Source organism: Anopheles ziemanni, chromosome 2 (genome assembly GCF_943734765.1).
Source record: "Anopheles ziemanni chromosome 2, idAnoZiCoDA_A2_x.2, whole genome shotgun sequence".
In the NCBI taxonomy this organism is placed as follows: domain Eukaryota; kingdom Metazoa; phylum Arthropoda; class Insecta; order Diptera; family Culicidae; genus Anopheles; species Anopheles ziemanni.
This window is the reverse complement of record NC_080705.1, coordinates 28,853,029-28,967,975: the sequence shown is the minus strand read 5'-3', so window position 1 is coordinate 28,967,975 and position 114,947 is coordinate 28,853,029. Positions and strand designations below refer to the sequence as shown.

Sequence of the window (114,947 nt, the reverse complement as noted above, 5' to 3'; positions counted from 1 at the left end):
TGCTGGTCCGTCAACTGTCGGCCGGTGTTGGTCGGGTTTTGCCCCGGAGGGTGATAAAATGTGCAACAATATTGCGCCCTGCTCTTGGCAGTGCTGATCCTTGCCGGGGAGTAGCTCCAAGGTCGGCCTTTTAGTTCGTGGTAACCGATAAATAAGGGTTGGTTTTCTCTCCTTGGGGCGTGAAATGGCAACCCTTCACGGTGAGGGCATGGCCTAACGGTCGGGTGAATCCTTTTTCTACGATGGTGAAAGATGACCACAAAAAAAAAACAAAACCACAACGTATTTCCTCGTTTGGTAAGACTCTTTAATAAAAAAAACCCAACTTTATGTTTGTACTCTATCAAACCATCACCCAACGTTAAGGGCATCTGTTCCGTCTAGATCGGAAGCTACGGAACGCCTGAATGTAGGCAATATAGTTTAGAACCAAACCTTTAGAACAGAGTACAGAATAGAACTGTACAACGTGAAACGATAAGAAAGACGTAGCAAGATTACAGCGATAAGCACTGTTCATCGCTAGTACAGCATGGTGTAGAACTAGGATAAAAAGCAGTAGCTAGGATTTAGATATCGCTATAATAGCATCCGATCGTGGGATGCCTTGAGGCCACGAATTTGAAGCAATACATGGAGAACTTGGAATAAAGAAGCGTAGGCATTATTTATCAAGGCAATTAGATCCGAAACGGAATCCGACCCACGGTAGTTCTATTAGGACACCTTTTTGCCGTCTAAGTCTCCATAAGTTGGAAAGGAAGAGTATTAGTCTGTTGGCCTGCCCATCGACTTTGCTTTTATTTCCAGAGCGAGTAACCTTAATCCGCGGAGGTTACTTCCGAGCTCTTTTCCGTCCAGGCAGTGGTGGCTTCCATCCGCTGAAGTCACTCCCTGGATCCTTCCTCACGCCACGAGGAAGGTCGGTGCAAGTCTGTGTGTAAGTTCGTTCGGCCGCACACCGAACATATGGTCCTTCGAACCGGATCCATTGTGCTGGTGAAAAGTGAAAAGACAACCCGATGCCACGAGTTAGGCACACCCCATCGAAGCAAGTGTATTCCCCAGCGAAGACGCCGAGTGAGCCGACAGCGAGTACTTCAACAAGTGAACCTCAGGACAGCGAGAAGATGGAAAAGGCGCTGAAGACGGCAGTCCGCCAACGAGCGCAGATCAACGCCAAATTACTGCGAATCGAGCAGACGCTGCAGGAAACGAAAGAGCCAACCGTTTCCCAGCTGAAGGTGCTCGCCAAAAACGTCGCGACTGTGTACGCGGAATTTAGTGCCATACACACCACCATCGTAGGCCTAATTCCAGACAGCGCAATGGCAGAGCAGGACGGCGTATACGACGAGTTCGAGGAAGTGTTTTACGAGGCGTCCAATAGAATCGAGGAGTTGCTGCTTGCTGCGGAATCGAAGACCAAGAACAACATGTCTGCCGCGGCGCAAGTCATCATCCAGCAGCAACCGCTTAAGGCACCGATCCCGACTTTCGACGGCACATACGCTGCATGGCCCAAGTTTAAGGCCATCTTCGAAGACCTGATGGCCAATGCCGGCGACAGTGATACTATGAAGCTGTATCACCTTGAAAAGGCATTGGTCGGCGAGGCTGCAGGTGCAATCGATGTCAGCATTCTCAACGCTGGCAATTACAAGCAAGCCTGGGAGATTCTGACGGAGCGCTTCGGCAATCATCGAGCCATAGTGGACAGCCACATCCACGGATTGCTGAACCTCAAAAGGATGACGTCAGAAAACTTCCACGAGCTAAGAGCTCTAGTCCAAGAGACTTCCCGGCATGTGGAAAGTCTCAGGTTCCTAAAACAAAACCTGGAAGGAGTGTCGGAACCAATGGTAGTCCATCTGTTGGTTTCGGCTTTAGACAAATCAACCCGAAAAGCCTGGGAAGGGACGCAGCGGAAAGGTGAGCTGCCCCGTTACGAGCAGACGATGGCATTTCTAAAATCCCGATGCCAGATTTTGGAAAATTGCGCAGCAGCGTCATCATCTGCTCCTGTGGCCAAACTAAAGGGCAACCATCCGCTTTCTCCGAGACATCCAGCCCAGAAGAGCTATACAGCAGCGGTCATTCAGTGCGAAATCTGTGGTAAGGACCATCCTAATATAAATTGCCCAGAACTGCTGAAAGGGACACCACGGGAAAGAAGTAACACCGCACAAAAGGCAGGACTATGCTTCAACTGCCTGCGGAAGGGACATCAGTTACGGGAATGTCCCTCCAAGAGAAAGTGCTACAAGTGCCAGCGTCGCCATCATACGCTCCTGCACGAGGACGTAGCACCCACCGGCCAGCCAACTATTTCCATGGCAGCAGAAGTAGAACCTCAACCTCCGAACCCAAGAGTGCACCCTCCATCGACAGCGGCAGAGTACGGCGGACCAGTGGTACGAGAACAACTTTCGACGGCATGTGCATCGCAAACCATCAAACCCAGTAAGAACGTCCTGCTGTTGACTGCCGTGGTCAACGTGCTGGACGCCAAGAACCAGCCACATCGCTGCCGCGTCCTCCTAGACAGCGGTTCTCAGGTCAATTTCCTTGCTGAGGAAATGGCCAACCGTCTAGGACTGCCAAAGAGACCGGCAAACGTTCCGATCGTGGGAATCAACGCGTTGCGCACGCTCGCTCGCGACAAGCTGACCGTTACAATACAATCCCGGGTGAACAGTTACCAAACAAGCTTGGAATGCTTGGTAACTCCAAAAATAACTGGCACGATCCCGTCGTGCAACATCAACATCGACAACTGGGACATTCCGGAGGGAATAACCTTTGCTGATCCAACGTTCTACACGCCAGACAAGGTTGATTTACTGATCGGGGCTGAGTTGTTCTTCGATATACTCAAGCCAAGCCAACTCGATCTTGCCGATAATCTACCTCGTCTGCAAGATAGCCAGTTTGGTTGGATTGTGTCCGGAGCCATAGTAGAGCAGCAGATTACCATCCCAGCCATATATTCCCACCACGCTTTGGTCGACATCGAAAAAATGATCCAGCAGTTTTGGCAGATTGAAGAGGTTCCAGACGTCCCGGAACGATCCATCGAAGAAGTGGAGTGCGAGAACCATTTTCTAACTACATATAAAAGGGATGAATCTGGAAGGTTCATTGTGCGACTTCCGTTTAACAAACAACAAACCCTGTTGAACAATGGTCGCACAGTAGCCCTTAAACGGTTTATGATGTTGGAGAAACGACTGCTTCGCAACCCAGAGCTACAACAACAGTATGTGGAGTTCATCCGAGAGTACGAAACTCTAGGGCACTGCCGACAAATCCGTGAATCCGACGATGTACCCAACCAGCTGTCCTACTATCTGCCACACCATGCGGTTTTGCGGCCATCTAGTTCAAGCACGAAATGCCGAGTCGTGTTTGACGCCAGTGCAAAGGCATCTCCAGCCGAGTTATCGCTCAACGACGTGCTGCATGTAGGACCAGTTGTACAGAACGATCTCTACTCCATTGTTCTGAGATTTCGAATGTACAAAGTAGCCTTTTCGGGAGACATCGCCAAAATGTATCGTCAGATTCTCCACGCTAAAGAAGATCAACGTTTCCTGCGGATTTTTTGGAGACCACACCCTTCCGAGCCACTACGAGTCTTCGAGTTGTGTACAGTTACCTACGGTACAGCATCAGCACCATTTCTTGCCACCAAATGTTTGCTCCAATTGGTCGAGGAGGACGGGGATGCCTTTCCGATTGCATCCCGCATAATAAAGGAAGAGACATACATGGACGACGTTCTCTCAGGTGCGGACTCGGTTGAGGAAGCTATAGAAGCCCAACACCAACTTAAGCGGCTTCTCAACCAAGGAGGGTTTCCCATCCGCAAATGGTGCTCAAACTCGCTGGAGTTTCTTGAGCATATTCCAGTAGAAGAGCAAGAAAAAGCCATCCCAATGGCCGAACGAGGAGTGAACCAGGCGATAAAGGTGCTTGGGTTACTCTGGGACCCAAAAGCAGATCATCTATATATCGCTCACCAGCCGAAGCCAGTCGCAACAGCTGACCAAAGGGTTACGAAGCTCATCATTTATTCAGAAGTAGCCAAATTCTTCGACCCTCTGGGGTTAGTGTCTCCGGTCATCGTGTTGGCTAAGCTACTCATTCAACGTCTTTGGAAGCTGAAAACTGACTGGAACGACCCCATCGACGAAGGATCGATGAAACAGTGGCAAGAACTCCAACCATCCTTGCAACACCTGCATCGCATCCAGACTCAAAGGTGCGTCACATTTGAGGGAGCAACGTCGTACGAGCTGCACGGATTTTCCGACGCCTCAAATGTGGCCTACGGGGCTTCTATATACCTACGAAGCCTGTTTCCTGATGGTTCAGCGAAGCTATGTTTGCTCACTAGCAAATCCAAACTGACTCCACAGCACGACGTTTCCATCCCACGCAAAGAGTTGTGCGCCGCTCTTCTCCTCACCCGGTTAGTACAAAAGGTTTTGCCAGCCCTGAATTTGAAGTTCCAAGAAATTGTGCTGTGGTGTGACAGCACAATTGTTCTAGCTTGGATTCGAAAACCATTGAACCAGCTGCAGCTATTCGTCCGAAACCGAATTGCGGTAATCCAGAAACACACGGAAGAGTGTCGATGGGAGTATATAAGGTCTCATCACAACCCAGCTGACATCGTTTCGAGAGGCATGCTACTAGAAGCCTTGGAAACCAACAACCTCTGGTGGAGAGGACCCGATTACCTTCATGAGGCGAGCTATATGGTTAATCCAGCAGATCCTGTTCCTGAGGACGAACTTCCCGAATTAAAAGGAATGATGGCCAACCCAACCGTGACTATTGAACCATTTTCATTTTTTGAACGGTTTAGTTGTTTTCGAACGGTTCAGAGAATCATGGGATACGTTCTCCGGTTTGTGGAAAATTGTAGAAGACCGTCAACCCAACGACAAACCAGCCAGTATTTAACGATTCCCGAGTTGCGCCGTTCAACTGAAGCCATCATCCGTGTCACCCAACTCATCCATCTTGACGACGAAATCCAGCGAGCAGTGAAAAACGAACCATCGAAGAAGTTTGCAAACCTTCGTCCAATCTACTCTGAAGGTTTGCTCCGTGTGGGAGGCCGTCTGGATCGGTCTCTTCTACCCTTCGAAAACCGCCATCCTATTATTCTACCAAACAAGGATCCAGTTATTCGTCTTATGGTTCGACAAATGCATGTGGAGTTACTTCATGTGGGACAAACCGGCTTGATGAACGCCTTACGTCAACGATATTGGCTCTTGAATGCACGCTCTACGATTCGGTCTATCACCCGAAAATGCGTCACCTGCTTCAAGACCAACCCAGCCCCCGTAAGCCAGTTGATGGGTAACCTGCCAGCCGCCAGAGTGACGCCATCACCACCGTTTGCAGTTACCGGAGTGGACTACGCCGGTCCAATTTTCATCAAGCAAGGTGTTCGTCGTCCAGCAATGATCAAGGCATACATAGCAGTTTATGTGTGTATGGCAACAAAGGCAGTTCATCTAGAAGCAGTGTCTGATTTAAGCACAAATGCGTTCATTGCATCTCTCAAGCGGGTTATCAGTCGACGAGGAATGATGCAGCAGATTCACTCGGATAACGCGACAAATTTCCGAGGCGCAAAACACGAGCTACATGAATTGTTCCAACAATTCCGAAACCAGCAAACCCAGGACACCATCCAAAGTTTTTGCCAGTCCCGAGAAATTGAATGGCATTTCATCCCGCCAGATGCCCCTGAGTTCGGAGGTCTTTGGGAAGCTGCGGTGAAATCAGCAAAAACTCATCTTAAACGCATCGTAGGCAACACCAAACTCACCTTCGAGGAGTTATCTACCGTCCTCACCGAGATCGAAGCTGTACTAAACTCACGACCACTCTTCAGTATGTCTAACGATCCCGCGGACCCCCAAGTGATCACGCCCGCTCACTACTTAATCGGTCGACCACTCACGGCTTTGGCGGAACCATCTCTACAAGACACCAAGGCGACTCGACTGACTAGATGGCAACACCTTCAGCTTATGCGTGAGCATTTTTGGCGGGCATGGCAACGAGACTACTTGAATACGCTGCAACCGAGGAAGAAAAATCTACGCAGCCTGCCGAATGTTCGCGAAGGAATGATCGTCCTCATCCATGATCGACATCAGCCTCCGCTCCATTGGAAGATGGGCAGAGTGGAAGCAGTATATCCTGGTGAAGATGGCCTTGTACGAGCGATCGATGTATTCGTAGACGAAGCAACATATCGGCGACCCATAACAAAAATTTCTTTATTGCCCATAGAAGAGTAAGAGTAACCCTGAAATATTGAGTAGCCTCAACGGGGGGTGTATGTTCCGTCTAGATCGGAAGCTACGGAACGCCTGAATGTAGGCAATATAGTTTAGAACCAAACCTTTAGAACAGAGTACAGAATAGAACTGTACAACGTGAAACGATAAGAAAGACGTAGCAAGATTACAGCGATAAGCACTGTTCATCGCTAGTACAGCATGGTGTAGAACTAGGATAAAAAGCAGTAGCTAGGATTTAGATATCGCTATAATAGCATCCGATCGTGGGATGCCTTGAGGCCACGAATTTGAAGCAATACATGGAGAACTTGGAATAAAGAAGCGTAGGCATTATTTATCAAGGCAATTAGATCCGAAACGGAATCCGACCCACGGTAGTTCTATTTGGACACCTTTTTGCCGTCTAAGTCTCCATAAGTTGGAAAGGAAGAGTATTAGTCTGTTGGCCTGCCCATCGACTTTGCTTTTATTTCCAGAGCGAGTAACCTTAATCCGCGGAGGTTACTTCCGAGCTCTTTTCCGTCCAGGCAGTGGTGGCTTCCATCCGCTGAAGTCACTCCCTGGATCCTTCCTCACGCCACGAGGAAGGTCGGTGCAAGTCTGTGTGTAAGTTCGTTCGGCCGCACACCGAACAGCATCTGTGGTCGATTTTTTATAAAAAAGCTTAAATAGTCAAAGATCAAAGAAAACGAAACCAGCTGTAAGTGGATGACCATCTAGAGAATTATTCTTTGAAAATGATAAGCCCAAGGAGACAAAACAACCGAGAGAAGTTTTTCTCGGGAGAAAATTACTCTGTTCGTTGGTAGAAGGTTCTTATTCGATTGGAAGTCGTTTATGTAAACGTTAGAACTCTCATATCTGTCCCTGGATTATAACAATATTATTTTACAATGCAGTCATAAGGATATTTCGATTTTCGGCCTAGATGAAGGTCCATCAAGGATCGCTTATGACGAAAATAGTCACCCAATCATTTGGAATTACATCTACCTTGTTGATAAGAAACGGAACAATTAAATAACGAAAAGCATCGGATAACCATTATTGAACAGAATAGAATATTTTTCCCCTTTCCATTTCCCTAGGAATGCTCAGCTGGATTAGGGAATGTTGCCAAGCCTTTCCTCTTCTGGGAGCTAAGAAGCATCCGTTTCCAGTTTGAAAGAGTTCTCATATTATCATTCCTTTGATGATGAACCCTTCCACTTACGGTATGCCCAAGAGACGAGTGTTTGATTCACATACCTTCTAATGAAATAAAAGCGTCACATTTCTATGTGTTCGCCTATTTGGTTTCCCATTGTACACTGAAATGGAAGAAATATACTCCAATGGTTTCTCTAATTAAACATGTCGGGTATTTGTTTCAGCCTGTCCTAATAGTTGTTGACTCTTGACTAGTTAAAATTATAGGGTGCATTTAAAACCTTCATTTTAGTCCTGAAACTGCTACTGCTACGGAGAATAGATCAGACCTGGTTATTCATGTCATTGATATGCATGTGTTCCGATGCAGAAAAGATAAATGCGTGAAATGTTTCTAGTGAAATAGGAACTCTTTCCTGCTCTCGGTTTGCTTTCATTCCATCGTTAAGAGGCGGAAATAAATATCACTTCGAAGCAACAAAGCAATCCAGTTTCGCAAATGCTTCCTGGGCAGCATGAACCTCACGTACATTGATCGGCACTCCACATGGGACACATCAGAAAAGCTTTCATATTAATTTTCATAGAACGATTTAACCTTTTCCTCTGTTTGTGTCGTTTATTTTTATTTTCTTGCTACCGTAATGAACTTTATTTTCGCAGGAATTTATTGGTTGAGAAGAACAACCGGTATTACGGTAACGGGTAGTTGGAACGTGAACCCATATGACAGTATATTCAGTCAAGCATATCAGAGTTAAAACCGTCCCAGCAAATTTCACAGCTATGTGCATCATCAACTGCGGGAAACTTCATTTGTTTTGCATTGTACGCATACGTACGGGCAATTCGGATTCCAGCTTCACGAACTGAGAGAAAATCGCTTTCGACACTGGGTTGTTCGAATATTTGACACATCATTTATTTCCATTTCCTCAATTGCGTCGTTGACAGTATTTAAGTTTCTTCCAAGCAATTCAATTTTTGTTGATCGATTTCGTTCTATTCCTTGGGTAGTCTGGTTTAACGCTGCATGGTGCATCTTTTCCAAACCACCCAAACTGGGTTCTCTGGCAATATCCTGTCGTTTGCATTCTGTCGTCGAGCCAATCTAAGAAAAGCTTGGAAGATATTTCAAAGAACCCATTCGATTTCATGCATGGCCCGCATAATCTTACGCGGTTCTCGCTTTAGCAGGATATTTTCGCTCAATTTTTCACACGGCTTAGGATGAACTATTGCCATGTGCATTCGTTTGTTGTTATTTTTTATTCGCTGCAGAAAATTGCTCCGGCTGCGCTTCACCAACGCCCGATGCTGAACACGATGATTGTCAGTATTTTAGTTTTCTTTCTCACATAGACCAGGCGCTGTGATTGTGTATGTTTGGAAGTAGGATGGTTTTCCATTCTCTTTCCGACGAGCGGAGGAAGCTTTAGTTTGATGGAAAAAATACTGCATACCACACATGCAAGATGTACGATACAGCATCGTTGCAAGAAAGTACAACCATTTATCCATGATCGTCCCATTTTTTCATCTTCTAGCTTCATGCATCCTATTTCCTTCGACGGCGCAAAAACTTGCTCTACGCGGGAGCAAGCAACGCAAATATTTTATGGGCTTCAGCAATGGCGATTGCAACGAAACACTTCATCTTGGATCCTACCCGCCTTCAGGCCTAGCTCGAAAAAAAAAGTGTTATTGCGTGCAGAAGCATTCGAGTGCCCGTGTTCGTTGTAACGTTGCTTATACCGTTCCAATCCGAAATGGCCATCCATTAGCACCATGCCTCGTCGTACCATCCCTTTACTTTGCTGCTACCGACTTTGCGCTTTCATGGTGTTAGAATGTAAGGTTATGTAGAGCCTTTTCCATTTCCGGATAAACTTCGTAGAACGTTGCGTGCCGAGATTCACCGTAACGCTCGATCCAGCCTCTAGAATGCAATGAAGGATTTACAATTTATGGATCGCAAACTGTCGCTAGTGATTTTGCATAACAGCAAACGACTGGACCAACGAACCCATTGTGCCGCTTGAATGCTTGAAAACTTTCCCATTTATTTGCTTCCAGAGGAATGCACGGGGATAGTAATAAAAAAAGCAAACAACGAATAAACAAGAATGGAAAGATTCTTATAGTTTTTTCAAGAGGAATATAAATCATAGCTCCTCTGACAGTGAGGCAAAGTGAAGGCACATCCTTCCGGGTGAGTGTTTTGGAGCGTGACTAAAATATTCCTAGGCAAAGCAGAGACGAGCGTGTTTCGGCATATGCTGGTGAACCAACGCACGATCTGGTGCCTGACTTTATCTATATTATCAGTGCCGGACCAATCTAGGCTCTTTTGTTTTGATTATATTTCCTTGTTTATATTAAGTTTTCTCACTCATCTGAGAAAAATTACATGCGTTGTTTTTCCCTTCCACTTAAGAGTATCACGCGACACAATGTGTGCTACTTCCGTGAAAAACATGTGAGATGTTTACTTGTTGTGGTATTTTGACTGAAATATATATATTCCTTTTACTTGGAAAACCTCTCGAAAACAGGTTTGGCAGGAAAAACAAATACTCAGAAATTTAATATCCTTAGCTTTAAGCAAAAAGTGAGCTTTTGTAATTCAAAAAATCAAACATCCAACCAGCTTCAAGCAATCTCAATCAAGTGCGTTACAGTTTGTTTTCCTAGAAATGTCCGCCCAGAATTTGTGATTATTATACAAATACCTCGGGTACCCTTTAGGTACGAACAATATCAACTCGCTGACTTGAGTCACGACAAGCTGACGAGTGACAGTGCTGTGGGACAACAGCTTCATTACGGTAATCCTTATCAAACTCTGGAGTTTGGTAGCGCTCCTCCGACAGCTTCAAACGCAAGCTGTAGCACCATGAAAATCCCACCTTTTCCATGGCGAGCCGATTTGTCATGCAGGTCGGTTCATCTCTTAGAGTGGCAAATAGCTAGACAAACTTTACGAAAACTCCCAAAAATACGATGTGTGTCCTTCTGTTCCTTCCCCTTTTTTTGTACTATACAAACCTGTCACCCGAAATTTGGCCTTTGTCACGAGGAAATTGATGAAGCTATCATCTTTCGATGGTTCGAGGTGTTGAATCGGAGGCTGGAAAATCAGAAAAACTCTGGTCGGTTCTGGTACAGATCCTCCAGACCAATATTCTTTACAAACCTGAAGTGTGAAATATCACTAAGAATGTGTGTTTGTGTGTATGCGTCGAAAACAAAATGGCAAAAACAGAAACGTACCACTCACCATCGGACGGGCGTGAATGATTGCGACTGATGTGGCGATTGGTAGAAGTCACGCCTATCGATGCTGTCACTTATCGGTTGAAAACACACTGCGCCCATGGGAGAACCTCGGCATTTACCCAACGTCTCGACGTGCGAGTTGTTCAACAGACGCGTTTCATGTCAGACAAGTGAACAACCTCGAAACTTCCTGGAAATTTTATTTGTAAAGCCCAGAACTTTGAGAAGCGAATCGTTTCTCGTTACATCATTCCATCATCTCGCTGACACTTTGGGCGCAGTCAGGATGTCATGGAGAAAAGGAGGGCGTTCAAGTGAAAGAAAAACGTGGGAAATCATCCGCGATGTTTCTTTAAAGAGCTTCTACAATCGATAAGAATATCTGACGAATTCTTCTTTTTCTAGCTAAATTTCCATCACAGATGAGGCTTTAAAGTTCTTCTTAAAGTTGAGTTAAATGATGGAAATGATGGAAAGCTTTCAAGCTGGGTTTTTATTACGTAGGGTTTGATAATTAACAATTATCCCATCATTACAAATGGATTATAGTATGACCAAAATTACCATTGTATTACTCTTAAAGTTGCTTGTTATCACATTTCATCAGCACGTCTATCTCTTAAATAATAAAAAAAACTCTGATAGATCTTATCCTATAAAAAAACCAGCTCTTATTCAGACAATACAAAAACTTGGCTTTATGTTTTAATGTCTCCCATTTTACCCTGCAAATGATCATTTCGTAAAACAATGAAACATTGTTTACGATACATTCCTGCGCCTTTCGTCACGCCTTCCTTTTTACGGACGGCCCTCGACCCGCATTGGGCGAAAACCACAACCGGCAGAAGGTGACAGTAATCAGCCTCCGCGAAATTGAATCAAAAAACCGCATATTGTCTTATGGCATTACGTCGGATTTAAGCTCTAAGTCTTCGAGCCACGTAGGATGCGTGGGATGGAATGTAGTGTTGCCCCCGGAATGTCCCATCAAGTCATGCTCGCGGGAACAATCAGGATGAATATGCATTCGGGATTTGGGAACTTTGCGAAGAGTCATAGTAAAGCCGCCTACCTCGGCGGCTTTCATCGTTGGTATGTCTAATGGTTACTTGAAGCTTTTAGATGCTGTATTTCACGGGACGTCATGTTGAAACCAGACCCGGATGCCTTTACCACTTGCTTCCACGGCATTTATTCCATAGCAAATAATGAGCAACGCGCGTTTGATACATGTTCTCACACTCCGTTGACATTGGAGGTTGCTTTCCTCACCTGCTTCCCCCCAGGAATCCCTATCACGTCATCCCCATTCCTGGTGGGTTTCGCTCAAAAGCGGCTTCCACTTAAAAGCCACAGAAAGTGATTTTAGCTGTCACTCAACTCATTCCGCCATTACGGTGGAGACTTGCTTGCTTGCTCGATACTTCAGTCACGTAGCGTCAGAAACCTGTGCCACCCACCATCCGGAGACCGAAGTGAGTGCTAAGCCTATGACAAGCTTTGGTAAATTGAGAAACGAGATTTCCTTCGGTCGGATGGATCATTAATTTAATTTTACCGATTCTACCCCGGCACGACGCTGACAAGGGTTTAGAGGTTTATTGCTAAAAAATTGTGCAAGAATGTCGATTTATAAGTCGTATGTTTGATCTATTTACTTCAATTTCATTTCAATTTTGAACATCCCACGATAATGCTCAACCGTAGTGATTTTGAACATGAAAACTCACCACATATTTCGGGGTCGTTGAAATGCTGGAAATGAAGAAAAGAGTTAACTAACCATTTTCATGCCGGTGGTTTATGATAAGCAGGCGTTGCTAATCGAACACAGAATAGAATAGAACTTTGGAGTAAGTCGTGGTGAGTATTCTACAGAAACGATCGTCATTTTCAACGATGATGTTCGATGGATGTTTGCTTAGAGGCCGGACTAGGGATAGTTTACAAGTGGCACTCTGGCCAAACAAATCTCATTTCGATTAAGAGTGAAGGCAAAAAAGCATTGGCAATAGCAAAAAGGTACAAAAATGAACAATCTTTGGCACAACCGATTTCGGGTCAGAAGTTTCATACAATGAAAAACGAGGTGGGATTAAATACGAGAAGGAAGATAAAAAATAAAATTGAAATCCTTCCGTGATTCGGTCTCCAATGGCTAAACTCAGGAAGAGCCACAATAAGCGAAGGTTAGAGAAGTTCTCATCATCTATGCAATGCAGCACATGTTTTTATTTCTGTTCGAAATGACCCCTTCAATTGCATTGCCAAACTATATTCAAGCCATTTGGGAAAAGTTTCTAATCGAGGTTTTGCCTTTGCCTGATGTGGTTTCTCTCGGCGCTTGAATGTTTGGTCACAATAAGGACAAACTCTTCGAAGCCCAAACAGTTCGGAAGGAAAAGTTATGGCGTTTTTAGACCCCCTTGGCAATCAGTGCCTTTTTAGTCGTCTCCGAAAGCGAATGGTTTGTACCTCTGTATCCGAGTGTTTGGTTCGTTTTGAATTTTTGCTTCGTTTTTATGTGCGTCTCGCAAGCTAATAGTCTGGGCAGGAAATGATTTTACCAAAAACTAGTTTCCGGAGCACTTCCTTGACAGATTGAAGGAAAACTGATTGATGATGCGTCTTCAAATCGTGATGTCATGAGTAATGTTGTCAATATGTTTGTTCTTTCAGGTAAGCTTTAAACAACAGAGAAACCGCAAAGGACAGACCAAATTCTCCACAGAATAAATAAGCAAGTATCATTTGTGTTTTAAATTAAATGATAAATCTTATTATGTTTGCTCGTTCAAGCTATTTATGCAAGCGTTTCCAAATCGCAGCTTTGAATTAAAATTGAATGATCTAGAAACGAATATCGTCGTTCACATCTCTACCATTCCTGGTTAATACTTCTACATGCAACCCAACTGAGTATGTGTGTGGGTGTGTGTAGGTCACCGTAACACAATTAGTGTCATCCTTAAAATACTCCCAACGACGTTCTTGCAGAGACACTGACATGGACAAATGCATATGGCCCGAGAGACGCCTAAACCGACTCGTCTTTAAGGACACACGCAACTACTAGAGCCCACATGGGTGTGGAGTAGAAATTTGGCTTCTAAAAATCATAACTTATGACACTTTACCTTCCACCAGCCACCATACTCGCAATAAGGATGGTTTCTGTTGGATATACATGGACCTCCAACGTACATTTTTACGTTGACCATGTTGCAGGGGAGGAAGTTTTCGGGGAATGATGCGGTTGATGGTTCTGGCGAATAGTGCATGTGGTTTAGCTTCTCCTGTCTACCCTGCCAGAATTATGCATATCGCTGGTAGGTTGGCTCAAGTGTAGGGAATGAGGCAGTCGGGAGACAATTTTCACAACTCCACAGAAAAACGTGTGCCGAAATGGACACAGAACATCATGGTTATGTTTTATTTGAAATTTGAAAAATGACTCATGTCTTGTGTATGTCATCATTTCGCTCTATAATCGCTTTTTGAGTGAAATGAAACAGTTTAACGCACAGCTTTTGTTGTTTAAAATCCCTCTGGTTTAGTTGTTTCTAGAAATCCGCCTATTGATAAAGTTATTCTATCACAATTCATGTTGAAATCTATCACCATCAAAGGATCGTCTCAAACGCTGCAGATGAGGTTCACAAGTGTACCTTCACCAATAAAAGGATACATTTAATGTCAATATCGGTACCGCGAGGTACCTCATGAAATATTTATTTCACTTTTTCCTACTGGTTGCGTTGTGACTGTTTCCTAACCGAAACCACCACACAAGAAACTTTGCTGCCAATGCATAATGATGGAACACTTCATCCGGCTGTTCTGGATTCGATGCAGAACTGCTTCAGCTAGGAGAGAACTAACTTGACTCTAACGTGTCTAAACCGGGGCCTCGCGTGGTGTTTGGTGCGTTTGGATAATGATGTCAAACGTTATGGATTGCGAATAGTTTCACGTTTAAAGAGAGAATGGAAAGATTGTTAGTCATATTAAAATCGCTACCGTCTGTGGCAACATCACATTTTCCTGGCTGCTTTTTGGTTCTAGACACAACTGGAGGTTTATCAAACCTTACGCTCAGTTTGTATAGCTATCTTGTGAATCAAGTTTGTGTTACGCTCAGTTTGTATAGCTATCTTGTGAATCAAGTTTGTGTTGCAGTCAAACGCACTGGCCTATACGCAACCACGTGCATTGATGCCATGACACGTCCAGCCCAGCACTTCTCGACTGAAAATGCCACGGCCTGAGTTGATGCTTGTGGTATTCCCTTCATCCTTGCAGAGCTTGTTCCAATAGTTGAGTATGTATGTTCACCAGTTCGTGCGTTATGCTATGTGCATTTTGCGGAGGATCCCAAAAGTGTTCAAACCATCCCGAGGCTACATTTGGATTTTCCGCTCTCCGACTCCACGTGGGTCTGATTTAGAATGGCCCTCTGGCTGAACAACCATTAGCTACAGCACACACTGTCAGTCGCACAAGCAGTGAAGACTTCAACTCGTGAAAAATTTAGTGAAAAGTAGTCGTAGTAGACTACCCGTGAGTCCGCTGGATTCTGTTCGATCCCAGGAGGAAAGTTAGGTACAAGCACAAACACTTCCGCAGAACAAACGATGCTACAAAAATATAGTTGTTTGTGAGTTGTAGTAAAAAGTTACGTTCCTTTGGGGTTCGTTTACGAGTGGTTTTTCTTTACTTGATCGAGCAACATGGTGGTGCAATGTAAAGAATTTGAAGTTCGGATGCGTGCCTGAAAGTTCTTCCGTTACTGATTCTCGTCGATTCTTCACACATTTTCACAACAATGGAAACTGTGAAAATCCCTCTGGAAGTTGGTGTTTATTTTGTCGATAACCAGTTCTGTGGTGAAATATTCGCTTGAAACCCGTTCATCGGCTATCGTTTGTAGTTGAGTCAAACCTAGCATGGCAAAATTATTTTGTCGAAGGAGAGTATTTCAGTTTAGTTATCAGGTAGATTTCCAGTTTCTGATTAAGAAGATCCTACTGAACGCTTTGAAATTCAGAACATTTAATTCCCTGTTCATACATAACAAGGATGTCTTTTGATTGTCAAAGCACGGTTGAACAATGGCAACATTTTGTACTGATTTCCTTCGAGGAAAAGCGTAGTTGATCAAGATGAAAATTGTGTCTCCATCCACTACGAGGGCTTTGAGATCAGAAGAACAATCGTAAATTGAATTCTTCGCTTTTCTCAAAGGACATTGGCTTCGGCTGACGAGCACAATAACGATTTAGACGACGACACCACGATGCTATCTCGCTCTCGGTGATTTACTATGTCAGCTTGCTGAACGTCAGCTCTCGATAGCGGTGGGTAAGAAGTTTTCCTTCCTCTTTCGAGGGACGCGACAAACGATGAATAACATTTCTTGATGAGTTTTGAGCTACGATGACACCCGGACATGCTCGTTGACAGATTTGTAGCTGATCGTTCACAGCGACCAATGTTGGGACTCCAAAAATTACCAAACGCAGTTCAGTCAAAGTTTTTCGAGGAGTCTGTTGTGAATAGTTGCTCAAAAGTATGAATTCCCGTAGCTACGCTCAGATTGAAGGCTTCTAGTTTGATTTTCTCTTCGTTTCGTCTCACCTCGAATGTTCGAGAGCAGTTGCTTTGCCTTAAATGATGTAAACAAATGTTTCATTCAACTTCAATAAGAACCAAAGTGATAAGTTTCACTTCCAATCAGAGACCACGGAGAAATCGAATGTTCTTACCCAAAGTATGAACATTTAATCCAAAGCGGGGTGTATTCCTTGAAAATTAAACAAATTAAATCATTACTTATTTTCGTTTGTGTTACTCGTCAAATGTTTGCTTCATTTACAACAACCCTCTCCAGTTAAAACAAAGTAATAATTTTCCTCTCCCTACAAAAGTTCATATAGGCTTCACCTTTTGGAAACGAATGAAATGGCACAAATGTTATCGCATAATATTGTGTTGGCTGATTAGGAGTTGCTTTGCTATTAACATCGTTTGACTTTTTTGTTTCATTGGGTGCTCAGTATTCATTGCTGGGTTCGGTGGTCGTTTCCTGATTGCTCTCATGAATGATGTCAGAACGCGATTGACACCTTGTAATTTCCCGGACCAAGCGAAAATGCCAATCTTTCGCACGAACGCCTCCATGCTGGCACGTGATCCGTTTGAACCTGCGGGACATTGAAGCACACACACGATGTTGCGCTTTAGTTTTGACGTTCTAACTTTTCGGGAGTTGTGCTCCCGAAGTTAGCTTTGCTTCTTGATGCCAGCCATTCGACGAGCGTAAATCAAATATATAACAGACATCAGTTTGTGTCCCAAAACACCCTGAGTAAAGAAGAAGAAAAGAGTGAGAGGGATTGTAGAGAGAGAGATAGAGGTGAAAACCCACGAGTAGGAATTTTAATGTTGCCTTTTGCTTTCGGAACCTCCCTTGAGAGCGGTGTCATGGGTTGCAGAAGGAACGTTCGCTACAACTTAACTCTGAAGGTAAACATACACCTTAAAAATGCCACCATCCAGGTATTCAGTTCTTCAGTTATAGCGAGGACTACACACAGATACACAAAGCCACGGCGAAGCGCGCGAAAACCGAAGATTCAGGGTCCCTCCTTACGCCATTTGTATGCACGACAACGATGGTGCACGTACGCCGTGACAGATGAGGTCGTAGCGCAGGCAAATGAGACTGGAAATGCCTTGTTTGCACGTCCAAATAACAACCTGTGCCATGACTTTCCACATTCCAAGAGGATGAATACTCGTGTGTATGCATAGGAGTGTTTAAACGCATAGTATTTTTGTTTCCCTCGGAGCGGCAAGTTTCCGGGGAAGGAATGTGAATTTGATACTCTACACCGTTTTTGAGGCTGCCCAAATACCATTTTGTATTCAGTTAAGTACGACATTATATCAGCAAACCAACTTAGCTCAGGTTTTGCCATGAAATGTTTTGAGTACACTCATTTTAAAATATTCGGCAGGTGTTTTGAGTGAGCATTGAAGGCATAATATTTCTTATTCTTGTTTGATCTTCTGTGAATCGTGAAGATCGTAGTGCTTAGAAGAATGTAAGAAACTCTCCTCTATCCTTTCCTTTTCGTTATCACCGTGTGTAGATATACAAAAGTTTGCTTCTCATTTCATCCCAAGAGATTGAAGAACGTGCGCATGGCACTAAGCAGATGATGAAGTTGACTGCACGTTGTATAATACTCGTGAGCAAATAAAAGTCTACTGGGGGCGAGGGTTCATGGTAGAGATTGCCTGAGCGCCTACAGACACGCACGCATGCTAAATAACAGTATTAGATTCCTGTGGTACGTGGGATGCACATTTCATTAGCATGCAATGAAGTACTCATCCGTAGGGTGACAAACCAAGTACTCGAAAAACAACCTTATCAACTTGGTGGACTACTTTCTGTTCGTTCCTTAGGGATTTGCAGTTGTTGCCTAGCAGGGCGAAAAGTTCGGCTTCTCAAGATACCAACAATTTGCTTCTAATACTGTGAAGAAACATGACAAGTTGCTATTGCTCGCAAGCGACAATTCATATTAGCAAAGTACCACTGACACCGCCATCGTGTGCCTGTTGCCCATAAGTAGCATCATACCGAGGAAGTGGCCATCTATTTAATGACCATAATACGTCGCTTTTATCCCGAATACGTCGAACTAAGACTAACCACCTACGCTTTGATTCCAGAAGCCATCATTCAGCCAAAACTTTCGATCCCGAGATCCGTATCTTTCCACAAACATGCTTCACCAGCTCGTAAACTTTGCTAATCGCTGTCACGCAGCTTAGTTTTCTCGCTAAGTCTTGAACCTGAAACCTAACAAAAGATGAAAAACCTACACGGTTTCTCTGCAAAATTTTTTTAACTGATTAGATTTTTTTCTATTTTGCATCGTTATTTTTTGTTCAGTCTGTGTAAGAGCTGCTGGGAAGGTTATTTATTGTAATATGATATCCCACCCAAAAATAGACAAAAATCCCAATATCCTTAACCTTCAGGTTGACTTAATCTACACTCGAACCCATCGTCAATGCGTACAAAATTTGATGTATTGTATGTTTAGAAATACAAATGTAGCAACTTGCTTCACTGTCGACTGAGTGATAGTAAAGCCACAGATTTACGAGGGATTTGGGCACCACGCACAAAACCTACCGTTCGCTAGTACGAACCTAGTGTAAAACATCCCCAAAAACCACCATTAACTTGATTCATGCTCACCCGCATTCCGCAAGGGCTTTCTCGGCCAAAGCCAGAACCCACTGTTGTATGCCTAAAAGCCTTCTGCAAACATCTTTGCTTGCGCACGAATACGAGCTCTATCGTATAAAGAGATAATCGTTTTTCACCTAAACCTCGGAAACCTTCCTCAAACGAATCGATAGCGATTTATAAAAATTATCCAGGTGCTTACAAACATTATCTTACCGGAGCATAATCCTATCATAAATTCAGGATACCCTTCTATTAGGCCGCTTTAACCACATAGCTCGCTTGATCAGACAGAGAAGGTCGAGTGATACTTAACGTGAAGGTGTAAGCGAGCTGAGTTTTCCTTAAACGAGGGACTCCCCAACCTTCTGACGACTTCTTTGTAGTAAAAATCGTAAATCCTTTGGTACGATAGCAGGAACCCTGCTGTACTGATAGTGAAAAAGAATGTTGAAACAAGGATTTTCGCTGTAAGTAGGACATGGAGAAGAACAAAAGTGACACAAGACAGCAGGCTCAATGCATCATCTCAACCGGTTGACCAACGGATCCCAACAGGCAGCAAATGACACCTACATTATGGGGAAAGAGGAAAAGGTTGAAGATGTGTCTTTTGTTTTTCTCATGCGGCGTCCCTGATAGCCTCAATTTCGTCCTGATTTAACTTTTATCGTACATATTTCCGCATGACGTCTTTTTGCAAAGTTTTTAGAGAGTTTTAGCTTAAAATTGATAAACTGTCTAATGAACTAAATTATATGTTTATGCTGACGCATACGGTTTATGAAGTAAGTTTTTTTTCTTAGTAAAAAAGCGAAAGCAACTGTTTGATTAAAAGAATTTAGCATTTTGAAATTCCAAATTTCAACGCAACTTTATATTTATAGCATTTTCGGAACTCAGATCTTCTCTTATCGTATTTTCACAGCCTTCCGAACTCATCTCGCTTCAAAATACAAGTCATTTCAGTAAGATTCTTCTAGGACGGGTTCTATGGAATCTCGAAACACTTGCAGCGACTATAACCTTTCCCGATAGCCCCTTTTGATATATTTGAATGCGATATCCGTGACAGCGCACATCCTCAACATTATGACCAATACCAATAAAGCGTTGCTTGGAGCGTTTTTAAATTAACTTTCCTCAAAAACTCCCCCTCCGGCACCCTGGGGTCGGTCCTTCCGTAACCAACCGACGCCGATCCAGCTAATTGACGAAAAAAACTCGTTCAATCTACGCGAACCATCGCTTCGTGATTTTGCCGGGGGCCAAATTGCAATCGAAATTGGAAAAAGGATCCAGCTTGAGCACCAAGTGTAATTGAATCCATCCGTCTTTTAACACGTCCGTGCGTCTGAAGGACAGGCCGGTTATTTGAAATAAGAAAGGTTTGGTCTTATCAACCATTGGGCTCAACCCGAAAAGGACCTGTGTATAAAAAAATCATATTGAATTTTTCTGGGAAAGGAAAAACATAACCGCATGTTATGCCTTCAAACCAGCACGCCCGAATGAAGTCGCATTTTTGGGAGGGTTTTGTTTCGAGAGATTGCTCAAGACACCCGCGACTTGTATTGAGTTCGCAATCCAAAGCAAAAACTAAAGAATCGGTACAACTACCGGAAAGTAAAAAACCAATCGACGATAATCAAAATGAACTGGATTTGCCATTTTCGTTCTCGCTATTCAGTCTGGCTTCGGTTATGAATATTTTATCGATCATCTCTATAATGCCTGCTGCAGTGGATGGAGCCGGTTGACGAATTTTCCCAAAACTTGATTCGCCATTTCTCATGCTGTCTGGCCACGTGAGATGGAATGATGAAAGGAAAAGAATTCATGACTAAATTAAACTATCACAAATGGCGCTTGACGGCCGGAAAATCACGAGGCCTCGTTCTATTTTTGGGGTTTGCAGAAACCTCGATGGAAGTGAGACCCGGCCACGCAAACTATTTTTTATCGCAAATATCCTTCCGTTGGTCGTTTCGGTGCTTGATACGGCTTCCATTTTTCCCACCAACCGTAGCGGTCCGTGCAGTTAGCTTAAATATCTGCTCCCGAAAAATGCTTGTGCTGGCAACAGAAGCAAAAAACCAAACACTGCGCAACGGAAATGACGGAATTTCATCTCCGTCGTTTATCCCCTTCTTTCACTTTTTTCTCCACCCAACTGAACACTAATAGGGGCTCTTGAAGGTCTCCGTAAAGAAATTGCTTTTACTGGCAGTTTATTTGTGTTCCAGGGGAGAGGAAATATAGAGAAACAGACAGCAAGTTTGGAGAAAAATTGTTGAAAGAAAGAGCTGTAGCGTGGTTGTTAGGTTTCTGCAAAATGGAATTGAGTTCAAACTGGTACTGGTTCGAAAAAGTAAAACACCTACACCAAAGTTAAAAAGGGTAAAAAACGAGGATGAAATAAAAAACATAACTTTTCTCGCATGATGAATGGGCGCTCGTTTGTTTGAAGGAAACCGATGCTGCGGCAAACAGCACCCGCAGTCTCTCGCCGGGTCTAAGGGTTCCAAGGGAGTAAACCTCCTGGACAAATATGTTGAAGTCAGCCTAAGCCCGCCGTACGGCATTTTTCATTTTCTTAGGCAACCTCGGAGCCGATCCCAATGGGTTAGATACAGCACAGTATCGTTCGATCATATTTTTGGGGGCATGGGAACTTTTCACACTTTCCCTTCGAACCGAACGAACTTTTTATCCTCCAAAGCTATACCAATTGGTCCACGTTTTTTCTGTAAGCTTTGCTTGGCGTCCGTCGACTAAAGTTGCCACCGGGTGTGTCCACCCTTTTTCAGACAGATTGATAGCCAGAAGACGCCTGCTTCGCAACAAGCTGACAAAGAAGCAAGCAGATGGACAACAATAAAACTGGAAACAAAAACGAGCCAATGGTGCACCCCATGGTGGGAAAACAAATGACATCTCGATTGCCACGACGGAACCGGAAAAGGGGAACAATATTAATCCTCTGTATGTTAAATAACGATCATAAAAATAACAAACGACGCCAACTTACATACACACTTTTCTGGGAACGGTTAAAGAGTCAATGACTCCATCCGAAGGGCCACCCGAGCGTGTTGTTTTTCGCTCCGGAAGGGCTGAGAATTCGGTGCCCACGGTGTAGCCATTACCCTTATTTCATAATTTATTATCATGCGTTTGTCCCGCATCGATATGTACACGGCTCGTGTACACACACATACACACACACACACACACGCACGCACTTTCCTGATGTCCTTTCGTCGAAGGGGAGGGTCTTAATGGATCACCGGAACTTACGACGGTACGGGAAGGAAGGTAGGTGAGAGTTGAAATTTTGAGAAAATGAATGCTGTGGAAAATGCGTCAGAATTCTTTTTCCTTAATGGAGGAAACCATAAACGGGCGAATGTTACTGTTGCTAAAAAGGAAGTGCAAAAAAGTTCACATTTTCCGGTCAACAGTTTCTGCGCTTTTCACTCCTCAATATTTTATTTTTCAGCTTTTATTCATTCAACATCGCGCTCGGCAGCATTCGCCATGAAACCTGCATCCGTTTGTTTATTTTTGGGGATCCGCCTTCCGGAAAGCCGGCTGCGGAGGGACCGCGGCGAAGGGGCCAACATTTTCCGGGTCCAAATCGAAACGAAATGAAATGCCGGGTCAGCACTAATTAAAATTTCGCTCATGAAAAACCGGATCCTTTCTTTTGCCGGTCGCATGGTGACGGGGATGCCAAAAGGTGACCGGGAGGGTGAACCACCCGGAATTCCGTACTCGTACTGTACGTGCCGTGGGAAATTACCGTCGCTTTCGTCAGCCACCCAACGGTACTTTGCTCCGATGATTCGATGTTTGGGGAAGGAAGATCGGTAATTTATTCCCACCCTGTATGCGTTGGGACGTTTGGACGAATGTTGAGACAGGGGTGGGATGTGGGGGGAAAGAGGGATGGATATGGCTGACCGAATGTTCAGCATCCTTCAAGCATATAGAATCCCACCCTATCGTGTTCTGGAGATTGGTTATTATGTTTATGATAATGCCACTGCCTACAGCTCGTTCACGTCGAATGGTTTTCCATCTCCGATGGTTAGGAGAAGTCGTCAGAACAACAACTCACCCGGGTGACCGGAAGTGGAATAACACCGGAAGCAAAGGTGCTATTTTGTAGCACTCGACGATTCCCAATCCTGAAAGACCCGTGCGTGTGTGTCCTAAAGTGTACCCTCGAGGGTTACGGTTGTGGTGTCTTTTGTGTGCCCAAGGCGGGATTGGAGAGCCCGCTTTCGCGTTTCACTATACTGCCAACTTTGTTGAGTAGTAGCAACGCGTACAATGTCATCCCCGTCCACAGTTGGGGTCGTGTTGAGGGCCTTTCCGGTTGGATGACTTTTCCGGCGAAGATGGCAAACAATTTGCTACGAACCGAACGCAAGGTGTCTTTAGGACATTCTCGCCATTGTCTATCTAACACGCGTACACATAAACACTCGGAAATACAAGCAGGCAGTCTAAGGGATGCTGGTAGTTGTGTTTGAAATAGAACCACACTTCCGTTACTGGCACATGACTTGACAACTGGCATCCGATGACATGTTCGGCCGACGTTCTCCGCTCCGGAAACAATGGTACCAAGGCTGTGCACTACACAAACAACCCTTTCTGCTCTACGGAAGTGAAGAGGCATCTTGTGGTGTCTCAAGATGGCTGTAGACGCATTGAGCGCAATTTACCTAATCTCTTATTATCATTAATATTCAGTGGTGAATATTTTATCCCATCACACGCTCCGGGAGCCTCGATACAGGGCGTACCGGGTGTTTGTGTACGAACGGAACATTATCGGTGCGCTGGTAGACGTACGCATGTACTTTTACTATTGCGGCATCACCTCAATTTGAATTGGTGGGTGCTAGCAGGCTTCATATGTAAATACGCACGCAACATCGCACTACCGAAACGCAGTGGAGTTCGCCTGACAGCTGTCATTGAAATTCTAAGCCTCGGTGTTCGAGTTGCCCGGGGACTACGGTTCGTGGATCGCTACCATGTTTGAACAAGCCGTAATTGGAAATTTCGGCCCATGTGTAATTCAGACACGGGAGGGTGTAAAATTCAAATTATACCTGTGAAAATGATCGTAATCGGAGGAATGGAAGTCCCGCATTAATTATGCAACCGATTTCGATTGTAACGAGGCGATGATAACGGAGGGTTGGGAATCTTTTCCAGCGAACCTGCCAATCGAGGACATTGTGCCCACGTTATTTTGATCGCTGTAATTACTTCCATCGGTTCTCTCGGTGGGAGAATATTGTTTCGTTTCGATTATTCTACCGACGCTGGTCTTTCGCAATCGTATTGAGGCATGGTAACGATGGTGCCGGTGCTTTCCGTACATGATCCCAGGTAGAGCATTATGAGGGAAGCCCGCTTTGGTAATCAGCACCTGCGAAATATCATTTGCATATCGTAATACCTCATAACCACAACCTCACAAAAATGCTAATCGGTCCCACACACCATTACGAACTGCCCGAGTTGTTCATATCCAACTTTGAGAAACAACGTAGGAAAGTTTTACATTCCTCAAAGTAAATTTTCGCATGAATATTATGTTGAATATATTTTCTACATCGACAAGAACACGCTCACCTGTTATGCTTTCTTTGAACCGCTTGGACGGATTGATTGGGCGGACTATTACAAACCCATCTACTTAGTAATTTGTACCGAGAAAACCCGCTGATCCAATACTGAACCCTCCCAACTAAGGGCAATTCTTGCTAATTAAATTGTATGCCACCGATTCGTTCACCCTTAACTATGGAGGAGAGATACACAATAGTCTCTTTTCACTACATGGAATCAATTTTCCGTGCACTCTGGTGTGCGTATTGATCGACGAAAGAGTTGTTTGTGGCCCATTCTGCATTCACATCGACTTGAGCAGATAACAGAGCTTGGTTTCCTATGTTTGCTTGAACACAATCTTTATCGTATGAACCGGGATCATGTCGATGCTAACAGGATGTTGATATGCTGCCATATTTACCCTGGACGAGCTTTCTTCTCCACTAGTGGAGATCGTAAAACTCATCGTTCAACAATTTCCATGGTCTGACAATATCTTTGGATTTCGATGTTACTTTAGGAATTTCTTTGGCAATGTGTTGGCTTGGCAAAAGGGTGTTGGCAGAAAGTCCTTATTCCCTTTCTTGAGTCCTGGACACTTTCCATCCCTTATAGAACCATCAGGATAACCAGTCGTTGACCGCATCATTAGACGATGAGACCATTAACGACTTATAAAAAGGCTAACAAATACGCAACTGGAGAGCGCGCGATTGGTTCTTATTTCCCATTAGTGTCGGTAAGCCCTCAACCGCCATCGTTTTCCGACGGAAGCCCCAAAAACTGTGCCATTAGAAAAAACAAAAGTCAGATTTTTTTGTCTATTCAGCATGCTTCTCCCTTTCACTGTTTTATCTTTTCTCCTTTCTGGAGGTAAAAGATTCATGCTTGCGTCAAACTCACCTTATAGCACGATGTTTGTCTGAATGATTTTGTTCCAAAAAAACAGAACGAAGAGACGAACAAAAAATAAGAAAATAGTGAAATAAAGAACAATAGAAGATGAAAGCTCGATGGTCCATTTTGCGCCTTATTTTGATGAAAAAGTGAACCTTGCTCCACTACAGTAAGTACAGAAAAAGAAACGGTGTTAAAGGATATAAACGAAAAGAACAACGCTTCACTACTTGTGTTCAGTTTTGGTAGCTAATGTTTGTGTTTTGTCCTGTACAGGTTTTCCCTTCCGTCTTCAATTGATTTGACTTAATTCAAGCCTTATTTCAACCCATTTTGGACGAAGGCACTTACATTAACAAATCCATTTTCTAAAGGATCCCCATGGTTTTGGACTCGTCTCCAGGCAGCTTGGCCAGTTACTTTTGTGCTCTTCTTTTACTTTGTTGTTTTTTGTACCTTTTCGTTTCTTTCCTGTTTCATCCTTGAAACACATCGAAAAGACGTATACTTCAAGGTTTCTTCAAATATCATCTCCGGGTTGGTCGGGTCGAGGATGATTGTCTTTTAACGCAACACACCGTGGAACACGAAAGAATGGGAAAAGAGTTCCAAAGAACAATTGTAGCTCGATCCGACCGTAGCAAGTTCTTGTCGTACGTCTACCCAACCCTGTAGACTTATTCAATCAGAAGGAACGCACATGTAAGCTTCTTCTTCATGTTTGATGGCGTGGGTTCCAGCTATGCTCTTTTATCCTCAACTTTAGCTTTCGGGGAAGATGGGTTGCTTGTGACAACGGCCTACATACATCGGGCTCACGTAGGACCGGTTCATACGCACCCGGAATTCGGCGCGGATTCTGAAATTGAGTCCTGTATACGGTTCGATGGATTTTATTTCCAAAACGAGGCAATACAATTTATCAGAATAAAATTAATGTGGCCGTATCCATGTAGATATGGATTTTTGCATCGTTTATCGATCGTTTTGTTTCAGTTTGCAGCATTCGTGCCTTAACTATGGAAAGCCTAGTAAATCCCTTGAAACTAGTACCTCGCTCGCTTGGTAACAACCAGAAACTTCTAATCAACGAACAACGATGGGTCTGGTGTATGCAAATTATGGCAAGGGTATATTCATCCCGCACAAAGTTCCGTCGCTCAGTGGTCTCCGGTTGAAGATTGCATCGCAAGCAAAGCCTCCTCTGGGTCTTTCGGGTCGCTTCAGAGCAATCCAGTTCACCGGGATGACCCTTTTGGGACATCCATTGGAAACCCCGTTCCTTGTGATGTTGGAGCAAACTAATTAAGATATGATTGCTTTTGCAATTTGCACATTCTGTTCGACGGTACCATGAGTGGGTCGGATTATGAAGTGACCAGTTTATGCAACTCGAGCTTTTGACCTTAGGCGTGCATAGCGAAAGGTGATTTGCAGGCTAATTCTGTTAAGTTCAGTGACAAATATCAATGAAAATTAACTCATATTCTAATGGGTTTCATGAGCTTTCACATTTTTACTTAATATAAAATGCAATAAACTGGGTATTAAAGATATCGATTTGATAAGCATACAGGTCACATCAATTCTTTACTATCCCTATCGCAAATTCTTATTCCTAAGCGATTAATGCTTAGTCCTATATTGAAGACACCTTTCGGTTCAAAGTAAATTTCTTATGTTCATGAAGCAAGGTGAGCTTCGTTGGATAGTTTCGTCGTTTTTCCAAGATGCGTGGATCTCTTTCATTCAAAATTTAATAGAAAATTGCTATGCTTACGTAGCTACTGGTTTACCGAGCGTACTTCGCCTATGGCAAGCGCACACCGCTCCTGAAAAACCGCATATCCATGCCTGGCATAACTGACATACGTTCTCTACCTTCCAATCAGAAGAACGTGGCATCAGATTCGTCTTTCGATGCAATGTGCTGAAAGTTTTGGAGTGAAAATTTGCTTCTGAAGAGAACAATCCGCACAAAGAATCCGCATTTGAAAGGCTGTTATATTTGTCGAAGGCTGAGCGTTGCAATTGTGGTATTAGGTAACGCGATTGTTTTGAATCAACTTTTTGAAGAGCTTCTTCCTGTTGGAGGCTCTGTGTTGGATGACAGAATCAACACTGATCTGGTGTGGAAGAGTTGTGGGAAAATTTGCAAAATTGCACGCTAACAGATATGTTCATGAATAACCTGATACAATCGAATGAAGAGTCCTTTCCACTGGTTGTAATCATGCAGCGCGAGAGCTTACAAAGGTGCTCGCTTCGATGGAAAAGCCTTGAAAAACATGCAATTGCCGAATTTTCATCTATTGAATTCGAGCAATTTTGAATACCATTCAGTGATTGCGCTAAAAATGTTTCCTTTTGTGTTTTAAAATCGAATGTGGATTAGACAGTTATCTAGCGGACCGATATTTTCATGAATGGCAGCCAGCAGTCGATTTGATTCTATTCTCTAAAACCGTAATGCTGTTTTAGAGTGCTGTAAGAAGAGAAAAAAAGAAAGGAAAACCGACTACTAACAAACGATGGTGGAATGTTGTTGATTTACGGGTTTGACGCACCGTCGAGTGGCATTTTTCAGTGACACTTTTTATTTTCGGTCGGTTTTTATCGCTATCCCTTTTCTGCAAATCACTTCCACCGATTCGATCGGCATCGAATCAGTCAAGCGCACACAAATGTGGATGTTTGAATGGTTCGTCCCTACAGCCACGTGTATTCTGTGGTGAGTAAAACGAATGTTTAGTGGCTTTACCGAACCAACGACACCTAAAATGGTTCAACTAAACAAGAAACACGCATCGTCGATTGTTTGATTTTTGCTTTGAAATACGTTTTTGTGTCCTTTTCTTTTTTCAACAATGTTTTTGCTATCTGCTCAAATCCTTTTCGTCATAAATTCCCATTGTATGGTTTCATTTCACATTCCAAACACTCCTTTGGAGTAGTGGCCGTGTTTTGATATACACAAGGAAAATTTCATGTTTCAGCCTGTAGGGTCGGGAATAACTTTGAGCTGGTGTAAATTATTACAGCGTGAACGGCTTAGAGAATTTTCTTTCGAACTAACAGAACAGTAACTAAACTTGCTAACAATGAAAATAATTATCTGGTTTTTAAGAAATGCGCAAGATTAGCAACAAAAGGAGCAGTTATTATATAGATTATTCTACGGAAACCATTACTTTTGTTTGTCTTTAAATAAAAAGCAAGGGTATACCGAATTTTTGATTAGTAGAAAATAAGAAGAAGATTCATTCCAGCAAGAAGGCTGAAATTGACCAATTTTTCTCAAAGTACATAAACGTATCATTCTTTGAAAAAAAATATCCTATCATGCGCTTCCCCCAATCCCTGCTTCCCACGCTTCATTTCAGGTATGGCTTTTGTGGTACGGAATGAAATATTTGCTTAGCATGAAAAATCACTCCTCGAAATGTTCGCGAATGAGATTTGCCGCGGAATGTTCTAATGGAGTTGAAAATGACGTGTTTTGCCAAACAACTCTCCATTTGCACCTGCCAGTTTAGTCTGTTTGTTTGCGTAATTAAGATTTCAAAATTCCTGGCTTTGCTGTTCCCCCTTCCGTGGAAAATATTCTAAAATCTAAGCCCCCAGGCTGCGTTTCAATTACTTACCTGTTACACTGATTGATGGTGTTTCCTCTGCCACTACCAAAACGCTACAATAGCGCTCAAACCGATTTGGGCTGATTCCTGGTGAATGATGCTTCTAATGAGCCCAGCAGCATTTTTCGTCCGCAGATGTTCGACAAAGAGAAAAGATATAATTCAGCGGGAGATTCTTTCGTTAGATTAGCAAAAACGAAAAGTTCATCTCGTAATCACTTTTTCCAGCTGCTCGGGAAAGGGCTCAAGAAATATTCGTTTTGTGGAGGTGGAGAAACATTATGAACTGAACCAATTGCACAGCCTGGCGTGTAGATAAAATGAACAGCAGCAATCATTTAATCCTTTCACGTTTCACCCTCCGTCTGTGCCTCATCCAAGTGGTACAGGATTGATTGCCGCTCTCTGACATTAAGTCATCCATCTGGCGAATTGAAATTGCGCCTGGGCAGCAAAATGCTTCACCTAAAACGAGTTTCCAAACGCTCGAGTCCTGTTGCAGTACTTCGGGGAATTGTAGTTCTCTTTCTGTGCTCCTTTTCCCCTCTTGTGGGTGAGGATTACTAGCCCCTGGTGAAAACGTTCCACTGCAGCAAGCAATTCGCTTTATTGCGGTTATTAGGTTGCAACCACGGTATAAAATGGGCCATAAATTTCCCATACCCATCACGCCCAGTAATGAAGTGCAGTGCACGGAGAAAGGATCTTTTCATTCCATTTTCTACACCGTCCAGTGTGTTTGGCTGCACTGGCAGTGAATCGTCTCCATGACTTAATCACCGTCCGGGAAATGGTGTTGCGATCTTTTAGACGTAGCTTCGTAGCCTTCGTAGCTGAGTGTGAAAAATCCATTCCTCCAAATCTGCCATTGTGCATTTCACATGAAATTTTAATCCATTTTTTTTTAACGATCATAGCAGCGCTATACAACATACATTTGTGTGCGTTACCAGTTTTTTGTAGGTTTGTACAAAAAGGGTGTTGTTTTCTATTTTGTCTAAGAAGTTATCTGCTCCATTGGTCGAAAAGTGAGTATCATTGACTTTTTATTTCGAACTGAAGAATACTACTGAAGAATCAACAAAAAAAATATCATTAGGTTTAAGGTTGTCAGGATGTCAGCTTCATACGTATAGTTCCATATTTTTGTCCTCATATTGTTTTTCTACAGGAAGAACAACTTGCTTTCCAAGATTTGTTTATTGAAGTCAATTAATAAGTCACCATCTAGGTTAAATTGTTTCAAAAATTTTCGACCAGTACATCATGGCCCCTTTTTTCGACAAACATGATGTTTACGTTAGTAGTGAAACTTTTTTTCACGCTAGAAATGTAGACAGTTTTTTCGCCCTGGATACGTTAATGGGCAAGCAGCAATTGCATTTCTTTTGCAGATTTACAATGAGTACTGTTTCGCATCGATTGCACTCTGATTCAAAATTGAAATATTTGATCATTTCAATTGCTCAGTGACAGTAACAGGATCGAATATTCGAACTTCATCTTTTTGCTGCAAATTCAATTGTGTACAGCCTTTTCCAGTATTTTGCTCAGTCGTTGCCCATTCCGCACTTCGGTTTGATTGCAAAAGTAATTGAACGTTGAAAATTCAATTTTGTTACGCACTGTTCCACCTTTGCCAATGGAAAATTTTTGTTTCAATTGTTTGTTCCTTCATTTCGTTTAACATCCATTGCAGTTCATTCGCTTTCAGAGTTGATTTGTTGAAGATAAGGTTTTTTGCTACAGTAAAATTAAGCCAAACTGCTGTAGGATTGAGGGAAAAATATTTAACCAACAAATGAAGCATACAATTTGTTTGTTTCGCTGCGCATTAACGTGACTGGATGGTTTCTGTTTCGGTTGTTTAACACCTGCTGGAAAAGGCAAAAATTCACGATTAGAAAACAAATCGAAGGGTGAAAGGGAGTTAAAGCAAGCATGAAAGGCCTTCAATTGGAAATAATATTTTGTTCACTTACCCAGGGTTAATGGAATTGGCATGAACGTGGAAAAAGTATGAAAGCTCTGTAACAAACAATCTTCATTTCGTTTTCATACGCAACGAACTTTTCACGGAAAAGATGACAGTCAATTTAAGATGTTTCTTCAACAACCTTCGCCCTTCTCACGGCTGAACACCGGTCATCTGCAGCTGCGTAAAACACCAACACGGTTAAGATTGTTCAGGTGGAAAATCTGGTATGAAAAGTGAAATTCCATTTGAAGGAAAATGCGTGTACTGTGGATTCAATGAAGCGTGGATGTTTTCAAAATACCGTTTCGAATTCAATTACAAGACATTCTTTGTGATATTTCGGACGAAAGTTGGAATAAAAGTAGACCCAACGTCCTCATCCCGGAAACAAAACGGACTTTCTTTTGTTGGCGAAAAATTTTATGAATGTGGACGTTGGTACTAACCGATCTTTAGGTGATAGATCAAAAGCTTTGCACATACTCTTATGAATCGCTTTAGTAACTCCTATAAATTTGAATGAAAAACATTTCATAATAAAATACTTCTACTTTAATGTGGATTCAACCTCGTAAGTAAAACCTCATTTAGGGGAGTTTTAAGAAACCAAAAAAAAACAGTTTTACGCTGCTTTACAATGTGTTTTTTTTAATAAAATCAATAAAATAAACCCAATTTTTCATTTTCAACGACAACAAGCGATATGTCAAAATTGTCGTTCACTTTCAGGTGATTTGAACCGTTCGACTGGCACAAGAAATGGGAAAAATAGGTAACCAGCAGTTGCCCTCGTCAAGTTTATGAGTTTTCCCACGAAGGGCGCCTTGCTAGCTTTAGTTGTCGACGATCCTTGTTATCGTTGAACAGGTGAAAGACGTTGCACGATGGGATTTGACCAACGCGACCGCAAACCGTTCCGTCTCTTCCTGATGGAGCTTATAATTTATGCAAAGCACGCACTCGAACCATTTCTCCCCGGTGGAAAGTGTTTTTTGAAGAGATTAGCTCAAGATTTATGACCCCCCATCGGTGCAGAGTCGAAGCATGGAAAAAAGAGCGATGCTAAAAGTGAATCTGGATTCCTAACCGAATTCCGAACGGAATCGTTCATAGAGGAGGAAACCACAGCGTGAACACGACGAAAAGAATCCCGTTTACGACGATGCCCTTTCTCGTTCATCATTCGAAGGCAAAGGCAAATCACGAGAATTCCAACCGGGATCCGGATGGTCGAAGGGATACCGTTGATAAATTGAAGGAAAAACGTTCAGCAAAAGTGACGTCGCTTCGAGGCACCCGATCAAAACAAAACGACCTCCTGACTGAAACTACCAAAGAATTTGTTGACGAGAAAAACGAAAGAGAATTAATGTCCAGGGCATCGCGTTGCACGGATCGTTGCCTTCGTTACCGCTTCCGGCGCAAAGATAATCGTTGAGCTGGAGCATCTTCACGACGGTGCGATTACGTTCCGGCAAACAAACATCTCGAAAATCCCTAAGGAGCGGTAAATTGCTTCAACGGTAGGCGATCCTCCTGGCTCTGTTGGTGTCGCTATTTTCCCTGGTTTTTTGTTTTTGTTTTTCCTATTACTTATGACAAAAAATAATCAGCTTATTGGGAAGCCTAAGGCTCGAAAGTAACAAACGCTGGAAAATAGGCTGGAAGACACGAAAACAAAACTCAAATCATTCATTTGATGATGATAGATTTTCTTTTCTATATACTCCTTATGGCTTACGGACAAAATCCAGGTGTAAGAAAGTAAAAGAAAAAGAGAAAACTGAGAAAACTCTTTCAGAGGAACCGTTTCTTAACCGACAAATGTTAGCACGCTACATGCACCATGCCAACAAGGGTATTAAGCGATAGTAATCTAAACAAACAATGGTCTTACTCAAACATGGCTCTCAAAAACTTACCGTCCAGGTGCTGAGTGGCTCGCCTGGGAATAGTTTGTCATACCGAAACGGTTACCGGTAGACAAAAGAACCACCGACGCTGAAAGAAACACGGAAGCTGATTTTCACGCGCATTGCAAATGCGATGTTCTGCCACGACACGGTTCCAGGTCCGGGGTTTTGGTTGTCGGGCAATGCGACCGAGTCAACATTCGCTTCCGTGGTTTGTTTAATGCGGACAAATTCGCATCGTATTCTCTGCGTCCACTTGCTGCAAGCTTCCCGGCAATCTCTGGATCTCTGAGGTTGGCCGGGCTTAAACAACAAGCGCCGACCGCAAAGCTACACGTTGTGGTTGCCTTATTTTCAACGCTCTACCAAGTTGGTCAGTTGGTTTATGTTCATCAGCAAACGGCTTGCAGCGACAATACCGCTAGAAGCGCCAATCAGAGCCCTTACCTCCCCTGGCCAGGAAAAGTCAAAAGCTGGTGTAAACTTAACCGAGTGGCTCGGGTATTCCGCTCACGCTTTTCCGACACCAGAACCAGAGGGAAGTTAAATTATGATGCATTAATTAAATTTCACAATTCACACACTGCGCACCAGCACCACATTTCAATGCTTATGCGTGGCCCTAGTACGTGGTCGGTGCGCCGCATTCCAACGGAACAAACCATAGGAACGTGTTTGTATTGCTTTGGCACGACATTAGTGAGGCTACGAAAAAATCAAATAAAACCTGACACCATTATTTTCCCACCCAGTCGCAAACGGATAATTTGAAACGCTTTGCGGTGCACGAAAGGGGAAGAGGATTGCTGAGGTTTTGTCACTTTTCACGATGATAATTCAAACCAAAGCGCGTTGAATCGATTTGCGCTGTGCTACGAAAGTACACAATTTGTTTTTCTTCGTCCGAGTGTCCAAAATGTTAGGCAATTTGCTGGCAAGGCCTTGCCCCTTGCTGCCTGCTCCCTTGCAAGGGAGAGAAACGTATCCCGATCGGACAAAACCAATTTGCGATGCGCTCGTGCGTCCGCGTTTGTTCGTGAGGCCGTCGTCAGAAAATACGGTTTCTATTTTGTGGTTAATTTATTTTCTGAAACCAGAAATTTCCTGATGCTAGTTGAATGTAGCGTGCGTAGCTCGAAACTTGCGCTTCCTGTTTTGTTTTTGATAACCAATACCGCTCCTTTCAGGTCACATTTCATCGGATTGAACGGATTGTTGGAAATTTGCATTTAGAATTCCATCCTGCATACCGAGCGCGAATGGCCATCACAGTCAGCAGCAAATCCTAGTCCAGCTCAATTTTAAATCTGTTTCGCTATAATTTATTGATATTCGTTTCCACGATCTTTGTTCCTCCTTCCTTTCTCCTTTTAGGAAAATCCTCACCATATCAAATGCCACTGCCTCGGCTGTTGTGCGAATTGTCACTCTTTTTTCCAAAACCAACCGCGAAACGTGTCCTATCCTCAGGAGTAGGAGGAATTTCAACAGTGTCCGCTCTCAGCACATTACCATTTAGATGAAGTGAAAATTGATTGGTAAATAACCGACCATCTGCTCAACCGACGTCACAAAGCGGAAGGACATTTGGTTGGGATAATTTGGCTTAGCCAAGTATTGAAATTTTCCTACATGTAATGAAAATTAGTGAAAAAATGTTCTAGAGTTTCTAGACATGCATTTCAATTGAATTTCACAATTTTTTTATTTTCATGTAGCTTACAACAATTTCATCAATTTTATAGTAGATATGAATTTTATATTTGTAACTTAATTCTATGATGAACATGTGTGTCATCTTGCGATTTTTTTGCGGTTTGCGAAAAAAAGGATTTTTACGATTGAAATGACAATAAAAAAAAACCCGTGAAAATTCCACCAAATGATGCCACGAAAGTTGTCCCCAAAAATGACACCAAAACACTCGCGTCACATTCTAAGTCGTCGTACCCAACAGTATCACAAGTGGTTACCAAATACGGAAATTGAGTTCGATCTTTTGTCCAAATGCATTTTATTCCGGATGGTCGCAAATCGAATCATTTGAATTCTGGATACCAGACATTCCGCATTCGGAGTCAGGAGCTGTTCAAGCTCGCACCGCAATCATCAAGAAACGATTTTCCCTCCTCCGCTGGCCCATTCGTTCTCGGGTGTCACACATTTTCAACGGCGTTTTCTTGGGCAGCATATTTTCAACAGCATATGCGTTTTATAGATTGTAATGATTTTTATAGCGAAGAGCGGCTCACGGGGACGTAAAATATGCGGGAAAGATGGTTTCCATTTACGAAAACGAATCGGACACATTACGTGCGGTCTAGCGTTTCTTATTTTTATCTATCTGTGACAATCTGTGATGAGTTCTGTCGATCGTTGTCGATGGAATGAGTAAAACTATCAATTTCTATTCCGATGGCCGCTGGACCGTCCATACATGAATTTGAAATTCTTCATCGTCCGAAAGGATTCTTACACCAGTAGTCAAGTTCGGAACTTCTCCAATCTCGGCTCACTAGCCGCTTTGTAATCCTTTGATCGCCCAAATCCCTGGGCATCCAAACCCTCGGTTACGAAAACCCTCGATCATGGACAAACGGCGGGACGAGGTTCGTTATCATCGAATCGGAGAATTTCGGACAAAAATGTCGACATACAACCCGGCTCACTTTACGCTGCATATCGCTTATATTCCTTAGCGAAGAAGCTTCTTCACTGACGTGTGTTTGATATTTTACCTTCTCCAGCATGGTCTGTTTGTCTAACTGAGGAAGCGTACCGGTCTTCCGAAGGTTGGGTCAAGAAATGCTTCCAGCATCGGTTGAACAAATGGCACCCTGAATTAGACGGTGAATCGATTTTATGCAAATTTATGCAACCCACGCATGCCAACGAAAAGGTTACCCCCAAAACCGAATCCTCCTCGGCCCTTTGGCTCGTTAGGTTTGGTGATAGTCCACTTCCCCGTTCTTCGAAGGGCTGTGGAGTGGGAATGTATACAATTTCAGACTGTTGGATTATCACCCGGATTACAGTCCTCCCAGCCGTCCAAAGAAAGTGAGCTCGGAAAAACCATATGCCGTGAGGATGGGTCGATGGTTTACAGACCTATAACAACTGGTACAATTTATGCAGGGAAGAGAGGAAAACGTAAATGGATCATCGACCGAATGCCCAAATCTTTCACATGTTCCAAAAGATCGTTCACAATCTAGAACAAAACAATCTCGTTGTAGCCTGAAAACCACCCGGACATGGTTGGAATGTGGCTCATCTGAGCCGCACCGTTCTGGCTTTGATGTGCTATGGCTGTTGAATTATACCGAAGGCTCTTGATACGTTCGTTCCAATGCTGTGCCATACTCAACCGGACAAGCTTCAAAAGTCAAATCTGTTTCTGGTTATAAATGATGTGTTTATTACGTCGGATTTGATGGTACTCATAGTTGCTGGAAAAAAATTAAAACAACATAATTGTGATCCATTTCACCGGAAACCAAACTAACGGTTTCAACGAGTTATGTATTTTATTCAGTAAATGAATCAATTGGTAGAAATCCGTGGTGCAGGTTTTCATTTAATCTAATTTATGGTTCGTTTTGGGTACTGAATTCAATTACTTTGCCTTGGGTTGCGCTAATACCAGTACGAATTTTATTGGGTGTAAATATGTGACTAAACTTACGTTTTGTTTGAAAGTAAGGAAAAAAAACTGGGGGTAATCAAACACAGTTACATTCCCTAACGTTTCACTAACGAAAAAACCAACGCTGTACCCGTTGAACCCCGTTTGCTCGTGTTAGACGCAGTGGGATGTTAGATACGTCATGGGTAGTACATCTGGCAGTAGTGCATTTGTGTTTTGTAGCTGAAAATGGGGGCATCCAACAATCCCAGGGTGTTTTGCGCCTGGGTTTAGGAACACCCAACTGATAGCCATCCGTCGTTCATCGGTGCGGGCAAATAGGAACGTTGAACTAAAGCTTCAGTACCTTTTCGAGTACTAATTAGATGAAATGAACTATACTGTTGAAATTTCGTTGTACACTAGTACCTCGTTTGATCTGTCTCAAAATCAGTAAAAAGTTCAAATGAATTGTAAAATATAGTGATTTTTAATTTTTTTGTACGCAGTGATATGATTATCGACCCATTATTTTTAAACAAAACTGTCACATTTTTTAAGTAAGTTTAACTAAAATAATAATAAGTAGTATGCAAATACAATGAACAGAAAAGGTTAAAACTTCTGAAAGAAAAACATTTTAATTTAAAACATTAAAAAATAATTTGACGAATCATCGACTTAAGCAGAAGAGCCCCATGAGTTTGAAGTTCTTTGAAAGTTAAAAGTTACAAAATAATTTAATTTTTAATTCTATCTAAATAATCTATCTTTTTTTGCATTTTTGTATTGTGTATTTATAAAACTGTAACATATTTTTGAATGTCTTGTGAAAAACTTAAACGTTATTTAACTTAACGTCTTTTTCTGATTCTTATAGCCTAACAAACTACATGTTGTCATGATTTGTTTTTACACTAATTGCACGTCCTGTCAAGTAATCTAATAAATTAAATTTAATTTAAATCAATAAACCGTCTGACTGATGTAGGTGAACTTTGAGCCCGTGAATCTGTCACCTTGCGTAACGGTGTCCAGACCTTAACTCTGTGTAGTGGGTGATCAGACAAAGGGTACACATTCACTAATTGATTGATGGCATTTTTCCACCAACTTTTCCCAAAGCCGTGTCCCATTCCAGATGAAAGCTAAATGCTGCTACTTTCAAGGCCATTTCTTGAATGGATTTTCTCAAATAGCAGACCGGAAGACTCCTTCGGTAGAAAACTCCAACTTTGTACCAAAGATACCATAGTTTTTCCGGTGTCGCGACACGTTTCAATCATCAGCAATAATCAATCATCATTATATTTACTAATAGCAGTACAGACTTTAATGGTGTATAAATCTATCAGTAAATGACTCGCTAGAGGCAGTCTCGCCAGCTTTTTGATGGATTTACCAAGTGTTGATCTATAATCACATGGTTCAACCCAAATGCAATCCGAGCAGAAAATCAATCCTGCTCCAATCCTACTCCTAAATGGATCGTGGGTGTTTCAAACATGGCTACATACATACATATGCGTGGGTATAATGGAGTGGACAGTGTTGGATAGGATGTTCGGAAATTGTATCATACTTGACACAAAAGTTTCGATCGATCGATTGATGCACAATTAAGCAAGTTGCAAACCTGCATCAAAGTATGTTCAATATTGAAACTACTTGAATAAATACTCACACAAGATCTTAGATCGTACGACTAAACATGATTTTCGACAAGTTTACGAGTTCAACTCAATTAAAATTTAAAATAAGCGTGGGAAAAATACAATTTTTGGAAAGGATTTCTTTAAGTGTTTACGCTGCAACTTGCGAGGCACTACGTTGTGTCAATTTGAACCAATTTGCTGTAGAAGCAATTTCTACGTTTCTGTGCCCTTGACTATGAACATCAAGCCTACAATTTTCTAGTAAAGTTCGGGCATCACATTGTCGTATCGCTGGATCCAATGATCCACATCCACCGCATGGTGGCCACATAATTCAACGTTTGGCCAGTCAACCCGAAATCGAATACTCTATAGGCCATTGGTCGGTCGCGAAGAGCCTCGTAGTAATGATTTCCAATGCGTCTTTCTCGCCATGTGTCGTTCGTTTTCGGGGTGACTGTGGTCCGAGAAAGCTCGTGTCCAAGTTACAGATAACGAATGAGCTGGAAATGATTGTTTGATTTATTTTGACATGAACACCCTTCCCTCTTGCGAAAAGGAAAGAAGATACAGAAACCGGAACTGAAAGTGTGTGCGAGTGAGAAACATAATTCAATTACCGCAATAAGGATTACTGCTAACCGTCCCCTGTGTGTCCATGCCGCGATGAGGTGATTGACGATTCTGCCAATCGGGGTTGAAATGTGGTTTTCCGTAAATGACGAATGCTGGTATAAGAAAATACTACCATATTCTCGATTCTAGTTATCTGCGTGTGAGTATGCCAGAAAAAGCATATCCAGATACATTCGTCATTCATTGAAAATGGAATGTGTATGTTTTTTCGCTTGTCTCTTTCCATCTCTTCCATGCCTACTCTTTTTCCTTCAATCTAGGGGTACATGACTGTCATGCGTGCGTTTGTTTGCATGTGTGTGTATTTATGTCTCAGCTGACTCATTTTATGCTCTATCGGGTGGAAAGCTTTTAGGAAAATGGAACCAGATAGTTTATTGGAATTCGTTCCTATGCTCATTCACATTCGACAATTTGTCAAGTCAACGTCCTAAAGCTAGCAATTCTGTGTATCATATCAAACGAACCCCACCACGCACCCTTTTCGACTCTTGGCTTAGATTACTTGTTTGGGAGATCATTTCGATATCCTCGACGACATCTGTCACCAGACAACGCATAACTGACTCGACACGAACGGCTGACTAGATAACGAACTGACTGACTAATACCGATGCCTTGATGCAGCCACTCAATGAGCAAATGGACTGTACAGAGCAGTGCTTCCTTCCGTGCAGATTGAATTTCTAGGGCGTTGGACATTTCAATCGACAAATGAAACTTGCCCAACGGCGAACAGACACTGCGATAAGGTGCAATCATTTCCGACCGCGTGGAGAAAAACTACCACCAAACAAGTCTGTTCAAGCAACGGCGAGCAAGGTCGTCGAAAGAAACGAGCCTGTTAGGTAAACAGAAACGCCCGAGAAAATCGTCAGTGAACAAATCCGGTGTCCCACTCTCGGCTTGAATGGGGAAGGATTTGCTGGTCGACACCATGAAAAAGATAGATGAGGATAAAAAGAGAGAGGACAGAAAAGCACAGATAAATCTTTGCGGAAAATGGCGGAAAACTCATTAAACTTCCATGAACCGTTCCTTGGAGGGAACAGCGACGGATGCGATACACCCAGTAGCAACAAGGACACTGCCTCAAGCCGTGCTTCGAAGAGCAGGACTAAATCGAAAAGTGGACTTTTAAATACTTCCCTGGCGCGATCGTGCTTCGTGGGTTGGGTTTTCATATTTCGCTGCCCTGCCGACTCCTTGTCTCATCTCATTGATTTTCTTTGAATCAATTTCCTTTCTCGACAAAACTTTTGAGCTATTGAGCGTTTTTTTGCCCACTGGCTGCCATTTTACGGAGTTGCTAATGGTGGTTTAAAAGAAGCGAGTGAATTATAAATTGAGTTTGGCGAAGATCAAGTTTTATAAAAGCAGCTCACACCATCGAAGCGCCAAAACCCAGGCCATAAATGATGATACGGAGACAGCCTAGGACAGAACTGTGAAACTTTGGTGAACATTAAATAAATCGCTAGGATACCCGAAACAGCCAGTATATGAGCTATCCAACGATGAGATTAGCATACCCGCCTTGAGTATCTTTCCATTGGCCTTGGGCATTATAATGTCAAACATGTTGTTCTCGGTAAATACCACAAACGGTTCGCTAGCGCCCCATTTGCAAAACCCAAACGGTTCGGTCGAACCAATTTTTTTCCTAGTCCACCAAGGGCACTAGAAACCTGGAAAAATTAAAAAGAACCACACGACGGTATCGGTTTCATCATGCATAACCAACAACCGTAACCTCTCTGGTAAATCAGAGCCCAAATGATCCTTTGCGGACCTTTTTGTACACCCCAAAACACTCCAACGCCTCGGTAGGTCCGAGGTCTCTGCGACCGCATGCTTCGGTAGGGGCTTAAGTTAATGGCACGGCGGGTCATCGGAAAGGATCCGTGACATGCCGGCCGATAAATCCCAACTCCCTTGGCAGTTAACACGAGCACGATATTCCGATACGATACTCCGTCTTGGTGCACGAAGCTCATCGAAACTCGCTCACTCGCCCTTTTCGTCTTCAGTTCATTGGGAGCTGTAAATGAATCCAGATTATGCGGGTACTTTAATTAGTAATCCTCTTTTCTCGCGTGGAACCTTTACTCTGGTTTCGGGTAATCCTGTAACGAAGATCTGGGGAAGGGTTTTCAAAGACTGATACTGGTTTCGCAAAATCGAATCAAAACTCCCGATGAAGAGATGCGCAAAATTTTAATTATTGTTACCAAAGGGTGCTGCCCGTTCAATTAATATGATTGGAAACATAAACAGATTTTACAGTGCCACCATTGGGTTTAAATACGTAGAAAACTAAAAAGTATGTGCTTCTAAAAGTATGTGCTTTCACGGGGTAAGCGATCTGCGTATCTTTGTTTGATTCTCAAGCTTGTTTAGCTTTTTGTCATGTTTACGACGTTTAGTTCTTGTTTAAAAAATCGAACTATTTTCTCTAAAATGGTAGCTTAGTGGTCAATTCATGGAAGATTTTAAGCTCCGATTCCAACGAATTATAAACCAATCACTTATGGTTTAAATAAGCTTCCTGACACCCTTTCTATACGGCTTCTTTATCGGTGTAATTCATCGCGGACACTTCACAGATGAACCGAGGCGAATCTGCGTAACTAAGCTACAGCATAGGCAAAATAAATTGGTTCGAAAAAAAGAAATACCAAAGCACGAACAGTATAAAAACAAGTTGAAAATTGAATATACGTGTTGAAGATAAATCACCTCCATCAATTAGGAGACTAGTTGATGAATCCTTCAACACCCTTTTGCCGGGTTTTGTGAACTCATTTCGACAATAACGATGGGCTCTCAGTCATACGGTTTCTTCTTAGCCAACTTTTGGCCTATTCGAGCATCAGCGGCATGGATGGAAAATCAGGATCACTAGAACGCCAGATGGAGGTGGCAGAAATCCTCCGAAATATCCATCAATCGTTGTATGCACTTGTTCTTCTGTTTGTGAATTGGTTCCAAAGCGGAAGTCCTCAAGTAGGACGTCACCGCTATTCAAGCGGTATGTCTCGACCACAACTTGCACTGTCAGCAGGAGCCGGTAGTTGGCACGAAGGAATGGCCTCTATGTGCAGGACTTCAACCGGGACGAACATTTTTTCGCACATGATTGCATGTAAATCCAATTGCTGCGGAAGCTTCCCGAAAAATGAAACGCCCATTCTCGAACTATGACATTGGGCGGTTGAAGGGTGATACGCTGTGGACTGATGGAAAATTGGCAGTGAAAAAATAGATGCCGTGATACACTCACACACAAAAAAGCTTAATTTTCTCTATGCCCTCCAGTCCCGACGATTGTGGTTATGGCCCTAAAATCGCCTGCAAACGAACGACACCAAACGTAAGGGGATTTTTCCCTATTTACATCCATTGCAAGCTTCCCCAGCTTTATTTCGAGGAACAAAATCGTGATGGAAAGACTCCCGCAATGGGAACATATTTTCCCCGCCGACTATCTTTCCCGCTTGCAACAACAAAGCTGTGCTGATGTGCATTTCCCTTATTTTTTACATCCCGAACTCAACAGACTCTCAAGGCTCTCAGCGGAACAGGATGAGAGAAAGAAGTGGTCGGTGGATGGGGAAAGATAAAAATGGGAAAGAATGTGCTTGATTCTGGCACTAAAAACAGTTAAGGAAAAACTACAATAACACAAATTGAGCGCCATTCTCGAGGCGACGACGTTTGCCTTTTCCTTGCCTTGACGACGCCAGAATAACGATTTCCCGAAAAGACAGAGAAAACACTATCCAAAACGTAGCGTATTTTCGCTGAAAAGCAAGCTACCGGGAAGAGTGCACCAGTGCAGCAAATTGAAGCAATTTTTTATTTAATTAATTCCACTTAGTGCTTGTTTATTGCACAAAACTGTCGCTGACCGAGCTGGAGGTGGATTGGAGCTGTTCTTCGATGAAAGCGTTGTGATAAGCTTGAAGAACCCTCCAAAGACGCACAAGAGGTGCTTAAGTATATTATGTTTTTTGTCAACTCTTGGTATCCTCCCTTTTTTGCCACTTCTGTTTGGTATTTTGACAATCCGGAAACAACCATCCGTGCTGTATTGTGGAATGTTGTTGTGTTCACTACAACTCGCAAAGCAAAGAACCATGTCCTAATTCCATCTGTCGTAACTTGTTACTTTTGGGAACTTATTTTTAAATCTTGTTTCCCGTTGGTTTTCCGTTCCCATTCGCTTTTGACTCCAACAAAAAATCATTGCTTAGTTGAGTAAAAGAAGACAAAACTTTATTATTCCCTTAATAGAATGACACTTAAAGGATTTTTATAATTTAAATACACTTATTTCACTGCATAGTTATGATCTTTGTTCTACAGCCTTATATGAAACTGAATTAAATTCAAGTTAATTTATCTACATCCACAGTGCTATCGTATCATTCGAGTTCCTTTTATCTCAAAATGATATTTTATGGTTGATTAGGTGTCGGCTCTTTAGCAAAACATTCCTGATTGATCAACATTGAGCCATTTCTCTATTATTATTAACCTTTGTTCTTTACTTTTTTCCAAAACTGATTTTAATGAACGACTGGAGGGATTTTTTTTGTATTGTGACCATTACTTAATTTAGACCATTTGGCTCATTTAGGAGAAATAAAGGAGGACCACTTCTACCGACTCATCACATAAAGCGCATAAACTTGTGTCAGGGAAAGGACGACAAAAGGAGAAAGCATTTCTTATTTTGTAGCATTACGGTAGTATCTCACCCACCCATATTTCATCCAACATCTCGGAATGACCGTATTTTGGTTCAAGCTAGACTTGTTTCTTTCGATGCTGTTGGATAATAGCTACTTTTATCATTAGATCTCGCTTGATATTGCACAACCCGTCATATTCACAAGCAGCATGGAGGAAGTCAAAACAGGGGACGTTGTTTTGTTTCGTGAACACAATGGTATCGTTATTTAATCTTTGACAATTCTCATGTTGTATTTCCCTCCGTATCCCTTACTGTTCTTCGTTGAATGGCTACAAAATATTGTCATTAAATTGCTATAACGGTACTCAAGGAGGCGCCTGGTGTTTTGTACTCAGTGTCTGGTTTCGTAGCGTCGGTTCGGGATGATATTGCAAATGTGGATTGAACACGAGAGTAGCCCCTGTTTAATGTACATGAGTGATCCATTTACCAGGCTAGTTTGTGATGGGGAGTATCATATACTAAACCGAGGAATAAAAACCTGTTTTTAAAGGATGCTTTTCTTTCGGAAATCAATACATTTTCTAATATTATATCAAAGTTTTAAGTTGTATCAACAGAAACCCTCCGTGAAATTTTGCAATGAATTTGTGGGGAAATTAACCATTATTTAATTTTTTATAGGGAACGAACGAAAAGAATGAGCTAATCCGTGAAGTTTTGCAATGAATTATTTTGACTACTACCGAGTACACCATTTGTTGAAATATGTGGAATCAGTTTTGTTGTCCAACTTCAATGAACCAGGAATAATGAATAAAAATATATTTCGCCTGGATTGAGGCAAAAGGAGATTAAATTCGATATTGGTGCTTTTCTATTTCCAAAATAAATTTCATGTCGTTCTCGTTCCACTTTTTTATAGTCAGGGTTTGTGCTACAGTAGCACGATGTAGATTTCTTGACCAATCGATAATCATTGTTGGAAGATGGAGTGTTCTTTACGTTTGCTTGGCAGACACTTTCGCTATGATTGAAAACTAGATTTCATTTGTTACGCTGCAGTTTTTTATGCAGTTTTCTCATTTATTTAGCAGCACTTAGCAGGTTAACTGTATTCCATCAAACGCAACCGGCAGCAATGGAACAAGAGCATGGCTTATCATGCATACCAATGCAAGCGTTGAGGTTTTATTGGCTTCGAGGAGACAGTTTGATCGAAATTTCGCTTCCTTTGATGCTTGCACCTTAAAAGAGTGTTCAAAATAGCGAGAAAAAAATACTGCTCCGTTAGTACAGTGTAGGTTGAACAGTTTTATTTTATTTAGCCTTTCTCATCGCAAGTTGGTTTGCTACAGTAAGCACACGGGCAATCAGTATTTTTCTTGCTGGAAAACCGGTCTAATGGGTTTATTGGATTCGCTGCGCGAACGACGTAAAGCTACAAAACGACACGGTGGTGCCTTTTCGGTCTCACAACATGGAGCCGTAGGCAACTAAAAGTTGCAATTTTGGCGCAAAAACAGGAAGTCAACACCAAGCCATAACAATTTCGTTCCAATTCCACCTCAACTCTCCCAGAAAATCTTTGCCGAACGAAAGAACAAACTGCAGCAAATTGCAAACCAAACAGGAAATGTGGCAATTTAAAAGTTGATTAGTTTGCGTTCTGTTTTACTTCATTTGTTTGTTTGTTTCTACCATCTTGCAATTTTTTACTATGAAAATGTGTCGGTATATCGATACGAAATCAGAGTTAGCATTATGCACACTTGTTTTAAAATGCATCCCACCATACATTGTACCCGATTCAAAATCGATTATACATTGCATGTGTAATCAATAAATAATGATCATTTCATATCATCAAAAAATGTAGAAACTCTCAGTTTAATTCCTAAATCTCTATTGAACAAACAGCTGTTCCTCAACATAATCTTCTATCAATCCTAGTCTCATGACACCCTGCATTCAATCGCAGGGAGCAATGCGGTAGCGAATGCAAGAAGAACCCCCGATTGCGAACTATAAAATTGAAATGGTAAAATATTTAACTATCCTTGCATTTTATTTTCCTTTTACGGAAACCTACCCGGGTAAATTCCATCACTGGTTTTAAATTATCCGCATAGCGGTCCATTTGACTCACAGGAACTAAAGAGTGGTTGAAGGGCGATGGTTTTTGATTGTCGAAAGATTAGTTTTTTTCGCCGGTAGGATCGAACGATCGCGTGAGCTACTACATTTACTCAACTTTAAAATGATTCTTTTCTACTAGTGTGTTTTCTGAACAAAAGCTATGAAACCATTGAAAATCTTCGAACAATTGCACGTCAAAGTGTCACAAAACATAAAAAAACAGAAGTTTGGAAGGCTAAACCAGACAGACATCAATGCATAGAAAGTAGAAGAAGTTGGGCGACCGGACATTGGTTGCATCCGCGTACTGACTCCATCCAACCTATCCAAGGGTGAAGTCAGAAATCATGGCAGAAGGAAATGGATTTTAAATTGTTTCAAATTGTTCCGACATTGTTCTCGAGATTTGTCGGTGTTGCTGGGAGGATTGGTTGGTTTAGTGTGTTTTTTTATTCCGTGCAGCGCCCTGGTTCCGGTCGGAATCATTGATAAAAGTGCAACGTACAAGGTTCGATGGATTTCGTATGTTTGGTTTTCAGATTGAACTTCCCGGTTGTACCCGCTACTGTAATGGATGAATTTCCACCAACTTACGGGACCAAGCCAGGCAGTCGAAGCGGTTTTTGTTTTTCTCTTGTTCCATTTTCTTCCTCTAAACCGGCTCAAATCCGGTGCTTCGACAATGGCGTTCAATCTACCATCTTATCTTTCTTTATTTTTTAGCGGTGGCATGGTTCGTTATTCCACTGCAATTACCGTACATCGTGGCACGAAACAGAAGGAAAATCAAAATTTATCGCTCTTCGTGGCCATTAGTGGTCACAATCGGTCGCCTATTTCGATTATTCGGTTGATTGCTTTTAACAACTGCGTTAGGAGAAAAGAAATATAAGATCTGAATAAAAATAAAAAGAAATAAATGTTGAATTTGAATTGTGCTCTATATATTATTCAAACATGGCAATGTCAAAGATTTGACTCTCTCTGTTTTATTTGCAGATATTATATTTAGCTAAAGTGGTACTGTGAACAAAAACAACTATTTGCTCTGCTTTGCGGAGGTCTACGAAGACATCGAAGGAAATGTGATCCCCAGTGACAACGATTCTTACACCACTGCAAAAAATTCGCTTGGAGGGTGAGTATCGATCGTTTTGAATGTTGTTTATCCATTTTGACTGCACATGTGTGTGATTTGTCTGAATTGGCTGAAGCATATTGAAGGTAAACTTTGTACAAAACTCATTTTCCGATTTCATAAACCACATGTACATAAACTTAATCAAATCTATTTTTATTCCTGCCTTCCTTCTTCACTTACTCTTAGAAGGTAAAATCAAAGATTAGTGCCGAGCGAAATGGGGGTTTCATCAATGTTTAGCTATTCTATCAGATAATGGTTGAGCTATGTGAATGGAAAGAACGGGAAATATACCGGCAACATTTTGCTACTTATAATATTTAACATCAAATACCTTTTTCAGTGAAGTTAACGAAAACTGACGGGTCACTAATTGAAATGTAGCATTATCATCCACAAAATGAGTCATTTTGAGATGTGCCTTTTCTTATTATTTTGGCATGAGAAGTTTGTACGAGTGTTAGTGTTCCAAACAATTTCCGTCCTACTACTGGAGGAATTCAGCTTAAATAAGTAAGGAAATGTTTCTTACCATGAGATTTCCACAAAAAGCCACGTAAATAAGATTTATCGTGTGCTTTTACATTGAACATTATTAGAATTCCTCGTCAAAGTACAATGTTAGAGTCCAATGTAGCAGCACTTCGTTGTAGATCTTGTCTTCGTGTCAAGTTTGAAGTGTACTTCGAAGGCACGCCAAATATGTGCGAAAGTCTTTGTTACAATTTAAAGCAACTAGTAAACAAAAACTGAACCTGACTTCCTACCAGAATGAAGATTAAACATACTGAGATCAAACGAGCATGCAAAGGAAATTATACCAATGGAAAAGCTAGACCCACCGGATGGTGATAGAAATATCAGAAACAATAAATACAATACGGCTGGATTATCAAATAAATGCTACATCATTACGCGTACGAATGAAAAACTCCTTTATCGGAGTGAATGAACACCGAGAGATTCAAATGGAATTGAATACAGCGTAACAAACGAATCAGGTCTTGATTTCCTTTTTTATCGAGGGTACCTTTTTTATACCACCTTAAACTCTGTGGTGTTTCCTCTGCAGGGGCGCAGTGAAGCAAACACAAAATGAGGACGATAGTAAAATCGATAGCGAATTCGGAAACCACCCAACCATAAATACAATTCAATGATTCAATCTGGAACATGAAGAACGCAATGGTTGGTATTAATCCAAAAATGCATTCCCTCTAGCTAAATTCAACTCGAGTAGGGATTAAAGTTAAAATTTTGGACTGGCAATCTTGGAATAAGAATATCTTCCCTATTTCGCTCATAGCTTCTAGCTTACAATGATAAAAATAGTGCCAAGGCTAACCCCAATAATCGTACATGAAAAGTATAGAGATAGTGGGTAACATTATTGATTTTTTAGAAAGTTTCATCCCTACATTACGGTAGGGAAGGAATCATTTTCGTTTCCTTTCATTCAGCAGAGGTAATCATGCAGTAAATTAAATCAGAAGCTCATATTTTGCCAATAGGAAGTCATTGCCAAGCTATGTCACTAGCAGCTTAATACAAATTGAGTCGTTTCTGCTTTGATGTGGGCACGGTTATGACACGTTTAGTGTTCTTGTGTGTGTGTGTGTGTGTGTTTCCTCATCGCCTCTTTTAACTAATCCACCGTTGTTTTTGTTTATGTTTGAACCGAGATTAACATGACTTAATTTAACGAGCGCATAATTGCTTACGTCTCTCGGCATTATTTTTCAACCCATTAAACGAGCTTACGCTAACGAGCAAGAAGTAGTATTACGGCCCACAATTCCATTAACGACCTTCTCTTCCAAAATTGGACGAAAATCTGTACGAAGAACATTGTTGATCAGGTTGTTTTTTGTACATTTAAATAAAGTCAGCAGATTTTTTTGTTATACTTAATAGAAAACTTCTCTACAAACGGTTATTTATTTGAAAAGTGACGACGAGATGTTTGAAGCATTTTATTTTATTTATATATTTATTTACGCTCGTTATTTATGTTTTTCAACAATTGAGCGAACGCTTTAAGTAGAAAATGATTCTCTTCTATTAATATATTCAACAGATGTGTTATCTTTTGCTTCAAAACAAAAGAGTAATGAATTCTCATTTCAGCTATCTTCTTTTCTTCTCTTTCATAATTTTAATTTTCATAATTTTAATTTTCATAAATAAATAAATAAATAAATTATGAGATGTGTTATCTTTTGCTTCAAAACAAAAGAGTAATGAATTCTCATTTCAGCTATCTTCTTTTCTTCTCTTTTCCATGAATTTCGGTTTGTATGTTTTAGTTAAAACTGTATTTATGCTGAATGCTGACATATTTTTTGATGTTCACTGCGAATTTTGATCACGTTGAATTAACTATAGATGTCGGAAGAGAGAACATATATTCAACTAATTTTGTGGCAAGAAAAGCTGTGCTTATTTTTGCATCCGTTTCTTAATTTCATCAATTGAAACTTGGTTGCTTTGAGGAGTATGTTTCAGTGGTGGCAGTGAGCAGAGCAACAAAATTATTTCTATGAAATTACTTTTACATGGCAGCCTCCTCTCCTCCCTCCCACGCACCGGCCAAAGCTCGAAGGAAACTTCTCAAGGGCTAACCAGTTCTTTACGGTAAACCTTTCCAATTAACTGAGAATCTTGATCCGCAGCCCACGAGCAATCCGGGAAGATATTGTGCTGCTGGAAACGTTCACATGGAAACAAACTTGTAAGAGGAAGGTGTACGCCATCTAGAACATACGAGCAAATCAACAGGCACCTTACCACATAAGACAAAACAAGGCAAAAGCTGTAGAAAACTCAAGCACGTTCGACAACACTCCTCGGTGTAAACACTCTACGTCGCACAGGCGAACTGAGGGATCGTAAGGGTGGAGTTTGTTAATTATGTATGAATTCAATAGCAGACGCCTGCAGTCGCAAACACAAAAAGGTACAGGCTCTGGGCCCGATAACATCTTGTGTTGCATCGACTCCGGCAGCAAATAGGGTAAAGGTAACAAGTTGCAACCTCGAAAGTATCCTAGATAACACACAAGTCTTTTTAAACTAACATGTGCCTTCGTTTGGCATAATAAGAGTTGGTTGGATTGAAGAAATCTTACACAAACCAGCATCTAAGTGCAGCTAGAAAGTCTTTCCGTAGGAAAAGCTTCAACTTTTACGGAGTATTAGTTACAGTTTATAAAATAAACATACCAGTTTCCCACAACTATACCTCACCCACTGCTGTGTATGCTCCGGAGCCTGTTTTGTATGGCTTGAATTATGTCAAGCGACACGGGATGCATACATATTTCGACATGAGTTGAGGGATGGACACAAAGTTTAATTAAATTTAATGTTATGCCTTGCCCAAACATTAACCAACCAAGTATAATATAATCAAAGAAACCCTTGTACATCCATCCAGCCATTCTACAATTAGTTTGCTGCTTGTATTCACCTCTCTTTAACTCTCTTCGAAGTGGAAAACAGCACCCGAGAAGGAAATTGTATGCGTATGTTCGTGAACAGGGAATATTCTTAAAACGACAATCGTTGTAAATGTTTTCAATTTTAGACTTTTTTCAAATTACCGTTAAAAACGCTAGAGTGCTAATAATGTGTTTTCAAGTCGAACGCAGTTGGAGGGTGCTTGGATTTATGGAACGCTATTTAATTTACAAACGGAAAGCAGATGATTTGAATACGGAGCAACCGATGCTCCGACCATGGTTATTGCAGGAAAAATCCAGTGGTGGTTCTTGATGCAAGCTGAAATGTTTCATCTACTTTTCGATCCGGTTCAATGTTGTTGCACGGCTTTCCCAAATCTGCGTCATTGGTCGTTGATGCAAGAAGTGCAACGCATTGATAACTTTTTGGGGTCTCCATTGGGCGACCAAAATCTTGTAAATTCATTTAGACCTCGCCATCAAGCCACCATGAACCGCAATATCAGCGTTGCTGATGCCATCCCGATTGAGTTCATAATCCCTTAAAAGCCCTTTGGAATTATGAAAGTAGCAGAGAAACTAGTACATACACTAGTTTAGCCTTAAGCCTGGTATTGGAGTTCACTTCCGTTAGCGATACAAAATATTGCAACCAAAAGCAGTGCCATCGCTCCGGCAGGAAGTAGAAGTCTTTATTACTAAGAGGTTCACCCATTCCTCGAAACACCCCCCACCAAAACAACCGGTTGGTGTTTTTAATCCAGCGTGTTTCCGGCAACCGAACCGACTCCGACGAAAACAATCTTCCAGGTTCGCTCAAGAGGAGTTGAGTGAAAGGGTCCGAATAGAAGATCCCAATTTTGTCAACCAGCAAATACTGGTTAGAAACTCGCAGGGGTATGGTGGTCCTAGTAAAGCATGTGCTCTCAAGCGACATTCGTTCAACAAAGATGGCGATTTTCACCACATACATAGTGATACATTTCACCTAATCAAGATGATAAAGCGTTGCAGTCTCGGCGTGGGTCGTCAAAAAACTTAAAGTAAAAAACTTGCGACTTGAGAAATCTCGGGCAACTCCTAATGATAAATGGCTTCACGCGAAGTCCTGGATAAGAAATCTCATACCGGCACATTTCCTGGGGCACATTTTCGCAAAGAATTCCGGCAAAAGTTTAAAATTACGAAAACCCTCTTCGCTACAGTTCACTCCGGAAAACCTCCGCTGTGGGACATAAATGTTGCAGAAACAAACGATGTGACGATGGGATTAGTGTTTGTGTAACCCTAAGGCACCCGAAGCCTGGTAACACCGTACTTTCTCCATCTAAAATCTTCGTGCTAAAATGAACTGGTAAAGCAAAAGCATGGCAGGGTAATAATTAAAAGCAAATGTGAATCAAACAAATGCCGTGTGCAAAGTTGGAACTGAAACAAGCAAGACTGGTGATGTATGTACAAGTTTTGCATTCAAGTTGATATCATTTCACTGTGGGTAAAGGAACGGCATAAAGAAAAGTCAAAATAAAATAAAAGTTTAAATAAATTCTAATTCCTATCGGCAAGTAATGAAACAAGCGGCACTGTAAACAGCTGCAAAATCGACAGAAAAGCGATGTTAGGAGTTATGTTTTTATTCACTTTTGACATTTACACAACTGTTCAATGGGTTATTGGTTCTGAAAAAACTTTTAACTTATGACGGATCTTGTAACTGACAGTTTTAAGTGAAATATTCTTCATAGTTATGTTAAGTTTATGTAATTTGTTTTTCGATCTACAAATGTACATAACCAAAGAAAAGGATATTGACCATAAAATTAGAACCGTTTACTGTATTCGGTTGACTCTTCAATTACTTGACGAAACATCCACGATACCGCTTACAAAATTTCTTGCTTCAGTCCTTGTAATTTTGATCTTTTTAAAGCCGATTTTTAATTATATATCAAAACTACCGACAAAAAATTGTTTGCTGATCCCCAAAAGGTTTAAGCTCTAGCTAGTCGAAACCTTTGAACCGAAACAGCATAGCCAGTTCTAGGTCAATGTTTATTTTCTTCACCGAAAACTACCAAAGCTGAGCCATGCTCAGAACATTCTTTGTTGATTTTGCACCAACTATCACCGGAACACACGAAGGACAGTGAAACCCCGGGGTTGGATTAACGGGTTGTGTTGTTTCTGGAAAACGTCCAAATAGCTCTAACGTTGTTGAGTCGTAACACAAACAGAGTATTCTCAATGCTTGGGATTGAGAAACTCTTCCACTCCAAATAGGTTATGCTAGTTTTTGCCTGTTGCGTTCTTAAGTGACCTACGGACATGCGTCCTATATACTCAGAGACAGTGTAATACGCACCTGGTAGCAAAAATATGTTCTTCTACCTAGAGTGCCACTCGAATACTTTTTATTACTTGGCGTACATGGTTAGGCTTCAAATTAGTTCGAGAATTTTCTTGCAGTACCTCTTTTCTCTTTTAAAAATCTACACCGCAGTTTCTCTTTTAAAAATCTATTTTATAGCTATAAATTGATGTCATTTAACACTATCGAAATCTCATTCAATGAATCCGCTATAAGTACTAACCGAGGCTTGAAAAATTGGGTATAACGAAATTGCCAGGACATTTCCCAGCTATCTGATGATGATGGTAATCTGTTTTAAAGACAGTTACTTTTCTAGAAGAATTAATCGAAACACGCAATGGTACAGTAACGCTATACGAAGTGTGTTGGTCGAGCTGCATCCCAAGCACATCTGCTACTGACGACTATGATGATAATGATGATGGTGACAACAATTAGAGGGGATTAACGATAAAAAGCTGGCTTTCGTCATGTGTAGTATTCTTGGTATTTAATTATGGGTGCCATTGTTTCATCGCTACTGAGCACCAGAAAAGCGACGAAAAAAAAATATTACAAGAAAGTGGCACAATGGGCTTCGAGTTGGAACTGTGTATGTGTGTGTGAGGGTGTGTGTGTATTGCTCTAAATTGATTTTAAGTAAAGAAAAATCGCGGCAAGGAAAATCGCTACACGACGCTCGTTTCAAGTGATCGTGAAAGAACGATAATGGTATTGGGTGTTAAAGTAGCTTGGTAGGATATAAATTGAAAACATCTACAGCTGAGTCGAGTAAAAAGAAAATGGATGTTGCATGAATACTTAAACAGAGAGTGAGACAGAGGACAACCGTTTTATGGTACTCACTAGAGAAAGTTGCTGTAAGAGCTTCGAGGAAAAGTCAGCGGTAAACTGGAGTCAGACGCTTCCCGAAGAAAATCGAATCGGCCAATAATCCACCGCAATACTCAACCCATCCCTTTTTCCGGTCGCAGATAGGCGGAAATGGGAGCATCTGTTTCTCCATCGGCTTTCTACACTTCGCTTTACCGACGCTCCTAGCAATGACTTAATTGAAATTATAAATCAACAGCCGTCTCCGAAAGGGCGATGTTTTAATTTAATTATTTTGATAACGATTTTTCCTTCCCATGAAACGATATTTCGAGCAAGGAGGAACGGGGAAGGAGACTAAAAACGACGCCCGGAACGAGACTAGAGATGGAATTTTTTCGCTCAAAATTATTCTCCGTTGGTAAAATTTGAACTCCCTGTTGACATGTCGCTCTTTGGTGCTAATAATGCTATTGGAAGTATTCTGACTGCCCGTTTGAGACTGTTTCAGTTGAAGTATTTCTAAAATTTTCGATTCATGTTCAGTGGTTTTGATTTTATTGGCACCCGCATAAGACCACTGAAGACCTTATTGACTTGATATCAATTTGATTGAGTTTTTGAGTTTTAGCTCAATGAAACTGAATTTCATTTGATAATCATTTCATGTAAATTTTAAAATCAAAGAATAATATAAAAAGATTTAAAAATTATTATATTTAAAAGTTAACTTATATCAAACAATTAGTTTCAGTGTACTTTAATTTCTAAATTGCTAACTTTTCAGTTTTCAAAATATCGTATGGTTGCATGAAATTTGAGAAACTATTCAACTTCGCAGGAGTAATAACGATTTCACCACGAACCATTGTGTTTAACCCCAATCCTTACCATCGCCATCCATCAACTCTGATCTTGGCCTCGGCTCCAGCAGCAACAGCAGGTTTCACGGCGCTGCAAATCGGCTGCCATTAATTAAGTATGCAATTATAATAATGACGGAGTATTATAATCGTTTAATTAAATATCTCCACCTGACGCGGAACCGAGAAACCGGCATCATTCAAACACGAGCCAAATCACGCCACGCCAGCAAATTGCGCCAGCTATCCGTGCCATATTAGTGTTCGTCTTGGTTGGTCGGTCGGTTGGTCTGGTGTTGCTGCTGCTTAGCGACGATTTTCCGACTGTGGTGAGCTTTTAGGCGGAACGTACATCTAGCCCAGGGCGCGCGACAGGGCGCATCGCAAATTGTCCCTCGCTTAATTCTGATTAAAATGACATAATTTATTTTATTTACATTTGCATTTATGTTCCTCTGAAGCAATGGATAGAAACGGAAGCCCTGGTAGCATTTAGATGGCACGCCAAGATGTCGGCGAGTATTAAAAATATCTTTTACGCCTTGACTAGACATCTTTCCAACCCTAAAGACCTCGACCACCACCATCACTTCGGTTCACTGTCATCATCGCTGTCGTGGTACCAGTATTTAGCTCCAGCTAATGAGCTCTTGGCTAAACCGCTGCCAAACAACAAATTGCAGAATAATACGAGCAATCAAGAATGAATCTTTTACAACACGCAGCTTCGCCGAAGGGATAGTGGATTCATGCTTGCGACCACAGGCTCACTTCCTAATGGTGCACTGTGTTTTAATATTTACTCGTTAGGTTGTAAATTTTACTACCCCATCATATTATGGTACAACTTTACACCAGTTACAACCACTAAAGAGCATTAAGCAGTAATGTTCATCATAAAGTCGAATAAGTAAAACTGGATAACAGCCGAGGATGGCCATGGTGACATTAAATTATGATGCATAAACTCTAATATATCTACAAAATGTAGTGGGAGCACACTTCACTTCACAAACCGAAAAGTAGTTGAATCATACATCATTCAATCTAAATGTCATTTGATTTCGCAACGGTTGTTCCAAAGAAAACATATTTTTAAATCTAGAAATAGAAAAATAAATTATTTTCGTTCATAGACGCAGTTAAACAATTTTAACGACAAGCCAATTTAAACTAGTGAACAGTTAATTTTATTCGGCGAACATCCTCAAACGTTACCTCCCTTGGGGAACACTGTTTAAATTTCATTTAATGTTAAGTCCCTCCGCCCGCCAACTGCCGGACTTAACGAAGTATGACCGTTCCTTAAATGTCATCCTCCGGATAGCCTAAGGCTGGATGAGAAGACTTCAACTTCAGATTTTACGAAGAAACAGGAGAAGGAAAACAACCAACCATCTTAAAACTTTCATATTCTTAGAAAACTTGTACCATTCAGCTTGTGCTTAGTTTTTAGTAAGGAATATAAGATTTTTCTTCATACATTTTATCAATTGCAAAACATTCTTCCCATAGGTGACGTTTCGGTCCATCTAGTGAGCGTGGGTTGGTGAGAAAACCGGACTAATGATAGCGCCATTCAGGACTGTGAAACTGAGAGAAGCTAAAGTTTTGCACCCTAACAACCACACCCGTCAACGCCTAATTTTATGTCCTTTCCAACGTCGGTATTTTCCTGATCCAGGTTGATTGCAGCCCCTAGGGTGGGATGATTTTGGTGAAACTTTTCCGGCCTATCTTTTCCCAAGTTCTTCCATGTACGGAAAATCGGAAAACAGTACCAGAGATACACGATGCTTCTGCGATAAAGCATGTGTACGGTTAGCCCCTGGAAATTCGTCAAAATGTTCTGATTAAAAAATCATTAACATTTTCCTAACTATGGTTGAAACAATTCCTCAAACACTGGTTAGGCGGAAAGTGAAAGTGGTTTTACCAAAGGCGTCTACCGTACAAGTAAAGGACAGTGACAACCAAACTTTGACCTTTATCTAAAAAAGATCATCTACGATAAGAATCGTAGCAGGCACAATATGACATTGGATTTGGAGTATGTCAAAAGTTACAACTTTGTTTTCCCTTCGGGTACTCTAAGTAACAAAGCTAATTCATTTCATCGTTTCCAGAACTCAAACTGCCCAACACAGATAGAATTAAATTTGTTTTTGTAGGTTCAGTTGCTGTTTTGTGTAGGTTTTAATACTAACCGAGAACTTTACTCGTGTATATAAAGGTGAAAGTCCATTGACGATAGACACGACCCGAAACCGATCGTTACGTCATAGAAGAAGAGGGAGAATGCTGGCCAAAAATGGCTTTCAATTATCTCAATTTTTAACGCAATAAAAAACGAACTTTTTAAGGGTATCAAACACACGGCATCGTTTGTTGTTTTTTTTCTGCCCTTGTTAATTCCGCTTCATATTAGTACTTCAACACGAACCCGATTTTATCACTCGGAGATATAGAAAGCAATTTGCTACTCATTTTTTATTTCATTCTCTCTCACTCCCACTCCCGATCGTCCTTTCATATATATTCTCACGCCAAGGGAGTCGAGCAACATTATCTCCCTTGCATGGCCTTCTTAGACGCAAGATAAAAGTTTATCAACGGGTATCATAAAAATTCCAACGTTGTTTCACCATTTACTAAGCGAACATGTTCTCAATCGTCGGTTGCGTACTTTGCCTTCATTTTTAAGACTTTTTCAATTTTTCTTCCCAGCACGTGCTAAAGTGGCTCGATTCTTGGAGCAGAAAAACATAAGATAAAACAGAAGTACATGGGGGTGAAACCATGTTTTTGTTACTTTTTTCATATCTGCTTCAGTGAAACTGACGAAGAGTTTTCCATGGTGGGTTCGATTTTTCTGGTAAAGATTCTATCACCTTCGAGCTCTTATCTGTACACTCACTCTAACTGTACCCGTATATACCCACTTACAACACGGAAGTGGGATGAAAAACGGTTCCTGAGCTTCTACCGCCTCGAGAACTACTAACTTACCTTCCTGTCCCGGGCTGTAGGAGGAAGGGTGTTCTCGGCAAGGCATAAAAAAATAAATACGTACGATCCGAGCTGATGGGAAAGTTTGACGGGAACATATTTCACCGCACTGTTAGCGAATCAAGCGAGCTTTAAATGTGCCGAACGAACCCATTTACGATTATTTATTACCCTCACGAGACGGAGGGATCGAGGAAAACGGAGAAATTAGGAAACTTTCTTGACTTTGGGGTGGAGATTGTATGAGAGTGTTTTATCAGCACTCGTTCGTAGGCCCCGGAGCCGAAATACTTTCACAAGTGCGCTCGTGCGATATAAATGTTGCGCCAGTGACAATATACCCTGAGCCTGCTGAAAAGGGTCTGGGGGACCAACGAGTATCCGGGCAGAGCGGTCCTGAGAGAGCACTTGAGGCTACACTAATGCCTGATGATATTTTCGATAATTGAGCCTCCACAAGGTTCCGGTCGTTCCAATGAAAGTTTTAGTTCTAGGAGTGTTCGAGCCTCGAGGAGAAGATTAACAGCTTCCAATGCGAGGTCGTTTGCGCGAAAAGGTTTTAACGTCACTCCCTCTATGAAACCTTGTGTCAATTATGATGGGGAGGATACGATGCCTTTTCATCTATGGATATTAATTATTGATGAGTTTAATAACTAAGATTAGTGTTGTTCGGCATTTTCACACAAGCATGTCGACAGGATTTCTATTTTCCCATCAGCTTTTAATAAATTTAAAAGCTACTTGAAATATGATTGTTTTTTTTAAATTTTAGAGCAGTTCAAAACAAAAGCATCTTAGACTTTTTCGCAATGCCATCATTTCCACTTGTTTTCGTTTAATTTCAAGCTCTTTCTATCGGGGCTTTATTTAACGTCGTATTGTAAGCTTGAAATTTAAGCACCACGTTTTAGAGCCTTTAATGAAAAGTAAGAGAGACCAACAATCGGGAAACAAAAATTTCTTCCCAAGGCGACTTTTAATGGAGAAAAAACAACAAAACAATGATGACAAAAAAATCCAATAGAATACCAAATGGTCTACAAATTCTCCAGACGCCCCCGAAATCAACAAATTTTCAGTCCCACGACGACGCCCAACCACCAGCGTGGACATTACTTTTACCCACTCCAAAGGCCCATTTTTCCCCTCCGAAGAAAACCAAGCCGGAATTCATTGATGCAGAAAACGAAAGAGAACGAAAAAAAAAGTTCTGGGACTGCCGGAAAAGCCTTGTCTTATCACACTTTCTCTCAACTTCTCTCCACTTTGCTGTTGTCTTATCAATCGACGTTTAAATTTCTGGCCTCCCGATGGAAGAAGTCACTGAGACCAAACAATCAGGACAATGGCAGGTCAGTGGAACGTTTCCCTACAATTTACGATTGAAGACGAACATTTGTTAGAGAGAGAGAGAGAGAAATATGCGTTCAGTGAAAAAGTGAAAGCTATACAATTTGGTAATGTACGTTGATAAAATGGAATCAAGATTCTGCTGCCAGTGAAATATTTTCCGCTCTCATCATGCAGCTTTCATCCTCCGTTTTCTGGGAGCATGATTGGAAAGGAAAAAAAATCCGTCATCTATCGGCAATGACATGGAAGATTATACTATTATACTATTATAGTATTTTATCTGTTTTATAGCAGTGAGGACTTTCGCGATTGACGCCGCAACTTCGACAAGCCCAACGATCTCCGGGTGAGTGAGCGAAGCAATATGAGGATTTGATATGAATTCGTTTGCCCTCAACATATAGAAAGTCAATATTCGAGAAAGGCATGTAGAGGTCATTAAAAATAACCTTAACATGCAATGAGGTCTTTATCAACATTGAATATTAAGAAAATCGCTCATGATCTAATATATAAAAGTCACCGTTGTCTGTATATATATATGTATGCGCTCGCATCACGCAAAATATACCGGGCCGATTTATACCAAACTTGGCAGAAAGGTAGCTAATTTTCCATGGTTGAATGATCTGAACTTCGTTTGTTGATATTCCCATACCTCCCTACCCCTCCCGAACACCTACCCTCTAAAATTAATGAAAAACAATTATAGTTTAACAATTATTGAACGAATTTTGCCAAAAATTGGTACAAATACTGCTTACATAGGGACATACCATGAGTTAAAATTTCATCCATCTAGGGGAAGGGGAAAGGGAGACTCTCCCACTACCACATACCTCAAAAATGGTAAAAATGCAATATGGGTATCAATTTCGTGGTATTTGTGGTCTCTAAATCGAATGGCGTCACTCATAATGTTCAATCTTAGCCCAGACTCCCTTTACCCTCCTCCTCTTCAGGAAAAAATAGCAATGCTCAAAACGAAAAGCGTTGATTCTCATCACACGTATGCAGCGCAAAATTTACTAAGTCTATCTGTACCAAACTTGGCTGGAGTGAAGCTATTTTTTTTTCTTTTGAATGCCCTGCTTCCCTTTCCTCCTTCAGAATACCTATGCCTTAAAAAGGTGAAAAATTATAATAATTTAACAATTATGGAATGGATTTTTACAACATTTGGTACACATACTATTTTAACATGTAGCCATATTGTGATCATATTTCATTCATTTGGCGGAAGGGGTAAGGGGGACTACCATCCTACCCCTTGGCTCAATAATGGTTACAGTTCAATATGGGTATCATTTTCGAACAATTTGTCATTGTGAATGGTCACAGTTTGTGTGCTCAAACTCATCTCTCCTACGTAACAAATATTCTCAATCACACTAAATCGGTCTAATCAATTCAATCAAACATAATTATAAGAAAGCCAATTTTCCAAGTATGACACATTGTGAATGGTCACAGTTTTTTCATACTTGCTTTAATAGATTAATTTTAAATGCTTGCACTTAGCTGGAAGCATAGTTGGGTAATGAATACAAAATGTATATTTACATGGTTTCGTCCAATAAAGGTAATACTAAAATTTTCAGCACATAGCTCAATTTAAGATTGTTAAACTGAAAACTGAAACTGAATGCAAACACTCTTCAGTTTGAAATTGATTTCTACCTGGATGAAATCGGGTTAATCAGCTAGTATTTCATAAATAGGTAATTTAGTTTTGAAAAGATGTCATGAAACGAAAATTCTTCAGAAAATGTAATCATTTCTATATAAGCTCGATTCACCTTAAACAAAACAGAAAACTGCTCTAGCTTAAATGAACTCATCAAAGTCAATTTTCAAAAGGCCCAGATTCATGCAACGCTGCAAAAACGTTGTAGGTTTAGGTCATTTTCATTATTTCTTTGATAATTTTGACAGAGGAATTAGAACAATTAAAATTTTGGACACTCCACTAAAGAATATTATTCTATGTCACTTTATCAAAATTTTCCATCAATCATCTAGAAAAACAACTGCTTTCAAGTACAATTAACTTTTTAACGCTCAGTAGTTAATCTCCACCTGAACAAAGGCAAACTGTTGTTGGAAGATTTACATCCACCGGATGTAGAAGAGAGACCGGATGGGGAACTATCCTCTAATTTAGCCTCACCTACACGTTATTACGACGGGACAGTTCCTCCGACAATTCCCACGATGCCGGAACCAATTCGTTTTTCTTCATTAGGTGATGATCCATGCCCGCATGGATCCAATGCTAGCTATTTGTCTATTGACCGTGAAACGGAGGGGAAGTTCTACCCAACCTGAATGAACCGACGAGCTCCACTTGCCAAATGAAGCCGGGCAAATGGATCGTTTCCGTTATCCCGATGAGCAGCGCCAGTGGACCGGCATCATCGCCTAACGCTGGCGTGTTTGATCTTTTAGCTTGTCGGACTTTTCGTAAACGTACGGAAAATAGCTGCGTATGGTTCGGAAGTTTCACTCAACCATAAATTAGTAACCGTGTTACTAATCCTTCTTGATGACGACATAATCAATTAACAGCGCAATACAAAGGGAATTCCATTTTTCGTGTTGTAAGAGGTGGTAGCTATCCGTAACAAAGGATTTTACAGAGAAAACCGCTTTGAAATTTCACACTCGGGATTTCGTTAGTTTTCGCTGCATTTTAAGCTTCGTTTGGAGAATAGTAACCAACTAAGAGCTTTGTCTATAGCTTGATGGAACGATTAATTACAATAATGGATCAACGTAGAAACTCAAATCAATTTAGAAGCTTCTGTAAGTTGGTCGTGATGCACGCAAGGATCAGATAATGTTGCTCGATAATGATGAACTTTGAATGACGTTTCGCACCAAACTTTCCTATCAAGATTAATGTTTACGCTTCCTTGCCTTTTTGCTAGATTGGTTCCTAAAGAAAGCAGTTTACAATCACAAATAAAATATATTTTGCTTCATTTCCTTAGCTCCTCGGACCTATGTGTTTTAATTATTCAAGTCCGTCATACATACATATCGTCTTCTTAATGTCCCGTTTATTCTTTTGACAATTCTGGACTGCATAAAATTGGTTCAATGAAGCAGCAAAGCAGTTTGATCATAAATTAAATCCTTAGGAAGTTATGTTGTATTGCCAAATAATAATGAGATCAGAATGACTGATCTAAAACCTGCAAGAAAGCGATTCGAAACAAAAACAATTAAACGGAAGTACTTCATAATTGAACTGCTAAACTTGTTGGAATACCCCTTGGGTTGGAAAATAAATTGAAATGGTACCACAAACATCACTCGATCGAACGACGCCGTGGCATCCAGAAGACAGATACTAACCTTGACACCAAATCATTCACCCAAATTCCTTTAATATGGCCAGTGTCATGCTTATCTCGTGGTGGTAACATCAAACAAAAAAGGAAAGCAAAAACGAACAAGGATCCTTAATCCACGTCACTGGGTAATTTATTTGGCCCTGTCCTCCGTTCTTAGGAAAACCAGAACAACAATCATTTATTATTGATAATAGCGATTTGTGTTTCTTTTTCTTCGTTTTCTTCATGGTGGTGAACTTTTGATAAGAAAAACAAACCACACAAAACTCAGATCGTTGTTATGACAGTAGAAAAATGACAGAAAACAAACATAAAGACGATTTTGTCCTTTTCCCAGGGGTGACTTAACAGTTCTACTGTATCAGTCGCCTTGAGGATCAAAACGCAAAATAGGTAAAACTAAAGGCATACACAATTTCATTGACCGAAGCGCGCCGAAGAATGTGAAAATTGTGTGAAATTGTGTGGTTGTTCCTCCCATGGCGCCAATAAGATGCGATGACCCTCGTGGGAACAAATGAAATATAACTGATTTATTACCATGAGTTTTAAAAAAACTCATGAATGGAAAAAACGGAGCATAGGCCACGCGAACAAAATACATTGGACTTGAGGAAAACGGGATGCTGTGAAACAAAACAGCCTAATGTCACGCATTGATTATTAAGCAAGATATAGAATGTTGACCTGGCGAAAAATGAGCATATTTACTAAAAGCATCGGGCAGTGCTCATTAGCGGAACGTTAAAATGTAGCAGTGTTTAAAATCCTTTCCGCAATACGCAGCGTCATAGTGTGTCTCCCCAGAATCCTGGGAAAAACGACTCTGCTTTTTGTAAGTAATCATTACAAATGGCATACCCTGGACAAGATAAAATAAAGAAATAACGAACGGTAAATTCTCATCTCGGAAAAGAGATGATTAACGTAGTTAATTACAAACGACCGGAAACATGTAGGCACTGATCGTTAACGAAGGTGATAAGGCTATGTCTGTGTTGCCGAAAAACCAGGCTGATTGACGACTGTCTACGAAACCCCGTACTGCTGTACGAGCGATTTCAGCCGCTTGCTTGATACTTCTTGTTGCTTTTAGGCTCTATATATATCAAACAAGCGATTTTCCAGGAAGATATTTGTTAAAAAAAACTATTAAAGAGACAATTTTGTCACCGTACTGATTGGCGATAAAGTATGCGGCACAGCGGAAGTACTCGATTCCATCGGTCTACCTTTTCCAATCAAGCGTTTCTAACGATTTTCCTATCTGTCACGCATGCCGTCTGCTCACTTTCTTTCATCGTGTATAATGGTTGATAAGAGGTTATTTATGTCGTGACCGGTCATAAGAAATCTTATGTTTCCTGGCAGGAAACGATTTGAGCTTGACTTTGTTTACTTCAAAGTATTGGATTGGAAATGTTCAGTCCAGTAGTTTTTATAATCGAACATAAGAACATAAAAGTATGGCTTGTCAAAGGATTAAAAATAGTAAAAATGAAATAGAGTAGTATTTTACTATAAAAAATGAAAAATGGCAATCGGAAACTTTAAAGTGACAATGTTGCGAATTAAATATCATTTATGTCATTTTATAATGCACACTAAAACAGATGAAATTTTGACCATCACAAAAAAAACATGATTCTATTGAAAAACAGATGAAATTTTGGGAAAAAAATGATAAGACTACCATCAAACGAAATGGATTTTAATCAAAATAAACATTTTCACGACTATATTTTCAATATCCAATAAACCGTATTCTCTTGAATCTATCGTCAATGAAGCGCAACGATGGTGAAAGTGAAACTGTTTCATCACTTTTTTTGTGATTCCATTTGATCGAAAGGGCTAATGTTGGTTTTTTTTATTATCTTCTGACAGCATTTAGTGGATGGAAGGTATTTGAAATTTAAAATGTGTTTTAAAGCCTACTATAGTATTTAATTCTTTTTTATGATTGATACTTACTTACAAATGCAACAGCAATAAATTAAGCACAAGCATATGGTTCTCTGTAGACATTTTTGTAGTTAGAATGATCTGTGGCCTAGACTGCGCTCTTGAACGCCTTTATTTACGCCTTCAATTAAACTATTAATCAAAACCCGTCTTCAGTTTAAGATGCTAACAGAACCGGACAGGGTGTGAAATCAGTGTTCCAAATAGGTAAACAGTAAATCAATTTACTGAAAAGTGATGCCATGCTATAATTTTTCATTCTTTAGGTAATATTCTCATATTGTGTAATGGAAAATCGATTTTTTATTTTGAAATGCTGAAAGAAACAATCGTTGAATCCATGCCTTTTAGGATTCTTCCGTTGACCTCATTTTATCGAATTAGAATAATCGTTCTGGAAGAAATCCTATTCATAAAAACGACAAACGATCAATCAACCTACGGTGCGCGTGAATAATCCAATTACTCAATGTCAAACGAAGAACATGGCATCGATCCCATGACCAGTTTAAAAGTTCCCTCAATAAAGTCATAGAACATAGTTCGATCACTCATTTTAAGTGCCATTTGAATTCTGTTGCTTTCCAAACAACACGACGAGTTTCCAACGTTTTGTAAATTTTCTCAGGTGAATTAAATAGTCGTTTGGATAACTGAACTATTAGCATCCAATTTACTGTATTAAAACTGACGTACGTGTTAGCAAAATATCATTAAATCTCAACAAATATTATATTTCAATTCATCTTAACTGCATTGCCTGATACATAAAGAGGAAAACAAGGCGCCTCCATAAATCTTTTCCCATTGTGCATCGCCTTTGCCAAAAAAAGTATCCAACCGATGGAGGCGCCTAGTTGCTCACTTATCCGTGTGTAACAAATGATCTCATTGCTGCTCCGCCAAGGTACATAGGTCCCAATCAGTTGACATTCTCGGACACACGACATGTTGGCGATAGGACGAGCTAAAGAAGAGCAATACTTTAAAAAAAAATAATCAAAGCCACGGGCAACGCAAGGGTAAATGATACATCCAGGGCAGAACGGGTCATACAGTGAGGGCGTGAAAAATGAACGCCAATGAACGTTTCTGAGATATCCAAACGCTCCCAACGCTACCCGACGAACAAAGTTGCGCGACGGCGGGTTTAGGTGCAACTTTTTCCATACAAAACGCCCGGGCGATGAAAGTGCTACCCCAGTGCTCCTCTCCGCGAGTCTATACTTGCAAGCGGTAGCACAACATCGCGAACAAAACACCGCGACGAAGCGATGCATCAGGAGGAATTTCCCCATCCCACCCCTGATGGACCCATACTTGCAGATAGAACTGCAACACGGACAGGTTCGGACCAAGGCGTGTTAAACAGGGTAGGTTTGGTAAATGACGTTAAACATTTCAAACCATAAAAATCCTGAAGTTGAATCGGAGAATTGATTCATATCAAAATTTAACCATGGCTACGATGAAGGCTCTTAAAAAATGAGTTATATTAAATACCAGTGAAATCAGTTTTCTTAACTGTCAGTACTTTCTATGTATTGCTGCGTTAAACGCAGTAAGGGACTTTCTCTCGCGCATCTCAGGCGAAATCAAATTTCGCAGGAAGTTCTTGAACTTCTTGCTTCAGTAAATATACTCGATCAATAGGTTGAAAATTGGCACTGCACTTGTTTTATCTTGAGCAGTTGCGAGAGTAAGAACGATCGCTCGCACAGCCGCCTATCGACAACGTAACGCTTCTTCTTCTTCTTTCGCTATGCGAGTCGGGGTATATCCTCCTACGCTAAGTCGAACGTTTGTTCCCTTACTCGTAATCAGAGGCGTACCGACTCTGTCCGAACTCCTATGAAGGGGCTCGTCCTTTAGGACCGGCTAATAATAGCCATATGTCCAGCCGCCGGCCACGGGAGGGATAATTCCTTCCGTTGTCAGGACACAAGAACTCGTGGTCCGCTTGATTGACTCAAACAGAACGAGATGTGCGGCAGCTAGGATTTTTCTGACCTGAGCTCCAGCTCGGCGTGACCACGCGGTCGTGCCGTAACCTTACTTTTCCGCTAACCCTTTCAGGAACTGCACTGCTAACCTCCGCTCTGATTCACTGCCGAACTGAAACGTAACGCTATGATGTTCTTTGTGTACGGCTTAATTGATTACAGCGAATGCGAAAAACCAAAACAATCGCTATACATCACTCATACCATGATTCATCTTGATTCATAATGTAAAGAAACAAAATATTAAGTCAAAAACATGGGTATTCTACCGAGCTATTACTTTCATTCGTAGAAGTGTGGTGGAGAATTGAAAAACACTTTTTTGAGTGACTGAAAGTGAAATAAGTGAACCAGATTCAAATATTGAGCATCAAAAAGAATCAATGTGTTCAGTTTTATATCAATCATCACTTCAAACACTGCTCATAATTACCAAGCGATGAAGAAAAAATAAAATATTATTTTGACAATCATTTATGAATTTGAACCAAATGTCAACAATCCAAAGTAAACCAACCTACAGCTTTATAGGCCTTGGGCAGTTTTGCCTGTTGTCAACAGAGTTGTTTTGATTTTGCCACCGCTTGCAGAGTAAAATTGCAGTTCACCAAAAATGTGAAGAAAAGAGTAATGTAACGGCAGTTTTCGTTAATATTCGGTAAGTAAACGTTATTGAGATGAATTATAATCAGAAAGAATCCAAACTATGCTAATTTTTGTTCATTTTCTCTTCCAAAGTTCAACGCGAGCAGCAGCGGCACCAGAAGCTCAACCGCGGTGTCATCGGTGGAATTAAAGTTTGGTGCAAGGAGATGGCTGATTTTTGCGGTCCCAAGCTTGCGGCTCCAAGTGAACAAACGGTTTGTAAAGTGCTTAAATATATTTGAATAAAAAATGTTCGTTTAATATAAAATTACGACTTGGGAATTTTCCTTTGTATATGATGACAATATGTATATTGAAAACATCGCCTCCATTAAAACATCGCGCATTGTATAAAAAACATCGCGTCACGTCGTTTTTGTCACGCAACCTACATATTTCGCAGGTTCCATCAGGAGCCCGATGATACCATGAAAAACGCCCCTTTCATAGCGCAACATGGATATTCTTGTTACTCGGGTAATATCAAAAATCTGAGTTTTTAGTTTTTTTATTCTAAATTTCATCCTGCCCACTTAGCTGCATGATGTTGTTTGTGGTCAGGCGAGAAATAATACTTCCATATTACTCGTTATCTCAAAACTCTTCAATTCCAGACAATTTACTGTTGAGCGTACAAACCAACAAAGTTTACCAGCATCCCCTCACTTTGATTGCAACATACTCGGGACGGTGTACGAGTATGTGAGATTCATTCGTTTTATTGAAGGGGAAGCTTCTTACATGGATTGCAATGGATTGCAACAATGGCAAGAAAAATACGGATGTACCGTGTATTCAAATCTTATCAAGATCAAAATCAAAGTATGAATAATTCACGGTCATATTATTTGCCCAGCGAAACATATTCGACTTTACTCCTATTTCGTTTGCTTCCTGTCCGCGTCTGTTTCTTGGATTCTTCCAAACATTTTTCTCATTTCATTCATGGTTTTGCAACTGAATTTGGGGACCATTTTTCTATAGTGGTATTATGGCATCGGAATTCTTTGTAAACTTAAAGGAAACAAATATTTTACCCTGCAACATAATGTTCATGGGATAATTTTTTTACCGAAGCCTAATTATTTCCATACACCATGAAACAAGGTTGAAGCAAAGAGATTATCAGAAATACTACTTCAGTTTTAATTACTCACACAACTTACTGGAGTTGATGGTTGTTGTAATTTATCAACCCATAAAGGCAGCAGCATTCGAGTAGGATTAACGGAATAACTAGACATCGATGCCAATTTGTTACTATAAAACACAATCAACTGTGGCTAATGGGGATTTCAGTGCGCTTACGGAGCTTTGCATCTGTTAATCACTATTGGTTACTGCATTTTTCGCCCATCGCATGAAATTCTATAAAAGGTCGTAGATGGTGTATCAACCGCACTCGAAATAATTATCGAATGCGTAATACCCGTCACTGCTACAATCGACCATGCATAATATTTTTCCAGTTATGCATGTGATCTATTACGTTTGATGCTGCGCCCTTTCCAGATAGATCATGGGAGTTTTGTGAAATTAAAAATTGTTTTTAAGTCAAAATTGCACACAATAAACAGTAACACAAAGCCTCATCATTGCAGATGATTACTAAAATACTATGTGCAATCCAAATATTGAGTTTTTTCTTGAGTTCCTATTTTGGTATTACCACTGTGAAAATCCGGATGATGCCGAATGGAATCATTTGTAAATCATATCGGTTTGTGTTCGTTGATACCAAAAATTCAATCGATTTTATTTGCTTGTGTATCTTTATTCGATTGTTTTACGGAAATTATCAAGGAAAACCCCTTAAATGAGAAATCTTTACAATGAAATGCTGCTGAACAATCGTGTGTCTATATTATTTTATAAGTATTAATCTATTTTGTTTATATTATGAAGCCACTTGTAATTTTAAATTCGACCTGATAGTAGTGCATTCCGAACATATGCTGAAGAACGCAACAATCCATTTGATAACAAATTTTTCATACACCAAGACCGAACCAATTGAATGATGTTGCTTGCACAACGCAAACAAAAGCATGCATTTATTGTGTTTAGAAATTGATTCATCTATGCTTCTTGGTAACTTGAAACCATAGTTTGCAACCACCAAATTGGAATTCACGTGCTTTTCATTTGGCTCACAGGAAGATGAATGTTCTTGCAAACGTCCTCGTAAAATCGGTGCTCGAGAGCACATTTACATCTTTATTGCTTGTTTGCAAAATGTTGCATTGTGCGATGCATGCTTGAGTTTTTCAACCTTTTGATTTAAAGTGATGTAACCGATCTTTAAGAACTGGTTCAGAGAAGTGTCGAAAGGATGTGACTGACGTGTATTGAGTTCTAGGTTTGTCAATAAATACACTAAGGCAAATTGAAAGATTATCTAGTGAATACTTTTTTCTTTTCATTTCTTCTCATGAAAATCTGTCTACAACATATAGCATTGAGTTTCGGCATCTGAACCAACAGAAACAAATAATGTTCACAGCCAACGACTAATACTGAGCAGATTGGATCGAAAATTGGGTTTTTTTCTGAATGGCCGTTTTTGCCGTAATTTATTACTGTTTGATTGTTAATTTTCCTCGTGTTGTTTGAAAGTAAAAGAAAGCCACATTTAGTACTGACTCTCTGCTTAACTTCTATTCCCTTGCCAGGTGCAAATCAATTAAAATGCTATCGAACATGTTTCGAATTTATGTTGGTATGTCTAGGTTTAGAACATCACCTTTCCTCGCAGAACTTTGCTTTTTACTTTTTGTCAACTGTTCTGGGTTCTGCGAGATGGTGGTACGTTTCAACAAAAATAATGAAATTCAATTTTCAACGCTTTCCGATGCTTGGATGCGACGTTTTTACGAGGTAGTTTTATGATTATGTCCTGATTAAATTATACAATACCACAGTTATGTGGAAAACTGTCCCACGGCGGGAGTTGATCCAAACATGGCGTTCTTACTAAAAGACCCTCAAAATTAATTTTACGATGCCATACCAGCTTTTGAGATATTCACATGCCACTAAATTGCCGTTTTCTATGCTTTACCAAATTTAAAACTTCCCTAGGGTTCCTGTTATCATTCCAGGATGCTTATCTGTAGCCAGTTCCATTACGTTGCTTACCTTAAAAAAACACCAGAGCATTGTACGATACATTGTTAAGGAGAAGAAAACCGAAACGAATGCAGTTCACGGCTTGTGTGTGCTCATTAATCATTCTATTTTTCCAAATTATCATTCTGTTGAGACGATCCCAAGAACTCTTATCGATAACTCACCTTTACCATCTGGCCTTCGGCCCTCGGGGGACAACATGCCCAGCAAGCAAACAACCGCAACCTTTCTCGGACGTGCCTGCTGGGGAGGAAAAATAAAAAAAATCAAAATTTAAGGTTGAGACGCAAATATTGCGATTCTTCAGGGAAGGTTCTAAACAGAGCACTGCAGCCGGCACAAGGCTAGTGAGCTAAGATTTTGCTTGACGTTTTTAGATTGCTCGAAGAAAACTTAAGCCATTTTGACATGTTTCCATCTTCGGGTGTACCGAAACTTCCAGCGCAGACCTTTTCTGTTTCGGAGGATAAATAATGAAGAACAAAGAAAAACTTTTTCCTCCAAAAGGATGGTATATCCCTTGATTTTCAGTGAATTCTGGTACCAATACGACCAATAAGTCTTGTAAACGAGACTCAAGAGAATTTTAGGGCTTTTCGAGCGCTTCGTTGAAAATTTTGCCTCAATGATAGAATGGATCAACCTCTGACAATACAGAACGCTGTGGTGAAGGTGACGGTGGAACGAACCGAAAAATCAATTGCAAATCAACCTTTGTCAAAAGGAAATTTATTGCTCTACCATGCGACCCTGGCTACGAACCTAGCCTTGTGCATTTCAGCGGTTTGGTGCTTGTCGAAGAGAACGGTAAGCTGATCTGATCTTTCGTGGTGTTCTGGACAACGGGCAAACCGTAATTCTTCGCAAAATAGGCAGGAACATCCTGTCTAGAATAAGCAAAGAGAAAATGGAAGTCATTCCAAGGGGCGATTATGACGATGGTCAAGCAGGTTACTTGTGGATTCAACGCAAGAGTATGAATGGGACCATGCTTGCGGGCGGTATCCAGCCCTATTTAGTCCGATTGGTTGGACGACAATTAATTTAGAAGCTAGCATATTTTCTCCTCATCGTTTGAGCCTAGGTAATACATAGATGCCGAGGTAATCAGATGCATTCTTGTCAAATTCCAGAATCTTACTCTATGGCTTTTTGCTGAGCCTTCTGCGTGGCTTCTTGCATTTTCGCCGTCAATTCCTCACTTCCATTGGATGTCGCTCACGCTGATATCAAACGCAAAGGTGATAAATGAAGCCTATTTCGTTGAAATGATGGGTTAATGGGATTCTCCGATCCTTTCCATAGCGCCTGTTTCATCATCCGATCAAGTCAAGATCAAGAGCAAACAGCTAGGAGAATCTTTCAGTGGGTAGAAAAACAAGCTAGCAATACACCGACAAACGAATGGGAAAAAGTATCCTGATGCTTATTTCAGTGGTGAATAAATTGCCATCAAAAATAAGAGCAGGCTCAGATGTAGAACGTAGCAGACATCAGCTTCCTTTGCTAAACGAAGGCCTTCTTTGTTCAAAGAGGATAAAATGAAACTGACTTCACTTTATTATACTACCGAGTCCTGTTTTCATTTGTTCCGCAATCATGCCGAAAAAGTTAACCTAGTTTTATAAAATCATGAAGCGGTATATTGTATTAATAATCAAAAATGATTTCAATCTACTCTCTGGGGATCCATTAAGAAAACCATAAAAAATCTGTTCAAATTGTTTGAGGCGAATATGAAAACAGTCAAAACAATGCACCATATGAGCATACTGTGAAGCACAGGGAGCCGTTAATGATGGCTCGTTTCATAAATGTTATATACAAGCACTAAACAGTTTATTTCCTCAAGTTTCGCTATGGTAGTGACACCATCTAATTCCCTTCTCGTTGAGTTGCCCTTGTACGTAAAATGAAGTTAGCTGCGTTGTCGTTTTATTTCGCGTTGTGCTGAGGATGGTTATTTGTAAATGTGGTGATTTGCCTGACACAGTTGCGCTGCAATTAACGTAAACGTCTTATCATTATCACGTCCGGCAGTAATATCAACACGTTCTCACCACAAAGGATACAAAACAATGGATTCTTAAAGGTTTCAAAAGACACAGTGGGTCGAATGGAAACAGCGAAAAGAGGTTATTTTCTTTTTCCCGGAAAACTAGCTCGTTTGAGGCAATAAGAGGGTTTGAAAGGTTTTCCAACCTGACGCGTTCTTGGAAACGAATGTTACAAAACAAAATGGAAGTATGTTCTCACCCTGTTAGTTCATCGTACTGGTATCAAACAACCAACAGCCAATGAAGGCTTCCTTCAGTAAGCAATGTCCTCGAAACTTTTAACTGACACGTCACCCAATTTCATCGATAAATCATACTTATCTCAAAATAGTATAAAATACCTCATCCACTCATCATGGTTCATTGAATAAAACGAGGGTTAGTCCACCAGATGATCTAATGTTCCATCAATCTTAATCTTTTCAAATTCGAACTTGATCACTCCGTCAACAATCAAGCCGCAATCAATGGCGTTCCCACGCGACCGATTCGGTCCTTTACTTCACATTTCTGTTAAACAAGGATAGCAACACACAAAGGAACATTTTCACCTAATGCATAACTCAAGCCGGTACCACTAGTGCGCGTTCCCAAAACACGAATGGCAAACTTTTCACTCAGTAAAATTGCTGCAAATAACGAAAATCAGTCCTCATGTATTCGATACTGGACAAAAGTTGCATTCGATGTATTGCAGTGATGGTTTGAGAAAAAACATGAAAAACTCGTGCAAAAATGGGCTGCTGAATAGAAAAACATTCGGCCAACAAGCAAACTCTAGAAAAAATAAAATCGCATAAAAATCAAGTGAAACTTTTGCACAATGAATTTCAATCTCATTCACCGAGCAATTCTTCAGATTTCCAGCTGGTTCCTTGTGGAAGCAACTGATAACAAACGATTTTTCATGCTACTGCATAACTTTACGCTGGGTTGCTCTCTTTTGCCTTTACCCCAGCAATCAAACCCACTTTCAAGCCATGCTTCAACTTTGTTAGCTGGCGATGCAGATTACCATTCGTTGTACATTTTGTTTTTTGACCAACACCGATGACCTTTTGAGGGTTACACCTTTTTCCGTAAATTCACGAGAAATATAAGGAAAATAATACAGACAACAATCGATAAATACACGGTTTTGAATAAACCTGAATCGTAATAATGAATTCCGTCAGCAATCAGGAAAAAATAATACTTACTTTGCTGTTTTTTACCTAATGGGCCTATTTACTTTCAAGGACACCACGTTGAGGATGACGTTTATTTTCACCATATTAGTACGTGCGTGTCATCATGTTGTGCAATAAAATACATCTATTAGGCTTGGCTAACTCATATCCCACAAAATTACACTCGGAACGGGACGTAATTCCGAGTCGTCTATTTCTAGGGAATGACTGTTTTACAGCGTCTCTAACCGGACTCCATGAACAATCGTACGACAGTAAGCAACGATGCACCTTCACTCGAGAGTAGACATTAAAGGATGCAAATAGAAGCAAATCAAGCAAATCGTTAAGGAAATAGAAAAATAGCGAAGAAAATCCCCTACAGGTGAATTAATTTTAGTAAGTGACTTTCATGATTTTGAGTGCATCTGGCTAAATTATGCATATTGTATCGGGCTTATGGGTTGATGTGCAGGGAACTTCAATATACCAGCGCTGTTATTCGCTCTCACATGGTAAAATGTTTCTCTCGTCCAGCCTTTCTGAACCGCCAGTCTGTTTCAAACCCAATCGAATGGTGGATTTGAGTGCGGCAAAAGGACATGGTGTTCATTTTGGCTCAAAGGAGCTACGGGCAGTCGGAGGAAATCAACACACCAACATAGATGTGCTCGTTTTAGATCGGAACGCGATCCAGACAATTTTCCATATACGATGAGACACTATTGGTGCTTTTAAACTTCCCAAAAGGGTTGAGTCCTACTCAGGATTGAAATTGCTTCGAAAAGAGTTCTAAACAGGGGTTGGCAACCGGTTTTAATGCAGCGTATTTTTCCCCAGGTATTCTATAATGAACATCTACCACGCACAACAAGGGAAAAAGCCTTTCAAGCCCTTGACGGGCAGGAATGGCTAAGAGGGCGTTACACCAAGAAGAAGAATAATGAGGAATACCTCGAATAGATAGCGGACAGAAATTTATAATTAACTTTCCTTTATATTTTCAAAGATTTAACATGGAATGGTTTACAAAAAAGCCGCTTTCATGAATGTTGTTTTAAAGGTTTCTCAAACCCTGCTTTAAAGTATCGTATTGGTTTCTCTCTACAAATAGTTCCTAGACCCGAAGACTGTTCTAACCACACAACATCCCCTACTCATCTCCTCTCGGAGAATTTTTGCTCGTCTACCACAGATATGCTGGTAAGAGGATTTTTCCTCCGTTGCCGTTATCAGTATCTAACCAATCAATAACTGAAAATAGAGAAATCCCTCTCGACACTTTCGTGGTGGAGTTTGTGATGATGAAAATACATACACATTCCCTTTAAGTATAAAGTAAGAAGATGGAATATCCTTAGTGAATCTTCATACTATAAAACGTGGTTGCTTATGTCTACGAACAACTAGGCAATATGATTTCTTCTTCTTCTTGGCGTAACGACCTCTTGGTCATGCCTGCCCGTTAAGGGCTTACGAGACTTGTTTCCCTGTTGTACGTGGATAGTCAGTCCTCTCGTACAGGGGAGGGTCCGGTCTCGGTTGGGATTCGAACCCACGCCGTCGAGGTGGTGAGCCCCGGTGCTCATGGGCCGAGCCCCGGCGCTTCATGGGCAATATGATTTATATTAGCTTTTTCACAAAACATAGAAAATACCTACGGAGTTTCTACCAAATTGAATGATTCATCACTTGCCGGAAAACTTGGCAGTCAATGCTACTACAATTTGCCATCCAGGTGAAAGATTTGTCCGACTACTGATTCACTTCAAAACAGGATACCGCCATCGATCATGTCCAACTGAGCAAAAATAATCCCAAACCTTACGGGGCCAGGGACCCCCTGAGGTTCACTCCGTTGTTTTTGGTAAGTAATACCGTTTCCTTACGAATGAAACATGATGAAACTCGTTAATGATAAGTCAAAACAATAATAGGCGAGCAGTTTTAAAACAAACGCTCTAGACGTTTTGATAGATTATGAACAATTTCATTGTACCCATGTCGATGGAAATACTCTACGCGGGGTATGTTATATAGCTGTAGAACTTGATCATGCCATTGCTGGACAACCTTGTTTTTTGATTATTTGGTAATTTTAGAAACAATGGAAATCAGCATTGATCTTCTCGTCTACCAGCTGTATTGACACTGAAATAGATTTGTTGTAGTTATTGTTAGCTGTTTCTCGCTCGTTTATTGTAGTCATAATTCCAGTATTCTTATTCCACTGTCATCATAGCGACAAGAAATCTTGCATCCACTTGGCAGAATTTGGTTGCCGTCTTTCTGGAAAGGGTGAAAAAGCTGATAGTTCGGGAAAAGTTCCGTTTTAACATGCTAACATGTCGAAGACTAGTATATTAATATAGACACCTAAATTGGTTGACAGTATTGCGGGATAGAAATCTCATTTGCCCCAGAGACCAGTTATAATCCACTCTAGAACCGAACGCTCAGTTCAACAGTCTCACGCAACTATGACTGAACGCGAACTTTACCTCGCGCTGAGTTAACAACCTCCCGAATCTCCTACTCAGTTGGTGAGCTTGTTAACACGTTCGTCGAAAAAAGGGACAAAAGTTATCGAAACTGGGTACTTCTCGAAAATGTGCACAACTTCATAGAGAATGGGATGGAAATTGTAGCAATTTCCAAATGCGGAATGCGAAAACAGCTAACCATCGCAACACATTGGGGCTCGGTTCATGCCTAAAAGCACTAGGCGCCAAAATTATTTTTGGACCGGACATGGACCGACACCACCCGGTGGGCGAGATACAATTCGAATCGGAACAAAATGGTCCCACTTGACCGCATTAGTGGGGACAGTAATTTATGAAATTTATGTTAATGAAACGAATAAATCATACAGCACGTAACTGCCACGGGAACACTGAAAATTTCTCGGTAAGGATGTCAAATATCCAAGTGTGCGTTAAAATAAATTTACCATCAACCGATCCAATGAGTATACAAACCTTGTTATCAACGCTTCCAGATCATCTAGCCTAAATAATAGTTGTAACTTTTTCATGAACATTGCTTTAACTATCGTCAAATGTAATAAAACATGGTTTTGTTTACACTAAACATGGAAGTTGTTGATTTACATGAGTAAAATGTTTGAATTATATGTCACAAAGTGTCTTTTCTTTCAATATTGTTTCATAACAAAACTAATAATATTTTAGATCCGGACATACGGAATGGCAAATGCTTGTCAAAACCATTCCAAGCGGTTTACAAATTAGTATAATGTTAAAAACTACTCCCGCGAGCCTTATTGACTAAAACAACTCCATCTACAGATTGGTTGTATCCAGGATAGAGCAACTTTAAAACCGACCAGCAAAACCCGTGGACAAGTAAATTAGATTTACGTTCACTCTCGGGTCCCAACAACATTAACATAATAAAACAACCGTACACGTGCCCGCTGTTGATTGCACGCAACAGCGAACTTCAACACGTGCCCCCAAACGATAGGTGTTGTACCTTTAATGAAACCAGTGGATGAGAAGCACCTCAACGGACCGACATTTATAATTTAACCATCGCTTAAATGGGTGAAGAAGTTAAGTTCACTCGAACCCTTAATTTAATCCCAGGCTCCATGACACGTTGTGTTCCTTCTCTTCGTGGTCGAATAGTAGAACCATGCTCCATGGTTGGGATTGAAAACTTTTCCCCCCAGAATGAATGCCTGTCCGCAGAAAGCCAATTATCTTACATTCGCAACAACACCCCGAACACCTGGCGTGTTTACGAGGGGCAGCATTAAAGTTCATTGAAGCTTCATTTCCGGTCAATAGCGTGACGTATTTTTGAGCCAACGTGTTTATCTCCACACAAAGCCCGATATACAATGGATCGTAAGCAGTTAAATAGGCAATGTTTTCCCTTGACGACGTACGTCCTGTACATGGCCTAGGCGTTAGATTACGAGAAGATTCAAAAAGTGAGGGATTACCGCCACGTGGTATGGTTTGTACGAAACAAGAATCCTGCTGCAGGATTATTGCTTGACCTTTGTGTTTGATTTTTATAACCTATGAAATGATCGACCGCATTTCTCACGACATACGTAACATTGTTATTTTTCTTTTACTATCTTCTCACCAGTAGGAGCTACGCTGGACAGCATCGGATAGTCTAAAGGTAAATGGCGCCACCGTTGATCAATACCACCGTTCGAGACGAAGATGAAAAACGACCAGTGTTTGAGAAATCGTCATATCGCACACAAATCACCGAAGAGGTGAACCGAGGCCTACCGAAACGTGTGCTGAGGGTAAATGGAGAATTAAGGACAAGGGACATCCTAGGTCCCAATTCTGCTCTTGGGTTCCAATTTTCCCAAGGGATGCGCCTTCCGGGTGCCACAGGAAACAGCTTATTTATGAACCGTTGCGTAAATCTAGCCCATGTGGGATTTCCTGCCGATTTGTTGGTTTCCAATAACGTCAAACCGATCCTGCTACTGGTCAATGAAAGGGCATGCGATGCTGTACAAATACCTTATTTCGTTAACGATTTGAGAAGTTCGACTGGATAGTAAGGAAGGATCGATTCCATTTGAAATGGTTTCGGAAATGTCTATTTCTTTTTGAGGCAGTAAAATGGTGTATCGGCAAAATAATTTTGGTCCGCAAGGGCAGATGAGACTATCTTACATTCCAATTTTTCTAAGTTCACATCGAATACCTGGCTCTGAGCATGCCTCAATAGGAATGGTTTGATTCAGCACAACCAGTATTCAGTCCTTCCGAGAAATTGTTAACGAGGGTCAAAGGGACTCAATACAACGACTGATGCTCAATTGCCAAAGAAAGCGTACATAATAATGAAAAATAACAGACGGCCTCATTACACTGGACGGTTAGACCCATTGTTAGTGAACGACACACATGCTACGACTTCAACGAACTACTAGTCATGCATGAACGAAAAGACTCTCGTGTTAGTGTTAAATATGATCAACATTTTGTCATAATTGAGCTTCTCTAAAAGGTTTTGCTGAGGATATTCTTCTGTCGATTTTCCTGAAGAACTAAATTAATTCAATCTGCCTTCGGGTAAAAGATAACAAAAAGGGAAACTGAGTTTTGGTCCTCCGAACTAAAGCGTCCAGGTTCAACGAATGGCTCTCAATCAAAACTGAGAGTTCTGCCTTGAAGCAAAAACTTTGGAAATTCATTAAAAATTTATTGCAAAAATAATGTGCTACAAAGGAAGAATTTATTTATTTGATAAACATGGAGGTAAAGTAGGTCTACTGCTAAACAATCGTACCGAGAAGGAGAGATAACAGTAATTTATTGATTTTCCCAGTATTCCCACCCCATCGTCCGTCACATTTTAAATTTCAAATGAGGCCAAGCCCTTGACCTATCGGGTGGGTCTGTTGATAACAACTCCCATTGCCACATTTTCCCAATTAATAATTCAGCATAATTGAAAACGGCCTACGGCCAACCATCATACCCGTCCCGTGACCGACAAAGGCCTCCCTGGAGGCAGAAATTGATGCGTACTGCCAATGATAAGCTGCAAACGATGGGCCCCAAGGCGTCGTAGGCTCGTAACGCATTCGGAATCCGGATCTCCGGTTCACCGATGTACAATTCGTCGAGGGAGAAACCAGAAATGCTTCGGCTGCCGGAAGTTCACATAAAATTGTGTTTACCGCCTTTCCACAATTTCGCAGAGAAAACAAAACGAATGACCATCGGTTTTGGAGTGCCTGCGGCCAACGTGGGGGAGGAAAAGCGCAATAAATGTAAAATATGTATAAGAATAATAAGCATTAAAAATAATGGCTCGACTTCGACGATTCCCGGGGGATACAAAGCCGTGGGTTGGCAAATGGAATTTGGCGTGGAAGAGCAAAACTGTATATGGTATGGATGAAGGTCGAGTAGCCGCGCTCAGCGGAGCACTGGATTTGCAAAACCCCGACTATAAAGGATATAGAAGAGGGCGGGTGGGAGAATATGAGATTCCTCGATGGAGCCCGAAAAAGAATCATAGGAAAATGAATGGACAGAAACCAAATAAAAAAAACCATATCGGCCAAGTCAACCGAGAATTCCCAAATCACTGAGGCATAATAACACTTCCCTGGTTTCAAAAGCACTACGGAATGAGCTCTGGTTTGAGCTTTCACAAGGATCTGGAATCGTAAAAAACACGAAAAATGTAAACATTCCTCTAATCCTGCCATGCCTGCGTTTTTGGTCCAACATGAGACCTGGAAGCACCAACAGGACAACAAGATTTTAATATCCTCTACCATTTTCTTCCCCCAAGGGTGAGCGTAACCGCTGGATGATCACGCAAAAGTAGCTCAACAATGCACCGGTGAATACTTCCATGCAACGTGGAGCAACAGTGCTTGGAGACGTAGTCAGATGAAAACACATCCTTGAATTTTACGTAGAACAACCTTTTAAAACTTAAAGCTTTAAAAGAGACACCTTTTTTGGGCTAAACATACGAGAAACTTTACTTCTCTCTAAAGACGCATTGTCTCTTAAGGGCGTAGTATTCAGTGAAAGTTTAAAACGAATGAATCGTAATAACCTCTCAGCTTTTTTTAATGATGGTAAGGTAGAAAAAGCTAAGGAGCTTTCACTTTTTTTATGTGGCACAACATTCCGTAGTGAGACAAGGCCAATCTCCGAAGCGAATTTCTTTGACCGAAGGACGGTATATTATAGATCGGTGGTCAGCCAATCGTAATACCGACACCGGTGCCACTCTCGAGATTCGGTTCCACTCCTGTGGGGTGGTGTTTCTCTGTGTTACCGCTGCCCCCTTGGAACTTTCACATAGTGATGTTTAAAACCGGATACTTTTCATAGGGAGTGCCGCAGAATGAAGGATTTGAGCAAAGAGTTTCCCGGGATCAATGTTCGTTTTCTTATTTAATTCTAATGTTCCGGAACTACTTTGTGAATGATAATGATACAACCTGAAATATTGTGAGCTTATTCAAGAATGCATGAGTTGGGTTTGTTTTCACCTTCGTACCGAAACTCAATTTATGGTGATCAAATAACGAGTCAGCCACGTGATGGGGTACTAATGTGAACCATCACCCAAATAGAAGAAAAACCGCCATTAGCACGAAACATATCTACAACGACAGTGCTACTCCATCTATTGACATTATCATCGGTTGTAATTGGTCGTTATGGGCTTCTACAATTCTCTCAAATTGACATTAATTTCCCATTACAATCAAATGCAATTTGCTCGTCTGCTCCGCAATTGGTAACCGTTTATTTTTTTCGTTTATTCACGTGCGTGCCCTGTTGGCCTCTGGGGAGGGGGATGATGAGAGTGGAAGTCAATCGATCCGTGCTCATCATTCGTCCACTCTATGTAATCATCGCGCTCATGAGCCCGGAAGGTGTTTGTCAGTATCATTCGACCAAGCAAAACAAATATCTCAACCCTCCTGTGTGTTCCAGTATAAAGTCTGCAAATTGGGGTTTTCCTGTTTGGCTAATAGCGTTACCTAATCTCATTGTTGCATTTGGATTCCAGTTATCCATCTATGCGTAGCACTACCGACGGATATCCGCCGGCAAACCTTCCTGCCTGCAATTTGCATCCCTTTGTTGTGTCCTACCATTCCACTTTATTTGGACGTTTAATTAAATCACTTTTGCAATCATCACTGGTTCACATTTGCTCTCATGGTCCAATGGTTTTAGCAGGACTCTAAGGCAATAGGTCAGAGGAGAGGCTTTTCAAATAAAACGCTTCCTCCTTCTATGAAGTGCTTCCATTTTGTGAATCTCAATTTTTTCCAATTATGTGTTCGGACCAGGAAAATTGAAATTTTTTTTTCTGATTTCCAGTTTTTCTATGACGAGAATGGAAAACTTCAATAGAGATTTTCGCTAGAACCAGATTTATCAATTACCACCAATTGACTCGAATATTTGTGTGTTTGTGGTAGAAACGCTAGCACAACCCTTTGCCCATTGTCAACAAGAGACGATAGTTCATGGGATGATTCAAATCTACCCATCTTCCCGGGTCAGCCCGTAGCCGGAATGCACCTTCCGGTAAAGTCTACAACTCTCCATGATATCTGATTGTGTGAGAATGTATGTTTGGAGGTGTGCTCAGATAGCATTTGAGATGCTGTGTAAATTCAGCTTTCCAGTGAATTGCTATCCTGAGGATCTTGTCAGAGCTGCAAAACTGGCTAGTAGCAGCGTTGGTGTGATGGGAATTTCTTTTAAAATAAGTCTTACGAGTCCACTTTTTACATTGTATTTTATGTCATAAATAACGCTTCTTGTGTCGGTTACGGTTCTGGATAGTAGACAGAATGATAGGAAAGAGAGAACAAGAAACATTGGAATTAAAAAAGCTTGGAAGTAAAGGTTTATCAAAGCTAAAGGTTAAGTCGCATTTGTTACCAGAAATGTTGCTTGAGAACTTCCATAATTCCATTCATTAAATGACTTACTTGAGCTTACTGAATTACCCAATGTATTAAGTGCTTACAGAATCTATTTTTCAATACTCACGGTGTGCGTAGTTACACATTTTCAGGTATTGTGATTAACTATCCACATTGTTATATAATGTGTGGAATATTTTATTTCATTTGAATTTGATACACTTTCAGTTTGAATTTAAAAAGGCACAAAAATTACCATTGAATGCTTGAGAAACCGTTTTGAACTAACTGTTGATGTTTATTTTCAAACATTTACAAACTTTTTGAAACCAGTAAATCCTCTCAGTTTTGCCCAGCCCTCAATAAAAGCTTAATTGTGGTCAATTGACCACCTTAGAGTGTTGGTGTATAGTCTAACATAAGTTTAATTTCACTCAACCATCACCATCCATGGAATTGCATTTTTCTGCCGGTGCTTGTCGTACAATGTGTCTACTTGCCCAAATCGTTCTTTCATTCACAATGAATAAATTATGCCAACTATACTCTTTTTCGTGGACCATTCGAAGCATTTTCTGACCTACTATCACCGGAAAGTGGCCAGCCCGAGTTGTGTGTTTGTGTAGTCCTAGCTAGAAAACGTGAAACCGTAGAATTTTGTCGCAAAAGCTGCTCTGTGGAATTTTTGCCAGGATATCGGTGAGATGGAAAAGTCCACTGACACAGCAAAAACCACAGAAAAAAGGCTCTTTTAGCAAAACTTTTGATTCGGCACTTGATTTCGACCCGCCCTGACCGACACTAGCTTAAGTCGTAGAAAGATTTCTCTGGTTTTCCACCGTGGTTTTCCATCGCTGTGATCCCCTGAGACGGGGCAGTGAGGTCACCGCAGGTGATTTTTCCTATGAACTTTTATCTTCTACCAAAGAGAAGGAACCGCCACCATCACGTTTGCCTGTTTGCGCCTCTAGGAGGCGTTGTTGATTTCGAATCAACTGGCAGGAAATCTTAAGGGCAGGCGGGTGCCGAGGGTGGCTACCGAAACATCTTAATGCCTCCTTTCACTCGCTTGCCCCAGATATTCGTGAGAGAAAACCGGACACACAATTTCCGGTTCTTTCATTCACCGATATGGCTAATGAAAGTAGCATTCGGTGTCCGGAATACAAACCTCACGCCTAACGAACGGTGACCACTAGGAAGGTACTTGCCAGGATCTTCATCTGCTACCGCTGGACCTGAAGGAAATGGGCGGTTTTCACCGGCATCAACTGGGTCACTTTTATTGACCATTTTAGTGAAATTGGAACCACCGTTACGACAGAACAATTTTACGGTACGAGGTATACCAAGCAAAGACGATTTGATACGATTCATTCCATTTTTATTTCATCTTCAATTTCTTCCAGGCGTGTTTTTCGACATACCTGTACCATCAGTGTATCACTCCCGGTAAACATTAACAAAACCATTCGGTGATAGTAAAAGATGACGTTTCAAACGAGGAGTGAAAAAAAAACACGGAGTTTCATGGGAACGTAAACTAATATCTCGAAGACTCGAATGCGGAAAAGATGTTTAAGATAACTCGTACCTGCGCGATGATGGTAACGATTATTGGCACTCGAACAGGGAATGCCGTTGGCATGGGCACGTCAATCGGTGCTTTGACGTAGATAAAAATCACAACGAAATATCTTATTACCTATTATTGTAGCCGCTCTTATTACTTTTTATTATAGGGCCACTGTCGAATCAGTTGAACCTTATAACAATGATAGGCTCTCGACGTTGCTTCCTTCTCGAGGACATTAAGTGGAACGCTAAATAAAATCGTAGCAACGGCCGGCCAATTAACTTCGGCAAGAGGTTACACCCTGAGGCAAATGGTCGCTAATGAGATGGAATGTCACCGGAATAGATTCAAATTTTCGTTAATCGTTTTTGTAGTCATCGCGGGAGGAACTCATCCGACTGGTTGTTCAGAAATGCCGAAGATCATTTGATTGAGTGACAATCAATTTAAGTTTACAAGCAACGTTCGCATCACCCTTTTAAATCAATATGCTAGGAATCATTTATGTAGCGTGATGAGAAAGTACATAAAACTGCGTACTTACAAACAGACTTTCTGTTGATTCTTTTACCATACAACCATTTATATTTCACAGAGTACGGTTTCGAACAGAACCAATTTTATCAGCAGCGTACGCTTCGTTAGCTTCGTACAATTGAACAGCGAGCGACATTTGTTTGACCAATACATGCTCCAAAATACTTACGTTGTCTTGTTGCTGCCATTCAAAAACATAGACAGCTGTTCCCCGGAAGTGGCCAAAACAAAGATACAATTTACAAAAACGGAAATTATAACGGGGAAATAGAATATCGCCAGAAAAAATTCGCACCGCAATTTGTGAAACAAACAAAACTTCCTTCTCTGGGATGCAACTCTGGTGCATGGCCAACGAAAAGTACCCGATTGGAGCACACTTCGTACATCGTTCCTATTTTGTTTCCGCGTGTTTTGGACGGTATGCGTATTTTCATGCAATTTATTTGTAGCAGCTGCGCTTGTCATTGTTTTAACAACAAACTGCACGGAGAATATCTACAACTTCTTGGTTGAAAACAGCTTCCCAAGCAAAACAAACTGAACGTGTTTTGTTTACTGGTTTGTAAGTAAAAGATAAAATGCGCATGATATGGATGAGATAACGTCAGTTGGTGGTGGTATGAGCTGTTGGTAAAATAAAAAACTACACTACAAAACGACATAAAAACAACATACCAGAGTACAAAGGATACTCCCGTGATCATGAGGCAATGGGTCACGAGGATTCCTCTCCGCTTTGGAGCACATTTCAATGGAAATAAACAAACATGAAACGACACTCGCCTCACTGAGCCAAAGTTTTCTTCGCTTGTCAAACTCAGCGGGGTAATCTAACAACAAAGGTTATAAACATGGCAAGCATGCCAGTAAAAGAGATGCAGCAGTAGTTACCATCAGTGCTACCGCTGTTTGATGTGCAACAAGGATATTGTACTTACATAGCGACTTAGGTACACCATTCGAGTTGCATTCTCTTATGTGTTCGCTGACAAATACACGTATATATGATGCCTATTCAGTACCTTGTGCTCTTGTATATAATGTTCTTTCTGCAACTTCTTCATCATATTTTTACTATAATTTCAACAAGTATATTGATACAAGATGGTATTATGAATATTTTACCATTTGTCAAAACAGCAACATGTACTCGAAAAGAATGAATTGTATGATCATGAGTAAATGTATGAATTCTTCCATTGGAAAACCTCAGCCTAATCACATTCGAGTAGTGGATCATCAAGAACTATCCAAAACTCAATTCCCTGTTTATAACATGGGGAAAAGCTTTTGCTAATTACATTGGAACTGTTTCGGACAATATTGAACGCACCTTGACTCAAGTTAGCATTAGGTACACAAACTGATGGGACAGCATGATGTCCATGTTTCCATGCGAAAAGCGATACAACACACGACCGCACAATGCCTTCTTTAATTTACCTTTGATCGAACTTCCCCCTATAAGCCACGGAAAGCTTTCTTCATTCTGTCCTCCATTGTTAATCAAAAGTCCGACCCATCTCCTCTAAAGCAAATAGACTTACTCACTTACTCATACTCCTGAGCGCAGCCAAGCTAAACGTGCGGAAAACTCAAGTGACAGAAACTGTTTAGCTTCAGCCAATGTTGAGTAACTGGTTCTGCCTCGGCGTTTCGCTGCGTACCGTGGAAAAGTTACACATCGTGCACCCTAAACTCTGACTAAAAGCACACATGCAACCCGCCTGGTCGTTAAAGTTAGATTTGAAACTTTATCGTACCACTATTTACTGACGCCGGCGGCACTGTGTCAACGAGGCAACTTTCGGTGTGTCTTATTGTTTTCCCGTCCCAAATGTCACCTCCCACAGAACGTGGAAATCTCATCAGCGACCGAGATTTTGTACTCGTACTCTCCTTTCATTGCCAGGACCAACCGCGGACTTCACTTTATGTTTCATTATATTCACCAAACTCGTTACGACATTTGGAAACCTCCTTCCTCTGAACTAAGGATCGGTACGGAGCGGAATATGTTAGCATATAATTCTACACCGTTTCGCGACTAATGGTACACCCAAGGCTGGGCTATTACGCACGCGTCACTACGTTCGTTTTCGAACCAGAAATCGCATCCGGCACTCGGGGACGGTATGGGACAGGTTTCGCCACTTTTCCTCGTTTATGGTCATTTATATAGCATGGTAACTTGTCACTGAAGTTCACTTATCGAACAGCCTATAGAAAGGCAGTAACAGTTTAACGAAGAAAAAACGAAAAGCTGGCGAAAAACATCTGCTCAGCTGGAAGTGGAACAACACGAAGCATCCGAAATGGTGAAACAAATTGTTCAATAAAATGAGAAGCAAAGGCTACAAGGAACGCGAATAGCAACCCGAGCAAACAGGACCCACAGCCTAAGGAAATCACGTCCGTGCAGTTTCGGGGCCGTAAAAATGTTGCGTCCCATGACTTCGCTTCGAGTACGAACTTTTTACATTTGTAGAACATTGCGAAAAAGAAAAGCAAAGTAGAGGCATACATGCCGGTAAAATTGACGGATCACAACCCATCGGCAATTGCAAACATGTCAGTTGCGATCGTAAAACATCCGAATTGAAGCCAACAAAAGGAGAAAAACACCGAAAAGAACGAAAACTCACACATTCAAGCGCAACGTGCACCACACTCATTCTGCCAGTTTGCGAGCGTACAGTTCCGAACATAGAATTCGTCCCAAACAGATTGATTTTATCCCAAGCAAAAGAATTCCCAAATGATCCATTCGACGGAGTTTTCATCGGACATTGGATTACATTGTATGAAACTATGGAACATTGGAAAGGCGTTTGCTCACTCCGGACGTTCTCTAGTCGATCCGTTTAACTTTTGACCCCCATGCGAACAATTGTACTACAATTATTCGCTTGCAGGGAACCGAGAACAAGGCACTCGTAGCGCTTGAGTTGAAGCCCTTTCAATTCGGAACAGTTCGATTTTCGTCGCTTCTGGGTCTAAGTTTTTTAACGATTGTTTGAATATGTATGTTCTCGGGCAGCATTCTTCCATTGTCTTGTGAGCTTGTCTGCATTTGGAGCGGCTTTTATAAAATGGTTAAGAAAAGTTCCCGTGATCCCAAGGTTCATCCACTCAATCACTGAATGCAATGATGTAAAACTACACACGCACAGGGTTAGTATACTTTCGGTTCCTCGAGCAACGAAGGCATGGTTCGTCTGCAGTGTTTCTTGCTAGGCCCTTAAGATGAACTGTATTTGCCATTAGTGTATCGCGTAAACCACCGTCCGGTTGGGTTCTAGAACAGATATATAAACGGCCTTCGGACGATGGAAGACACTTATCAATTTGATTGCGACCAAAGAGTTCAATTATGGCTTTGATCCTTGAATTGGTAATTCACGGACGGTACCACTTCACGTGCGTATAGCAGAGGATTGCTTTATGACCCCTCGCCATACATACATATACTCACTATTACCGCCAGCATGATCGTACACAACCTGCTGGGAACGCTTCCATTTCCGTCACGCTAGAACGCACCGTTCCCAGTTCGAATATCTTTGAATAACATTTATTTAATTTATGGGATAGTTCAACCAACTATGGTCCGGCCTACGGTAACGATGATGATGTTATTGATGGCGATGATCGTGATGTTGAACCCTGCATCGGCTCTGCTGCAAGGAAACGGGTTGACTGATGGATGTTGTTTACTGTCAGATTTGCAAAGTGTAGAAACAGTTCCAATGGGAATTACGCTCGCATCGTATCGAGTTGAAAGCTGTGGTGCTACTCTTAGTGGAATATTCTAATACAAAAATTAAGCATTTGAAAATTACTATAGTAAGCATAAAAAGATGGTAGTACTTAAGTTAAACGTAAAATACAACGTAATTTGCCAATTACAGTTTTGTAATGTATGTATCTCGTTTCGTTAAAGTTTCTGTTTTGCGGTTTTTGTAGAAATTTAGATTAAAATTGAAATCAAGGCATTTAAAACTTTTTTTTTATAACTATGCTCCACTAATCGAACACTGTTACATCGCATGGTTCTGCACTTCGAAACGAAAAAAAAGAAAAAAAAAAATATAAATCCACTCATTGCAAGCCATCAGTTGATATTTCACATTTGGGGAAGCGCTGCACAGTCTAATATAGCTTACCACACAACTACTCCAACCACTTTCAACACACGTTCTACAGGGTGCCCTAACCATCGAGCCAACGTGTGTCGATGTTGTTTACATGTCTGTCTTTCAAGGAACTTCCAGCGCAACCAGTTGTTGCCCAGGTTGTACCCGCATCGGGAAACGATAACGATGATAATATCATCATCGCAAGCTCGGTCCCAAAGCGCTCTAGTTCTCCTGCCTCCCAACTGCGTTCGTCGATGATTTTAGTTTTTCTTGGGAGAACAAGAGCGCTCCAATATGCTTTTTTAGGGACCGGGATCAAATCGGCTACATTTTGCCGTCCTTTTACTACTTACGCCAGTAAAGCGAAAACGCTCGCTAACAAGGGGGTTGAATCAATATTAAAACGCTTATCACGAGGTAAAAGATGTCATTATGAAAATTCTATCCTGACAAATGCATCCCTCGGTCATCGAAGTGGGAGGGATCGTTATGAAGTCGTACGAGATTACCTTCAAATATGGCTTTACCGAGGAAAACCTGTTGTTATTAATACAATTTAAGTTAAGTGTCGTGCGAGTAATTCTTGCTAAGTATTCGTATACACTCGATTGCAGTATAATGCAGGACAAAAAAATACAAACCAAGTTGCACCAATAAGCAAATAATCTGTTGAGGAATGGCGTCTGCTAGAAAGCTAAGAATAAATTGTTTAGTGATGTCATGTACCGTATTTTTTGTTTAACATAAAAATAAAACAGGACAAGTTTACAACATCATGTCGTATACTTGACCAAGTTGCGCAGCCATTATACATTATAACAATCCCTGGTTCACGACAAGCGTGATTTATGAAATCAAAGGTTGCATTCCGGGAATGAATAACTCCCGGTTGGCATAATGATGACATAGATATCAGCAAATTAAATATCATCGTTGGTGTGGACCCTTAATACGAAGATTCTCTAAAGCTTTACATGTTTCCTAGAAGCCGAACAGTTCCAATGAAAGGTCGATGTTTTTCGGATTCACCCAGACCGGAAATAATGATGGACACCTTTTCCCGACAATTCCCTAAGTTCTACCGGACACCCAGGCACCCGCACACGCCTCTCGTTCACTGCGTTTCTCAAGCCGAGCGTATTAAAGTTTTGGCCTCGGCACAATTCACGAGCGTGTCCAGATTCAGACCTTTTACGTTCTCGCGAATTTTACTAAGAAGGTGACATTTCACTGTGTTCCATTATTTGCATAAGTTTACCTTTTCTTTTCCCTTGCTGTACGAGTTACAAGTCTCTTTGACGAGCGGCAACATCCAGAAGCTAGTCATACGTCCGACGTTTTGTCGCTCGAAGTAAAAAAAGCAGCGAATTAAAATGGCTTCCCGAAAATACTTTGAAGTCACCGGGACGCACTGGGTGGTAGAAAAACAAAAAAGATTTGTTGCACGAAAAACTTTCCTCACAGGGCGATTGGGAAGCAGTCCATTAAAATTTATGAATGAAATAAAATTTAGTTTAAATTTACATAACCAGCAAAAAGACTATTTGTTTGCTCCACCTTCCTTCAAAAAGGACAAAAACTACATCGGATCGGATCCGCAGATTATCCCCGATGTCGCTTACGACAACCTACACAAGAAGTGCAGGAAGAGATTCAACCGAGTGAAAGTGGAAAAGATTCTCCGATAAGTTCACTCCTCAGTCAGTGATGCATTCGTGTCTGCTTTTTCTTTCGCGGAACGAATAAACTATTCTCGCGAAGTCTTGTGGTTGATGATGCACTTAGCAGGTGATGAAATCGGTATGAAAAGGCAAGCAAGAAAATGGAAGCAGTGGAAAGTTTGAAAGCGGTGTTGCTCTATGTTTGCGTTCGCTTTTTTTCTTGTGTCTCATGATGTGTTTGCACCGCTTGTACTTTTCTTACCTGTAACGACGACAGTAGTCGTTTCAGGCTTGCCCGTCTATCCGTCATTGCATCTCCGTGGGCACGTCGATTGTTCTACAATCACTTGACCGTTCATACAATCCATTTTCAGTTTGGTCACCTCAGGCGACATAAGTTTTGCGGCTTCCAAACGTCAGTGTAATGTAACGGTTGCGACGGATGTTTATATTTTATTTGTTCCACCATAAAATCTGTTAATGGATGCAACGTTTCGTACGTGCCGTTTTCATCTGCGCAATAGCTCGACCGTTGCTGAGTTTATTTTTTTCAAATGGGTTTCTCTCACCAGGTTTTAAAGGTTGTATTATTCACTACCACGAAAGAACGTTTGCAAATTTACCTATCACTGAAGTCACTAGCATTCGTTTTTACTCCATCTAGTGAGATTGTTGCCGAGCAGTTTGTTTAGGGCCGATAGAATCACTCGGTATATTTCTACCCGGCAAAACCTTCTATGCAGAGAGTCAATTTCATTCAATCACAAATCCCAACGTTTGTTAGTCTTATAACTCAATCGTCATGACGCAAGTAATTCTATGCATATTGAAATTCAAGGAAAGCTTGAGCGCGATCCCGACTGCGAAAATGAACGTTTGTAAATTCGATCGATGTCGATGAAACAAGTTTTGCTGGAGAGCTCCTTTACGAGTGAGATACGAGAGAATTCAGTGTTTTGTGAGTGCTGATATGTTTTAGATATTTTCTTTCACGCTAAACCAAACCACCCAATACAATTTGCAGTCATAAATGAAAAACTAATTTTCCAACTGACAGCCACGGAAATCGAATTAGCCACTTCATACAAGAACAATATCGTGGTTGAGACGCGGGACCGGAGTTTTCCACGTCGTCAGGTGCCAATTGCTGCAGCCGATTGACCATCCAAATCATATATTTGGCCATTGGAATGACAAAACCTTTTCGTCTTATAAGTCATTTACTTCAAATGGAACCATTTTGCTAGTCTTTCTTGTCTCATGTGTGCCATTTACTCTATCTGCAGGTCACAGCATCCGATGTCAACGTGACGCGACCGAGAAACATTATCTTCTTCCTGGCACGGAAAGGAAGTACGGTATCTACAAGACCACGGGGGAAATAGGTACGTCACACGTGCTATCACAACCATACAAAAGCGTGCAAAAACAAAATACCCCCGGCAAGTGTCATATAGCGACGACAAAGCAATGACCTCGGAGGAACAAAAAATTTTTCAACAACGCATAAATTCAACATTGTTTAATGTATCGGTAGCCACTGTGTTTGTTTTTAAAGGGAATAATGCCAAAGTCTCTTATATAATTAAGTTTTCTCTCTAAAAAGCGGTAAATACTATCATAATAAAAGGTGGTGTATTATGTTGATGAAACCATGTGAAATAAAAAAGACTCATCCATTTATTGAATAGAATATAAAGGAAAAACTCTAACACAAGTGCCTAATGGATCATTTTATTTTCTACGTTGATAGATACAGCTGCATTCAAAGTAAAGCAGATTGAAGAAACAAGCATTTGTGGTAAAAGGAAACATACTGAAAGAAGAGATAAGTGGGTGGGTTTGCAAGCAGTTCAATGTATCGCTTTTACTCCATTTACATACTTTAGAATCTTTAGAAGTAAGATTCTCGAATGGATCAGCCCAATTTTGACCCTTCTCGTTCCGAAAAGATGTTTTGCGGGTAACATAAGAATATTGTTCGCCTTTCTAGTTAGATCTATTTGCTTGTTGCGAGATGTTTTCTATCGTTCGCTAATCAGTGCTTTTATTCCGTGTGTATTCCCATTAATCAAGTGATCAAGAAATCAAGAGTCAGAGATTCTTCCGACCGTTTTAAAAACATACAATGCAACGGTATTTTGTTACATATACTAGGGAAGAGAACACAATCGAAACAGACAAAACTATATCAAAAAAAGGTAAAACTTATCATTTGGATATGTATTCTGTAGAAAGAACAGGAATTTAATGATGATTTCATCAATATGATATGTTGAAAAAATCGAATTGAATTGAAAAAAATGCAGGTTAAAAATTTGAATAAAAATTTATAAATTCAAGTATATTGAAGAATATTGTGCTTTCTATTTCCGTCTGAGTAAAATCCCATGAAAGAAAATTTTACAAATTTCAAAAATCTCAAAAAAAAAATCAAATAAATCAACAGGTATATGTTTCTGGTATGTATTGCGTGGCACTTATGTAAACAAAACAAAAATCGAAGAACGCTGATGAGTTGATGGCTGACTCTGTTTTCGTTTTGGGTATTATTGGAGTGTCTGAATGAAATTGAAAAATTAAAAAGGTTTGTTGTTTTTTTTTTTAGTTTGATAAATTACAGCTGTCCGAAAGTATCCACAATAATGTATGTTTCATTCTTCATCGTTTCATAAGGTTACAATCGTGCAGTGCATTTACAGGAAAAACTGAGCGAAGCCTAACAAAGTAAAGCTAGTTTTCTGAAAGTTTCTGGTATTCTCAAATGCTTTGAGCAACTTGATAAATAATATTTGACCACTACGGTTGACAAGTGCACGCCTTGTCCAACAAAACACTGAAAGTAAGGCATCAGTTTGGTAAAACACAAAACTTTGCGCTTGTTTGTTCGAAATTGCTTTGGTTTCCACCCTCTAACGACCGGGCACTCAACAAACGAGAAATCATTTAGCCAGAAGCAAGACGTTGACCCGACATACTGGAACAAGAGATGGTTGGGTTGTTACTAAGGGCAAAGTTGCAACCAGTAGCTGGACCAAAGACCGCATTGTGGAGAGAAAAGCTTTACTTTAAGCAAAACTTTTCAATTGATTTGATTTTCTATTGTTCTCTGGATTCTTCCGGACGTGATAGAATGCGAAGTTAATGCAGAGTTCCCTATTATTCATTTTTCTTGTGAGTTTCAGTGTATTTTGAGATTTTTTGTAATTTAGATCAATACTGTCCTAAATTTTGTTCAATTTTATCGATTAGTATCGCACAAATGAGTTAAAATGTATAAACATTTAATGACATGTTTTTGAAACAGGTGCACTTAGAATCAACGACGCACAACGAAAAAAAAAACAAAACTGACTGACAAAAATTGCCCTCGGCTCGGCCAAAACTGTGAAGAGGTTAAGTTGATCTATTTTCTTCAGTACTTTTAACTCCATTATACTCGCTTACTTAACTTATCATTTTTACTGTCTGAAGTAGTTTAAAATCAAAATCTCTAATTTCTTCCATAAATATTGCTTCAATAACAACAGCATTGCCTTAAGACGCTTTTCGTGTATGTGTACGGCCTTCTGCCTTTCATGCAGCTTCTAGGGAACGAATGCATTTATCATAAAATCTGCTGTTACAGCCAACATTGTTTATGCCCTGCACAGCATTGCGCCACACTCGGGCTACGTGGAACCAAGGGTGTTGCAATTTTTACGAAATTAGGTCGTTTCCTTGTAATACCCTACGCCAGCTTTCCTTACCATTCCCATGAAAAAACTTACCTTATTACGCCACGCCTTGCTGTGACTTTTCCGGATGCACAAACCGGTGCATAAACTGCAATTCACACAAACAGCATCGTAATTTTCACCCAGCGTGCAACCGCACAAACTCATTTAAGTTTTAAACGAACGCTAATTTGTGAAGCCCGCAATTTTACCAGTACCATCGTCGAGTCGATTTGCTCGGGCTATAACAAACCAAACGGGAACAAAAATATAAGATTGTCTCCAAATCCATAAGAAAATCGTCTCATCGGCGCCAGCCAACTTTTTGCTGAGTGAATGGGAAAACTTTTCCAATTGGAAAAAACTAGCAGGAAGGTGGAAAGAGAGAGGGTAACAAAATATTATACATGCTGCCTCCGAATCTTACGACACGCATAAAAAAAAAACAACTCTTACCGATCACCATTGTTGGCCAATTGGAAGCTCCCAAGAAGGTTCGCATTCTTCCACGGTCATGTGTTATGAAATCTAGGACTTACGTTGGTAACGTGGTCGTTCGCATTCGTGAGAGGAAAACGGGAAGAAAAAAGCACTCAATCAGCACTAGTTGATTGCAGTTCGGCAAAAGTTTCAACATTGGATTCTGATTCGGGCATTCCATAAGCTTCTCACCTTAGTTGCATCGTTGCAGTTGCTATTTGGCTTATTGCTTTCCACTGCTGCCATTTAATATTCCTTTGAATGATGAAGTAATGAAACATGACTTTTCATATTTTATTTCTGTGTTTTTCTTTCACCACGTTTCTATCGATTGCTTGTTGTTGTTTACTTTCTAAAAAAGAAGCACCTGCACGATTTTTTAAAGAAAATTTAACAGCTTATTTGACAATTTTAGATCTACCTCAGCTCGTTGTTACAAGGCCTAAATAATGGGGTTGGATGGTTGCTGGTTGTTATTTTAATGTACGTGCTTGCTGAGGCAGCTGAATTTGATAGATGAATTTGAAAATCAGTCTAACAAGTTACAATGCACCACACGAATTTACTTCATAGTAATGCATCTAAAAGTTTAATGATTTTATAGAAAATTCGATTGTAAATAGATACCTTAACGTGTCGCCATTATTTTTGCCAGAGAATAAGATTCCTCAACGAGGAAAAAGTATCAACCATCATTTCAACAGCTGACCAGTTTTTTACCGCCGGTGATATTATGACGCACCTTTCAAAGATTGCGGTTCGTTTCGTTTTCCACCCAGTCACGATTAAAACGCGCTCTTCCTTAGCATAAAGTACGCTGAAATAGAAATTAAGAATGGGAGCAATTGAAGTTGATGACGTTTATTATTTCTTCTTCTTCAGCCGGGCAGCCCCTTGTGCTAGTTGAGTCAGCTTTGATGAGGTCCCGTATGTTTTATATTATTTTCAACAATATGAGCGTTTATTTATTACTTGGTTCGTTTTGCTTCCTATAGCTTCGTTTGAAATATTTAAAGTGGACGTAAATAGAAAAGAATTTAATTTCATCTTCAACTCGGCCCACTTGGGCGGCCCAGTCAGTTTCAAGACGGTATCTAAAACAACCCAACGCTTACGCTCGCCAACGCTTGTTTGATTCTTTAAGAAGTAACAGACAACTTGGACCTGCCACAATTCTTTCCCTATTTCTGAGAGAAATAAAGATATGTTTTTTAACATCACATTTTCTTATCACCAAAGGAAAATAAAAATAGAAGGGAGACTTTCACACACAAGCACACGCAAAAACAGTGACCCACCGTGGGTACCACCGTACACCAACATCGACTGCATCCACGTTCCGAGGGCGACTAATTCAGTGAAGCTTATGAATAAATTATGATTTTCTCTTAGCGGCTCCCACCAACGAGCCAGGTGGCTTGCAATTTTGATATCGTTTGTCGGTTTCTGCCGAAGGCTTCTCTAAGTTGTCCTTAGGATGCGAGAATGTTATTTTCTTTCTTTTCTTTCGTGTGTCATTTTGTATGCTTCTCCTGCTTGCTCCTAGGTATGATGGGTCTAGCCAAAAACAAACATTTATAAAGTAGTGCAATTACGAGTGGAATACCAATTAGAGCTCTACTAGCCCCGGTGGTTTCTCGGTCTTTTCCGGGATGCGGTTCCTGCTCTAATTTTTCCGTTTTTTGTTACTCACTCTTTCTCACTAGATCATGCCCGTGCTCGGTGGCCGCTTTCGATGGTTAGTAAAATGATAGTGCACGGTAAACAACCGGGAATATGAACTTTTAACTCCTTCAAAACTATAGTAAGGGAGTTGGAGCTCCACCGTCCCGGCAGTTTTTTTCTTCTATTAAATCTCCTGTTTAATGCTTCTCTGAAACGTTGGGGATTCTGTATTATTAACGCGCTGCACGGATGCTTTTTGGCACAACGTGCTTTTGAGTGTAGGTATGCTATGCTTTATGTTTATATCCCTGAAAAAAATCGCGCCTGTTAATTTCGTTTTGGCTATTCCATAGACAAAGCACACCAAATTTGAAATGAATCTACACTCTGCAAATGCAATCATTTTCTACTAACTTGCTTCAAATAATATCCACAAGTGGAAGCTACCTGTTGGAACTGAATTGCTTTTGCCGTTTAAGAACCACTTTTCCGGAAACGAACTCTACGAAATGAGTTTTAGCCTTCCGTTGCTCCGTAATGGGTGTGTTAACTTTTTCATACATTTTCCTAGTACTACTATTCATTCCCACCTTCATGATCCTCAGAACCTCCCAGGAAACATACGTGATTTATGGATGGATTAAGAGTTTATTAAATAAAAGTTATGTGCGCTTAAGCATGACACTTTCATTAGTGTTTCCTTTATGTATGTTCCTTTAACATTAATGAAAGTGTCATGCTTAAGACAATCATCGTAGTTTTTTCTGAATGAAATATAACCATGAACAACGTACTCTAGGTCGCTTTTGGCTACTAAATTATGAATGCTTGGATTACCACATTCGCGTGGCCCATGTTTTTCATCGTAGAAAGTACTTATTGCTTGATGATGAAAAAAAAATGAATAGAAAAAATGTTAACGATGTAGAATAGGCCACGACACTGTGCACTGTGCAGCAGCTAAAGGTCCTATTAATTATTCCCTTTGATTTTAAAAGCTGGAGAAAATTTATTGGAAATCATATAAGTTAGACTAAGGAAACTTATTTCAATTGGATGTTTGCATGAATACATCAATAGCTTGATTAAAACATTCGAGCCGACGCCGTTACAAAGAGCTTTGAATACAGAAAAGGTGATTTTGGAAATGCTAAACCCTATATCTATAACCCCATTCAAATAATCCCAAACATACATATATTTTTTAATGAATCACAACAATTTGTTTTCAACTTTTTGCTAAAAGAAAACTTTGATTTTCATCTTCCAACAATATTTCGTTGCTCTGAAATATTGGCTTGGGCCCAGACATATTAGATAGGATTGACATGTTAGATAAACCAAGCAATTTTTAAGGAGATACTTGACATGCCAACAGACAAATCGGAGTACTCAAATCAAATTGCTATAAATATGTGTGGAATAAGTCTATTTTTTGAATTATTTTAATCAAAATAGAAAACATTTACAGAACAACAATCACCTTCACCAATGCATAAACAACTGCTATAAATGCTCTCTAAATGACAGCAGCCTATCAGGTGCTGAAATGTGCTACGAAATATGGAAGTTAAACGTGACATTAAAAGACACACATCCCGTTCCCAAGCAGAACCTCTCTTAGATGCCAAACGCGACGTAGAATCGGTAAAATTTTTCCCCTTGAAACGTGTGTCAGTGCTTGCTCTCAAAAGAGATGGTATTTAACTTTTTCTGACACTTTACTTTAAGAAAACCCCGTACACTCAACCCACGTGCCCGGGAAACCCATTTTCCATTTAGTGCTAATGAGAATGGTCATGCTACAATTAATTAACTCACATAAAAGACAGCCGAGCCACTTCCAGTTTTCAGTCACCGAGTGTGGCTTAAAACTTTCCGCCTATGGCTATTGTACTTCCTGATGAACTTGTGCAAAGTAAACACACCAAATGGCGTGTGGCCATCTAAGAACCCGAGCCTTGGCGATGGCAACGAAAACCACAAGGAAATTATGGTGGTGCAATGGTGACGAAAACTTGCCACAATTTATCAAACAACAGCTCGGAACAGAGAAACTTTTTCACATTATGAAAAATTCAAAAACAGGTCAGTCTGGTCTATGGGAAAGTGTTTTTCTTTTATTGTTTTTTTCACGATACAAAATGATCTCCTTCAGCCATCAAGTACACTAGCTGTGCACGGTTTTTAAGTCTTTGCCTCCTTGAACAAGCGATCATAAAAATATGCTGCACCAACCGACTATCCCGTAGTTTATTTTTTCCGTGCTTTTAACGCAAAGAAAGAGTTAGCTGTTCATGACATCGTGATTTTGTTTAGCGGTTTTGTATTTTGATTCGAACCATGCACACTCTTTAATGCTTTTTTGAAGCGGAACAGTTAGATGGAGCGTTACGAATGTAACTCATTAGTAACCGAACGTAATCTAAGCTTCTAAAGGTTAAAATGTGAACATAAGAAGCGTAATTTGACACAACAATTTTTATTTGCGGATAGAGCCTATCTTTCAAAGATTGATTCCACCGAATTACAATTTATTTTCGCTGAACTATTAATTACAACGTCATCTATGCTGCCTGGTATGATATAGGTTACCATTCAATTCTTTACAAACGCGTGATCTAAAGCATATAAAAACCTAAATATAATCTAATTTATGAGAACGCTAAATAATCATTTTTACAGTTTCTGGTCACCAAATCACTATTGCCCCTGTGGGTTTTCTCCTTCTTCCCAGTTTGATACTGTCCATGGCTACAATTGGGCAAATTATATTTGCCATTTATGACATCCAAAGGTTGCATTTCTCCAACAAAAACTTAAGTCAAACACTCAGGAAAAGCGCTTACTATAGTACTCGTTAGCACTACATTGCGACAAGTTTTTTAAAATTCCGAGATCTTTACTGAATCGTTCACGGTGAGAGTGGCGTAATAAATCTTCGCTCATTGTAATTAATTTTTCGACCCCAGTTCAACCAATCTACGGCATGCTCCACCTTCTCCACCTCAGAAGAAATATGTGAATGAGGTTTCCCGCCTGAGATTCGAATCGGTTTTCCTCGGAAGGCCCCAAACGCGTTGCAAAAACCAAAATCCTCCATTGAGATAGTAAATTTGCCTTGCGGCACCTACTAAACAGTTGAGACTTCTAATTTCCTCGAGTTAGATCGAGGTAGTGAAAGATAACACGTTTGACCAAAACAATATTGACCTTTTATGCATAAAAACGCAGAGCGGAAAACAAATAAAAATACATAGAAATATAATTAAATCTGAGAATTGAATATAAACTGAAATGAATACCCTGCGCATCATCGCCAAAAACGAAATATGTAGTATAAATAAACAGCGCTAGCAAAATGAATAAATTGTGTTTTCTACCCAGACCGGCGACCTAGAGGACCTCTACCACGGTAGGCACCGGAGGCTTTTGCATATTATTAAACATATTCATAGTCGCTACCCGAGCGCATACGATGATCGTATGATGATAGTATTATCATGTATACAAAAACACACAGCCACATCCAGCCACCGGGAAATAGATGCTTCGAGCAGACAACGTATCTGTCTGGCGGTATGAAATGCGGCATCCATTGCATACACAAACATAAAAATTGACAACTGCCATTGCATTGCCATGAGCGAGGGCTTGAGGCAGCTTTCATACAAATAAATAAATGTGACTGAATTTTCCACCGAAAACACACACAAAAACTCACATACTCGCAGATCATACGTTGCACATAAATGAATTGAATTTATAACTGAACTGAAGTTTCAGGAATCATCTAACATTGAGCCCCGGCCGACCACCTAACCCGACGGAAACAAGGCCTTCTGCCGACGAGCCCCTGTGAACCGTTTTATTCAAATCCTCCGGCCTCAGGCCAATTCGCTTGCAGAACCATCGTTCCGTGACCCAGTCGCACAAGTTCGTGTGGCTGCAAAATGCATACAGAAATTATAAATTATTAATGAAATATGTACGTTTTCAACACCCAACAGCAGCAGACGGTACAGGTTTGATTGCTTTAGGGCGTGCAAGAGAGAGGAGCATGGACATACAGGAGCGAGGTTAAAGTGCATTTTCGGTGATAGCGATCTGTTTGGGCTTCGGTTATCTCGCTCCCGAACCAATTGTTTGCAGCTGAGATAAAATTACTAGTGGAGCAACAGTCTAATATGGTACGTCTCATGCCACCAACCGTAACTCGAAGGTTGGACTTATAACACTTCATGGTCACACCTCTGGTGGTTGGTTGCTCATTCGTGGAGACCGAAAAGATTTAATAATTCAAGAAACGAACATGAACATGAATGATGCATTTTATACGTCTCACCGTCATCGTATTGTTCACAAGTCGCCGCCAGCAAATCATTTGATCATCGGCAAAAAGCTTGAAAAAGCAAAAGACTTACACAAATATAGAGGGACTCGAATACTCTGTCAGTGGAGCTGAAACAACCCGTCTCTTTCGAGCTTCAAGCATAGAAAATATGTGAACAATCAATCCACAACCGTATTTTAATGCTTAGAGTTGATTTTTAAGATGCTTGAAGCAACATCGCACAAAGTGATAAATGTCATTAAGCCAAACAGTGTACGAGGCTTATCTAAAACGGTTTAAACGGGGTTCGTTGTGTGAAACTTGTCTCCAGTCCAACAAGCGTGCTGCTTCAAAAAAATCCCGGGCATGGACCTAATTGAGTGCTTCTCAGAAAGAATGTGTGAAGTTTTGTGTCAATTGTATTAGTATTCGTAGAGCACTTTACAAGTATACTATCTATCATCTGAATCTTCAAATTTCCAATTGCTGCCTGAAAAGCATGGACGTGGATATTGATTCACCGAATCTTTTTTCCGTTTCCGTCCCTTTTCGAAGGTGGCATACTTATGCGCTTCCCACAGCAAAAGGGTTTTGAATGCCAGACGGCTCAGCGTGGCTCGGACGCACTCGATTTGTATATTTTAGCATATAGATGATATCAGCTGATATGGTTTGTAGGGGGTCGTGGGTAGCTGGAGATAACAAGAAGATCAGGTTGTACGCGCCAGACGGAAATCGTCTAGAATACCTATTGTACCACCCTATAAAGTTCTCCTTTTCGATGGAATGAAGAATGCGAAGAGCCTTCAAATTCAACCTCACGTCTCGAGGGTAGTTCGTCCGTCCGTCTTTTTCACGCTCCTTCAGATGACGCCGATAAAGGGCCGTAGCATCCGTCGTCAGGTGATTAGGAGCTCACCTAAACTGCCAACTGAAAAGAGCACCTTATGCAGGCACGGTCGGTTCGTCGAGGGACGCGCTTTTTCGTAGCGATGGCAAAGCAGACGAATGCTAAGCAGCTCGTCCACAGACGGTGGTTGGTGTGTCCATACCCCGGAGTGAAACGTGAGATGTAGTACGTGGCGATCATGGGATAGACTTCATTCAATTGCACCTGAAGCTCCTGGAGAACCAAAGGCAATGGAAAAGGAACGGTTGTTGAATAACGGGTTACAATTCAGCATATCTTCTGCGTCGACCCTGTGGAGGATATTGAACCAGAAATCATACAATGTGTGTGCACGAGTTACTACGACAATGTGCAGCCTGGCAGGAAATTTGAAGACTTCTTCCCTCAAAGCTCTATTCCTCTAAAAGTCATCCTTTTCATTCCAAAACTACTCTTTCGCGTATGTTGTCATGCGACGTGCTCCGTACATGACCGATCACAGCACGATAATTCACGTGATGCATACAAAATTACCCTTTGGAGTCTTCACTCGAAATTTTCACCTTCTGGCACCGGCATTGTCGGTATAGTTTCCGGGAGTGCAATAACTTCATCATCTTCAACTTGCCACGAACGGTGAAACAGACAACGCACGACGCATACGTTTCGTATATTCATTTTTGTCCTTTTTTCGGAGGGGTGTTTCATAGATGGGTGCCAACGATGACAACAGCAAGTGCAAAATTTAAAGGTAAGAACAACAAGAAATTCTCACTCAGAACCATATACCATACTAATGCCCAGTGACAGCCGATGCAAGCGCAACCTCACAAGGTACGAGGACGAAATTGGAGGCGTTTTGCGATGCACTGGCGCTTCCGATGCCGGCTTCTACTTTCTACTTATTGTTCTGGTACTATCGGCTTGAATGGAAAATTCCAACCGAAGAAAGGAGCTCATTCACGAGCAAGGCAGATTGAATTGGCAAGCACCAGTCACTGCTTCTGGTGGAACTGAATTATGCACCTGTGTGATACCGTACGAACAACTGGTTTAACCACACACAACGCGTGTCTTCTAAACATCCCCAACTGGAAAAGCATGATACTAACATGTATTATTGTTATTTTAAGTACCCTATCCATCGCAGGTGCATCTCTGATGTTGAAAGGCGTACGAATTATACCACTTTAATCTTTGCCTCTCGGCGATAGAAGATAAGGAGACAATTGCAACGGTTAAACAATAAAACTAATCCTTCCATCAGTTAGAAGCAATACGTGAATCTGACTTGCACACTCAAAAGTACAATTAGACTTTTCCAAAAGCATGGAAATGGTTAAGGGTGGCAGAAAGAATTATGTTTGCAATATGTAAAGCAATCCTTCGCCGACCTAATACCCAAAGTAAAATGGTTGGTGAAAGCATCTACCTACATCGAGGAAATAGAATATAATAACATCAGCACCAGCAGATATTAGAGCAAGAGAAAAATTTCACTGGAAAACTAGCGCATGAACTTCCTACTACCAACAGTGATAAAAATACATTAAGAAAAGAACATAAAAAGCAAAAACTAAATAAAATAAATTCAGAAGAATTGAAATCCAGACATTCCTCGACGGAACTTTGCTCAACCCAGAACCGCAATCATTGTAAGCAACACGCAAGCATATGTGCAGCAATACATCAAAAAGAATTACTGAGCATAATTTGTATCATCCGAGGAAGTATAATTGTACATTTCCAAGAAAAATCGAGGTAGGAAAAATTAAAAGAGCTGTATCTGTACAAGTCTACTGAGGGACTAGGAGAGCGGGGATGGAAAATGATCAATTGAAACGGAAAAAGAACAAATAAACGAAACAAACCTGCTCGGATTTGCTTGAGTTGTTTTTGTACGATTCTTTTCGAATTCTGACAATAACTTGTGATGTCTATTCTTTCTGGAAAATTATCCTATTTTTCGAACCTGTTATCTTTTCATCTATTCTCTGATCTGCTCAGATCTGGTTCATGTTCAGCATTGCTTTATGGAATTTGAGAGAAAACTAGGAAATCATTAAATCATAGAGGTTTTAAAATAAATCCCAATGTTACTTTTTCATGCTATACCACAAAAAACAAAGAACTTCAACAAATGCTCATCATGTTCTCAATCCAGAGCTTCCTTTTTTTCAACGTTTTGATGCGCAAAATGCTGTCATGGATGGACGGTTACCTTCCTATAAATTATAACCACAGCTGATCGTTAATTACAAATCAATTCATCAAATAGTTTAGGCTAATACTTACGCAGCTTCCCAAAGGAGGTAAATCAGTGGAAATTTATGTGCAACCTTTATGTCGATGGTTTTATTGTACTTAATAGTATTGTAAACATTACACAATCATCATTCGATAGCTGCAAACCCCATTAGTTATCGAACCGGTAGAACTAAATAAACACCGATTCCCGTTTACAACAAGGCCACCGCTTAAATTTGAATAAATTTAATCGTTTTTTTCACCACTTATTATTATTTCTACCGTAATCCATGTTGGATTGTTGCTTGCTCAGTTCATTTATTTGTACAATATTTCAAAACCAAAACTCCTACGTGCACCATCCTGGTAAGTTTTAGCAACAGTCTCTTTTTATTATGAAAAAGGATTCGATTTTCCTCTTTCCTCGCAACGCGTAATCGTGTGTGAAAACAAGTCAAAATGTATGCGTACTGAATAAGCCGTCAACTTTGATAGGCATTAATGAAAATAAAATTGGATGATTTTGGTTCAATATTTGAACATAAAACAACATAATTTATTTGTTCTTTCTTTAAATATAGTTCTAATTTGGTTTAACAGCTTTTCATTCACTATTTGTAGAGAAATGGTCGACATATAGGAAAGAAAAATTAGATGAGCTTTAAACACCGTGCTATCTGTGCTCCTTTCTAATACAACTTTATGTGAGTTTAAGGTTTACGAAACACCGTAACAATGATGTGCTTTCTAATTACTGAACATAAAGGTTACGTACTGTAACTTAACTAGTCTTAAGCTATGATTCCGGCAATTTGTATGTTTTGAGAAAATGTTGAAATCAGTTGATGGCACAACCATTATTACAGTTCAAAGTTTGCATTTGCTGTTAAAGCCATAGTTCTATGCATCTTCTAATGGATTTTCAGTGGAGCCCATCTTAGTTGAATCAGATTCGATTATTTTTCATCCACCTCTTCAATAGACAAAAAGTGTGCTTACTTCACTACATCGAACATTTCAGCATAGTCTTCAAATATTTAGATTCTAACGAACAAAAGACATACTCATTCTTCAACGCATTTATCCCTTGGAGGAGGAGGTTAAATACTTGGTCGAGACAACCACCACCCTGCCCTTAGCAAACCGTGAACAGGTAAAAGTAAAATAAATGCTGCGCTGCATACCTTCTTCACCCAAGCCCACCGAATGCGCCCTGGAAAAAGCTTTGTTATATCAGTATTAGATGGGACATTAGTTTTGTTGCATTCTGAGGGCACGTTTTATTGATGCTAGTCACAGGTTTGGATTGCTGGTACGAACTACAGCAGGAGGAAAAAAAATCAGATTCTAACGGAAGCTTTTTACGAGCAGCAGAGTTTTCCGTTCCCAAGGCATTGAGGTGACTTGGTGCAAAAATTAACCATTCGTGTTTGGTTGTCGCTTTAGTGTTTTATTTGTATGCGAACCCTGCGGTCCATGTCGGTCTCAAAGCACACCGGTGTCCGATGCATTTCACGATTCGCAAATAAAGCGACGCCGGAGCATAACAATTAGTACAAGGCATGTGGAAATAGTCATAAAGGAAATTTCCGACGAAAGAAAGCAGTTTGAGAAAGCAATGGGTGGTTTTAGCTCGAGTTGGATGTGGATAATATGTCCCTCTAGCCGGAAGTAGAAATTGAGCCTCGGGATGTTCCTGGTCCAAGAAGAAGAATCAGCTGAGTCAGTTAGTGACGTTGACATTCCCTGATGTGTATTTAATGGATCAACGAAACATTTTCGGAGCAGCTAACAGTGTCGCAGCAAGGTCAGTTTGCGACGGACAAAACGTGGTCTAGAGAACGAAGCTTGAGAAACCGTACCTCACTCACAAAACTTCGTGGTACACCACAAACATTGTACAGGTGGCATGAAATGGGCTTTCTCCATAGTAAATCAGGGTGTGTATTTCATTCTTTCTTTACAATGTCCACATGTTTTCACCACCTACATGAAACGAGCAAATCGTGTTTTGGGAAGTTGAATTTGAAAAAGTGTTGTTTGCTTGCCTTTTTTTCACACTCCATGTTGGCTCAACCAAAATCGTACAGACTGAACAGTTTGTCCTTCGATGTTAAGTAAATTTGAGTGTGTCGCTAGCAAGTGAAAAACATTACCGGCATTTGAAACAATTTACATAAAGACAAAGCATATTAAGCCACGTGGGAAAAGACAAATATAAACGTAAAATCTCCTTATGACCAATTTCAAAATTTATTCCAATCAATTCAAAGCACAACTCCATGAACGAAAATATTGAGCTATGAATCATTAACGATTAAAGCAATTCAACAACACCCCATGGAAATATCAACCATTTTCCAGTAGAGAACCGTTTGCTCGACCTTATTTCTAACAATTTCCATTTCAAAAAGAACCTGAAGCAATACGGGTCATGATCAAAAACTTTACAATCAATTTTCCCTACTACTGAATTCGAAATGGGTTCGGATTAATGAAGAGGTGCCAGTGGAAAAATATGAAAGTGTTATTTCCTCCAAAACCTATAACAAAGCAGTTAAATAATTCATCAGAAATATCAATACAGTCGGTAAACATATTTTTGCAATCTACTTGGCGTTACCATTACTTGAAACCCTTCCAACCTCAAATACTAACACACACTTCGAAAATGATCGACGGGGTAGCTCTAGTCTCTGCAATAATGCTAAATTTGCTCACCACGCTTCACGTCATCGGTCAAAACAAACATTCAATACAGAATGAAGAGCATACCGAACGCACTTTGGTGGCAAACCACGAATGCTCACAAATGCCGTACCGAAATGGACGTCACCCTCCGCAGAAAAGGGACACAAATACCATTAATAAACCAACAAATCGCCACAAATGGGATAATGCTCGCTTGATTGCATGAAAACTTTCCAACGCTAAACCGAACGCACGCTGGCGGCGTTTGTGCGATCACCGTTATCGGAAAGGTTCGAGATGCCACAATGCACCCTGCTGCTTACTATGAAGTGCAAAGGGGTGGTAAAAAGGGCATAGATTCCACAATTCTTAGCAGCAAGGGGTATAGAACAAGAGTTGCTGCAAGGCGGAGTTGAAATGCATAGCCAAGGTCAGGGAAAACTCTGGAACTCCTCTTCATTCCAGGGTAAACGCCTACGATGGTGACAGACTAGATGGTGAGGGGGAATGCCTCCATGCCATCACTCGGAAGTGGCTTCTAAACTGTGTTACAAACGTAATCGTTAGTTTGCGAGCTTGGATTTGGCATCAAAAATTCACATAATAGATTAATATTTGCGTAGTTCAATTAGCGAGAAGCTGGTGTATGCAAACAGCATCGGCGCCTAATGAGGAATAACTTTCATTTCTTCACGTTATCATCTATTTTGCTTTCAAATCTATTTTATCAACGCTCTGTGCCCACATGCACACATACTGCTGGGTTGTGGTTCCACATGTTTCGTACTCTGATACACCCTGCTGTGTCTATCACCGCTGCTGTTTTATCTGATCCCCTTTCCCACCCGCAACGAAACAGATTCCTATGAGCATTTGAGCGAGCTCGGGGTCTAGAGCGCGATTGCGTCCCCAAGATAACGTTAGATGCTATAAAATTATAATGTCTATACCTATGGTAAGAGTCATCCGGTGCGTTGTGGTTATAACCGGGTTTTAGTGAAATGCTTATTAAAGAAGTATACTGCGTTGCACTTCAGCTTCTTCTACTCTCCCGTTATCATCGCATTTTCAGCATACTAGCATATTTGATAATTCTCTTGCCGATCGTGTGGGCGCAAAGGTTAACGATTCATCACCACCAAAAGCAAAATATTTATAGTTTTAAATCAATAAATTTTCATTATCGTACCGTTCGTTGGAAATGTACAAAACACTAATCTTTCCTGCAGTCGTTATAGCACCAAAATGACGAATTTTCATTCCACCATAGATACGCTAAGATCCACCAGGCGTCTCCATCGCTAGGGAAGTTGCGAAAACATAACTACTACTGAAAAACTACTGAATAATGTCGCACAGTGACGCTAATTTTGTATAGTCTCACATGTCATTGGCAAAACTAAATCTTTAACCTCTCACGTTCGCTCGTTAGTGTCTCAATATTATTTTCCATTGAAATGCCATAAACGAAGCAATAGCGAAAGTGACCACAATGAGCCATGATCATCAGGAGGAAAATTTCTAAAAATATTCCAAAAATGAAAAGGCCAAAGCTGTCGTTTGACACAGACAATGCATCAAAAGGACGAGCAACGTAGGAGAAGTTTTCTTTCCTTTAGAATAATTCATTTGCAAATGCTATATCTATTAAGTGTTGCAAATTTTTTAAAATCCGCTTTTGTTGCTTGCTTATACAACAAACATAACTAAATCTTGACTTGACATTCAACGAGTATAACATGCTCTGAAAAAAAGCTTCCCTAGATGGATATTTCCGCTTTTTGTGCTCACTTATTCATATTATGTCACACGTTAATGTTAATTGTGAGGAGAAATTAGATAAGGCAAAGAGATAATTGCAAGTGTAACCCGCAACGAAGTTGAACCAAGATGGTCGGGTAAAACTGCAGCAGTAATTGAATTAATGTCGTATTCCGAGTGCGTATTTATAACATCGTCGGGCACTTTCGGTGTTGAGTTTAGCTTCAGACCGGTAGTAACAGCTTCAGCAGAAAGACCTGCAGACTCATGTCATTCATTTTCTTTTTCGTACCCTTTCCGTCTCGTTATCGATAATCGGTTGTGGTCAGGTGGGTGCAGTGTTTGGTTTGCGTTGGGTACGGTTTGGATGCCGGATGGCAGACTCTACTACAACAGATGGTGAAGTGGCCGAAGTGCGACGTCGTTCCCCTAGGGCTCGAGCCCGCGCGAAAATTGATGTTTGTGTGCCAACGCAGCCACACCGCCCTTCGTGGGCCAGCGAGGACTCGGACGGAGAGGAAAGTGAATGTGATGACGAACAAAGGTCCGGGTTGCTTCGGTTTCGTTCCGGATCTCCACGACCAGATCTACCGGGAGTAGACACGGTAGACCCATCGTTGGTTCCCGGCTACGTCCGGCTACAGGAAGAATACATAGAACCATTGGTGGTTGTGATGGACCGCGAACTATAGAAGCAGGTATACGGAACATGATGATGGTTATGACGACGGTAGCCGGTGCGAACGGTGGAAAGGAGGTACAAGGATCCAGTGGTGCGATGCACTCTAGAACAATCAGCCCAACGCTGGAACTTGTCGGAGGTCAGCGGAAGGAACCGATGCAGGCGAATAAATTTGACGAGATATCGTAAGTATCCACCACCAGAGTCCAGCTTCACCTCGCAAGAGTCTAACGAATAAACACACCTGACTCACGAACGACACGCCATGTTGCATTCCCAAAAAATCTGAACTCTTCAGCACCGTTTATGACCACTTTCCGACCGATTTTCTGCCTGAGAAGTACCTGTGCGGACTCTGCCGGAAGCTGCTGCGAGAGCCACGTGTGCTTGAGTGCTTGCACACGTTTTGTCGAGCTTGCCTAGGCCGTGTGGCGTCGGAAGCCACGGGCGGACAGGACAGTGCCCTGTTCTGGCATCGGCTGCACAAGAGTGCCGACTTCGACTGGGACCGTAAGCAATAAGAGGTCAAAGAGCCACCACACACACTGAAAACATTCACCCTTTGCATTCTCCCAGTCGTTCACTCTACACTTGCAATCTGAAAAGCTGTTCCTCTTTCCCCGGTATTTGTTGTTTGTTAGTTTATTTTTTCCACTTGTCCAGGTGTATGCTAAGTTTTACGGAGAACCGAGTGTACTGCGGCACCTTCGATAAGCATGGATTTATTGTGCCACATGTGCAGCACGTGCTAACGCCGCGGTTGGGTTGTGCTGAGACTTTTCTACGGCTTCTGGTGTCTGGTCGCGTTTCCTGAAGGCGCTTTATGTTTCTTTAATTTCACTACAATTCAAGTTCACGGCAGCAAAAGTGACAAAAAGAAAGTAAAATGGACATAAACCGATTCATCAGCTGAGAACATTGAGGGCAGTGGTGCATTTTAGAATAAGATGGTATAATTTAAACCATATTTATAATGGTTTTAGATGCACAGTATAAAGTTGGACCAAATATCATTTTATTGTAGTACGTATTCGTGATATCATGTTATTGTAGTGGGAGTCAACTCTCTTACTCTAAGTCTAAGTTGTACGAACCTTATTCCTGCTTATCTAAAGTATTCTCCTAGCATCCCAATGTTTTGCTAGTAACCTTCAACACAATCCAGCTGATGAAATTTCCGGATCTTTACATCTGTTGGGGTTTTCAACTCCATTCTAAACAATTTGTTAAATAAAAAACAGCTTTTTTCTGTTCATTCTCAGTACCGGGGAACGAAAAGAGTGCAGAAAACTCTTCAAGGGTATCATTAAATAATCACGTCGATGATGCTGGTGCAGCTGCTTCTCCAATCAGCCCCTTCTTGCTCAACGGTGGAAGCGAGTCACGCTTCGACCAGCTGCGCACCACATTTCAGAGCTTTCGGGAGCAGCACTGCTTACGGTCACCAGTGAGGACCTCCGAAAAGGTACGTAAACGCCAGAACAAAACCTTGCTGGCATTGTGAGACTTCCAATTCGTACCAACCGGCAATAAGCTTTATCTGCTAAGGGCCTTTCATAAGACATTCAACGGATGACCGCACTGGGACACAATTAATAATCATCAAGTTGCAGGGGGATTTGCAGACAAAAGTAATCACTCTCCGTCGAGCCAAAGAGTTGAAAGTGTAAGATAAAAAGTGCCACAATCCGTACTATTTCGTTTTTTTTAGAATGATTGGTTGGTTGGAGTTTAGTTTAAATAGCACAGAAAATCACATCACACATAGTGAGCAATGTAAAACTCATGCGTATGAAGCGAATGTAATCTATTAATGCTGTTTTTTGTTTGATCCTAGTTAAGCGATCATGAAAGTAATTGGGTAGAGCGAGAAGAAAATGAACGGCGAGACATTCCCTAGAACACATATTCCTTGCAATCGCATTTCAACGAGCAGGTGTCACCTGGTTTCCCAGGTGCATCCTTCAAAAACATATTTTCAGCAGCACATCCCTGCGATCGTCTTCGTATGTCACCACGTTCTGCCTCACGGTTGTGCTCATCGTTAGACGATACCTGTGCTGTATATTTTTTTTCTTTTCCTCCTTCCCCAAGTACAGGCCCGCGTAATGTACGATGACAAAGAGAAAGTTCTCATCTGTCTCACCTGTAAGCAGCCGAGCGAGCTGCCGGCCGGTCCGTGTGGAGTCAGCCAGCTGCCGCAGCACTTTGTGCTGGTGAGGAATCGAGAACATCATTTCCCAACACGGTACATCCTCCGTGTCCTCCTTAGCCCACATGTGAGTTATACTTTGGCGGAGACAGTGCTTTACTTTTCCCAAGGATATCAATTTAACACCACATTTGGTTGAGGATATTGGTTGATGTTTTTGAATCCGTTAGAGCGAAGGTGCAGTCAGTTCGTGAAAGGAAAAAATCTGGGTTGAAATGGAAAGTGGTACAAAAGTTCGACATTTATCATTCAACGCGTTCTACTTCTATTGCACGCCTTGCACCACGAAAAGATTTACAATTCGGGTCCTTCTGGTGTTTCAGAGTTTTCAAAATATTATTTTCTTTTAAAATCTTATGGGAGAAGCTGATGGATGTTGATTATTTTAGTAGTTGCTTTTGTTGTTCACACTACTTTTAACCAGTTTGTGATGTGTTTTGCTTTTTCCGAAGTACATTTTAAAATTAACTTTCATCGTCACAACCGAGAAAGGGAAATGAAATTATCACTTATGCATTGCATTTCAACCGTAGTTATATTTTTAATTTTTAAACAAACAATCGTTTCCCATCATTTTATTCGCATTCAAATCCAATTTGTTTCCTTTCAATCATACACCAGAATGCGAAGACTGATAAAAAGTCGTACTACAACGTAGTCTATTTTCCACCGCAGCAGTATGGCTGTGGGCTAGGTGGTTTTTATCTAAGTTACACACCTTTTTCCGATAACATTATTTTATCCCTGTTTGTTGTTTCGACTGTACCGTTGGCTTTGTTTGTTGCACTTGTTGTTACCAGTATTTTGCTCACGGTTTTATTTACTCGGTTTCTGATCAAAAGTGAGTTAAAACTTATTAGATTTCACCATTTTAATTCTCACATTTCTAATTCTGAAAGGAAAACTAATTACAATTTTTCCAACGCTAGTGATTAAAAAAAACATTCATCAAACATTGCATTAAAATTTGAATCTCGGTACTTTGGGTTCGGCAGGCAGTAACTGCTGTTGTGAAAAAAAATTACTTCATGGATGTCCTGAAACCGCAGCACAAAACAGCTTTGCATGGAATCATCCGGCTCGGGGTTAGCGAGATGTAAATGCATCCCTAACAGCAATTACAACTCTTCTGCACCACGAAATCCGGTGAATGTAACGCAATGATACACCGAGACAAGTTGAAAGTGTTACGTTCCATTGGTCTAAGAAGATAAACATAAAAATTCCTGCAACTTAAAATTGTTTGTCAGGGTAACATATCATCACAGCGGATGGAATTTGTACTGCTTTGCTGCGCGGGCATTTGTAGCGGGCAGTTTTTTCGTCGCAAGTTTTGTTTCTACTTTCGTTGCGCGTCGTTTATTTCGAGTGTACCTGCTTCGAAAATACGTTCTTACGTGTTTGTAAACCTGTATTCATATATTTTACACTAATCGATTCAATTAAACCAAAGTTTTGTTTATTATCGGTATTTTATTGCTGATCACAATAAAAAATAATGCATATGCAAACTGACCATCATTTAATACAAAACTTACCAAAATTTTTCGGAAAACATTATTTTTTCTTCGTTTGTAGATCAAAAAAACTGTGATAATTTTTTGAGCCATTTTTCATTTTTCCATTTGAGGCTGGACCGTGAAGGGGTTAAACAATAAGACAAAATGTATGCCGACTATGCGTTCAGATAAGCTAAGTAGTTTTTTTTGTTTTTTTTTTATGTGGCACGCCATCCCCTAGTGCAGGGGTCGGCAAAGTCCGGCCCGCGGGCCAAATCCGGCCCATCAACTGATTTCATCCGGCCCGTAAGAAAATTTTAGTGCTTCATACCAAAAACACAACTCAATTTTTTCACGAAGTCAGTTTGTGTTTGTTTTCTTCCCAAAATTAAAGATTGAAATGGTTGAACGAGGTGTTTCTGGTACATGTTGAAAAATAAAATCAAAATTTAATGAAAACAAGTGTAAAAATGTGTTAAAAGTTTAGCGATAAAATTACAAATATTGTATCTTTTAGCTCCTTTTCGTGTAACTTTACTTTTTAAAAAGTTTATACCATTTAAAAGGTAGTACCCTTTGAAAACATTAAATCATCGTTTAAGGTATCCGGCCCGCGCTTTCGGTTTCCTTTTAATACCCTTTGAAAATATTAAATCATCGTTTAAGGTATCCGGCCCGCGCTTTCGGTTTCCTTTTAATAATTTGGCCCTTTTTAGGAAATGTATGCCGAACCCTGCCCTAGTGGGACAAGGCCTTTCTCCGAAGAGAGTTTTTGTGACCGAAAGACGCTATATTATAGATCGGGGGTCAGCCAATCGTAATAACGACACCAGTGCCAGACTCGAGATTCGATGACACATCTGTGGGGTGGTATTTCTTCGTGCTACCGCTGCGCCATGGGCACCCTCAAAGCTACGGAGTAGAGTTGTGTAAATCTGATTAAGATAAATGAATCTGAATGAATCTCTGCCCTACAAGAGATTCATGAATCTTTCGTCGAGAGATTCATGAATCCCAAAGACACAACCGATGAAAAGTCACAAGCCAAAAATGAGTTGAAAGATCCGTTTTTTTTGTCGCATTGTCCACGACTACGAAAGAATCGGGGAGATTCATGACAGATCAATGAGCGATTCATGAAGATTCATTAAGGTTTCAACAGATTCATTATGCTTTGAAGATTCGAATCCGCAAAGATTCATGAATCCATCTGAATGAATCTTAGTTGAAAGATTCATATGAATGAATCTCGCCAAAAGATTTATTAAGCACAACACTACTACGTACTTTTCTTTTTCAGTCAGAGACATTCCAAAATCTATTTCGTGGATCACTTCGATCGAAGTTGACCTGAAGGATATTAACGTGAAGATTTTGCTTTCGAAGGAAAAAGTATAAAAAGAACTAACTAAAGAAATTAGAGGCATGTTTAGCTTTGATTCTTTGCGAACTAAAGTGATCTTAATTTTGTTTGAAGCCAAAGATGTTTGAAGTTCATTTGGAATCGCTTCGCAGAACTATTCGATGTGCTAATCAAGTTATGCATTGCTGTTTTTCTTGCTTTCTTGCTTTTATTGCAGAGCATGTTCACAAAATGCCGGTTCCAAAATTGAGTTCTTCGAGACGATATTGGCTGAGGTAAGCGACGTGGAAAACCGGGTATTCGTAAGCATCCTGCTGAAGCAATTCGAGCAGTGCCTCAAGCCATCCCGTTTGGTCGACCGCACCGTCACCGCCATGCTGCAGTTCTTGGCGGACGAGGAAGCCCCGAGTGTCCGGGTTCCGACCGGCGTTCCCTTGTACGGCATCGTGACGACCTAGAGCGCTGATCCGCGCCATAGCACCCTGGAGCACTCGGTCGGCGAGCTGGCGGCTCTGAAGGCCCACAAGCGCGTCCTGCTGACGCTGGTGGTATAGGACCACGAGAGGCGCCGATTGACACACGGTGAAATGATGGTACAGTCGGATCTGTCTTTTCGGGTCAACAAAGACCACTCGGTATCGTCAATAACCGGGATAGCTTGCATGTGCTGTCGTTCGTAGCACCGCTTGCCAACGTGATGCATTTGATGTTTTCTCTTGATGGGAAAATGTTTAAGGTACGCTACAAGGCACAACAAGCCCCGGTAGCGATGGGAGCTCTTGGAGGGTGAGCAAACACATGTTGATTGATTGAGGAAATGACTATAGTGAACGATTAAATGATTCATTAATTGCTAGTTCCCTCTCACCTTCCTTCACAGGAGTATCCTGTAATCTGTGGCTGCACTGTAAAGTACACGCTCATGAATAACAAGAGAGGCATTCGGGAAATTTTCTGCGCTTTTGGTTACTTAAAACTTCTGCATTATATAGGATAATATGTGCAGGAATAGTATAGTACCAAAAAGGCTATATTATTGAGTAGCAATCAACTTCATTGAGCGTGTCAATTTGACTCAACTTAGCTCCTATTGTTATTTTAGATTTATGACGGAAAAAGCCAGCAACTTTCTGTTGAAAGAAAACTCAAGCGTAGCATTTCTTTTAAATTTAGAACAAGTTTGAAAAACGTATCATTTAAATTGAATCCGTCGTGGCCAAAACATTAAACCATCTACGTTTGATTGTGTGTGAAAGCATCCAGCTTTATCGTGGACCACATGACCAAAGATTATTTAACGGCAGACGGTGAAAAGTTTACTGCCTCAGCAGGTTGATGAAAACCTCCTGCACCGACCATAATTCAGGGTAAAATTGGAATGTGAACATTGAAAAGGCCAGTCGAATGGTTTTGTACGCTTAGAGCAGTATTTGCCTAAACATAGTATCATTTTCTAGTTTGATTCTCCCATAGGCCCTGTATCGTTGAAATGGAAAGCGGTTGGAAAATGTAGCAGACAGCTGAGCTAGTCGAAGCCAGTTTGACACGCAACCAGTTACTCCTCATGACCTGTCATGCGGCTGCAGTTGTTGAAAGCCATCAATTTTTGAGACTCTTCAACGGCTGGGTGACGTCGTCATCCTCGTTAGAATTTCTGTCCTTTTAACCGGTAGAATTTCATCTCGATGACACATGTCTGCTGCCATGCGATCATGAAGCCCTTCCTTACCTAAGGTCTGGAGGGATTGGAAAAGATTTATGTGCCTCTGGCTCGGTTGAGTTTAGGAACAACATCGTTAGCTGCAGCGAACAAGCATGAATGTCGATTTCTGCAGCTTCACTGTATTGCAATTTATTCTGTTCCGATTGTCATATATCTCA

At 40.8% G+C, this 114,947-nt stretch overlaps 1 protein-coding gene across 1 annotated transcript; it reads left to right on the top strand.

The window, feature by feature from the left end:
- Positions 1-1,130: 1,130 nt before the first annotated feature.
- On the top strand, positions 1,131-108,002 carry LOC131293326 (uncharacterized). Its single transcript, XM_058321406.1, has 2 exons — positions 1,131-3,464; positions 107,787-108,002. Exons 1-2 carry the CDS (start codon positions 1,131-1,133, stop codon positions 108,000-108,002), a joined length of 2,550 nt encoding a protein of 849 aa, XP_058177389.1.
- Positions 108,003-114,947: the final 6,945 nt, after the last annotated feature.

Excerpts from the sequence above, each read along its gene's own strand:
- LOC131293326 (XM_058321406.1), top strand. The coding sequence starts at position 1,131 with ATGGAAAAGGCGCTGAAGACGGCAGTCCGCCAACGAGCGCAGATCAAC. Across the intron at positions 3,465-107,786 it reads CGCTCAACGACGTGCTGCAT|CCACACCGCCCTTCGTGGGC; the intron begins GTAGGACCAGTT and ends GTGCCAACGCAG.